A 144,179-nucleotide genomic window follows, 5' to 3' on the forward strand; every position below is an offset into this window, starting at 1 on the left:
CTGTCCCTTAAGTGCCTGATCAACCAAGAAGATAGCCTGCTACTGCTGCTCCCAATACCCGATTAACTTGAGTGGTGGAGGTCTGTGCTTTGGATCTAATGGTCCAAATCCTGCTGATGATGTATGTGACAGTCACTACCGTTCAATATGATGGGTCTTCATTTTTATTTCATTTTGCTTTTTTAAAAAACGTAGCAATTTACACTAAAACAAAACTAGGTCACACACTTCCCCTCCTTCCCCCCTCCTCAGCGATGTGTAGTAAATGAGGCAGGGATTGCAGGTAGAGAAAGGATAGGTATCATGGTTAATGTAGTTGAATTAGAACGCTGGAGTACTAGATTCTATCCCAGCCTCTTCCACAAAGTTCCTATGTGATGCTGGGCAAGTCACTTAAACCAGACTTTTCAGAGCTGACTACCAACTGTGTGCACCTCATTTTCTGGCTGCCCAATTTGAGACATCAGGAGCTTGATTTGCAGAAGTGCTGAGCACTTACTGTTGTTACGGGGATCAATAATAGCTATGCACAGAATGTTTAAAGTACTATAAAAATACTAAGTACTCTGAAAAAACTCAGACCCTAGACATCTCAAATTAGGCACCCAAATTTAGTGCTTCAGTTCCCTGTAAAACAACAATATCATCATCATCATATCTCCAAATGGCTTTGTAAAGAATAATTCATTAAAGTTTTTGAATCACTTAAATATTACAGTGATGAGTGTTATAGAAAAGTTTGTGGGGAAATTAATAATTCTGTACTCAGTGTAGAATTTGGATGCTGTGCAGTCAATAACGTGTAGGCTACAATTGAATTACGAGAATTAAAAAGCCAGAATAACTGCTCATTGACTGAACAACATTCCTCCTGTGCACTGAGTGGGGAGAGGTCCAGTAGAAAAATTAGTATGTGATCATGTAATTAAAGACTGTGTCATAATGCATATGCACAAGGGGGACAAGCTTAATTCTGGCACTTCCTGACTTTTGAGTGCTTGACCCTGCAACACTAATGTCCTTTAATATAGTTTTCTTCTGTGTAATAATAGTATTTTAGGTGTTTTCTCCTCTGTATAGCTATATTTTTTATCATAGCCTCTGCCTGAATAATCCAGCAGTCAGTCATGTTTACTCTTCTCTCCAGGTTGTTAATTTGATAAGATGTTCTTTCACATTTTCCTTCTAAAGTTGTCACTGGATAAAATAGTCAGTGAGAATACTGCTCTCTGTTTGCATGAGAGTTCTATAGAAGGGAGTAATCTAGCTTCAAATGCAATGGTACCCAAATTGTGGGGTGCACCCATTTATGGACGTGCAGAGGAACATTCGGAGGGGGGAGTAGAGGGGAGGAGCAGCAGGGACCAGGTCAGCCCCCACCAGGGGCAGGGCGGGAGCGCCATGCTTCCAGCCCTGTTCCGACCCTTACATTTGTGTGGCCTTCATTTTGAAGGCTAGTAGGACTTTTCAAGGATCAGCTGTAGCCTAGTACCATAATCCAAATTATTTTTTATTCAAATTCATTTTTTAAAAGCAACTGTGCTGAAATTCTAGGTGCTTTTGATAAACTTTGGGAGTTGTTGGGCCATCCAGGGAAAAAATGTAGGGGGAGTGATACAAATGCCCACCTGTTGTTCATAACTGCCTTAAATTAGAATTGAAATTGTTCTCTTTCTACTGCATTCCTGCTTCCAGTGAGGCTGATGCACATCCATATTTTAGATATCAGAAGGGGTATGAAATTTACTAAAATAGAGCTCTTAATTTTCTTGTTGTTGAAGTTGTTCATTTACCAAATAGAGTTGACTTTGTATCAATGTTGTTTAAAATGCTCAAGTTTAAGGTCAACTCTGCCAGGAGCAACATTGCCTCTTTCAGATCAGAAGGCAGTGCTTCCCTAGAATAGATCTTGAAAGATGCTTTTGTGGTCTTCCATGCAGACTTTTAAAGTTGACATAGAATTGGGCAAAGCTATTCTAATTGACAAGTAATTTTGTCCTACTGAATGAGAGATGCTGGGCTCAACAAAAATAATTTCTGTTACATGTTGATTTGCTAATAATTTTTGTAGGATTACAGAGATATTATTGACACACCGATGGATTTTGCTACAGTTAGAGAAACTCTGGAAGCTGGCAATTATGAGTCTCCAATGGAATTATGTAAAGATGTGAGACTTATTTTCAGCAACTCTAAAGCTTACACACCAAGCAAAAGATCAAGGGTAAGGATATACAATTTACTCACCCAAATTCTTGATATGTATTTATTTAAGGGAAGTTCACATACCTCTGAAACACACAAGATAGTAAATGATTTTTGTCAGAGATTAAATGTTAAAACAAAACTGGGATATTTCTTAACTCCAAAAAGTTTAAATGCTTATTTCATCATAAATATTATTCCTATTATGAGACAAACAGAAGAATGTTCAGCAAGCTACATTGTAAATAAGAAGTGTGTGTTTTGGTCATTAAAAGGCTTGAAAGTTCTGTGCTGCTACTACCTTGGATTTTCAATTATCACCTTTGGGATGCGGTGTAAATGAACAGCTATTTGAGACAAGGTTGAAAAAGTGATAAATTGTGTGGAAGGAGGGATGTGTGGAAAATGGGGTATGATTGGACACACTGTGACAAAAAATATTTCACTGATATTTGTGAGAGGATAATAATTGTTTCTCCATAACTGAAACTGCCTCCAGAAATCCCCACACTTGGAATTACAGAAATCTCAGAACTTTAGTTAGCCTAGAAGAGGACAGTGACATTCTGAACTGTTCAGTGGTGGTCGTTGACACTGCTAAGTGGCATTTCCCTGTTTTTTCCATCTGTCAGCTGATTTTGGAGCTGCTGGTCACTGAGATGATAGCTCTATATCAGTGGTTCTCAACCAGGGAGTACATCAGCTCATCTAGATATTTGCGTAGTTTTACAACAGGCTATATAAAAGGCACTAGCAGAATCAGTACAAACTAAAATTTCATACAATGACCTGTTTATACTGCTCTATGTACAATACACTGAAATGTAAGTAGAATATTTATATTCCAATTAATGTATAATTATATGGTAAAAATGAGAAAGTAAGCATTTTTTCAGTAATAGTCTGCTGTGACATTCATATTTTTATGTCTGATTTTGTAAGCAAGTAGTTTTTAAGTGAGGTGAAACTTGAGGGTACATAAGACAAATCAGATTCCTGAAAGGGGCTCAGTAGTCTAGAAAGTCTGCTCTACATTTTCTCTTGAAAAAAATATGCCCTTCACTTTAAGTACTTAATCTTCTGGTTTGAGAAATCCTATGGAAGTAAAGGCAGCACATAAATGTATTGGTGATGCAAACTACAGCATGCTACTAATGGCCTTTCTTCTGCTCATCAAGGGCTAAGTACTAACAACTAATTCTGAGACTTAAGAGGAGTGCAGTCAAGTATGCTGTACTTGAGGGTTTATTCACGTGTGTTTGGTGCATTCTCCTCCAAGTCTTCTCATTTACTGTTGTCCTAATACAGGAGACAAATTTCTTAGCAGACAACCTCAGTCCTCCCTACTTATGTCATCCACTGGAACTGGAGTGCTGTTACCTCCATACTTCTCATCAGTTTATTTAGAAATTCAAATTGTAAAAGGCTTTTATCTTCAGTAATTTTAAGGTTGTCAGATAAGGTTATTCCAGGTGCTTGTGGAGTTCGGTTTTTTCTCCATACACAAGCTATATACGTCACAATGGAAGTGGCTTCCAATCTGGTTCCAGCCATTCATTGGTGTTTCAGTCCCATTCAGTACCTCTCATTTTGGATTACTTGTACTTTTCTCAGAAAAGTATACCTGATAGCTGCTTATGTCTATATCTCCTAGCAGGTCAGACATCAATCTTTATCCATTTGTAAAACAGGGTTTTAAGAGATTCCTTCACTTGTATCTTCTAGTGAGGTGTTTGGCAACTGTCACACCTAACTGTAAAATCTAGGTGCTGGACTGACTGACTGGTGCTTTTAGTGAGCTGTTCTGTCTGCCTTCATTTGTCATTTTCCAGGCACTTTATTCCTCCTCCCCCCCACCCCCACCCCCAAAAAATACTCTAGCCAGTCCATTTGTTTGTTTGTTTTCCCAGATCTATGGCAACGGTACTCTATTAATTGGATATGAAACAAACTCTCATCTGCTAGGTGGCTAGGACCAGGTCTCTCCATGAATCATCCAAATTCTCTGTAGGCTTAAGGGTAAAGACTAAGGAAATATCTAAGGTACCCAGGTAGTCCATTTAATTAGAGTTGTGGCAGTGCTTGCAGTCTACTTTCTCTCTCCTCTTTGGGTGGATTGCTACTGCTGAGTAATGTTCTGTTATGGGGATATATGGACACAACTTAATGTGGGGAAAAACTAAATTACTTAGCACTGGATTACTATGGTTCTCAAAATGTATTCCCATCACAGATGCATGTTGATGCTTGTTCCCTTTTCCATCAGAGCCTGTAGTCTGGAAAGTCAGAAACTCAGGGAGAAGGGCCATGCACCTCTTTCTAACCTCTTCCTTTGTGCCAATCTGTATATTTTCACAGGGTCATGGCCCACTTTTGGGTAAACTGCTTTGATGGTTCAAGCTAGACCCACGAGAGTACAGATCTGTGGAGTCTACTGTAAATTTCATTTCATTCTTACTTAGACATTAAAACATCTCTTCTCTATATTAATGTGTGTAGTTTTCTAAACAGACATTGTTATAGATATTCAGTAAAAACAAATGCTACTGGAAAACTGTAAAACTTAAAAGATTTTTTGTATTATTTGCTTATTCCATACATTGGTTTCTCTTTTTAATAGATTTACAGCATGAGTTTGCGCCTTTCTGCTTTCTTTGAGGAACATATAAGTTCTGTTTTATCAGATTATAAATCTGCTCTGCGCTTTCATAAAAGAAACACAATGAAGAAACGAAGGAGGAAAAGAAGAAGAAGCAGTTCTGTTTCCAGTAGTGCTGCATCAAGGTACATTAATTTCCATAAGATAATACGAAATGCTATATAAGTTTGAGATATCTAAATAATAGAACTTGGTGTGGTGTTTTTTAATACTTCCTTTACTATTCCCTATATTGCAGAATGATATATTTGATATGCAAGTCCCTATGATGTGGAAGATTTTTAAACTTTAATTAAAGCTATCCTGGTGTAAGTGATTAAAATTCAAATAACTGCTAAACATACAGTAAAACACATTGTTAGGACAGTGATGGCATCATGCTTTGTCATATAACTAGCATTTACAGTGATTCTTCACTAAAGATTCACTTTTCAGGGGCTCAACTAAATGAAATTCCACTGTAAATGTCATATTTTAACGTATTTTATATAGAAACAACTGTTTTTCCCCCCCCCACAATCTTAGACACTACCTAGCATATTGCTTTATTTATCCCTGTAGAATATTAAATGTGGTCATCCAGATTACAAATCTTGCTTCTGTTTACAGCCCTGAAAGGAAGAGAAGGTTAATAAAACCTCAGTTGAAGGCAGAAACCTCTGCCGCCTCATCATCATCAGTTCCTGTACGTTCAACAGCGCTGAGACACATTGCTGCTCAGATGAATGGAAAAGCAGCTGAATCTTCCTCTTTGGTGCGGACTAGAAGTAATAGAGGGATAACAGATACAGCTGTTACAGAGCAACCATCCACTTCTTCAGGAGGAAAACCTTTAATTTCAAAACCTAATACTACTACCACCGTGTCAGGGAAAACAAGTAGGTTTTCATAATTTTTGCAGCTTTTTAAATTTAAAAGTTTACTGTTTCTTAGACATTAGTATATTTGTAGCTGTTTCTTAGCACTGCAATGAGGATTAGGAATAGGTACTGTGTATTCAAGTTAACAATCTCAGGAAAGCTCAAAGAGGGAGACTGAAAGGCTCAAGATCTTGGTAACAGAACATGGAGACATTCCCCTCTAGGTAATTGGTTCAAATATGGCACAGCTCAGTAGTGACTGAAAGCCATTACCTTCCTGCTGAGCCAGATAAGATTTACAAAAATAATATAAACCATTATAATGAATGATTCAGTATTGCTTATACAATGTTTGTCTCTTTTTAGTACTGGAGAATTCCACCAAACATTCCAAGAACCAGAATATTCTATCAATTCCTAGCCAATCCAGTTACAGCCACAACACTAGGAATAACTCTTCAAGAGAAAATGTGGAGAAAGATAAACAAATCAAGCGTAAAATGAAATCATCCACTATTAATCAGCAAGGTAATGTTTGTAATAACTACCATTAATTCACATAATCAGAAGATTAACTACATGACTGAATTACTCCATTAAAATACCCCTTTGATTTCATAGTTAATATAAGTGTTTTTAGAATCTGGGTATATTAACATAGTATTTATACTGTAATTACATCATCATATAGTCAACTTTCTGTTTATATTAATTGTAATTGCAAATATTGGGTTGCATAACTGTGATGTGATTTCAGTATATTATAAAGTATTACTGAATGTTTTAAGATAAGCAATGTTATAAATATGTTCAATGTTAAAAAAAACTTAAAATCTGAAGAAATTTATGTTACTTTTATCAGAGAAAAATAGGGCATGTCCATACTGAGGCACTAAAGAAAGTTAATCCAAATTAATTTTTAAAGTGGATTAGTTAAACTGCATTAGGCCCTACGTGAACACTCTTATTCAGAATTAAAATTTGTTTTGTAAATTAAGCTAAACGAAATTTAATTCTGAATAAGAATGTCCATACAGGGGTTAATGCAGTTTAACTAATCCACTTCAAATTCATGCGTTTATTTAAGTCAAATTAATTTTTCTGGGTGTACCTGTGTAGACAAGTCTTAAGAGTGTAAAGCACAGATCCCTCCTGAAGAACAGCACTCAAGTCTTATGGTTGATTTAATTTAGTTTGTAGTTTATATTCTCAAATTAAATAGCATTTTGTCCAATATATTTAATCAGAATCTGAAACTACTGACTCAGAGTGCCATAATCTGGAGATAATGGGAAATATTGTAATACCAGGAGGTGTAATCTAAAAAAAAAACCAAAAAAACAATAACAGAAAATGTGGAAATGGCAGAAGTGCTAAATGACTTTTTTTGTTTCAGTTTTCATCAAAAAGGTTAGTAGCATTCGGCTGTCTAACATAGTGAATGCCAGTGAAAATGAGGTAGGGTCAGAGGCTAAAATAGGGAAAGAACAAGTTAAAAATTACTTACACATCTTACCAAGTCACCAGAACCTGATGAAATACATCCTAGAATACTAAAGGAGCTGACTGAGGAGATATTTGAGCCATTAGCAGTTATCTTTGAAAAGTCATGGAAGATGGGATAGATTCCAGAGGATTGGAAAACGGCAAATATAGTGCCCATCTATAAAAGAGAAAATAAGGACAACCTGGGGAATTACAGACCTATCAATTTAACTTCAGTATCCAGAAAGATAATGGAGCAAATAATTAAGCAATCAATTTGCGAATACCTAGACAATAATAAGGTGTTAAGTAACAGTCAGCATTGATTTTTCAAGAACAGATCATGTCATACCAACCTAATAGCTTTCTTTGACAGAGTAACAAACCTTGTGGATGGGGGGAAGCGGTAGCTGTGGTATATATTGACTTTAGTAAGGCTTTTGATACTCTCTCTCATGCCCTACTCATAAACTAGCAAAATACAACCTATAAGGTAGGTGCAACCTGGTTGTAAAACTGGTCCCAGAGAGTAGTTATCCAGTCAAGCTGGGAGAGCATATCAAGTGGGGTCTCACAAGGTCCAGTTCTATTGAATATCTTCATCAGTGATTTAGATAATGCATAAACAGTACACTTATAAAGTTTGCAGGCAATACCAAGCTAAGCGGGATTGCAAGTGCTTTGGAGGATAGGATTATAATTCAAAGTGATCTTGACCAGGGGTGGCCAATGTGAGCCTGAGAAGGAGCCAGAATTTATCAATGTACATTGCCAAAGAGCCACAGTAATACATCAGCAGCCCCCCCCATCAGTTTCTCCTTGCTCCCAGCGCCTGCCATCCACCATCAGTCCTGCTGATCAGCGCCTCCCTCTCTCTCCCCCACCTCCCAATCAGCTGTTTCATGGCATGCAGGAGGCTCAGGGGAGGAGGGGAGCAAGGGCATATCTGTCACGGATGCCATGACTTCCGCAATCTCCGTGACTTCTGCAGCAGCTGGTGTGGCTGGCCCCGGGGACAGCCACAGTGGGCACTGATGGAGCGGCTCCACAGCTAGTCGCTCAGGCAGCCCCACAGCCAGCCACACTGGCCGCTGCTCAGTGCCCCCCACCCCACCAGAGCAGCAACCTCCCCCAGCCCCACACAGCGCTCCCTGTCACAGTGCCCTTTCTCCCCCTCTCTTCCCCCCCAGCTAAGATTTAGTCAGGAGTATAGAGTACAAGTCATGGACAGGTCATGAGCAGTGAATTTTTGTTTATTACCCATGACTTTCATTAAAAATACCCATGACTAAATTGTAGCCCTACCTGTGAGGGAAGATTGGAAACATTGTGTCAAGTATCAGAGGGGTAGCCGTGTTAGTCTGAATCTGTAAAAAGCAACGGAGGGTCCTGTGGCACCTTTAAGACTAACAGAAGTATTGGGAGCATAAGCTTTCGTGGGTAAGAACCTCACTTCTTCAGATGCAAGTAATGGAAATTTCCAGAGGCAGGTATAAATCAATATGGAGATAACAAAGTTAGTTCAATCAGGGAGGGTGAGGTGCTCTGCTAGCAGTTGAGGTGTGAACACCAAGGGAGGAGAAACTGCTTCTGTAGTTGGATAGCCATTCACAGTCTTTGTTTAATCTTGATCTGATGGTGTCAAATTTGCAAATGAACTGGAGCTCAGCAGTGTCTCTTTGGAGTCTGGTCCTGAAGTTTTTTTGCTGTAAGATGGCTACCTTTACAATAGAAAAATTTCCTTTTTAGGGTTTTATAGGTCAAAACCAACAACTTAAAATTACACCCAAAAGTCAGTGCAGAACTCTGGCAACTGTGTAAACATACTGTTTAACAAGGGGTGGACACATTCTGCAACAGTATACCTTTGTGAATGCAAGAATGCTCAAGGTGCTGGTTTAATCTCCATTTAACAAAGACGTGGACAGATGTAGTTGCTCCGCATCAGAAGAGAAGCGATGTTAATGAGTAACTGGTTTAAATTGAAAGATGTTATTGAACTGGAAAAGTTTTCAGTTACACAGCAGAAGCAAGAGAAAATCCCAGGATTGGTGGCGTGGAAATCAAATACGAATATCACACCTCTTAAATGTTCCTCATTGCCAAGATATCACTTCTTTTAGTCCCAAAGATTCCTGCATTCCACACAAATTTGGCATCCAGACTTTTATTTTTGAAAACCATTTACATCAGAAATAAAGAATCATGGAGCCATAGTGACAGAAAGCTTACTTATACTAAAGCAATGAGTCCAGCAGCATTTTAAATTTCCTGCATGAACAATTTTTTTACTTCAGTTTTTGGGTCTCTGTCACACGTGTCCCACATTTGGGCCTTCACAGATGAAGGCAGTTACGGTATGTCATCCACTCAAACAGTATTTTATAAATAGTGAATGGAATAGTTTTATCAGGGGCCATTGGGAAATAAAGAATGTAGATTTCTCTTACATATTATTACTCTGTTATTTCTTTACAGCAGATTGCAAAAATAATGCTTTGGCATCAGGAAGCATTCAGGTAAATGGACATGGAGGGCAACCTTCAAAACCTCCAGTTAAAAGAGGGCCTGCACGGAAACCGAAGATAGAGGCTATTAGCAGTACATGTGAAGTGGTGCACAAGAAAAGAGGTAGAAAACCAAAAAAGTTACAAATTGCTGAACAGATGAATGCAGAGCAGAATTCAGTCCAGACCACCAGGGACATGGTAATAGAAGAACCCTCAGTTTCTAGTGCATGCAATTCTCTTTCTGAAAATAATGTGAAGGAAGCTGTATTACAAAAAAAAGGCCGTGGAGGCAGAAAGCCAAAAAGAAAGACAGAGACATGTCAACCAGACTCAGACCTTATAGTCCCTGCAAATGTTAAGATGCAGACAAGAAGCAGGAGGAAAAAAACGGATGAGCCTGTAGAAGAAGGGTCTGAGGAACTGAAAGATTCTGAACCTCACATGAGAACTAGAAACCAGGGTAGGAGGACAGCCTTTTACAATGAAGATGACTCTGAAGAAGAGCAAAGGCAGCTATTATTTGAAGACACCTCTTTAACTTTTGGAACATCTAGCAGAGGCAGAGTCCGAAAGTTGACTGAAAAAGCAAAGGCTAATTTGATTGGTTGGTAACTGTTACCAAACATATTCCTTAGAATGCTATGAAGCAGGTACAGTTAAGGAGTGAGCAGAACAAAGACTTCTGCTTCCCTGCTGCTATTATGGATTAGAAGAATATGTTGTGATTTGAAAAAAATAGCAAAAAAGAAAACTGAGAGAACACTTCTTTGAAACAAATATATATTTTAAACTTTTGCTATTTATTGCCCTCCAGACAGGTTATGCATTTCAACAGTCATTTTGGTCATAGTTAAGAATAATTGAAGACCTGTAAATAAGCAATTACTGACATTTTAGAAGTGAGAACTACTGTACTCCTGAGCAGTGCAGAGTATTTCTGTGATTAAACAAAGTGCTAGAACTTTTAATGCCACAAACTGAGAACAGAAGTCTATTTTTGACCAAGCAAGGTACATTTTTATTGATTGCAGAAGGCATGTCTCCCAGGAAGGCAGATATTGGCAAAGAGTGGCAGTAAATTAAGAATTACATTTCCATTAAGGACAAATGCAAAATTACCAAATTTTGCTAATCTGAAAATGTTTAATTTGAGTAATGATGGAACATTCAACTGCAAAAGAAGCCTAGCACAGGCTGTTGGTTTATCCAAGTTCTGCCAAACAGAGAGAAAATGTAATCACAATATATAAATATATATATATAAATATATATATATATATAAAATATATCCACATTGGAAAAAGTTTGACTAATATGTCTAATTTTTCAGACCTTGATTCTTGTATCAATCACTAAATCTCTGTTTATTGTGCCAAAGACTGAGAAACAGTGCAGTGGAAAGCCTTCTTTTCTTTATCTTTTTTTTTTTTTTTTTAGTGTCAGTGCTGCAAACACTTTTCAAAGACAAGACTATGTATCGTTCTATATAGCAAGTTGTTATAAATTGTGCTGACGTATCCTCTTTTGGTACTTACAATAGAAAACAGTAATGCACTGATGGGGTTCTTTGACAAAGATGTTTTAGACAAAATTTATAATTGGTTAAAGGATTCAAGGAAATTACAGGAAAAAATATGGGCTTATGATGTTTACTTTCTGATCTGAATTGATTGTTTTCTACAACTTTTGATGTGTTGAGTAATCTAAAAATGACTTACAAAGAAGTGTGTATGTGTAGATTGTTATATACACAAACACATACATATACAATATTACCCAGGTATAGATTCTCTTTTTCAGGATTTTTTAGATAGCACTAGAATTTAAAAAAAAAAAAAAGGAAAGAAAAGAAAGAAAAAGAAAAGAAAAAATAAAATTTTAAATGTCATACTTTATAGTTTAATTTTAAGGGGAAGATTGGTTATTTTCAATTATTAAAGGTTAAAAAAGGCCAAATCACTTTTTATGCAATCATGTTTTATACAGTGGTCTCATTGCACATTGTGTTTTTTCTGCACTTTTTACGGTATACTTATCACTCTGACATAAGTCAATATACACCCTAAAGAAAAATTACATTTAATGATTGTGCCTTGTATTCTATTATTTCTTGCATCCTTAGTAAAATTAAGTTGTCTATTGTAAATGATAACTATATGACTTAGGGGAATGTATTACTATATATACTGCTGTGGAAAAGAAAAGCAGTTATTTATTTGTTTATGGTACATTTAGTTATTTTATACCTTAAAAACAAACTTTAATACCATTTTCTATTGCTTAAAAGGTATTGTCCAGTTTAAAAAAAGTATAGAAATAGTAGTATTTTCTGAGATCTGGTATGGTACAAAAATGTAACCAAAAATTTCAGATACATTATTTTGGGGTAGCACGAGACAGTGTGTCATGACCCTGATTTAGAAGAATAAAAATTGAAAATTAAATATTAAAAAGTAGAGCCTAGTGCTGAAAACCCTTACTCATACAAGAAGTCTTCATTTACAAGACAAGTCTGATGGACTTAAGTGCAACTGCTGAAGAAAGAATTTTCAGGATTTAGAACCTTTAAACTTGCACAGATTTTCTTGTTCATTCTGGGCCAAATCCTATACTCATTATTCTGTTACAACAAAGTCTATTTAAGAAATGTCTGAGCAAGGAAATCAGGAGTTGGCTCAAGAAGAGTAGGTATTAGCTATAATTTACCTATTGTGGATAAAAACCAGTAACCCATGTACTTGGCATTTTTAGTATTGATTTATGTACCTGTCTTCATTACACATCTTTATATGAAATTAAGTAAACTATTTTCCAGAGCCTGACTGGATTACTTTGACTCTGAGTTTGGGGGGCATGGATTTGATTAATTTGATTTTGATTTGTTTATTTATTTTTTCTAACAAATGTTTCTTTACTATTAAAATACAGTTGCTAAACATATGGTAAGGTGGAAAATTATGGTTGTACAGTTAAAAAATAGTGTATTACACAGTTCAAAACTAATTCAGTTTAGTGTGAGACTTAACAGTTAATTTTAAGGATCTCACTGCTGATAAGGCAATCAGTTTCAAATATGTAATTTCCTGATGTTATCTGCATTGTAATATAAGAAATTAGAGTATATCTAAAATTCAACTTCTGTATTTACACTATTTGTAATGTTTTATATGGCATGATTATGTATATATTTATACACAGAAAATACTGTATGTAATGTCGGAGAATGGAATAGCACACATTCCCGTTACATTGTATGAAAACTGTACATCTTAAAATCACAAGAATAGAAGGCCTTATCTGCAAAACATAGATACATTTTTCCCTTTCTATAGAGATCTGTGACATTAAGCTACAGGGTTTTTTTTAATTCACATTTAGAAATATTGACATTGTTTTCTTCTTAAATAGATTGTGAATGATTTGGATCAGTTTTTTATAGAAACAACACTTCAAAAATTATGAGAAGTAATACCAGATTTATTAAAATATATATTTTTATAATTTAGCTTCTTTGGGTTGTAAAAGTTTATTTATGAGAATTAATACCATACCATCATGCTGTAGGTGATTTTTTGTTTGGAAGAATGTATTTGAGATATTTGCAACTTATTGTACCAACAAAGAAAAAGAGCTTTTGATAACTAAGTCTGAAGGTTTTAAATGTGAGCAATAAGCTGTGGTTCAGCAACCTGAAAGAATTTCAAAACTATAATTACATGCATGTAATGGATAATGCTATCTCAAGTATCTAACAGATCATTCAAAAATGGAATATTGAAATAACGTGTTTGTTTCACATATAGATTATAAATATTATATACATGTGTTTTATTGATATACAGTCACACTAATCTTACAAATCTGGCAGCAATGAACACAACTTCATTCAAATCCATTGATATTTGACTTTTGATATGGGGATATTCAATTGTTTTCTCTGGTGGTGGTGGTTAAAGTCAATATTTACCAACAATTACTACTGAGTAGTATCTAATACTACAGTGTTTTCTATCTTTAGATTAGGAAATAGCTGCTGTTTCTCAGATACCATTATATTCTAAATGTTTACTTTAACAACAGTCACTGTACCTTTGCCTGCATACTGAACAAGTATTTATCCTGTTTGTTTCCATTGTTATTTTGTTATCCAATAATTGAATTTGATAAACTTCATTACAATATTGTTCAGCATTATGTCACTATTCAGCTAAGGTTCTTGTCATTGTGCTATAACCAGTGATCACAACTTTACAGAAAATGTCGCTTGTGATTAGACTTCTGTGCTATATTTGCACACATTTATTTAGTGTGTTCAGATTGTTGTTAGACTTGTAAGATAAGTTGGTTGAATTTAATATTGCAATTTTATATTTGTAAAATATTGATAAAAGGACCCTCATGCAGCATGTCAGACGTATTAACATCTGTAAAAATAAACTATCGCGTTTACGTTGTGTAGCAGATAGCTTATGGGCTGTATTGCTGTACCCAGTATTTCTCAAGTATCAACCCTGGCTGCCTGTTCCAGAGCCTTTTGCCATATATTAAAATATTATGCAGACAAAATCAGTACATCTATTTGACAACTGGAAGTTTGATACAATTCTTACACCACACTATTAAATCTCTCTTGCTCACATTTACTTTTAGACCCTGATTCAGCAACCACTTTAGCACATGCTTAAAGTTAAGCACGTGTTAAATTGTTTGCCGGTCCTATAGAAGTTACACATACTTAACTGGATGAGGCCTCATATACAGTAGACTCTTTTTAACCCATCTTTAGTGATCCTGTGAACTCACTTTGAGCATGAATCTAGCTAAAGTCCTTTGATATATTGCTGTATATTATCCTAAGTCCCTATCTTGTTGTTTCACACTTTAACTGTGTTCCACACTAGCTGGTCAAACTGTTTTTTTTTCAGCTAAACACTGCTTCTCTCTTCAAAAGGAGTTTAAATGCAGTTCTGTTACACTGGTGAAAGCTGAAAGGAGAGAGGGCCTTAACCTCACCTGGAGACAACAAAAGCTCGTTTTCTCTGTTACCTTTTACTACCTAATGAAGGCAAAAATGTTAACTGTAAAACTATTTGATAATATATTTTGTCTATGTTCCCCAAAGTTGTTGCAACTGATTAGTTTCCAGGGGCACCTAGGTATTGAACTGATAAAAGGGCTGTTACTTTTCTGCTGTACATTGTATAGAAATGTGTTTGTTTATATGCAGAAATAGTGTATTAAATTTCATATAAATTGGCCAAGTCTGAAAATTTATTTCTGATAGCAGATCTGACACTCTTGTTGTTTTAACTTTATGTAATTTCATAGTTTTTAGACAGGAACATGGCTCTTACTTTCTGGTATATTTGGGGGGAAATTCAGGTAGCTTTTAAATGGAAGTTAACCTCTACATGTCTCACCTGTTTGTACTAACTATATGGGAACCATTTTTGCTATTTATTTTACAGTATATTTGAGCGGAAAAACTCCAGAAAGGTTAGCTTTTTATCATTTGTTTTATTTAAAAAGAATACCACAGAAGAGGGTTAAACTTTTTGTTCTGAAGACTACAACAGCATCAAGGCACTCCAGAGAATCTATGCGGCAATAAGATAAAGATAATTTTTTGGAATTAGCTATGACAGGCTATTTGGGGAAAATTATCAGGGGGGGAGAGAGGGGGAACAGTAGGTCTTTGGAACTCTTTAAATGCAGATAAATACATCAGGAAATTTGCTTAACGTGATATAAAGAATACATTGTCAGAGTGGAGGTAATATTTTACTATGACTTTCTACACTTAAAAAAAAGAAAAGAATAAGCTCCTACAAACTGGGAGTAGAAAGGAATATTATCCTATCAGCACCTATTATGTACACATGCACACAAGGCACACCTACTATTTTGTACTTAAAGTGCATGTTGATTTACAGATATATTGAGAAAAAATGCAGAGTTACATTTTTGGACCATATTAAAACTGCAAAACCATGACAGGCAACTTGTTAAAAGATCTTGAGTGAATTATTTATACCCTGTCATTTATAACGTTTAGACATGTGTAGAATGTAGCTCAATTTTAAGGAAGTGACCTAGAAGGGTTAATTTTGAAACTGACACATTTTCAGATTAAAAATTCTAATGTTTATTTTGTACAGAATTATGTAAAACACAAATCTGGTGTACGTAATGAATAACAGTTTGAAAACAATAATTATTTAGCTTTATCAAGGTCTTTTTCTTCCAGAAATCTGGATTATCATGTTATAACCTGCAGTATCACACCAGGATAAACAGTGCCCTTTCTTTTTGTACATATTGATTGGAACTTTCTTTACTGTTATGTGGACACTTTCTATGTTAGTTTTGATGCATAATACTTTGAATCCTTTTATACAAACTAGAATGTATGTGTAAGAATTACTGTCACTGCAATGTAGTAACTACAAACTTATTTTTAAATAAATAGAAAACTTGTTTTTCTAAGTGGTTCTGCAGTGGTTCTGTTATTTCTGTGTAACAGTCTGTTCATTTGTATAATGGGAGAAGTACATCACAGAACAGTCTAAAATCAACTTTGTTCTTGTTTTTTTCTGAGCATGCAATTAAAAGGAGTGGAAGCACATCAGCTGGTGCTGCAGCATTTCAGCTGTGATGTGTGGAGATGAATTTTTGACATCCTTAATATATTGTTGAGAGTTGCATTAATCAATGCGGAGCTGATATAAGAGCCTAACTTCTGCAACTGTTTGGCATAGTGCTGCTAACTGTTGTCTGACTGCTACACATACTGTAGTTTAAAGATTCTGGGAAGTAGTGTGTGTCAGGATCAGCCTCTTCCTCCGTGACGCAATCACATTCCTGTCAGAACTGTGCTTATAAGGGACAGAAACATAATATGTAAAATGGGCTATACCTACACATCAAGAAATATAGGGCATATATTTTCAAACTGTGGACTCTTAAGTCTTTTGTACATCACCCCTTTCAAGGATGCCAAATCACAAGTACTCTACATGTAGGGATATACACAGGCCTTCCATATCTGCAGCCCAACTTTTTAACTGTCAGGTTGGCTCAGAAAACAAACAGTTTTTAAATGCAGCTCCCTGTGGATTACCTTTCTCCTGCCCTGTTCTGTGCTTTTCTGTTTCTCTGTCCTTCATAGGAAGCTGCATCCCTTTTCCTCTATATTATTACCTGAAATCTCAAACAAACCAAAGAACACCTGATAAACACCCATGCACAAAATAAATTGGATCATCGTGTTGGGATATGCTGCTGAGGATGAAATTTCCTTAATTGAATCACATGATGATTTTGGAATACTGAGACACATGCTAAGATCTGCCAGTGACCTGAGCTCTGCAGAGACATTTGTGAAAGGTCCACAGCAAGAGACGTTTACAAACTCTTTTCAATAAAATGTGCTTGTATTTCAGAACATTACAATTTAAAAAATAAAGGCATCTGTGCTCCATTCAGTGTGTTTACACAAGTCCTAACAACTTTAGTGGACATTACATATTTATCAAGAGGAAAATACCCCCTAAGTTGGTGTTAGCACTAAAAGATTTTTAAAAAACTTAAATATGTTTTTTGGGGGAGAGAAAGCAAATATAAGCTATAACACTTTCCAACAAAATAGGAGATTAAAAAGAGCCTATGTAACTTTTTCTGAGTTCTATCATAAGGCGTTCTTAAGAAGAGTAAAGAAAAACAAAAGCCATTGATGCAGGTTCTGATTTTCAGAAGTATTATGTATCTGTACCTTCCACAGAGGTCAATATTTTTTCTTTTAGTAGCTGGCTGTTGAAGATGCTCACTGTGCAAGTGTTGCATATGTGGACTTGCTAGCCAGTTTATTCTCCTCAAATCAAAATGCCTATTTAAAAGTAAGGATAATGTCTCTAGGATTATTTCCGTACTATTTTTGTTTTCAAGTAAAATATTTCAGATTTTAAGAGCCTTTTGTGCTCTACATTCTATGTGTGCTGTTTGGAAAAATTCTCTTGAACTATTCAGTTGGTAGTGACAGCTGAAATTTACAAAAGAGAATATTAACAACTGTTTGCTGTTTCCATGGAAACAGTCATTGATTGGCAAAAGGGATTTGCTTTTTAAAATAATATTTGAGTCTAGGGCATGAATGTAAATAAAGCAAGTTTCAGCTGGAAAAAACTTTTGTTCAGAAAACTAAAACAAAAATGTCCTTAAAATATAGGTAACTGGTATACAACATGGTCTAATTTGTGCTGTATTTTGAAAATGAATATATAAAATAGCTGAAATATTAAGCTACTACTTTTGTAAAATACTAGGCTTTTTTGCTGTATTTTAGAAATGTATGGATCATTTGGTGGTTAGAACAGGAAACTGGGAGCTAGGAATCCAGGATTTTATCCCTGGCTCTCACTGACTTGCTTTGTGATGTGCGAATTAGTTAATTTCTCCACATCTCTGTTTACCCATCTCGAAAATAGATTTAATGTTATCTTCCTCCCAGGAGTGTTCTGGGACTAATGTTTTGAGATTGCTGGGAAGCAAGAATGCAGAGAGCTTTAAACTGTTCCTCATTATATAACCTCAGCCAGAAAAATACCTTACAGTTTTCTTTTCCTTCCTACCTCAGAAGCATGGGGACTTTGGCCTGGTCTACACTAGGGGCGGGGGGATCGATCTAAGATACGCAACTTCAGCTACGAAAATAGCGTAGTTTAAGTCAACGTATCTTAGATCAACTTACCTCCCGTCCTCATGGCGCGGGATCGAAAGCCGCGGCTCCCCCGTCAACTCCACTTCCACCTCTCGCCTGGTGGAGTTCCGGAGTCGACAGGGGCGCTGTTTGGGGATCGATTTATTGCATCTAGATGAGACACAATAAATCGATCGCTGATAGATCGATCACTACCCGTCGATCTGGCGGGTAGTGTGGACGTACCCTAAGTCCAAACTCTCCCTTCTCTGACTGAGCCTCACCCTTTCTTTTTGGCTTGAAGGACACCATAGAGAGAGATAAGAGACAAGAAAAAGGAAAGAAATGAGCAAGATCACATAAGGAAGAAGCAAGCCTGAGGAATCTGCTTCAGGCCAGGGGAAGAGGGTAAACAGCCCCTAACTCTGTGCCAGAGTATACCCCTTTGTTGGGGTCTCAGCTGGGGCCAACCATTCAATTTAACATAAATGCCAATCTCAGGGATTCTGGGATGGCCCAGTCTTTGTTCCACCTGCAAAAAGGGAGAAGGCTCCCCTGGTGGTGGCATCCATAGCCCTTGCATGTTGCTCACCTGTCTGATCAGTATGGATGCCCTACCTCAGCTTGCAGCTCTAGTCCACAGCATATCCCAGCTGTGGCAGCTTCTCAGTGTACACAAGTTCCAAGAGCTGCTGCATCTGGGATCTCCCAGCCAGCCACAGTTCTGGTTAACTCCCATTTGGGAAGGTATTTCTACTGCCACCTCTTCCTTTCTTAGTCCAGCAGACTGCTCCTCCACACCCACACACTTCCTCTGGAGGGTCCTCCATGGCTGCACTACTCCCTGGCATCTTGACCTACCCCCTCCCTTGGCCTCCGATGGTTTCTGACCACTTCTGCCTCCCATGCAAATAATGCAATTGTGGCCTCTCAATGGCCTAATGCCTGGAGTGGCCCAGTTTTTGCCCCACATTCATAGAAGTAGAGGGCTCTGCTAGCCAATCTTTGCTGTAGCCAGTCCAACTTTTCAGCAGCCATCCACCCTTTCCAGACTCCAAGGGTGCCTAGACCTGAGGCTTCCCCACCAGCCCCAGCCTGGATAAACCCTGTTCTTGCAGGTACTTTCTGGTACCTCCCGTCCCAAGATTCCATTTCTTAATCAGGCTCAGAGGTGGAAGTCTCTCAAGATATTTGCTGGCTGTAATGAAAGGATTTTTTTTTATCATGGTTACTGATGCAAATTTAACAAGCTGGGAACCCATGGAGGAAGAAAACAAATAAAAAGACTTATTAAACTCATCTTGTCATTCAAAAAATCATTTTAAGGAAGTACGCAGCAGACAAGACAGCGACAACTCATCAGCACCTTCCTACCTCACCAGACAAGGGGAAATGAGAAATCTAAGGGAATAGATGGTATACATTACCTCGTCTCCTCCCACCTGACAGCACAGCGCCCTAATGAACAACAGTCTCTCAATGTACTAGGAAGAAAGGACAAGAAAATAATGGTCAGCCATGGCCAAGTAAAAAGGCAGAACCCCGCATGCTTCACTGTATGTAAAATATTTCAATTTATTTTAATAAAAAAAAAAAAAACCCTTCCTATCTTTTCCCAGCCCCTGTAAGCAGGTGATAAGCGAAATGGGGAGGAAGGGTAAACAGGACAATATGTTGCTCTGGCCACAAATAGGGGACCTAAAATATATTCTTTAAAAATACAAGGATTTTTTAAAAATTTTAAGCAGTACTATTTAACAGCTACTCTATTAAAATATTTAATAAAAATATTTTATTAATTTACTGTCATGTTAAGATATGCATGGACATGCAAATAAACAACCTTTTATAGGCACCAGCTGTACCGTAGTCCCCTTGCCCTCTCCTTTTTGTTTTCTTTCTTTGTTATATTATGACTTTATATAGATTGTTGGGAGGAGGACCATCTTTTTATGTGTAAAATCACTATCTAGCAACTAGGATCCAGCTAGGGTTGCCAACCCTCCAGGATTGTCCTGGAGTCTTCAGGAATTAAAGATTAATATGTCCAACCAAAATTGGCAATCCTAGATCCATTTCAGAAATCTGTTCAGGGGTCTAAAAATAGACAATGAGTCATTTCTATGATAGGAAGTGGAGTGCTGGAAATGCTACATAACAATAGAAATTGCTCACCAGTGGTCCCTCTAGTTCAGTATACTATTCCTCATGACAGCCAGAAACAGATGTTTTATGGGAAAATGCAAAGAACCTATTTATGGAATTCTGTATGTGCCTATCATTCAGAGACCTTACTGGCCCTTTAGATGTGGCCTGCATGCCTCAGTTAGCTGTATAATGTCCCTGGACAATCTCCTGCTCTATATTTGTAATGGGTATTTGCATTGGTGCCCTAGCTGAAAATGAAAACGGTGGTCATGAAAGTCAATACAGTAGCAGACAAAGCTTGCAATGTTAAGCTTAGTGGAGAGAATGGACAAAGTTACTTTAAATCATATCTATATAATGTAGCTAAAGAAACAATAATGGCAGTTGCAGGAGCCACTGATATAAACCACAGCCACATGTAAAATCACCTTGCAGCAGGGTGTTGCCATGATGATCCCAAAGCTGTACAGGTAGGAGTATACTGTACCTACTGACATGTACAAATTAATAAATTCATGTCCATATTTCAGTTCTAGAAAGGAGATGAATGTGTGCTCAAATCAAGGAGGATGTCAAGTTTCGAAACATTGATAGTACTTTAAGTATTGGTTGTCCTTATTTGGTACTGTGAGTATTACCAGTTAATTTGCACCTTTTGAGACACACAGATAATTCAAAATGTCTAGTTGTGAATGATGAGAATTGTACAACCAGTCTGGAATATGACTGGGACACTGCAGAGCTATTAGCAGAATAGAGAGGGTGATTCAGCTTTCTACAAGACAGCATTCTAGACATTTCTTCTGAGTCGGTGCAAACCAAGGTAAGTAAATCATCAGGAGGGCCAAATTTTCTCATACAGCATGTCTAGAAGTCAACCTTCAGGCACACACGCACACAATACAATTTTTAAAAATATCTGAATTTAGACTCTGATTTCCTAATTAAGTTTTAATGTTGAAAAAAATCTTACCCAGCAAATCGGTCATGATGAACTGCTATCAAATGAATGCACCTGCAAAGAAGCTCACTTCCACCTAAGTTTTATTTTAGTTAATGAAAGGTATAGAACAAGATTATTGAAATATGGACATTTATCTTAAATTCTGATTGTCAGCATCTTCACTACTTTGATTAGAAAAAATTCTGTTAAGATTCAGTCCATCTGCATTACTCTAATGCCTTCTCTGTGCAATGTACTTGAATTTGGATGGATTCAGAATACAGTACACAAATTTGATTCCATTTAATAGTTGTGCACTTTGAAGATGTAAAGTGCTATATAAGTGCTTAGTATTAAACTTGAAAATAAAGTTGTGTTGCACCAGTTTAAATTTTAAAGAAAAATAAAGGTAACAAAATTGAATATCCTTAGGTTTGCAGAAATCGTAAAGTAAAGTAGTTTATAAATTTTTTTCATTTGTAAATTTATCAAATTACAATTTCCTTATTGTATAAAAAACACTCCATATGAACACGTTTCAGCATATATAGATTCTGGTCCAAATCCCACAGTCCTCATTTAGTCAAAATGTCCATCAGATTCAATGAGAGCTGTTCCTGACTGAGGACTACAGCAGGCTTCGGCTCCCACTTTCTCACCTAGTAACATTCTCCTCTGTCGCCTTACATGGTTATGCCACTGTAAGAGAATCTTGACAGAACCTGCCATCTGGAGCAGCTGTACCTCTGTACGACAATATTTCATTTAATTTCAAATACCTGTTGAAAATCCTCTTTCCTTCCTTCTCTGTGCCATTTCATTTCTTCCTTTTTTTAATGGAAGTTGATTGTTGAATTAAGTCAATTTGACATAGAGTTTGTGTGACGGATACCATACACAATAAAGAGCATGTAGCAGACTTTTAAATTTCCATATAAGAACACTTAGAAAAGCTGTCCAAGTTCTTCTTCAAGTAGTGTCCCTATGGGTGCTCCATATCAGGATATGTTCATGCCCATGCACTCTTGATTGTAGATTTTTGTCAGTGGTGTCCATGGGTCCACACCTACATCTTGGACATCCTGGTGGTCTGATACAAGGGTATATAAGGAGGAGCAGGCCTACTGCCACTTCAATTCCTTCTCAACCACCTATGGCTTGAAATGGAGTGGTGTGGTGTCCATTAGCTAGCCATGTGGCTTGCTACACCTTGCTTTATTTTATATTTTTCCTTACAGTTGTTAGTTCTTCGAGTGATTGCTTGTGTATTCCACAGTAGGAGTGCGTGCTCGCCACGTGCATGCCACGTGCATTGGTGTCGGAAGTTTTTCCCCTAGCAGTATCCGTAGGGGAACGTCCCTAGTGACCCCTGGAGTGGCGCCTCCATGGCGCGGTATAAGAGGCGCTACACGCTCCCTCCCGCCCCCCTTCAGTTCCTTCTTCGTGCCAGTGAAGGTGCTTCGGGACTGCTTTGCTCCAGCTTTGCTGTAGCTTGTCCGCAGAACTCTTGTTCGTTCAGTGTATGTGACCTGTAGTTAGTACTCAATTAGTTTTAGTTTAGTTTAGTTTAGCTAGCGTCCCCAGGCAGGGACATGCCCTGCGCCCTGGGTTTTAAGTCGTGCGACACTTGTAGGCGCCCAATGCCAATGAGTGATCCACACGCGGATTGTTTACGCTGTTTGGGTGAAAGTCATCTCAGTGATCGCTGTAAGATTTGCAAGTTGTTTAAGCCTTGGACCAAGAGGGAGAGAGACATTAGGCTCCAGGCTATCCTCATGGAGTTGGTGTTGACCCCGACTCCAGCACGCCGTTCTGAGTTGGCACTGGGCACCGTGATGTTGGTGTATGACGACCCTTGGGTGCCATCTACTAGTCGGCACCACTCTCCGTCCACAAGGCACGCCAAGAAGACTAAGAAGAGACCTTCTTCGCAACAGCATGCGTACAATCTGGGGCAGAGACTAGACCCGTGTTGAGCAGTCCTCAATCCCCATCGGCCTCTAGGCCTCTGACTCAAGTCAAGCAGAGTAGCCCAGCCCAGTCGGAGAAGGCTTCCCCAGATGTCTGGATGCCCTCCATGCCAGAGGCCCTGCAGGCAGCCCGGGACATCATGTCCATGCTGGTACCAAGAGCCCTGCCAATGTTGGCCCCCACGTTCCAGAGGCAAGCTGCCGCTGGGATCTCTGCAGTCGCCCCCGACTTGGTCTCAGTCGAGGGAATATTCCAGCCGCCATTGGCCGCTCAGCGACCATTCCATGCATAGTCCACGTGGTCGCCGTTGACTCCCAACAGATTGTCTGGCTGGGTTCCGTCTGACTGAGACTCCAGGCACCGCTCTACCTGGAGGAGCGAACACCAATGGGACCAAGGCAGATGCTACCGAAGGTCTTCGTCTCAGAGGGGCTATCATAGCCGGTCACGACACGAATGTCAACACCGTTTCCGTTTGTTGTCCTGCTCCAGGACCCCGCCACTGCGTCGCTCCCACAGCCCCAGGCACTGATCACCGACGAGTCGCCATCGCAGATCTGCCCATCGGAGCCAATCGCTGAGCAGCTGTTACCAACGGTACTAGTCCTCCATGTCGAGGTCACGGTCTCGGGGTTGGCACCACTCCCAGCACCACTGTTCCTCTTGATCCAGGGACAGTGGCAAGTTGTACGTCAGCCCAGCCTGCCTTCGTAGCCGTCCATCGATGGTCAGGCCAGCCAGGCTGAACAGCCTGCTCCTCTGGTGCCATAGCAGGTGCAGTGGCACTGGGCCCCATGGCTGGCGCAATGGTACCAGTGAGCACCGTGGCCCCCGACACAGCCCTCAGTGGGGGTTCGCTTGGTGGCCGGAGCCTCAGAAGGGCCGTCGGCCTCCCTCTCCCGACCTTAGAGGAAGGAGTCGGTGGGACGTACATCCTCGGCACCATGCCCAGAGACCGACCAGGTGGTGGACCCTCCGGTGCCGGTGGACACGCAAAGTACGGCGCCGGCCTCCTCTCCCTCCCCTGATAAGGCGATTACAGCCCCTCCTCCCTCCATCCCGCAGGAGGACTCTAAGGCCCACCAAGAACTATTAAAAAGGGTGTCATCAAGCCTCAACCTCCAGACAGAGGAGGTGGAGGAGCCCTCGGACTTCCTGTTTAACATACTGTCTGCCTCGGTACCGGGCAGGGTGGCCTTGCCTCTCCACGAAGGGATGGCAAAAATTTCAAATGCCCTGTGGCAAACCCTGGCCTCATTGGCCCCTATCTCTAAGAGAGCGCAATGCAAGTATTTTGTGCCCACCATGAATACATATACACCCACCCTGCTCCTAACTCCCTGGTGGTCAAGTCGGTCAACCCCAGGGAGTGACAGGGCCAACCAATCCCTACTCCAAAAAATAAAGATTCAAGGAGGCTGGACTCATTTGGAAGGAAAATTTATTCGTCCTCAAGCTTCCAGTTATGGGTGGCGAACCATCAGGCTCTCCTGGGCCGGTATGAGTTCAACCTGTGGGGCTCTTTGCCCAAGCTTGAGGACTCCCTCCAGAAGTGTGACAAGAAGGAGTTCAAAGCACTGGTGGAGGAGGGTACAGCGGCTGCCAGGGCAACCCTGCAGGCAGCGGTGGATGCGGCGGACACGGCTGCGCGGTCCATGGCCTCCGCGGTGTCCATGAGAAGGGCATCGTGGCTCCTGCTCTCTGGGCTGTCCAATGAGACAGACCTCCTTGCAGGACCTCCTATTTGACGGCAAAGCTCCGTTTGCGGAACAAATGGATATAAAACTCCATGGCCTGAAAGACTCCTGCACAACGCTTCAGACTCTGGGCCTCTATGTTCCGACTCCAGCTAAACCTAAGTTTAAGCTGTAGCAGACTCCTGCCCAGGCCGCCCACTCTAAATACAAGCCCGCTTATAAAAAGTTGCAGGACTATAAGAAACGCCCGCAAAGGCAGTCTCGGCCTGCCCCACAGCCTGGGTCCTCCAAGGGCAAACAGGCAGGGAAATGGCGGTTTTGACAGGACACCCAGGGGTGCCCTGCCAGTTTTCATCAGGGATCCACCCGCAATAAAGCTTCCCTTCTCCAACCAATTGTGTGCTTTCTCCCCGGAGTGGTCGCGGCTGACTTTGGACCAATGGGTCCTCAACATCATCTCCCGGGGTTACACCCTCCAGTTTACCTCCACCCCGCCCAACCACCCTTCGCCCCCATCCCTCCTATGGGACCTCTCTCCTGAGGCTCTACTCAAGCACGATGGGGGGCCTCTCCTTGACCTAGGAGCGGTGGAAGTGGTACCAGTGGAGTTCAAACACAAGGGGTACTACTCCCGCTATTTCCTTATCCCGAAGGCCAAAGGGGGGCTCAGGCCCATCCTGGACCTGCCAGGCCTGAACCAGTACATGGTGAAGCTCAAGTTCCGCATGGTCTCCCTGGCCTTCATCATCCCCTCCCTGGATCCTGGGCACTGGTACACCGCCCTCGATCTGCAGGACGCGTACTTCCACATCCATATATTCGAGGGGCACACATGCTTCCTCCGTTTCATGGTTGGGCAGGAGCACTACCAATTTACGGTCTTCCTGTTTGGCCTGTCCACTGCCTCCAAGGTATTTACAAAGTGTATGTCAGTGGTAGTGGCCTACCTCAGGCGCCGGGGGGGTCCAGATCTTCCCCTATCTGGACGACTGGCTGGTCAAGGGCAGCTCCTGGTCACAGGTGCGGGATTACGTGGCGCTCCTGTCTATGTGCGCTACTTTGGGCCTGTTGGTAAATGACACCAAGTCCATGTTCGTCCCGGTACGACGCATAGAGTTTATCGGTGCAGTCCTGGATGCCATGTCGGCCAAAGCCTCCCTCCCTCAGGACCAGTTCAAGACCCTGAAAGGGCTCATTGACACGGTCACAAGGTTTCCAGTGACAAAAGCCAAGGCGTGCCTCCAGCTCTTGGGTCACTTGTCAGCATGCACATATGTGGTCCGCCATGCCAGACTCAGGATGAGGCCCCTCCAGCTCTGGTTGGCCTCAGCATTCTCCCAGGCCAGAGACAGAATGGACAAAGTCCTCACTGTGCCCGAACTAGTGATCACCTCAGTACGATGGTGGTCCTCCTCAGGGAACATGCTCCATGGGGTCCCATTCAGAGGCAGGCCTCCATCAATGGAACTGGTGTCCAATGCATTGGACCTGGGAGGGGGAGGCCACATGGGGGACGTTCAGACCCAAGGTCTATGGTCTGCGCAGGACCTGGCCCTCCACATAAATGTCAAGGAGCTCAGGGGAGTGCAGCTGGCATGCATAGCCTTCTGCTCGCCCTGGAGGGCCAGGTGGTCAGGGTTCTCACGCACAACACGGCCTCGATGTTTTACATCAACAGGCAAGGTGGGGCCCGATCCTCTGCCCTTTGCTAGGAAGCCCTCAGACTGTGTGACTTCTGTATAGCTCATGACATTTGCCTAAAGGCCTACCATCTACCGGGCACCCAGAACTTGTGGGCGGATAGCTTGAGCAGGGACTTCTCTTCTCAGCACGAGTGGTCTCATCACCCAGAGGTGGTGTACAGATTTTTCCAAGAGTGGGGAACTCCCTAGGTGGACCTGTTTGCGACTTGGCAGAACCGTTGCTGTCCCTGGTTCTGTTCCAGGGGGCACTGGGACGGGGTGCCATCTCCAATGCCTTCCTTGTGTTCTGGTCGGGCCGGTTTCTCTATGCCTTCCCCCCGTTCTCACTGATAGGCAAAGTCCTGGAAAAGATAAAGACGGGGCCCGGGTCTTACTGATTGCCCCGGCAGCATTGGTATGGGACCCTCATGGGCCTGGCGGTCGCCACGCCATGGCCATTGCCGTCCTGCCCGGACCTGCTCTCCCACCCCAATCTAGTAGCACTCCACCTCACGGCATGGCTGCTCAATGGTTAGGCCAAGAGGAGAGGACGTGCTCGGCGTGGGTTCAGCGCATCCTCTTGGAAAACAGGCAACCCTCCACACACCAAGCCTAGTTGGCAAAGTGTGTGGAGGGTTCTCTCAGTGGGCGGATGAGTGGGGCATTTCCCCCGTGGCTGCCCTGATCCAGCTCGTTTTGGACTACCTCCTTCACCTTAGGACCCAGGGCCTGGCTCCCTCGTCCGTCAAGATGCACTTGGCGGCCATATCAGCCTTCCACCCACTGGTGCAGGGCCACACAGTATTCTCCCATGCTATGACTGGCCTATTCCTTAAGAAATTGGATCATCTTTTCCCATACGTCAGGCACCCAGTCCCACAGTTCAGGTGGGACCTGAACTTGGTGCTCGCCCGCCTCACAGGCCCCCATTTGAGCCATTAGCTACATGCTCCTGGTCGCACCTCTTGTGGAAGGTAGCCTTCCTGGTGGTGATCACATCGGCTAGACGGGTCTCGGAACTCAGGGCCCTGACCTCCGAGCCCCCGTACACCATGTTCCATAAGGATAAGGTCTAACTCCACCCACATCATTCCTCCCAAAGGTGGTCTCCGCCTACCACATGGGTCAGGACATTTTCATGCCCGTCCTCTGCCCCAAGCTCCATGCGTCCAGTGAGGAGTGCCACCTCCACATGCTGGATGTGCGACAGGCTCTGGCTTTCTACCTGGAGCAGACAAAACTGTTCAGAAAGTCCTCGTAGCTGTTCATCGCCTTGGCCGAATGCATGAAGGGTCAGCCAATTTCTACTCAGCGGCTCTTCCACTGGATCACCTTGTGTATCCATACTTGTTATGACCTGGTGGGAATCCCACCACCGTCGATTGTGAGGGCACACTTGACACGGGCACAGGCCTCGTCGGCCACCTTTTTGGCCCATGTCCCCATCCAGGACATTTGTAGAGCTGGTACGTGGTCTTCAGTTCACACTTTCACCTTGCATTATGCGATTGTCTCCCAAACCAGGGAGGACACCAGGTTCAGCAGGGCTGTGCTCCGGCCCGAGAATTTGTGAACTCCTACTTACCCTCCAACCGATATAGCTTGGAATCACCTACTGTGGAATACACATGAGTAATCACTCGAAGAAGAAAAGACAGTTACCTTTTCCGTAACTGTTGTTTTTTGAGATGTGTTGCTCATGTCTATTCCACATCCCGCCCTCCCTCCCCTCTGTTGGATTGTCTGGCAAGAAGGAACTGAGGGTGGGGGAAGCACGCAGTGCCCCTTATACCGCACCAGACAGGCGCCACTCCAGGGATTGCAAGGGCCTCTCCACCTTCTCACAAGTCTTCCTCATCACCAGATGAGGTGGTCATGCTGCCCCCACCATCTTTCCCCAGTGACTTCAAGGACTTTCAAGACCTTATTAAAAGGGAAACAGACATCTTACAAGTCCTGTTGGAAGAGATACAGAAGAGCCCCAACATTCCTTGTTGAATATCCTTCATACACATCCTCAGGGGAAGACTGCCTTGCCCATCAATGACACTTTTCTCACCACAGCTTACATGGTGTGGCAAACTCCAGCTACTAGCCCATCCACATGGGAAACAACCAACAAAAAGTACTACATCCCTCCCAGATGCTCGGAGTATTTTTTCTTCCATCCTACTCCCAACTCTCTGATTGTGGAGGCTGTCAACAAAAAAAATAGGAAACATTGGTCCTGTTCAACACCATCTGATAAGAAGCTAAAATGACTAGACCTTCTGGGCTTCAAAAACTACTCCGCGGCCTCCCTGCAGTTCAGAGTAGTCAATTATCAAGCCGTCATGGCAAAATATGACTTCACAGTCAATTCAAAATTCTCATCTTTTATTGAATGCCTGCCTCTGGAGCAGAGAGAACAACCTCAGACTTCATGACAATGGGTCATACAGTTGCCAAGGCATCTCTCCAGACTCAGCTCAATATTGCCAACACAGCTCATGTTCCATGGCTACCACAGTAGTCATGCACCAAGCTTTCTGACTGCAGTCTTCCGACCTCCCCTCGGAAATACAAAATACTGTCAAGGACGTTTTTTAGTGATGTCATGGACAGGTTCCCTTCATTCCCTGAAAGACTTCTGGGTGTTGCTATCAACTTTTGGCATCAATACACCTGTGATGAAAAGGAAATACAGCAAATTGCAGATGGCTCAACAGTCTCACTCAGTCCCTTATTGGCCCACCAGACCAGCTAAGGCCCCCAGGAAGAAGCCCAGATTTACTAAGAAAGGTCCTCTTCAACAACAACAACTCCTCAGTTTGAAGCACCTGAAAACACCTGTTTTGACCTATTGGTTGGGGGTCACAAACTATCTACCCCAGAGCCTACATCACACCTTACCCCACGTGTCTGTACCAAGGATCTATCCACCTCAGTAGCCTTTTTTCACCAAATGGGCATAATCATCTTCTCCTACCTGAACAACTGGCTTCTGAAGGACCACTCACTTCTCAAAGTGCAGACAGCAACCAGCAAGGCTCTGTCTGTTCCACTGTCAGGGCCACCACCTCATTATGGAAAAGTCTATGCTAACACTCATGCAATGTATAGACTTCAGTGGGATTACTCTGGACTCTTCTTCCACCAGAGCATACTTACCCAAGGACAGATTAACCACAATGTACAATCTTATCTCATCAATTCAACAGAGCCCACAAACCATTGCAAGGGCTTTCCTACGACTTCTGGGCCATATGGCAATCTTTACATTCATGACTCCCTTAGCAAGGCTTCACTCTGTGTCATCAAACATGGTTGAGATCTGTCTACACCCCCAACAGATGCAATCTATCCATGTGGTTGTCGGAAGATCCTGGCCTCTCTAAATTGGTGGAGGGATCCACAAAAAGTGTGCATGGGCATTCCCTTCCTACAGCCTTGTCCTACAAAAATTATCACCAGACATGCCTCCCAGATGGGTTGGGATGCACACTTCTGGAACCTCACAGCTCAGGGCAAATGGACCCCGCAGAGCAATTCGTTACACTTGCTGACAATTCCTACCACACATCAAGGGCCACCCAATCAGAATAATACTGGCCAGCAGAGCAGCAGTGTATTATATCAATTAGCAAGGAGGAACACGATCCCAAATTCATAAAACAGAGGAACTGGTACATATCTTACCACATACGCATCTCAATGGTTTATCGGGACTACAGAACACAGTGGTGGAGTCCCTCAACAGACATTTCAGCATCAACCACGAATGGGAGAAAAATAACGAGGTATTCTCTGAGAGATATGTCTTACCTGCAATGTCCAATGCAAAGTCCAGACAATTCTGCTTGAGGAATGTGGTGTGGCCACAACTCAGTGGTAGAGGCCCTATTCATTACATTATACTATACACTTATTCTCCTATCTCCTTTAGTAACTAAAAACTAAAGGTTTATTAATATAAAAAGAAAAGAAGAGTTATTAATTGGTTAAAGAAATCATATACATTACTATTGATTTCAGAGTTTGCTGGTCAGGATAATGGCAGTGATGTTAAATCTGCTAGCTTGTAATAAGTCTCTCTGGTTCACTTGTTGGATTGTGGGTTATCAGACCATTGTCCAAAGCTCTTCTTTGTTAGAAATCGTGTCCAGAGATGTAGAGCAGGAATGAAGACAAAGCAGTGATGTCACAGCCTCCTTTTATACTTTCAGTCCAAGTATATGGAAAGTTACAGGCAAAAGATGGAGTCTTATATCACACGTCCTTACATGCCTTGCTGAATCATGGGGCAACCATTGCCTCAGTGCTTTCTGAAACGTCTTCAGGAGGGACTCACTGGGTGAGCTGATTGTCTTTAATGGGCCATCAAGCAGGCTGGCTAGCCTTGATGCAAATCTGCCTTGGGGCGTCACTCAAGAACACATGTTTGAGATACAAACCCATAGCCAATATTTGTACCTTCATATACAAAGATGACACATTGATTTAAACAGGATAATAAAACTTAGCAGTTTATAATTTTTCCATTGATACCTTACATGACGTACTTTGCATAGGCGGTGAGTTATATGGGCCTGTGGTGCACATGCTCCACCAATATTCAGGAATGTGAGCCTGGCTCCACCAATGTTTGGGGCTCTGCTGCCAGCCCCATGCCCAGGGTCCCAGCTGCCACCCAAGGCTCTGCTGCCAGCCCCGTGCCTGCCCCCAGCTGTGACCCCAGCCTTGGCTGCCTTGCCCCTGTCTGAGTCCCCCCTCCCAGAGACATGGCCCTGCTCCCGGCCCCAGCTGGGGAGGGGGTAGAGAGGGATAAGGAGATATATTGGCTTACAAGGCAGGGGTGGGGTGCGGGACTTGGACCCATTCTGCACACCACCAAAAATTATACAAACCTGGCGCCCATGGTACTTTGTACAAGATTTATTGCAATTTTGTAACAGTGGTGACTGTGTTAGTGTATCTTCCTTTTTATACAGCATCACAACTACTATTGTATGGAAGAGAGAATCCCAGAGATGCAAAGCCCACATATTCGGAAGACTGGAACTACCACTTTGGGAAAATTCATACAGTTTGTATTATTGTGGCGATTCAATCAGGTCATTAGCAAAAAATTCTAGACCTTTATGGACTTCTGACAATATGCTACCAAATTTAATCATATGAAAGAGAGAAGGGGAGGGGAGCATCCTGTCCTTAATATTTGGGGTCAGGCATAATGGAGCAATCCTACTTCTGTGCCATGTCCTAGAGCAATCCTGCCAGCACAGAATAGTTCAAGAAGGCTTGGAGGGGTGGAAAGCACCATACTGCTTCTTCAAAAATAAAACAAAAACCAACACCCAGTTTGCCATGACCCTACCTATAGTGCGATGAATAGGACTGAGGAAAGGTTTTAGGGGGACGTAGGCTGGTGTAACAGCTGGCGATTGGGTGGCAAGCTGGTTGGCCAAGCTACTGACAGAAAAAGACAGACTTCTCAAGGTATGTCTACACTACAAAATTAGGTCAATTTTATAGAAGTCAATCTTTAGAAAGCGATTTTATACAGTCGATTTTGTATGTCCCCACTAAGCGCATTAAGTCGGTGGAGTGCGTCCTCAATACCATAGCTTTGGGTACATGTCGTCAGTCTCCCCTCCTTCCGTGAAAGCAATGTCAGACAATCATTTTGCGCCTTTTTTCCTGGGTTACCCATGCAGACATACTTGCCATAGCACGTATAGCTCCATGCTTGCCATAGCATGGCAAGCATGGAGCCCGCTCAGCTCACCACTGCTGTTGTGAGCACAGTAAACACCTCGCGCATTATCCTGCAGTATGTGCAAAACCTGGCTAAGAGCTGCCAGCATGAGGACGATTGTGAGGAGGAGATGGACACAGACGTTCCTGAAAGCACGGGATGTGGCCATTGGGACATCGTGGTGGCAGTGGGGCAGGTTGATACAGTAGAACGCCGATCTTGGGCCCGGCAAACAAGCACAGACTGGTGGGACTGCATAGTGTTGCTGGTATGGGATGATTTCCAGTGGCTGCAAAACTTTTGCATGCATAAGGCCACTTTCCTGGAACTTTTTGAGTTGCTTCCCCCCACCACCCTGAAGTGCAGGAATACCAAGATGAGAGCTGTCCTGACAGTTGAGAAGCGAGTGGTGATAGCCCTGTGGAAGCTTGCAATGCCTGACCGCTACCAGTCAGTTGGAAATCAATTTGGAATGGGCAAATCTACTGTGGTGGCTGCTGTGATTCAAGTAGCCAAGGCAATCACTAACCTTCTGCTAGCAAGGGTAGTGACTCTGGGAAATGTGCAGGTCATAGTGGATGGCTTTCCTGCAATGGGGTTCCCTAACTGAAGTGGGGCGATAGAACACATATCACTATCTTGGCACCAGACCACCTTGCCAACCAGTACGTAAACCACAAGGGGTACTTCTCAATGGTGCTGTAAGCACTGGTGGATCACAAGGGATGTTTCACCGACATCAACGTGGGATGGCCGGGAAAGGTGTATGACGCTTGCATCTTTAGGAACTCTGGGCTGTTTCAACAGCTGCAAGAAGGGACTTACTTCCCAGACCAGAAAATTACTGTTGGGGATGTTGAAATGCCAATAGTTATCCTTGGAGACCCAGCCTATCCCTTGCTCTGATGGCTCATGAAGCCATACACAGGCAGCCTGGACAGTAGTAAGGACCAGTTCAACTATAGGCTGAGCAAGTGCAGAATGTGCCTTTGGACATTTAAAAGCTCGCTGGTGCTGTTTGCTGACTAGGTTAGACCTCAGCACAACCAAAATTCCCATTGTTATTGCTGCTTGCTGTGTGCTCCATAATATCTGTGAGAGTAAGGGGGAGACATTTATGGCGGAGTGGGAGGTTGAGGCATATCGCCTGGCAGCCGATTTTGAGGAGCCAGACACCAGGGCAATTAGAAGAGCACAGCTAGGCACTCTGCGCATCAGAGAGGCTTTGAAAACCAGTTTTATGACTGGCCAGGCTACGGCGTGACAGTTGTGTGTGTTTCTCCTTGATGCAAACCTGCCCCCTTTGTTGATTTTAATGCCCTGTAAGCCAACCATCCTCCTCCCCTTCGATCATAGCTGGGAAAGGAAATAAAGTCACTATTGTTTTGAAACCATGCATTCTTTATTAATTTTTTTTAAAAAGTGAGATAACTGACAAGGTAGTCCAGGTGGGGTTGGGGAGGAGGGAAGGACAAGGCGACGTTGCTTATTGTAGTCACACTACAAATCAAAACTGAATGACAGCCTTCTGTTGCTTGGGCCATGCTCTGGAGTGGAGTGGCTGGGTGCCTGGAGCCTCCTCCCTCCCACATTCTTGGGAGTTTGGGTGAGGAGGAGGATATGGAACTTGGGGAGGAGGGCAGGCGGTTATACAGTGGTGGTCTGTGCTCCTGAGCATGTCTGTTTGCTCCCCCATTAGTTTCAGCATCGCTTCCTGCCTCTTCTCATCGCATTCACTGTATGCTTTCCTGGACTCTGCCACTGAATGCCTCCATGCATTCAGCTGTGCCCTATCAGTATGGGAGGACTGCATGAGCTCGGAAAACATGTCATCGTGAGTGCGTTTTTTTCGCCTTCTAATCTGCGATAACCTCTGTGACAGAGATGATAGGGGGAGTGTAGAAACATTTGCACCTGCGGGGGGATAAAAAGGGAGAGTAGAATTTAAGAAGATACATTTCTGAGAACAAAAGGGAGACTCTTTCACAGTGAATCAAGCAATTCACAGCAGATAGCACATGTGCTTTGGGTACAAGGTCATATTTTGCCTTTTATATTGAGCAACTGCTGGTATGGTGACACATCACACACAGCTGGGCAACAGAATTTGATTTCCAGGCAACCATGGTAAGCCAAAGCGTACGCGGGGTTGGCTTCTTCCGCCTTCATAACATGTGGTAATGGTTTCAAACTGCAGCGCCCTCCTTTCCCATAGCAAGCAATGCCAGTTGGGTTTGCCATTTAAAAGGAGGGACTGCAGTTTTCTGGTGGATGTGCAGCACACCCCTCCCCCGACCCCACCACATGGCTATTCTCTGCGATGATTCCTTCACCCCTCCCCCACCGCGTGGCTATTCTCAGGGATGATCCCTTTTAGCCAAGATCAAACAGCCCAGCACACATGGGGTCCTTTTCTGTTCCCTTACAAAAATTTCCCTATTTCAACCAGGTGACCATGAATGATATCACTCTCCTGAGGCTAACACAGAAAGATATAGACCAAATGTTGCTTGAATGCGACCAAAACCCAGGACCATTTGTTGCCATCCTTTGTGCTGCAATGATTCCAGACTACTTGCTACTGGATTGGCGTGGTAAAGTGTCCTACCATGGAGGACGAAATAAGGCAGCCCTCCCCAGAAACCTTCTGCAAAGGCTTTCAGAGTACCTCCAGGAGAGCTTCATGGAGATGTCCCTGGAGGATTCCCGCCCCATCCGCAGACACGTTAACAGATTTTCCAGTAGCTGTACTGGCCATGAATGCATCCCAAGTTTTCAGGGCAAATCGAACATTAAACATAATTGCTTTTAAACCCTGTAGTGTAGTTACAAATGTGCACTCACCAGAACTACCTTCTCCAGCTTCAGGGTCTGGGAACCCGCCGTGGGAGGGTATTGGCTCCAGGGTGATGAATAGGTCCTAGCTGCCAGGGAGAACGGATTCTCCGCTTGCCTGCTGCACGTTCTCCTCCTCCTCCTCCTCCTCAAAATCCTCCTCCCTGTTGCGTGAGACTCCCCCTTTGCAGGTGTCCACAGACAGTGGTGGGGTAGTAGTAGGGTCACCACCAGAATGCCATGCGGCTGATCATAGAAGCAGCATTCTGGGGCTCTGACCCAGAGCGACCATTTGCCTCCTTTGTCTTTTGGTAGGCTTGCCTTAGCTCCTTAACTTTCACGTGGCACTGCTGTGTGTCCCCATTGTAGCCTCTCTCTACCATGCCCTGTGCAATTTTGGCATATATATTAGCATTTCTTTTTTTTGATCGGAGTTCTGCCTGCACAGATTCTTCTCCCCATACAGCAATCAGATCCAGTGTCTCCTGTTTGGTCCATGCTGAAGCTCGTTTGAGATTCTGGGACTGCATGGTCACCTGTGCTGCTGAGCTCGCCACGCTGACCAAACAGGAAATGAAATTCAAAATTTTCTGGGGCTTTTCTTGTGTACCTGGCTAGTGCATTGGAGTTGAAAATGCTATCCAGAGCAGTCACATTGGAGCACTCTGGGATAGCTTCTGGTGGCCAATACCGTCAAATTGCTTCTGCACTACCCCAAATTTTAGCGCTACTCCCCTCAGCGGGGAGGAGTACAGCAGTCAATTTTAAGAGCCCTTTAGGTTGACGGAACGGGGTTAAGAACATAAGAACAGCCGTACTGGGTCAGACCAAAGGTCCATCTAGCCCAGTATCCTGTCTACCAACAGTGGCCAATGCCCCAGAGAGAGTGAACCCAACAGGCAATGATCAAGTGATCTCTCTCCTGCCATCCATCACCACCCTCTGACAAACAGAGGCTAGGGACACCCTTCCTTACCCGTCCTGACTAATATCCATTAACAGACTTAACCTCCATGAATTTATCCAGTTCTCTTTTAAACACTGTTATAGTCCTAGCCTTCACAACCTCCTCAGGCAAGGAGTTCCACAAGTTGACTGTGCACTGTGTAAAGAAGAACTTCCTTTTATTTGTTTTAAACCTGCTGCCCATTAATTTCATTTGGTGGCCCCTAGTTCTTGTATCATGGGAATAAGTAAATAACTTTTCCTTATTTACTTTCTTTACATCATTCATGATTTTATATACCTCTATCATATCCCCCCTTAGTCTCCTCTTTTCCAAGCTGAAAAGTCCTAGCCTCTTGGTTGTGTAGATGCATTGCTTATAAAATCGGCCTAACATGGCTAAATTCGACCTGCCCTCATAGTGTAGACCAGGGCTCAGTGTGTAACACTGACCCCTACATATGCTCAATAGCTATTTCCTACACCTCTACCTGCTTGCTGCCTCAAAACCTGCCCTGGGCAGTTCAGCTCCATGTCACCACTGAGAAAGTGACTGATTTTGTCTGTCCCCACCGTTTCCATGCAACAGGAACATCTGTGGGGAAAGGCAGGAATTTATCCCGTACCTTGGAAGTAACTCTGGCTAGATGGGGGTCACAAATGAAAGGTTCTGGCCCCCAGATTTCTTGGGATGTCTCTGCCATGGACACCCAGCAGCGACGAGGCAGCACTCCCCCTAGCAGCAGTGCTCTCAGTGTGTCTGTGCAGCCTGGGGAGGGAGGAAGCAGCAGGGCAGCTGGTTGTATTATCATAGTACCTGGGACCCTCAGTCATGGACCAGGACCTCATTGTGCTTGGCGCTGGCTGAGCTTCTTCCCACCACATGAGGCTGCTTTATCCTTCCCTGTGGCTGGAGTCCCACGCATTGTCTCTGCCTCCACCCCGACTCATCTCGCGGGATGGTCTGCAAAGCAAGCAGCAGCACTTATCACTGATAAGGTGATCAGCTCCCCCACCATGAAGTGCAGCCCCAGCTTCCCAGGGAACGAGAGGCCTGAGGTGGGCCTTAGTCCCCCCTTTACCAGAGGGCCCTGACCTCTGCTCTTCCTCTCCCCCGACAAGGCTCTGAAGAGCTGCACAAGGAGCCTGTGCCGCTATGGGGAGCCCTGGACCCTCCACCTGCCCTGGGTGGCATGCCCCAGGGCCAGGGACACAGGCCAGGGGCTACTCTCAGGTACCCCAGCCCTCTGTCCAGGGCAGGTGGAGGGTCTGGGGCTCCCCACAATGGCCTGGGCTCCCTGGGTGGCTCTTATCTCGGCCCAGCTTTTTCATTGTCTCCTTAATATTGTTCCAATCAATATTTATATATATTTTAATGTAGCCAAGCATACTTTGCTGTGGGAAAAGTGTGGAATCAACTTTGGGAGAGAAGATGGCCATTGGAGGAGGATCTTAATCTTAAAGAGTGTCTACAACATGAAAAAGTTTAAGCAGCACTACACTGGCAAAATTCAAGCTACAACTCTGCAGTCTCTGTTTTGTTTTGTCTAGCATCAGCCAAACTTTAAGTTCCTTAGAAGTGAGTGCATTTCAGTGGTACTGCATGCATCCATCTGTAAAGCACTTTGGTACCTCTCAGGACAAAAAGTATTATAGAAATGTATATTATTATTAGACACCTAACTGAAGTCACTGTTGTGTCATTAAAACAACAAAGAGTTTGGTGGCACCTTAAAGACTAACAGATTTATTTGGGCATAAGCTTTCGTGAGTAAAAACCTCACTTCTTCGGATGCATAGAGTGAAAGCTACAGATGCAGGCATTATATACTGACACATGGAGAGCAGGGAGTTACTTCACAAGTGGAGAACCAGTGTTGACAAGGCCAATTCAATCAGGGTGGATGTAGTCCACTCCCAATAATAGATGAGGAGGTGTCAATTCCAGGAGAGGAAAAGCTGCTTCTGTAGTGAGCCAGCCACTCCCAATCCCTATTCAAGCCCAGATTAATGGTGTTGAATTTGCAAATGAATTTTAGTTCTGCTGTTTCTCTTTGAAGTCTGTTTCTGAAGTTTTTTTGTTCAATGACAGTGACTTTTAAATCTGTAATAGAATGACCAGGGAGATTGAAGTGTTCACTTACTGGCTTGTGTATGTTACCATTCCTGATGTCCGATTTGTGTCCATTTATTCTTTTGCGGAGGGACTGTCCGGTTTGGCCAATGTACATGGCAGAGGGGCATTGCTGGCACATGATGGCATATATGACATTAGTGGATGTGCAGGTGAATGAGCCCCTGATGGTGTGGCTGATGTGGTTGGGTCCTCTGATGCTGTTGCCAGAGTAGATATGGGGACAGAGTAGGCAACGAGGTTTGCTACAGGGATAGGTTCCTGGGTTGGTGTTTCTGTGGTGTGGTGTGTAGTTGCTGGTGAGTATTTGCTTCAGGTTGGGGGGTTGTCTGTAAGCGAGGACTGGCCTGCCTCCCAAGGTCTGTGAGAGTGAGGGATCATTTTCCAGGATAGGTTGTAGATCGTGGATAATGCGCTGGAGAGGTTTTAGCTGGGGGCTGTATGTGATGGCCAGTGGTGTTCTGTTATTGTCCTTGTTGGGCCTGTCCTGTAGTAGGTGATTTCTGGGTACCCGTCTTGCTCTGTCAATCTGTTGCCTCACTTCCCCAGGTGGGTATTGTAGTTTTACGAATGCTTGATAAAGATCTTGTAGGTGTTTGTCTCTGTCTGAGGGGTTGGAGCAAATTCGGTTGTATCTTAGGGCTTGGCTGTAGACAATGGATCATATGATGTGTCTTGGATGGAAGCTGGAGGCATGTAGGTACGTATAGCGGTCAGTAGGTTTCCGGTATAGGGTGGTGTTTATGTGACCATCACTTATTTGTACTGTAGTGTCCAGGAAGTGGATCTCTTGTGTGGACTGGTCCAGGCTGAGGTTGATGGTGGGGTGGAAATTGTTGAAGTCCAGGTGGAATTCTTCAAGGGCCTCCTTTCCGTGGGTCCATATGATGAAGATGTCATCAATGTAGCGCAAGTAGAGGAGGGGCACTAGGGGACGAGAGCTGAGGAAGCGTTGTTCTAAGTCAGCCATAAAAATGTTGGCATACTGTGGGGCCATGCGGGTACCCATAGCAGTGCCACTGACTTGAAGGTATAAGTTGTCCCCAAATCTGAAGTGGTTGTGGGTGAGGACAAAGTCACAAAGCTCAGCCACCAGGCTTGCTGTGGCCTCATCAGGGATACTGTTCCTGACAGCTTGTAGTCCATCCTCATGTGGAATATTGGTATAAAGTGCTTCTACATCCATGGTGGCCAGGATGGTGTTTTCAGGAAGAACGTCAATGCACTGTAGTTTCCTCAGGAAGTCGGTGGTGTCTCGAAGATAGCTGGGAGTGCTGGTAGCATAGGTTCTGAGGAGAGTGTCCAAATAGCCAGATAATCCTGCTGTCAGAGTACCAATGCCTGAGATGATGGGGCGTCCAGGGTTTCCGGGTTTATGGATCTTGGGTAGCAGATAGAATACCCCTGGTCGGGGTTCTGGGGGTGTGTCCATGTAGATTTGTTCCCGTACTGTAGCTGGGAGTTTCTTGAGCAGATGGTGTAGTTTCTTTTGGTATTCCTCAGTAGGATCAGAGGATAGTGGCCTGTAGAATGTGGTCTTGGAGAGTTGCCTGGCAGCCTCCTGTTCATAATCTGACCTGTTCATTATGACTACAGCACCTCCTTTGTCAGCCCCTTTGATGATAATGTCAGAGTTGTTTCTGAGGCTGTGGATGGCATTGCGTTCTGTACGGCTGAGGTTATGGGACAAGTGATGTTGTTTGTCCACAATTTCAGCCTGTGCACGTCTGCGGAAACACTCTATGTAGAGGTCCAGTCTGTCATTTCGACCATCAGGAGGAGTCCACGCAGAGTTCTTCTTCTTGTAGTGTTGGTAGGAAGGTTCCTGTGGGTCAGTGCACTGTTCAGTGGTGCGTTGAAAATATTCCTTGAGTCGGAGACGATGAAAGTAGGCTTCCAAATCACCGCAGAACTGTATCATGTTCGTGGGGATGGTGGGACAGAAAGAGAGTCCCCGAGATAGGACAGACTCTTCTGCTGGGCTAAGTGTGTGGTTGGAAAGATTGACAATGTTGTTAGATGAGTTGAGGGTACCATTGTTATAGCCCCCAGTGGCAGGTATTAGTTTAGATAGCTTACAGTCCTTTTTCCTCTGTAGAGAAGTGAAATGTGCATTGTAAATGGCTTGTCTCATTTTTGTAAAGTCCAGCCACGTTGAAGTTTGTGTAGAAGGCTGGTATTGTATGAGAGTCTCCAGTTCTGAGAGCTCATTCTTGATCTTCTCCTGTCTGCTGTACAGGATGCTGATCAGGTGGTTCGTCAGTTTCTTTGAGAGTGTGTGGCACAGTCTCTCACCATACTCAGTGTAGTATGTTGATTGCAATGGATTTTTTACCTTCAGTCCTTTTGGTATGATGTCCATCTGTTTGCATTTGGAGAGGAAGATGATGTCTGTCTGTATCTGTGCAAGTTTTTTGTTGAGGTTGATGGATTTCCACTCCATACGGCTAAATCTGTTGTGTCATTGTCTATCTCTACTGTACACAACAAAAAGCAGAGCAAGGGGTCTCCATACCACATTTGGCAGCAAGTAAGAGACTGAAATATCACAATATACAGGTTCTGAGTTCCCCAATAAATCATCCAGTAAAACAGGAAAGATCAGATTTACATTCCTAGTACTTCTAAGGTTAAACAAGGCAATGGGAGGGTGATGGGGAAGGGGGAAAAAAAAAACTTTTAAGCTTTCAGAGGTTTTTTTTAATGCATAATAAAAATGCCAAAAAAGGGTATGAGACCAATTAAAAACAACATTATGTATGTTATCTATAAGAATGGTTTGTCTGCTAAAGGTGACAGAATTATACTTAAAATGTTTAGAGAGAAATTTTGAACTGGTGTCTTAAGCAGGGATTGAACTGCTGTGCTCTACTGGAACTTTTACAGTTTCCCTATCACATACTGCAGAATTTAAATTTACATTTAAAGCCCTGCACAGAGGTTATTACAGGCTAAGAGTGTTACTGAGTCTGCCCATAGGCTCCATTCTGCAATAAGAAGTATAAACTATGATCTCTGAAACATAATGATGACACTTGAAAGCCCTGATCTTGCAGAAGTCTCAGTGTAGCTCTCATTTGTCTCATCCTAAATGCTGACATCCCTAAAGGGACGCAGTCAAAATAAAAACACCAAGGAATCCAGTTGTTTTTGTGGATACAGACTAACACGGCTATCCCCTGATAGTAGAAATAAAATCACTTGTATGTGAAAATTCTATTGTTACAAGCAACATCTAACACTACACTATCTGAAAGGGAGCAGAGAAAAATGTATTTTTCTCAGTTTACTTTGTGCATTTGTCAGCACTGTGTACAGTCAGTTCCACTGTTTCCCTTTGTATATTGTTATTTACATTATAGTAGCGCCTAAAGAAACCAATCAATATCAGGGCCACAATGTGGGAGGCATCCTATAAACACATAGTGATTGGTCTGAAATACTACCACCACAAGCTGACAAGACTTGCAAAGGGTAGATGGGGAAACTGAGGCACAGAGCGATTATGTGCTTTGCCCAAGGTTACCCAGCAGGTCAGAGGGAGACAGGAATAAAACCGCAATCTATTGAATTTCAGCCTAGAGCCTTATCTACTGCTGCCTAAAGAGCAACAGAGGGTCCTGTGGCACCTTTAAGACTAACAGAAGTATTGGGAGCATAAGCTTTCGTGGGTAAGAACCTTGGGTAAGTCTTGCATCTGAAGAAGTGAGGTTCTTACCCACGAAAGCTTATGCTCCCAATACTTCTGTTAGTCTCAGAGGTGCCACAGGACCCTCTGTTGCTTTTCACAGATTCAGACTAACATGGCTACCCCTCTGATACTGCTGCCTAGTCAGTCAGTTCCCCTGTGGGCCCTGATCTTGCAGGTGAGTATGAATGGACTCCCACTGACTTTTGCACTGACCAGATGTGGGGTGTTTGTTTGCCTTTATCTTTCAGACAGCAATTGGGGGAAGGAAAGGGGGAATAATATAGGCTGATGCCTTAATGTACATGTTTAATAATAGCTGTAATTTTTAGAAGAAGGGGATTCTAATTACAAACCAGGATTAAAGTTGGGCTCTGAAGCCATAACATTCCCCCCCCCCCCCCGGCCCGATTTCAAGTGGGATGGGGCCTTTTCAAACATTTCACTGTTATCGCTCTGGTGAAAGGATCTGGGGGAGGAGGCTGACTAGGAAGGCAACTCCCCTGTATGTGTCCCCATCTAGAGGCCCCTGAGGAGGCTGGTGGCGTCTCCTGCAGAGGTTTCGCTTCTCTCTTCCTGCGGTCCCTGACACGCAGCACTGCCCGCAGTCAGGCACCACCTCCCAGCGAGGAGCCTTCCCGCCGCCGAGCGAGGCACCTGGGCAGCCTGCCGCCCCTTTGAGGCGTGTGAGTCTCTCGCGTGCAGCCCCTCACCTGGCTCCGGGCGGGCCGGCAGCGGCGCGGCTCCCACAGGGAGGCGGAGCCCCGGATACCTGGTGCGCCTCAGAGCCGGAGCGGCGCAGGGGAAGCGGCGGGCTCCGGGCACAGGCTGTTTGTGCCCCTACAGCGGCCGTCAGTGGGCGCGGGGGCGTCCCCAGGGCAGAGCCAGTGGCCAGGTCTGTCCCCTGCTGCAGAGAGGGGCTGCCAGGGCCGCGCTGCCGAGGGGCTCCGGCACCTGTTGGCCCGGGAAGATGCCGGGGCGCCCGGAGCCAGCGAGACTGGAGTAGCCGGCTGGGACGCGCGTGCTCCGGGGGGAAGGTGCTTTCTGCTCTTCTGGTGGCAGGGTCCCGGCTAGCTCTGGCCGCGGCTCTCACCAGGCCACGTGCCACGCTCCCCGTGCACCCGGACCGCGAGCGCCGGGTGGGCTGGGTGTGAATGGCGCGCAGGTGGCTGGCACAGGATGCCTGGAGCCCAAGTTGTCCGGCAGGATTAGCTGCGTCTCCCTTTGGGGCCAGCGCGCTCCGGCTATCGGCGCCTCTCACTTAGCTGGTTAGCAGGTCGATCTCTCTCTAGTCTCCAAGGCCGCCAGCTGGCTGAGATTTCGGAGCGGGGTAACAGGGGCACGTGGATATAGCTTAAGCAGCACCCAGCATCTCCGAGCAGGGAATTTACACATGGTCTGCAGCATCCCCATCATGTTCGGGGTTTGAGCTCATTTTTGTTAGCAGGGAGAGACTCTTTCCCTCCCCAGTCTAACTGTGGGGATTTAAAGGAAGATTTTATTCCAGAGTCGTTTTGGCTACAAATCTTTCCCCCAGAATTAAACTATTTACTCTTTTCGAGGTCTTTTTTTTTTTACTCCATACTTTTCAACGTTTGTGCTCTTTGTTTTTCTTTTTGTCCAAGGAAAAGTACTAGTCTGGCTCCACGCCTTAGCACAATGTAGTGTTTGAGTTGCTCGCTGCAGGAGGATACTGGGTTAGCTTTTAAAAACCTCAATAGCTCTTTCAGTCAGGGGGAAAAATCCAATCGAATTTTGTGGATTATGACTGTCTTTTAAATTACCTACATTTGGGGTTCAAACTGTCTGACTGGCATTTTAAATGCTTCTGCTGCAGAATTAAACAAATCTATCTTTTATATGTAAAATGTCTTTGGGAAACTTAAAAAAAAAAAAGAGTCATATTAACCAAGCTACATGCGCTCCCATTCCATTTTTCATCTGTGGATTGTTTGTGTAATTGATTTTCTTCAAGAATCAGTGCATCCATTTCCTTTTCATACAGGTATAACCCTGAGTTGTTGTACATGATCATATTCCCATTATTAACGGTCCTAGGTTTCTGTGGAATAGAGAATGACCTATATTTAATGAATCAGGCAAATTTTGTGGTTACTGGTAAGATGTGTGAACATCTGTTCTGCCTGTTTCACTTGTGACCAATTTTATATCTGAAACGGAGTCTTCTCTACAGGCTAGTGCACCAAGCAGCTCTGCTGCTCTTCTACCTGCTTTCCTTTCAGTATGGGTTCTAATGAGAATCTTTTTTCAGTAAGAGCTGATGATAGCAGGGTAAAGACCTGTTATTTTCTTAAAGTCAAAGAAACCCTCTGCCTCCCTTTTCAATATGTGTAAAGGAGACATGTCTTCCTAATACTGGGAGCAGCCTGAATGGTAAGATTGTTACTTCTGAAGATGTATTTGAGCTTATGCTAGGCCTTCTGGTGTATCTATACTTGTGACTGTTTGTGGTTTAGTGCTAAAATGTAGTTGACTTCAGGCAGGCCTTTCAGGTGTTTGAGAGTATGTAAATAAATAAACATTTTCATGATCTTTGAGTGTAATTGAAGTATAGTCCAAGGTGCAAAATATCTTGTGACTCAACAATATGTAGTGAATGGAATTTAAACACTGTGATGTTAGTAATCACTCATTTTTATTTTTTTCACTTTGCAGATTACAGTGAGAGGGAAAGCATCTTTGAAGAGGTTTCACTGTTGGAATGCCTCAGATTAATACAGCTACAGTTCTGCAGATTTGTGTGCTGCTATCTGCACTTCCTGCACAGTATTTCATATCCCAGTGGTATGGAACAGACTCTGCTCAGCGCCTCCAAGTGACACAAAGGTTGTAACATTTTTTTCTCCCCACCACGTTAATATATTCAAAGCTAGATTTCTCTCTCCCTCCTCCTTTATTGCACTTTTGTTCTGGAAGCTTGGGATGGGGATGCCCTCCTATCCTCCTTACAAGAATACGTTCAGATCGTATCTCATACATTTTTGTGTTTTAATATGAATTTATTAAGCAGTTTGATGTCCTACAGCATTTTAATAATAGCCTTTGTTTTTCTCCATATAAAACCTTGTGTGTATGGTCGGCATGGCTATATTTCAATATGCTTCTGCCCCTGGAGATTCCAATAAGTGTTACTATGTGCTTAATCTCTTTAAAAGGTGAGAATGAAATGCTTGATTAATAACACTATTTTTGACTTTCCCTTGTCTTGTTGAAACTTACTATTCAAATGTATTTCCTTTTGGAGTATGATTTAGTGCATTGGCCTTAGCAATAAAAATCAATGTAGTAGAGCGTGAATAATGACTTAGGGCAGCAATCAGAAAAGAATGTAATACACAATGACTAGTACAATATTACTTATTTTAAAAAGCTGTTGTTTACCAACAGTCACCACAAACATTTTCATCCTAAATATAAAGAGAAGGCTATGCTAATTTCAGGTATTGTTGTGTCCACTGATGTTTTAAAGGTGAGCAGCATGGGGAGAGATCTGTACAAGTGATACATAACCTGTTTGCAATTCAAATATTAAAATGTTACTATTACATTGGTTATGATATGGTTGCAAAACACCACTGAAGCCAAAAGCCTAGTTGGATTGAACAGATTAAACTGTCTATATGAATGAGAATACCCAGACTTAAATTGATCAGAGAGTAGAACACACCCTCATATTTTATAGCATGAGAAAACCACTAACTGTGAGGTTTAGAAGAAACTGTACAGGAAGGTTATTCCATAATTGTCCATTTTATCATTTCTTTGCCTTCCTCTGAAGCATCTGGTGCTGGCAACTCTCGAAGAGAGGACTCTGGACAGGATGAAGCACCGATGGCAATTTCCTACAGTCTGAGTAAAGGCAGGAAGCATCTTGGCATAAAAATGGACATCTTAAAAAATTAGGTTGTTTTTGGAGCAAGTGACCATTGAAAAATTATCTGCTTATTTCTCAATGTGTCTAGAGAACAGAGTCTTTATCAAATAAATGTTCTGTCAGTGACTTCTCTTTTTTCCTATAAAAACAATTTTTGTATGTTAAATTTATGTAAAGCAATTTTATACAGTATACTATCAAATGTTCATACCATGTGACAACCATCTTTATTACGAAAGGATAATTGGCTATTGGAACAGATTTATAAAGTCCTACTTGAGTCTGGATGCATGGACAGACCATCTAAAGCTGTGGATATCAAAGACAAGGTAGGACATTACATATTTATGCTATAGTAAGTTTTACATTGATCCTACCATTAACTCCAGCTTCCCTATCTCTTGGCCTGTTATTACTGGAGAGTGTGCTATAGAGGGAAATAAGAATGACAAGGAAAAAATCTGCCATGGAAAATTTCCTCCTCTTGAGGAGGATGGTCTTGGGGTATAATTTCTCTGTTTAAAAAGACCTTTTTGCGCTTACTTTGTTTGAACATTCAACTTGGGGCTGCCTCCAAACTGAAGATAAATCACAGCATCAATTTAATGTTTATATTAATCTTCTAATTTAAATCTCTTTATCAGTGAAGCCAGTGAGATTACCCATGTTCATGAAGTTAAGCACGTGCATAAATGTTTGCAGGATCAGGTTGGATCCATCTAAAATTCAATGTGCATGGTCATCTTATGCAGGGTATAATATTTCTATGTGGTTTGATGGTAAATCAGGCAAAGCACCTGGGCAATATAAAGGTTAAAAATGAAGGAAACTTGCTGCTTGGATATTGTCTAATCTTTTCTGGATCATCATTTCAAAGTGACGTGGCCTAAAAACTTCATTTTTATGTCTTGGTGAAGATTGGTGCCTTTCATTAGTTTGGGGGCATTGTGGGGATTTAGTTATTAAAACTGGTTTCCATGTTTGTTTGGAACTCTGCAGAGTTCTTAACTCGTGTATTTTTATGAAGGCTTTATAAAGGGTCCACGCAGAGTTCTAAAAACCACTACTTAGACCCCTGAGGCCTAGAAAATTCACAGAATTAGAGCTTTCCCCCAGAAACCTCCAGGGAGGCAAACAGTCTAAGGAGAAATGAGCTCTTTGCACAGCCTGCAAAAGTCCACAAAGACCCCACTTCTCACCAACTTTCTCTGACCTAGTATAGAACTCCAGACACCCTATATCCAGGGTCTCCCACAGTCCCAAAAGGACTGCATTGAGGATTATTTAGCCCCCATAAGATCGCTTTCTCTTCTTAATACCTTTTCTTAAATGATCAGTTCTTAGTTTTTATAATACTAACACTTCTGTACTTCCCAAACCTTCCATATTGGGTGCAATTTCATCTAGCAGATCAGGACACTTACACTTCAGTGTTTGCAATAGAAAGTGTTTGCTAACCTTAAGCCCTTACAGAGTTCATTCAGATGGAGATTTTTATAGGAACCTGCTCCTACTTCCTGTCAAAGCAGGATCTGGGAGGGGCTTAGCAATGACATGTGGAGAGGAGATTCTGCAAGCACCTATATGCACTTGGTATTGACAGAGAGCTGGCTGACATACATGGGAAAAGATCCCAAGTGGTGTCTGTTGTCACCACTTGTTAAAAGCTGCACAAAAGATGCCATTAGCTTACAGAGCACAGCTGTCAACACCACTGACAACAAGGGCAGCAGAGAGATTTGAACCACCTCACTGTACCCCCACCAAAGTGTGTGTTGCAGTAGGTCTCTGACTTCCTAGTCTTTCTTCCTTTCACCCGACAGCAGCAACAGTAAAAGGAGCCAGCTCTTTTTTAAAATACCACCCTCCAACCTGAAATTTAAATGAAAGCCACAACCCTTCTTGGGCTATGACTAAGATCTAGCATAAAAGGGAAGCTGCATTCACTGTAGCCCTAAAGAAGGGCTTTAAGTTAATTCAGTTTTTGATTTGTTCCTTTAAACCATGTTCAAAAACTTGTCCTATTGTGTTTATATAAACTCTTACAACTCAGCAGTATATCTTTGGTTTGAGCTTGGCATTCAACTTAGTGTTGGTCAAGGTGAACTCTTTGTTCAAATATTTAAAAGGGGCAAAGGGCTCTTGTTTTACCACATTTATTTTAAGGACTTAAAGTTTTTGTACTTAGAGGATGGAAACTATTAGACTAGAAAATGGTTTAACTCCATTTGGCATTTTTAGATAGCTTGCATCATAATTTGCGAAAGTACAACATTGGGTATGGCAACTACTCGTAAAACACATTTTGAATGCACATACCAACATGTCTTCAAATGTTTCCATATACAATTAACAATACGCACCACAGTGTGACTCCAAAGGAATTCTGTATCATATCGTCTCATCTATAGAATACCTGTTTGTCTTCTGTGTTTATAATGGGGAGATCTAACATGCAACTGTGGAATTACAACATCCAAAGTGGATTTCCAATGCATAATATTCATACTTTCCTGCCCCTCTTTGAACAAATAACTTTGTCTTTTACAATGTCCAATAAGATTGTCATTCGCTTCAAACTGCGTTGAATTTTGTATCAACCATTTTGTAACATCACCTTATTCAAACAACTTTATCCAGTTTTCTGATTATTATAAATCCAATCCAAATAATCAAACATTAACAAACTTGTTTGATCACACTCATTGTTTTAGGAACTGGTACTATGGAGAAAAGAGAACTCAAGGTGTTGAAGATGAAAAAGAAATCCATGCTTATTTTGCAGGTACTGGGGAAACTTCATTTCTAAAAAAGACTGCAGTCTTCAATCCTTTTGAACTTTATTTTGGACAGTTTTAGAGACTTATCTAGACTTATCTCCTAAATGACAAACAAGCAGAGGCCATCTCTCACACTTTGCTAAAAGTGTTCAGATGTGCTTGATCAGGGAGCACTGGTGTCTAAAACATCTTTGATATTCTCAGAGCTGTTTGATTTATGACTGAACTAAAACAGAAAGAGAAAAGGTACCATTTTATCAGTCTTCAAACTCAAATAGCTCTTATTTTCTTCAAAAATCACCTCTGAACAGAGACTGAATGGAAAAAATTTAAGGCAGAAAGAAGCTTTCTTTGTTTTCAGTTAGAAAGGAGAGTCACAATTAAAAACAAAATAGATAAATTCATATAGCCTCCACTATGGAGTCTGAACCATTTCTCTGTAGTACTGTAAAATATTGCATTAAGAAAGACTGAAGAAAACAAATACTTGTCAACATATTTATTTTGTCTTGATGATTTCCCAAATCCCATTAATTTAATACCAGGATACAACATAAAACATAAATGAATATTTATGAAATATTATTATAACATCCTGAACAAATGCTGTTTGGTTTTAACAGCAAACTAGCTGTTTGTACTAAAGATTGTTAGTCTTCAGACTCCCAGTTTTACTTTATTAAGTAATCTAATTGCCCAATCTGTTTGTTTGTCACTGGATGTCCAACAGAGTAAAGTCTATTAAATGTTTGCTATTGTACTTGATCAAACACTTTTTCCTTGATAAATCTGTTTTCTCATTTTACTAGAATCAACTCACATTCACAGTCCAAAGCCAGAATCTGTTCAGTTTAATGTGGGACAGGTGATAATACACAGAAGATTTGGCTATTCAGGAGTCATTGTTGGCTGGGACGTAAAAGCTAGAGCTCCAGAAGAATGGCTGCAGCACAAATATCCTCCAGAGAAACAGGTCAGAAAGTATTTAACTCTTGCTTTATTAATATTTATACAAAATAATTCAGATAACTTGTTCCTAGCCTCCCTTTTTTATATACTGTGACTTTCTACCTCCGTGAAAGTGTCTCAAAGCCAGACTCCAGAAATGAACACTGGTTAGGACATTTATGCAAGTCAGGGAAGACTAAAGCCATTGTAGATGGTTTTCTGAGAGAGTGGATTCTGGCTGACTAACTTTTAGTAGTTCCTACTATCAGATGTATAGAATGTTTAGCAACTTCCTAGGTAGCTATTGGTCTGGTGCCAGAGTAATGGCTAAATAGCAAAAGAAAGGGAAAGACAAAAGCGGCTGATGCCATCATTGAATGGTAAGAAAATCCATTGTAAAATCCCTACAGATTAGATGGCAAACCCTCTGGGCTCCAACATCAGTATTTTCCAATAGAATTAATCAAATTTTAAAAGCTGCTTGGAGAGCATAACATAACAGACGTATGCTTCTCCGATATCTGACTATTTTGAAACATATTTCTCCCTGATTTTGTTTGAATAGTTAGAGGAAGGAAGCCTGCATAACTTGGCAAACTACCATTAAGTGGACACATAATTGGTTAAACAACCTCAAATAAATAATAACTATTAATGGAACGATGTTAGATTGGAGAGATATCTCAAGTGGGGTTCTACAGGGATCTGTTCTGGGTCTGGTGTTTAACATCTTTATTAATGACCTGGATTTAGGAGCAGAAAGCTTACTGATCAAATTTTCAGATACCCCCCCCCCCAGCTTTGTGTTAAGCGGGGTTTGCAATCACTTTGGAGGATAGTGCTAAAATTCAGAGGGATCTTGATAAATTGGAGAATTGGACTAGACAACAAAATGAAATTCAATAAAAACAAATGAAAGGACTTAGGGAAGAAAAACCAAATGAACAAATACAGAATGGCACTGCTGAGAAGGATTTGGGAGTTGTGGTGGATCACAACCTCAACGTGAGTCAGCAACACGATGCTGTTGTAAAAAAAAAAATAAAATGCAATTTTAGGTTGCATTAACAGAGGCATAGCATGCAAGTCCTGGGAGGTGATAGGACTGCTCTACTCAGCGTTGGTTAGGCCTCAGCTGGAGTAGGTCACCAATGTATAGAAAGGATGTGAGAAACTGGAAAAAATCCAGAGGGAAGCAACAAAGATGATCAAAGGGATGGAATGCAAGCCATATGAGCAAAGGCTGCAGGAACTAGGAATGTTTAATTTGGAAAAGAGGAGATTAAGGGGGAGGCCATGATAGTGGTCTTCAAATACTTGAAAGGCTGCCATAAAAAAAATGGAGAAAAATTGTTCTCTCTTGCCACAGAGGGCAGGACAAGAAGCAATGGGTTCAAACTACAGCATAGCAGATTTAGATTATATCTCAGGAAAAACTTCCTAACTGTAGGAACAATAGGACAATGGAACAGACGCCTACAAAGGTTGTGGAAGCTCTTTCACTGGAGATTTTCAAAGGGAGGCTGGATAGCCATCTGTTTTGGATTATGTAGATACAATCAATGCTGCATCTTGGCAGGGAGTTAGACTAGTTGACCCTTGTGGTCCCTTCTGAACCCTGGGGTTCTTTGATTCTATAACTATTTTTTGCTTTCATTAAGAGTAATTAAATAATCTTGACATTACTCAAGCTACATAAATATGCTTTCCTAGTTAAGTAATATGACCTCGAGGATCAAGCACTTGACTAGGACTCTAGAGGACCTGAGTTCTAGTTCTATCTCTGCTACTACTAACCTGGGCCAATTACTCTTTGCCTCAGTTTCCATATATCAATGTCCTTTGTAAAGCACTTTGAGATCTACTGATGAAAACTGTTATATAAGAGATAGCTGTTACTTGTCAGTTTTAAACCATAGTAATTTGTTGATGCCTTTCTAATTAACTTTTTTTTAAAGTGTGTTTGGGGGGGTATTTTTAAATCAAACAGCATAACTGTGAAAGAGTAACTAAGAATGTATGATGGCTGACTTCAGTAAAAACCAAGGGATTTAAAATTAGGTAAAAGAAAACTACTGAAAATTCACACATCTGAGTACGGATCTGAATATTAGTACTAGAGGTCACAGCATCATAAGGATGTTTGACACTTCACCTAGAACTGGCACAAAGTTTATTTTGTAATGGATCACTTTATTAAAAAAAAAAAAAAAGGACGGGGTGCAGGAAGAAGGAAGAACACCCACAATATTGTATCTTTGGACGTATCCCACTCTTTTGACAGTAGCACTGGTTTTGAGGCTGTGAAACCATTAAATGTTAAATAGAAATAGTTTTGTGCTGTTAATATCCATGTTGTTACATCTAACTTCCTCTGGCAGAGCACAGTGGTGCAGAGACATGCTGGTTCTGTGCTGCTTTTTGTTTGAGGATGGGGGTAAGGGGAAGAGTTGTGCTGGGTGTGGAAAGGGGAGGAGAAGACAAGGACAGAATTACTTGCTAGCTTTTTTAGGAAAGCAGCACAACTCTTGACATGGGATAAGGCTGGCTGTCTTGAATATCGTAGCCAAACAAGTAGCTAAATTTTGCTGGTGATGAAAATCTTACTTATATCAGCCTAGATCTATCTTGGCAATCTGTACCTGAAGAACATGAGGAAATAGGGTTGCTCAGAATTCTTTAAGATGCTGATATTCAGAAAAATTCTGACTATTTTCTAGCTTTCACTTTTAAACTGGTATTTCACAACAAAAAGAGGAATAAATGAGTCTTTTGGGAGATTTGGTATATTTTAAACTTACTTACTGAGACCACAAAAATAAACAAATAATTGAATTATGGAACTCTGATTGAAGAAGTGGAAATATAGCTCAACCACATAATTCACACATTTAATTCAAAATTTGATACACTGAATCTTGTTTCCATGATCTGCACAGATAACAGTCCCTCTGCTCTTCTTTGTCTGCCACCAGAGTGGAACATGCTGCGGCAGTATTGATTGTTTAAACTTCAATAGTTATGGATGTCATGACACACTAATGAATTACAATTCCTTTCTTTAATACACTGCAGTGTATTTAAAGGAACAGTGTCAGCTTAACATGTTGTGATCTATTTCCTTGTGTTACTGATTATTAGAACTGACTGAGAATGTTTCAAATCCAATTTACCTATCACTGCTTACAGCTACTCTGAAACTGTCGTCATTGTCCAAGAATAGATTGTGTTTATTCAGTTTCATTTTAAGTGCTACACTGTTTGGGTTTCAAAACTGTTTTTGTTGGAATTCTTAATATTGTGAAACATTTCTATTCAAACTTTTATACAGCCTGAGTCTTCTGGTATATTCTGAAATGGGGGTCAAATTTAAGTTGATTGTGTTGCTGTAATAGTGCAACACTATGTATTCTGTGGGTTTGATGTTCAGCTGCACTGAGGTCACATTCTGCAAAGTTCAGGTGGCAGGGAGACAAAGATGATTTTATGCCAAAGAGCACTGTAATTGGGGAGCTCTGCCCATAACACTTTGCCCAGACTGCAGGGACTTGGCACCAGGCAGAGAGCATACTTTCAGACCTGTTTTTTTTTTTAATTGTAATTTTGTCCACCTGACACTGACCCTGGCTTTCACCTTACCCTCTTCTGCCTCACAGTATCTGTCATCCTCCTGTCCTCCTCTGGTTCCATATCCTCTTTCTGGTTACCCTTACCCCTCTACAGTTGCTACCATTTCTACCTGTTCCTCTTTCCCCCACAGCACAAATGTAGGTCCCACATCCTCTTTACCTCTGATAACATTTGCCCCAATCCTGACCCTCCCTTCCATCCCACCTTCTCCACCTCTGCCATCAGCTCTGCCCTTCTTGTGCCACTATTCTTAACCTCACACCACCCCCTCCTTTCACTTTTTCTTGCTGTCTCTAGAACACCCACTCCATCTTTAGTTCTTTGTATCTGACTTCCTCCAGTTCTTGGCTCTTGCAGAGACCTGGATCCCTTCACCTGACACTGCCTCTGCAGGTCTCTTATGGAGACCTCTCCTGTCATACTCCCCACCCTAGATCAGACCATGGTGGTGCTGTTGGGCTTCTCCGCTCCCTTTCCTGCTATTTCTAACCCCTCCCCACTTTTGAAAGCACCGCATCTGACTCTTCTCTCCTTCCATGCTGCTGTCATCTATGTTCCCCCAACTCCTCCTCCTCAGCCTTCTTTCTACTTGTGACTCCTGTCTCTTACTCTTCCTCTCCTCACAGTCATCCACATTCATCCTCAGTGATATCAACTTCCATGTTGATGACCATTCGACCCCTAGCCACATGTCTTCTCGCCCTCACCTTTTCATTTGATCTGCAGCCCTGGTTTGACTCTCTTGCTCATCAAAAGGGTCATTCACTTGACTTGGTCTTCACAAAGCACTGCTCTCTCTCTAATCTCTGTTGCTGAGTTCCCGCTCTCCAACCATCACTTGGATCTCTTTCAATATTTCCCAGCAGTCCTTACCCTACGCCCTGTCACTCGGCCTTTCCATGACTTCCAGTCCATCAGTGTTGACTTAGGGCAGGTCTACACTACCCGCCTGAATCGGTGGGTAGAAATCGATCTCTTGGGGATCGAATTATCGCGTCTCGTCGGGACGTGACAGTCGATCCCCGAATCGACGCTTCTACTCCACCAGCGGAGGTAGGAGTAAGCGCCGTCGACGGGGGAGCCGCAGAAGTTGATTTTCCGCCGTCCTCACAGCGGGGTAAGTCGGCTCTGATATGTTGAATTTGCGTATCTTAAATCGACCCCCTCCCGTAGTGAGGACGTAGCCTAATTCTGCTCTCTTCCCTTTCTTCCATTGATTTAGTTGTTGATTTTCTTCATGCTTCATTCTTCTTTATCCTCAACTCTTTTGCCCCTCTCTCTTACTGTGGAGCGCATCTGGCTCAAATCCTGTGACTAGGCTTCCTCCACAACAAATGTATTCTCTCCTCTTTCAGTTCTTCCATGCTAAACAACTCTACTTCTCCAACTTAATTGAATCCCATGTCTGTAATCCCAGCAGTCTATTTGCCATCTTTGACATGCTCCTCATACCCTCCATGGCTCTTTCCACACAGTATCTTGCCAGTTTTCCTCCAAGAGAAAACTAGCAAAATACAATGTGACTTTCCCCCTTCGCCTGACTTGTCTTCTCTTTCCCCTTCCTCTCCTCCATCTCCCCTGTCACAGATGCAGAAATTTCTCAGCTGCTCTCCTCCACTTGCCCCAGTCATTCCCTCTCATTTCCTGATCTCTCTCATACCCAGGGCTGCCCAGAGGATTCAGGAGGCCTGGGGCAAAGCGGAGGAGCGAACATAAAAAAAGGCGCCACCCGCTGCGGCGCTTGTACTCACCGGGCAGCGCTCCAAGTCTGTGGCGGCAGCGGGTCCTTCACTCGCTCCGCGTCTTCGGCAGCACTGAAGGACCTGCCGCCGAAATGCCGTTGAAGACCCAGAGCAACTGAAGGGCCCGCCGCTGAAGTGCCGCTGAAGACCTGGAGCGACTGGGCAGCCCTGCTCATACCCACTCTTATTTCCTTCTTTACTTTTCTCCTTCGCCTCCACTTTCCTCTGTCTCTTTCCCCTCACAATACAAGCATGCACAAGTCTCTCCCATTCTGAAAACACACACCTTGGCCTACTACTGCCAATTCCCCTTATAGCTTTCATCTCTAAGCTCACTGAATGCACTTTCTGGAGTTTCTATCATCCAAGTCTATCCTAGACCCTCTCCAATCTGGCTTCTGCCTCTTGCACTCCACTGAAATCACTCACAACAAAGTCTTTTATGACCTCTTCTGAGCTTTGGCTAGGAATGAGTACTCCTTCCTCATTCTCCTTGGCCTGCCAGCTGCTTTCAACATGGTCAACTGTATTGTTTGTCTTGAAACCTTGTCCTACCCTGGTTTCTGTAACTGTCCTCCTGGTTCTCCATTTGTTTCTCTAATAATTTTTTCAGTGTCCTCATCCTCCTTCCAACTTTCGGGAGGGGGGTCCACAGGGCTCTCTTTCTCCAGATTCTTTGGTCCCCTTGTCTTCTCCCTCTACACTTCATTGCTGGGTAATGTCATCTGTAAACAAAAATTTTTAGTGCTGATGACTCACAGATCTACCTCTCTACTCCAGACCGGTCTTTCTGTCCAAATTAAAACGTTGCCAGTCTCGGACATCTCTTTGTGGATGTCTAGCTGTCAACTCAAGCTCAATGTGGCTAAAACAGAGCTGCTAATCTTACCCTCCAATCCTCCCCACTACCTCCCCTTTCTCAATCATTATGGAAAACACCCCCAGTCTGCTTGTCACCCAGTCCCATAAACGGGGCATCATCTGACTCATACCTCTGTTGGTCCACACATGAAGGCTACATCTATCTAAATCTTGCAGGTTCTTTCTGCATATATCTAAGATATGACCTTTCCTATCTATCCAAAGTGCTGCAACATCCTTTTCTCTAGCTTTGAAAAAGGCAATCTTGTCCCACTCATATCCATTTAGAATGCTGCTGCAAAGATCGTTCTCCTAGCCTGCCCCTTTGACCATATCACCTCTCTCTTAATCCCTTCTCTGCCTCTCCTTTTCTGTTGCATCGAACATAGCTACTTATATTCACTTTTAAGGTCCTTCATAACCTATCATTTCTCATTCACTATCAAGATGTCGACTCCTGCCTCCAATCAGCCCATAATGCCATGCTCCATTTCCCACTTGTTAAATTTTCAAATATGCACCTTCATGATTTCTTCTATGCTGCCCTTCACACTTGGGAGGACCTCGCTGTAGACATCCACAAAGCTACCTCATCATCATCCTTAAAAATCTCCTTAAAACTCTCTTTTGTGATGATGTCTATAAAAACTTGACAAGGATTAGGTGTCTATTAGTGCACCAGCAGCCTATCATGTTGACCAATACCATCTCATTGTTTCTTGTACTTCCTGTCTGCACCCATCTATTGTCTCATCTTATACTTACATTGTAAGGTCTTTTGGGAAAGGACAGCCTAGTGCAATGGGGCCCTGCTTCATGACTGGTACTTCTAGATACTAAGATAATACAAATAACCCACCTTTCTGCCTCCCTGACCATGGGCAGGCTGGGAGCTGGATGCTCTAAATGTATGCCCAGGACTGGAACCACAATCACTGGAGGAAAATAGTGTGTTCTTGACTTGCCCCTTCCTTTTACACACTGTGAAGGAGGGAGCTGGTGGTACAAAGTTGGCTATACCAGCTTTATGCCATCATATGCTTCTGTTGTATAGCTTCTCCCATTTTTTACTAACGGGTTAATGACCCCACCTGTGGAATTCAGAAGCTCTTCAGTGTTGTTGCTAGAGACTCCAGGACTAAGCTCTGCCCTTCAGCTCCGGCCACCAGATTTTCTCTCTATAGTGTTGCAAAAAGTTGGTGGTTCAGTTTCTCCCAACCATTTTGCCTGGCCTTTTATTTTTGTTTTTGTGCAGTTGCAACTTGTAATCTTTCTCCCCCTACTTCCCACCCAAGACCAGGCAAATAGCAGCATAGTGGTTTCAACCACCTGGATCTGCCAATGCGGTGCCTCCGTGCCAGACTCTGCCCTTACTCAGGCCTGATATGAGCTGTCCTGCAACACCTGTCTTAATTCTAAGTGAGGTTCCCTATGTGAGGCAACATTTACAGATGCTACAGAGGGTGAATTATGCTCTGCCTGTTCCCAGTTAGATGACCCTCGCACTGCTAGGGTATGGGGCTCAGAGTCGGATTGGTATGTTGGGTCCCCACACTGCCTTGAGGAGCCACAACTCCAACACAGAAAAGCCCAGTCCAGAGTTACTAAGCTTTCAGGGAGAGAGTCTAAGGATGAGGAGAAAGCTATTGGGCCTGTTCAGGGAGTAAGTCCCACAACAGATCTGGGGCTGGAAGGGAAAACTCCCTGAAAGGATTGAAGTAGTCTTTCACCTGCCCCACCCACACATGGGGCCTCAGCTCCCTGGGGAAAGAAGTAGAGCTTCTATACATTTTCCTTTCCTGTTCCTCCCATTAAGAGTCAGTAGATTCTCATGACACTTGTGTAAATTCTGAAAATTCTAGATCCTCCAGGTTCCAGAGAATCAAAAGTGAGTGTGTCCTTTGCAAGGCAGTAATTAATATTTTTAATGAACAAGTGGGGTGAAAATCAGGTGTCTAACCCTTCTTTTGCCTTCTCCTCCTGAGGGAGTGTTTGCTGGTGTTTTTCTCCTACATCGAGTCTCTGAGTGCTCTGTATCATGCTCCATGCCCGTCCTCCACTCTGCAGAGAAACCTAGTCCTGTGCAGCCCTGCCTCCAGTTGCAGTTAATGCAAATTGTACCAGTGGCTTTCAGCCCAAGGACCCTCACTGTGCCAGGGAAAGGGGCTGAGATTTGAGGCAGCAGTGGAATGGGAGTTGTATTTTCTGATCATCAGCCATAAACCCCTGCTCTGCCAGGAAAAGGGGTCTCTCTTTCCACCCCTGCCCACCTCCACAAGGTGGCTCTACATTAAAGCTGTAGGACAGTGGTTCCCAAACTGCGATTCGCAAAATGTTATAGGGAGTTCTCGGGAAAAAATTCCCTAATAGCGGTCAGAGCTGTCCCTAGGGACCCCGGGCAGCACGGGGCCAGCAGCCCGGAGCCCCTGGACTTCCAAGAGCTAAGCAGATCAAAGCAAGCATATCTATCGCACTGAAGAGATTTAAACTTCAAGACTCCTTATAAGAAAGGGAAAGGGAGGTAGATATTTTTTGTTGTTTTTAAAATTAAATAGGCAGCTAGTATTGTTTATAAAATTATTATGAAGAACAAGTTTAAGCTTTGTTGTAACGTGCGTTGTTTGCCTGGACTGCTCAAGACCTGAATGCTTGTGTAGGAGGAATTCTTTGAGTTGGCTTCTTAAATACCTTCATGCTGTTTCACATGAAACATAGGCGCCTTGATACAAGCTACGAAAGTGAGAGCTGGGAAGAGTGTTGCCATTTTCATAATGTAATAAAAATACTGTAATGATAAATAATACATAGTGTATAATAAGCATGTCATAAAAACAAATTTTATATTTCCACGATCACTGCTTTTATAATTTATATTCAGGTAAAGGAGAAAATCTCTAGAAATATTCATTTTTAGGAGGGGGTTCACGAGACATGACATTTTAGTGAAAGGGGTTTACAGGTTGTTAAAGTTTGGGAACCACTGCTGTAGGGGCACTGCAGGCAGTCTGTGACCAGAACACAGGCACATGAGGATTCTACACCCCACAAAGCTGCACATCCATGGGATTACAGAGGAGTACATGAGAAATCCCTTCCCATGTTCAAAATAATTCAGATTTACTGAGTAAAGTCCTGAGTGGTACTAGGTTGCTCCTGCAATACTTAGTTGGGTGCTAGCCAACCTGGGGGAGCAGGTTGACAGCCTTTCAGACTTCCAGGAACATCCAGCAAGTTACTTCCACAATCCGGTATGTTTACCAGTACTCCTCTTCTGTTGTGTGGGCCCTATGCCAGAATGAATAGCATATTACCTTCGCCCTGTAAACAGCCAGGGGAAGAAGTACCACTCGTGCATTATATACAAAAAACATCAAAACAACAAAACCAAACACCAAGAGCAACACAAACCACCAAAGCAACCTACAAGACTTTCTCAGAACAGAATGGCAGGGGCTTGCAAACTCATCAATATTAATAAAATATCTTCCCTTTTAAGCATTATTAGAGATGTTATTTTCTATTGATGCCTCTTTTGAGAGTATCATAAGATCAAAACAAGGACATCTAATTAAACCAAATATTAAACTAAAATATTAATATAAATACAAAGAAATTTCATAAATGTTGGGAGCCTGCTGTTGATGCAGCAGTACTGCCACCAGTGAAAGACATAGTCACAACTTCAGAAGGGTACTTCTTTCCAAAAGACCCCATAGACCATAAGAGTGATGACAGACTGCACAGTAATTTTGAAGCCTTGCTTATACCAAACATTTTTCATATATTTAGTAAGAAAAGCCAATTTCATGGCAAACAAGTGATTTATCTAGGGGTCTGATCCTTGACTGGAGTGAGATGTTTCAGGTTAAGAACATAAGACTGGCCATAGTGGGTCAGACCAAACGTCCATCTAGCCCAGTATCCTGTCTTCTTCAGTGGCCAAAACCAGGTGCTTTAGAGGGAATGAACCTAACAGGTCATCATCAAGTGATCCATCCCCTGTTGCCCATTCCTTCTAGCAACAAAGGATAGGGACACCATCCCTGCCCATCCTGGCAATGGATTCTAACTTGATGGTTATACGGAAGCCATGTTTCACCCATGAATAGCCATCACCCATCCTAAACTGATATTTTGTGCATTCAGACTTACAGGTGAGGCGCTATTGGAGGAAACATTAAATAAATTAGTAGCTGAGACTGTAGAGAGGCCACAACCCTCACTATCAAAGCCAGCACAGCAATCTCTTGGTTGCTATTAACATCAAGGGTGTCCAAGAAGGGACCATTACCCTGTCAGAAGGAAAAATCTGGAGCAGAAGCTCCCAAAGAAAGGTAGACAGATTTTCCTCCAAACCAACAAAATCCTCAGCACGATAAAGAGAAAAAGAGTATTTGTGTGCAAGAGCTCACAATTCTTGTACAAAAGACTCTTCCTTCAGACCCACCCTCTACACCCCGAGTCTTAAGTGGCTGGTAACAATCACAGCAAGAAACAGGTTGCATGTTACGCACCTACACCCAGGCATAAACATGCCAATCAGTCAGTACCCTGTCCAGAGAAATAGACCCATTCATAACTGGACTGCTGCTGGAAATGATTCAGAGCTACCAGTTCTTTGTTCCCAATGCAGAGAATTACTCACTCAGCAGTCAAAACAGACATGGATTTGGCCGTCATTTTGCCATAATGGTAAAGATTTGAGAAGACCCAAAACTTCATTGTATCAATCATTTCCTGAGGAGTCATCAGTAGTCAATTATTTCTAATGACTAGGATTGTTGGTGCCATGCATCAACTTAATTCTGAGTGGGTTTCTCAAAATGAACCTGCAGAAATTTCCTTCTGAGGACAAAGATCCAGGCACTTTGCACAGTGCAAAATTAGGTGTCATTCTCAGATCACACCCGAATGTCCCTTTGTGGGTTGGTAAGTACAAACATGCTGAAAAACTAATTTTCACTTGATATTTTCATACTTGGAAGACAAATTTCCAAAATCTCCTTTCGTTGGTTTTGACATCTCTATCAGGATGTGTGGTTTTTAAAAAACAAAAAAAAAACAAAAAAGCACCCCACAAACCTGGCTATATAGGATTGAACCAGTGCTCCATCAAATCCAGTATCTTGTCTGACAGTGGCCAGTATCAACTGTATCAGTAGAAACCCCTCAATTACAGGACTCACAGAGGAAGTCTCCTTTTACCTGCCATTAGAGGTTGGTTTATGACTGAGGCAAGAGTTTATGTCCTGTCCAAAACCAGGGAGTAACCAGGGGTCAAAGTTTCTCTGTGGCAATGGACAGAAAATAATCTGCTACCTTTAAGATGGTTCATATAAAGGATATAGAAAGGAGGAAAAGGAAGAGTTGAAATACTCTTCCTAGTCCTCCACTAGCCCAGATGGCATTTTGGACTTGCTAGATATCTAAAAATCCCACACTGTGTCTGCAGAAAACACCATATCGCTTGAAGCAGGGACTTAGACCAGAAACACCTACAGTTAACAGCCTGGGCACCAAAATAGAAGTGTTCATCATGGATTCTCCATTAACCTCTGCTATAGTTAGGTAGCCATTTAGAACTCAACCAGGATATTTCATTAATTGATCTGGTCAAATTTATGTTTCTGGTGCAAGGGGAAACATAGATTCACAGGTTCCAAGGCCAGAAGGGACTACAGTGATCATCTCGTATCTGATCTCCGGTATAACACAGACCACAGAACTTCCCCAAAATAATTCCTAGAGCATATCTCTGAGAAAGCTCTTTTGGGGCAAGGACTGTCTCTGTTTGTACAGTGCCCAGCACAATGGGACCAGGACCTCTATATGCTATTGTAATACAAATATAATAATCACAAAGTGCTGGTGGTCTCAGCTAGACAAAAGTTTCTCCAGGACATTTAGTTGGAACCTTGCAACCAAGCACTGTAGAGACATGGCTATGTGCTACTGGGCTGGTTCCCGCATAACTTCTTAGTTTATAAAACTATATATGGGGGGAGGGATAGGGATTTTCATTCCTGCCTGTTGTTCTATTATTATTAACCTTTCCCTCCTCCCCCAACTTCTGTGATTCACTGTTCTCTACGTCTCGTTAGTAATAAATGAGGAGAAAAGCTGTGCAACAGAATGAGAAATTTCTTACCAGATAATTTTTCTGTTAGCAGCTTCTCTCCAAATTTAACCCACCCTAACAGTCTGGGTCACATGACTTATGAGGCGAGGTTGAGGGAACTGGGATTGTTTAGTCTGCAGAAGAGAAGAGTGAAGGGGTTCCAAAGAGGATGGATCTAGACTGTTCTCAGTGGTACCAGATGACAGAACAAGGAGTAATAGTCTCAAGTTGCAGTGGGGGAGGTTTAGGTTGGATATTAGGAAAAACTTTTTCACTAGGAGGGTGGTGAAGCACTGGAATGGGTTACCTAGGGAGGTGGTGGAATCTCCTTCCATAGAGGTTTTTAAGGTAAGGCTTGACGAAGCCCTGGCTGGGTTAATTTAGTTGGGGATTGGTCCTGCTTTGAGCCGGGGGCTGGACTGGATGACCTCCTAATGTCCCTTCCAACCCTGATATTCTGTAATTCTATGAAATGACCAGAATATAAATTGAAAATTTTCTCTAAAGTGAGACTTGTCTTAAGGTTAATTTAATACATTATCTCAAGTTGTCTTAATGCTAATAATGGGTTGCTACAACTGTAGAAGAACTCTTTTGGTGGCCCAAGTTGAAGGGCAGCGATTAGTCCTGAAGCTTCGAGCAACAGCACTGAACTGTCTCCAAATTGCATAGGTGAGGGGCAGTAGCCCATTAGTAATACATTTGGAGAAAAGCTGGTAACAGAAAATTGTCAGGTAAGAAATTTCTCTTTCCCTAGCAGTTCTAAGTCCCCTTTTCTGCACTTTAGGCAGCACAGTCTGAGGATCTTGTCCTTTGTGATCTTAACTTTTCAGAAGTGCTTCAGATATGCCAAGGAGGTTTTTATGATATGGTTTTAATAAGAAATGTATAACTATATTAAATGTAAAACAGAAGTTAATGGTGATGAAACTTGCCACAAAATAAAAGCAGTTTGCCTGTGTAAAAGGTCAAGTATTTCCAGAATGTTAACTTGTTACAAGACTCTCTTTATTTTTTCTTCAATTTTTATTTAAAATGTTAGGGGGATAGGACTTTGTCTGTGTCTAAGGGAATTATTCCTGAAGTATAACATGTTCATGTGAATACTTTCTTGTGGCTTATTTTTATTTGTTCTTTTACAGGGTCTAAGAGATACTCCTCACTACCGAATTCTTATTAACCAAGCCAACAGCTTCAGCAAGTCTACAGCTTATATTCCTGAGGAGGACATAACAATTATTATGGGATTAGAGGTAGTATCTTTCTTTGTAAGCATGAAGTCCTTTGTAATTTTAACTTATTACCCTTTTGTAATCAAAAAGGTCTTTGACCTACTCAATATAGAATAAATAGGTCAACATTCTGCAATGGTAGAGAAAGGTCATAGGAAAAGCAGATATGCAAATGTTACATAAATTGTACAGGTGAAAATGGAATGATATTGCTATACTTTTTATATACATATCTTCAATGGGTATAGAATGCTAATAATCTTATTTAGGTGCTGCCTACTTTCACCTTCCTAGGGTCCAGTTGTTTGACCTTGGGATTTTCTAAAATATCAATTTGGTGTCTGTTGTGAACAGGCTGTTGCAAAAGATGGGCTTTGTTTCTGGATTCCACTGACAGTCCAATTTGGACAAATCACTTAGTCTCCTTATCTCTAACTACCTGACGGAAGTGAGGCTTATTTATAAAAGTGCTCTGACCTCTTGAAAAACTAAAATATATACAGTGTACTTGTACATGCTTTTCTAAGTTTTAACTTCACTGAGTTTGTGCCACAGAAACAATAACTAAGAGCTATTCAAGAGTTTTTTAAAAAACTAATCTTAATAGCTACAGTACAGTTAAACCACCAAGCCTTTTTCAGTAATGTTGTTGTTACCAATCAATTTGTAAAATTCTTTCTGCAGATACACAATCCTGATCTGACAACTTACTTCAGTAGATATGATGGATCTAAATACATTATGCAACCGTGGTTGAGAAAAATCTACCCTCATGACTGAAGTATTTAACATTATATGTAAATTGTGCATGTGATCTCCAATGGCACAGTACATTTCTTTTTTAAACTGGGACAAATGGAAACCAGGGTAAAACTGATTTGTAAATTATTTCATTAAAGAAATAAAATTGAACTTCTGTATGAAACATATGTTAATGGCTTATTTTCATGCGTATGTTAATGGCTTATTTCAGTTCCATTAGAACTGAATGCATTATATATTGAGTGATACATTATGTTGAGGTTACTCAAGTAAAACATTCTCTCTCTGTCTATATATATAATCAGAATATTGTGAATTGAGGACAATGAATAATTTAGTTCTCACTAGCTTGGGATGAAAGCTTTAAATATAGCTGCATTGCAACTAGCAGCACCAAACATTCTGCACATCAAATATTTTAGCTTTTTGTGCAAGCTAAATAGTCTAGCATGCACTGTTTCTTCAAAAGTAATATATTCACTCTAGTTGAAGGGCATTGATCTAGATGGAGGCCAACTGGGACTAAATGTTAACAAGTTCTTGTAGATATTTGCAGTAAGTAAATCTGTAATGTGAATATCTACCGGTATTTTTTTGAAGGAGTGTACACTGAGCTACTTATCTTTGCTTTGTTTAGTATGTTTAGACCAACTCTTAGGACACACATTAATATCTAAGAAACCTGATATTTAATCTGTCTTTTTCCAGGTGTAAGAGATAAAGTAAATGTGCTGGAGGCCTTTTTACTTTAGCATACTAAAAAGCTATACACATGAGCTTCCTACTGGTGTCCTGCCCAACTCTACCCACTATAAATAAGGGTGGGAGAAAAGGGAGGAATACTAGTGATGGCGTGAAGTCTGTATAAAGCCTTTGAGCCCTCCTTCAACTTCCCTGGTCAGTTGATTACAGACCTCAAAGTTGCAATACTCCAACAAAAAAACTTCAAAAACAGACTCTAACGAGAAACTGCAGAATTGGAATTAATTTGCAAACTGGACACCATTAAATTAGGCTTGAATAAAGACTGCGAGTGGATGAGTCATTTCACAAAGTAAAACCTATTTCCCCATGCTAATTTTTTCCCCAAACTGTTACTCACACCTTCTTGTCAACTGTTGGAAATGGGCCATCCTGATTATTGATACAAAAGTTTTTTTTCTCCTGCTGATAATAGCTCACCTTAACTGATTACTCTCATTATAGTTAGTATGACAACACCTATTTTTTTCCATGTCGTGTGTGTGTGTGTGTGTGTGTATATATATATATCTATATATATCTATATATATATATCTATATATCTTCCTACTGTATTTTCCACTGCATGCATCCGATGAAGTGCGTTTTAGCCCATGAAAGTTTATGCTCAAATAAACTTGTTAGTCTCTAAGGTGCCACAAGTACTCCTTGTTCTTTTTGCTGATAGAGACTAACATGGCTTCCACTCTAAAATGATTTCAGCGTAGCTTGGGGTGTCCACCTTCAATTTGTTTGAAAAACCATGATAAAACTATTTGTCTCTTTCCAGGTAGTTCTGAGAACAATCTGGTCTTATTTTTTGGAAAGGGAGGGGGGCGGACAACTAATATTATAATTAGTTTTTCCTGATCATTTATAGAGGAAGATACAGGTCTGAAAAAACTGAATAAATTTGTACTTTAAAGTACATAAATTTATTCTAAGATTTGTCAGAGACAAATAAGAAAAATGCTTTAACATGCTTCTAGATAAGCTTGTTTTTTCTCTTTTCTCTTCCCTTTATCTCAAAAATAGCAAATATTTTTGAAGAAGCATAAATAGTGGCACTTTGGATTCTCTGCTGCACAGTCAGTGTGTCTGAGGAGTTGGATGGGTGACTGTCTATTTGTCCTTCCCATTCTTTCATTTCCTCTTCTCTGATAAGCAGCGGTTTTCCCAGTGACTGGCCGAACAGTCGACAGACCTCTTGAGCTTTTCGACGTGTGTTCCCAACAGCAGCAAGACACACTTGACGCCTGGGAGGTAAAAAGCAAGGGAGCTTAGCTGATCCAACCATAGCACAGAAACTCCTGCCAAATCATTATTTTTTGTGACTACATAGATGCAAGGCACATCTATTTCCCCACTCATATGCTTGATAGTTAAACATAGGGAGCATGTGGCAGAGGAAGCTTGTAAGGGAAAATCCAGTGTGCTAACAAACTCATAGCTAGATATTTAGAATACATATTACTCACAACCACACCTCTGTGGCAATTTCAACATTTTTTTTTAAGCAGTGGATGACTGAACTTGTTTCTTGGATGTAGCCAAGCCCATCTGAAGAGTGTGAACTTCAGATGAGATGGAGAAGGGTTTTTTGGTGGTATCAATGGGAAAAGCAGGCTTTTGAATGCTCTTTTAGTTCATCTCATTGTGAATTGAAAAACTAGGGGAAGAGGAACAGATAAATGTAGTTAATCTCCCCAGGCGCCTTCCTTCATCAACCACTGAGTGCTTGGCTCATGTCCTTCATGGCAAATTAACTCTCCCTTTATGGCTGGGGTGCTGTAGGAGGATGTTTTGATGTTAGAAAGTTTTTCTTTCTCCTCAAAGTAATTGAAATGGAGTTTCTTTAGAAAGGTATATTTCAAAGTTTGTTGTCAGCAGCTAAGAGAAGGAAGGACAGCTGCAGCACTTGGGGAAGTGGATGGAGCCTGTTAAATGCTTGTACCTTCCCATACAAATCCCAAACTAAAATTAATTTGTTTTGATTTAACTCCATTGAAAAAACAGATATGCTGACTGAGCATGTTAAAAGCAGATTGTTTTTCCTATTGAAATCATGGAAAAGCTTGTTACCTCCTGCCTTTAGACAAAGACACTGCAGCCTCCATGAAAGATTAAGCTTTACCATTTGCGAGCTAAATGGAATTGGATTTATAAAAAATATGTAACCTTTTTTAAGTTTCTTAAATTTTCCTTTAAGTATAAGGCAGGAGTGGCAACAGGGAGACTATTATTGTTTCCCATTTTAAACAGTGTGGATTATGTATTACGTAAATGCTTCCTGAGGCTGTGCATTTCTGTGGAGAGGAGAGGGAGAACTTACCGAAGGGTGTCTACAGCCTCTGCTGTATGGTAGAAGTGAGGTGGACTGATGATAACAGAACTACCCAGTTTCTCAACGAGTAAGTTGCAAACGTTCTGCATTTTTCCAAAATCACTAAATGTAATGCAGACCTGTTAGTAAACATAAGTGGATTAGAAAAGTGACTTTCTTTTCAGTGACTTAATTACAAAGGTATATTGCAAACCTGATATGTAAGAACAACTGAGGGCATTAGCCCTATACCTCCACTACTACTTGTCTAGAAGATGCCTGCAGCCCTCCAGCAAATTGATCATTGTTTTGCAGCAGAATTACAATAATAGATTCAGAATATGTTCTTTGTGAGGAACTCTAGAATTTTTGGTATGTTAGCAATTTGGAGAAAGAAAACGTGCCCTTAAGATATCACGAGCCATGTGTCCCTAATTCTTACATTTTTAAAGCAGCTTATGCAAGGACAAATGCCAATTACTACTTCAAGAGTGATTATTCAGAAAACTAGGTAAATGGGGTGAAGAGGATATGCAGGAAGGAAAATTGCAGTGTAATTCTAGGCACTCTTACATGCACTTACAAGAAGACTAAACTTAGTGTTTAGTGACTAATCTTTTAGTAATGTTAAATTTCAAGAACATAAGAATGGCCATATTGGGTCAGACCAAGGGTCCATCCAGCCCAACATCCTGTCTGCTGATAATGGCCAACGCCAGGTACCCCAGAGGGAGTGAACCTAACAGGCAATTATCAAGTGACCTCTCTCCTGCCATCCAACTCCACCCTCTGACAAACAGAGGCTAGGGATACTATTCCTTACCCATCCTGGCTAATAGGCATTAATGGACTTAACCTCCATGAATTTATCTAGTTCTCTTTTAAACCCGGTTATAGTCCTAGCCTTCACAACCCCCTCAGGCAAGGAGTTCCACAGGTTGACTGTGCGCTGTGTGAAAAACTTCCTTTTATTTGTTTTAAACCTGTTGTCCATTAATTTCATTTGGTGGCCCCTAGTTTTTAATATGATGGGAATAAGTAAATAACTTTTCCTTCTTCACTTTCTCTACACCACTCATGATTTCATATACCTCTATCATATCCCCCCTTAGTCTCCTCTTTTCCGAGCTGAAAAGTCCTAGCCTCTTTAATCTCTCCTCATATGGGACCCGTTCCAAATCCCTAATCATTTTAGTTGCCCTTCTCTGAACCTTTTCTAATGACAGTATATCTTTTTTGAGATGAGGAGTCCACATCACATTTTTAAGGTTAAAATCCAAGAGAGATAACTTTTATTTAAGTCTGTGTTCCCCTGCTCCTCCCCTCCAAAAAATAGTTAAGGCTGAGAGTATATCTTAGTAATGTAAGGGTAAAAATAAAAATTACAGGAATGTTGTAATTATCCCAAAACCAAGCATTACAATTCTGGGAATTTGAGTTACATTTAAAAAGTCAAAACATGTTAAGGAGTGCACAGTTAAGACACCAAAACAACCTTAACTCTGCCCTGTACTGATGTCATGCAAAAACTATATAATTATGATTCAGGCATTTTAGTGTTTAGGATTCATGGTTAGATTTAACTGATTTTTAAAGACATGATATTTTTTTCATATTTCTTCCCCACTATGTCATCACTACAGGATAAAATATTTTGTCCTCAGGTAACTGATGTATACTCTTAACTCTGTTGTAACATAGCTTTTTGTCTGAGAATTTCGTTAGTCTTTTTAAAAACTATTAGTTTCATACAATCACTAAATAAGAAACACAAAGAGAATGCTACCATGCAATATGATATGATATGCACTATCAACCTTAAATAATTTCTTTATTCACTTAAGGGCAGATTTATTGGTACATCAAAACCATGCAGTTAAACAGGGGTTACAGCTACTTTACATTTGCATGACTCCGGGAAGCATCCAAAAGGCATACTGGTGAATGTGACTCTCAATTTGCAAATGATTCATTTGTTTAGAGGGCTGTTAGAGAGAGAACTCTACTTATGTAAATAGGGTGGGCCCAGGACCAGTGTGAGTTCTAATGTCTGTGTGCTTTGAGGGCTCCCCCTGTGCTCCTGCTATAGCATTAACTCAATGTACAGTGGAGCCAAGGAGCTATCACTGGTGCCCAAGCTAGTATGCTGTCATGACTCATTAAACACAGTAACAGCTGGGCCAAGTGACCTGCCAGTAAGAACTTACTGCATCTGTCCAGTCTTCCTCTTACCACTGAATCATTACAATTCATAGAATTGTTGCATCAAATGGAAAAAAAAATTAATCGATAATTTCCTTTCTGCTAGAAGCATCTCCCACAATTCTGCTACGCACAGGGCTGCTCTTCTCCTCTCCGCAGCTTTCAGTGGTGATTCAAAGCTGCAGTGCCTCTCATGCTGGCCATGCCCCCTTTCCCCACTTGCTGCCAGGTGAGTCATTACAAAGCTGTGTGAAAAACTTAAAGAAAAATATCTATAAGCATAACATCAATGACAAATGCATTAAGTGTACAGCAGGCCAACTCCCTTCATGGTAAATATGCAAATAAAAGGCTGATCCTTAGCAGACAGCCACCAAGGTGGGTAGAATTGTGGGAGGTGCTGCTAGTAGAAAGGAAATTATTGTAAGAAATTTTTGATTCTGCAGCCCAGTGTCGCCCGCAATTTTGTTACACGTGAGAAGTAGTGAGCAGTGTACAGGAGTGGGGAGAGACAAGAAAAGGTAAATAGAAAAATAGTTAAATAGATCTCCTCCCCCTTGAGGATTGACCAAAAGGCATTACTGGACCACTGCGTGGAGCACCTTTCTGCCAAAGAAGGCTTTTGCATAGGACTGAAAGTCCACTCTGTCATGTTTGACAATGCTATTAACCAACGACCATGTGGCTGCGCTGCATATATCTGTGATAGAGGCACATGCTCATTCGGCTCACAAGGTTGCCATGGATCTCGTGGAGTGTGCCTGGATAGCTTCTGAAAGAGAAGTGCCTGACACTTTTTGTAAGCTTCAACAATGCACAGTCTGATCCATCTAACCAGAGACAGCCTGGAGATTCTGAGCCTTTGATATTTCGGGTGAAAGAAGGCAAACAGGGCCTGACCTTGTGGATTCTGTGCACTTGATGTAGATTTTCAGTGCTTTTCTGACATCTAAATTGTGTCCCAGCTTCTTGGGTGGGTGCTGTGGCTTTGAGCAGAAGGAACGAAGGATAGTCTCCTGCAAGCTACGGAAAGCAGACTTCACACTGGGGAGAAACAACTGCAGTTCTTGGTACCCTCTTGTCTTCATGGAACACTCAGTAGGGTCCTTGCATAAATAGGACTGCCAGATCTGAAACTTGCCCAGGAGACATGATGGCAGCCAGAAAACAGATTTTGATGGAGAGACAAAATGCTGATATACAAGTCAGGGGCTTGAAAGGGTGAGTGGCTAGGGCCTTCAACACCAGTGGTGGGACCCATTTAGGGAAGACTGGTTTGACTGCTCTGACAAATCTGACTACTTGGGGATTACATGCCAAAGAACCTGAGGATCCTCTGAATAGAATGCTACCAGTGGCAGATACCTGGCATGCTATGGTGCTAGACTGAAGACCTTTATCCATACCTTATTTGAAAGAGTCCAGGATAGCTGGAATTCCAGATCTCTTGGATTAGCATTGCTCTCCTGGCATCAAATGCTGAACTTGGTCCAGATGGAGGAATAAGCTTTTATCATGGAGACTCTCCTGGACTCATGCAAACTCATCACTTTGGAAGATAGGCCTAGTGCTATTAACGTTTCCCTTTCAATAACTAGGCTCTCAGCTGAAGATGGTCTGGGTGGAGGCAAGGATGTCCAGTCTGGGTGGCAGCTGTAATGATGGTTGTAGTTTCAGCTCTAGTAGATCAGAGAACCAGGGCTTCTTTGGCCAATACAGAATTATCACTATCTCCTTTACTTGCTTCTGCTTTATCTTTTGAATTATTTTTCTTATGAGAGGGAAGGGCAGGAATGCATATCACAAGCTTTCTGGCCACTTGTGTGACAGGGCTTTGTTCCCAGGAACTTAGGATCTGATTCCCTGGTAAAGTATTTCAGCTGCTGGTCTTTTTGTAACTTGCAAACAGATCAACCAAGAGGAAACCAAGCATCTTTAAGATCAGAGTGAAGACTTCCTGGTTCAGGTACTATTCTGCTGACTGTGCAATGGCTGAGCCAATCTGCTTTCTGATTCAACTTCCCTTTTATATGTATCACCTGGGGAGGGAGATTCTTTTCTGCCCATTTTGTTATCTCCTATAGTATATTTGTAGTCTCTGATAGTAGAAAAGCCATTCTACACCCACTTGTGCAGGATAGAGATGAGATGAGAAAGTTACCTTATGCAGTAACATAGGTTCTTCGAGATGTTACCCTGTGGGTGCTCCACTTTAGGTGTTTGTGCGCCCCTGCACTCATAATTGGAGATTTATGGTAGCAGTTCCCGTTTGGGTTGCACATGTGCGACCTCCATCTCGCACCACTTCAGGTGGTTATCCGGCACTATATGACCCTCTGTTCCTTCTCTACTGCAGACCATTAGTGTGAAACTCCGAAGTAAAAGGGAGGAGGAAGGGTAGTGGAGCACCCACAGGGGGACACACATCTCGCCTGTTTAACAAAATGTTATGTATGTTTGTGGAGCATGTCATTTCAGATCCCGAGAGCCATGAAGTAACCAGGCTTTGAGTTGGAGTTTTTGAGGATCCAGATGGAGGACGCGTCCTGTGTCCTCAGACAGAAGCCGAGACAGAAGCGGGAGTGTGCGTGTTGGACACGCCGCCATCTGTAGAAGGTAAGGATACCATGTTTGTCGAGACCATATGGGGGCTATTAGGATCACTCTGATTCTGTCCTGTCTGATTTTGTGAAGCACTCAGACTAGGAGAGGGGTGGGAGGGAAGGCGTATAGGAGGGGAGCATTCCATCTGGTGAGGAAGGCATCACTGAGAGAGTATGGACTGAGTCCTGCTGGGGAGCAAAACTACAGCCATTTGGTGTTTTGTATGGTTGCAAAAAGATCTGTTGTTGGGAACTCTTAAGTCTGAAAAATGTTTAGGAGCACATGTATCCAGCTCCTACTCATGGTCTTGAGAAAAGTTCCTGCTCACGGTATCTGCTCTGGTATTCTGTCATTCAGGTAGGTACGATGCTGCAATATGGACATTGTGCTTGATGCACCATTGCCAGAGTCACATGGCTTCCATGAATAGGGAGTGTGATCATGCTCCCCCCCTTGTCTGTTTATGTAAAACATACAAGCCATATTGTCTGTAAGGATCTGTACGGTCTTGTCTTTGATGATCGGTAAGAAGTGGGAGTACGTGTTTCGGACAGCTCGTAATTCTAAAAGATGAGATTCCACTGTGGACCACCAGCCCTGGATAGAGTGTGGGTTTAGATGTGCCCCTCTTCCCCCCCCCCCCCCCAGGGGAGGCACCTTTGGGGAGGGGGAAAGCATTGGTGGAATCTGTTCGAAGGGCACGACCCCCCCCTTCAGACGTTGTATGTGTGTGTCCATAGAAGGGAGTCTTATTTTGTCCAGCATTGTGAGACGCCCATTTATATTGTGCCTGTGTGGGACATAGTTTGTCCGGAGCCAGGCTTGTAAACACTGCAAGTGTAACCTTGCGTTTCTGACGACGAAGGTCACGACAGTCACGTGACCTAGAAGTTGTAGGCAGGTTCTGGCAGACACTTGTGGACTGTTTCGCGTCATGGAGATCAGGTTGGGTAAAGTCAGAAATCATTTTCTTGGTAGGGAGACCATTACTTCAGGAGAATTGAGGTATGCCCCAATAAACTCCGGTTGTTGTGCTGGTGTCAGAGTGGATTTTTTTATGTTTAACTGAAAGTCTAGCCTCATAAATAGAGTTATCACCTGTTTGGTGAACTCTAACACTGTCTGCCATGTTGGTGCTTTCGGCAGACAGTCGTCCAAGTATGGAAATTTCAGGATTCCTTTTCTGCAGAGGTAGGCAGCTACAATGGCTAGGACCTTTGAAAATACCCGCGGGACAGTGGATAGGCTGAAGGGTAGAACTTTGTCTTGGAAATGATTTTGTCCTATTGCAAAGCAGAGAAACCTCTGATGTGATGGATGGATGGTTATATGAAAATACACATCCTAGAGGTTGAGGGCTGAGAACCAGTCTCTCCTTTCTAGTGCTGGAATTATGGTGCCTAGTGTGACCATTTTGAATCACTGTGTTTTCAAATTTATGATTCACTGTAGGTTGAGGATGGGACTCCACCCTCCTGTTTTTTCTGTGTGAGAAAGTAGTGTGAATAAAATCCCCTTCCTCTGTATTCCATTGGTACAGGTTCTACTGCTCCTAGATGTATGAGGTGGGTTATCTCTTCTCACAGTAGATGTTCATGAGAGGGGTCCCTGAAGAGGGACAGGGAGGTAGGGTGGGTAGGGGTTTTTGGAGGTAAAGCAGATGGAGTAAACAGTCTCAATAATTTCCAATATCTATCTGTCTGTTGTAATATTTTTCCAGATTGGTAGAATGGAAGCAGGCGATTTCCAAAGGTTTTGCAAGTTGTAGATGGCTCCAGTGTTGAAAGATACGGGGTTCTCAGGCCCTCAACCAAGGCTTCAAATCTGTTGTGTGGAGGTCAATGGCTAGGGCATAGTATTTGAGGGAGTAGATTGTTCTCTCCTCAATGTTTTCTGCTTCTGCCCCGATGCTCATAATATCTGTGGCATTGTGCATAGCGAGGGGGGTCGGGATCTTTGACAATTTCCCTGTTTTCTTTTGGACCTAGGTATGTAAATGCCAAGAGATCTCAGTGTTGCCCTCGAGTCCTTGAGAGTGTGTAGTGACTCGTTTGTTTTGGCCGCAAAGAGCTTAGATTCTTTGGTCTTCAACTGTCGACTGTATCGGCTTTGGGAATCCAGAGAGATGAAGCCAGGAAGCCCTTCTCATAACCACCGTGGTGGCTATGGACCTCGCTGCTGTATCAGCAGAATCCAGAGCATCCTGGAATGCTGTTCTGATTATGAGTTGACCTGCTGATAGAACTGATTTGAATTGCTCTTTTTTATCTTCCAGAATAAATTCAATAAATTCAGAGAATTTTGTATAATTATTGTAGTCATACTTTGCTAGTAATGCTTCATAGTTAGCTATTCTCAAGTATAAGGTCACTGAGGAGTATGCTTTGCGGCCGAAAAGGTCGAGCTGCTTCCAATCTTTGTCATAGGGCATGTTTCTGGGTATTCTTGTCTGCCCCATTCATTGACCACGTCAATCACTAATGAGTTCGGCATTGGATGCGAGAAGAGAAATTCAGTTCCCTTTGTGGGCACGTAGTAATTTTTATCAGACCACTTGCATGTGGGTGGGATCGTTGCTGGGGTTTGCCAGAATAACTACTGGTTCCATAATTGTGTCATTCATAAGAAAGTGATTTTGGAGGATGTCGATGTGTGCAATATGTCTATTAATTTATCTTGTGCCTCCTGGACTTCTTTAAGAGAGTTGTGAGCTCACTGGACATTTCCCTTATAGAGGTCTTGGAACTGTTTGAAATCATCTCCTGTGTTGGAAGGCGGGGGCATGATAGTGTCATCAGGTGAAGATGAAGAGAAGTGAGCTTCAGGTGGACTGTCCTTGTCAAAGAATTCCTCCTCCTCTTCCGCCCCCTGTTCTCTAGTTTCAGGTGGTCCCTGTGCTGTCGATAGAGGTGAATGATGTGTGCTTGCTCTGGGTGGGCTGGCAAGTCTGTGTTGTTCTTGTGATGAGTATGCTGTCCACAGGCTCCAAAATGGCTACTGTGGAGGAAAAGGCACAGGTGGCATCCAGGGATGCCCATACCTGGGGTGGTGCTTAGGGTCCACCAGGTAGCCCTTGTACAGATGAGCAGGTGTGATGGTCACACAGCATCAGATAAACACCTGAAGCAGCACAAGACAGGGACCATGCATATGCGATCCAACCAGGCACTGGTACCATCAATCTCCAATTACGAGCACAGGGGCACACAAACACCTGAAATGGAGCACCCACAGGGACATCACTCGAAGAAGAAGATTTTTGGAACCTGTCAAGTGATGGGTAGATCTTTGCCACTGAGGTGTCTATGTCCACTCCCAGGTGGGTTATCTTTGTTGATGGGAGAAACTTTTCTTGACATTTATCACAAAGCCATGGGCTTGCAAGAGGTCCAGAGTTTCCATTATGGCCTTTTGCGCTGCAGGCTAGGTTGAAGCTCTCCTTAGAATGTCATCCAGAAAGGGGTATAGGTAAGAGTCCCCTGCAACTTAAGCCTGGTTATGATCACTACCAACATCTTTGTAAAGACCTTGGGGGGGGGGGTTATAAAAGACAAAATGGGATGATCTGGTACTGATAATGCTCTGTGCCATAAGCAAATCTCAGAAGCCTGCAGTAGACCAGGTGGATGGGGATATGCAGATGTGTGTCTGGCAGGCTCACTGAGGTAAAGAGATCCCTTGATACAGGTATGAGACTGTAGAAACTAGGGTCTCCATTTGGCATTTTGTTTTCTTCATCCATTTGTTGAGTCTTGAGATAAAGAATGGTTCTGACTCTCCCTGTGGGCTTCTGAATGATGAAGAAGATGGAGTAGAAAGAAACCTCAGGAGTTTTCTTTTGGGGGAATTGCTTATTGCTCCGATATCTAGGAGACTTCATTCCAGCTCAATTCATGCTTGCGGGATTGGTGGAGGAGTGTGTATGTGTGTTTATGGACTGGATGGTGGGGTGGGGCCTGTAGCTCAAGGGATTATCTGTGATTTATTATCTATTACCCCCTTGTCTGTGGTGGATTATAAACCATTCTTCCAAAAATTGGGAAATTCTGCCTCCTAGATTCAGTTCCTGGACAGAGGCATATCCGCTCGTTGTCAGGATGGGCTTTTGAGGGCTGTGTGAACACCCCTGGGCTTTCCTCTTGAGCTCTGGCTCAATGGATTTTCTTTGGCATATCTGCTATCCTTCCTCAGGTACTTCTGCAATGAAGAGAGACAAAAGCAATGCTTCTGCTTGAAGGAGTTTTTGTACTCCCTCCTGAAAGCATTCAGGAGAGAAAGGAGGGACTGCACAGATTTAGCAGCATTTTCTGTCACAATTGTATCTCCCTTTTTTTTCAGAAGAGGAGACATCCTGTGAACTTGGAGCATAGACTTACTTAGAGTGAGTTTCTACCATCTTGCAACAGAGCCATCCATACATGATGCCTGCCCACTGAACTGGCGGATGTTATGACTAGCTGAAAATCTCATTGTGTCCATGAAGCATCAGCGACAAATGCTGTTGGTCAGGAAAACTTCCTTGAGAATGGATCTTAAGTTAGAGTGACCCCTATCCTTCAGGGCCCTACGGTCTTCCAGTTAGGTTAGTGAAGCTATCACAAAGCATGTTGCTGTGAGAGATGCTCTGAGAATGGCAAGGATTCCTCAAAATCCCTTCTGAGGGTATAAGAACATAAGAATGGGCTATGCATCAGACCACTGGTTAATCTAGCCCAGTTTTCTGTCTTCCAACAGTGGCCAGTGTCAGATGCTTCAAAGGGAATGAACAGAACAGGGCAATTATTGAGTGATCCATCCTCTGTCATCCAGTCACAGCTTCTGGCAAGCAGGGATTTAGGGACACCCATTGCATGGGGTTGCATCCCTGAGCACCTTGGCTAATAGCCATTAATAGATCTATCCTCCATTAATTTATCTAATTCTTTTTTGAATCCAGTTATACTTTTGGCATTCACAACATCCCTTGGCAATGAGTTCCACAGGTTGACTATGCATTGTGTGAAAAAGTACATCCCTATGTTTGTTTTAAACCTGCTGCCTATTAATTTAATTGGGAGACCCCTGGTTCTTGTGTTATGTGAAGAGGTATAATGCTTCCTTATTTACTTTCTCCACACCATTCATGATTTTATAGACCTCTATCATATCTCCCCCCACTTTTCTAAGCTGCACAGTCCCAGTCGTCTTAATCTTTCTTCACATGTAATCTGTTACATAGCCCTAATAATTTTTGTTGCCTGGCTCTATACTTTTTCCAATTCGCAAATATCTTTTTTGAGATAGAGCAACTAGAACTGCACACAATATTCAAATTGTGGGCATACCATGGGTTTATATTGTGGCATTATGATATTTTCTGTCTTATCGTTATCCCCTTCTTAATGGTTCCTAACATAGTTAGCTTGTTTAACTGTTGGTGCACATTGAGCACGTTTTCAGAAAACTATCTACAATAACTCAAAAGTCTTTGAGTGGTAACAGCTAATTTAGACACTGTCATTTTATATATATAGTTGGGATTATGTTTTCCAATGTGCATTACTTTGCATTTATCAACACTGAATTTCATTTGCCATTTTGTTGCCCACCCACCCAATTTTGTGAGATCGCTCTGTAACTCTTTGCAGTCAGCTTTGGACTTACTATCTTGAGTAACTTTGTATCGTCTTCAAACTTTGCCACTGCGCTGTTTATTCCTTTTTCCAGATCATTTATGAATATGCTAAACAGCACTAGCTCTAGTACAGATCCTGGGGGCCCCCGTTATTTACCTCTCTCCACCGTGAAAACTATTTATTCCTACCTTTTGTTTCCTGTCTTTTATCCAGTTACTGATCTATGAAAACACCTTCCCTCTTTTCCCATGACTGACTGCTTATTTTGCTTAAGAGCCTTTGGTGATGAAACTTATGAAAGACTTTCTGAAATTCCAAATACACTATATCCACTGGATCAACTTTGTCCACACGTTTGTTAACACTCCCTTCCCCCCCAAGAATTCTAATAAATTGGTGAGGCATGATTTCCCTTTACAAAAAGCCATGTTGACTCTTCCCCAAAATATTGTGTTCATCTGTGTGTCTGATAATTCTGTTCTTTACTATAGTTTCAACCAATTTGCCTGATATTGAAGGTAGGCTTACTGGCCTGCAATTGCCAGGATTGTCTCTGGAGCCTTTTTAAAAACTTGGAGTTACATTAGTTATCCTCCTATCATTTGGTACAGAAGATGATTTAAGCAATAGAACATGAGAATGGCCATAATGGGTCAGACCAAAGGTCCATCTAGCCAAGTATCCTGTCTTCAGACAGTGGCCAATGCCAGGTATCCCAGAGGGAATGAACAGAACAGGTGATCCATCCCCTGTCGCCCATTCCCAGCTTCTGGCAAACAGAGCTAGGGACACCATCCCTGTCCATCCTGGCTAATAGCCATTGATGGACCTATCCTCCATGAACTTATCAAGTTCTTTTTTAAACAGTTATAGTCTTGGTCTTTGATTTATATAGAAGCAATATGATATTTTCTGTCTTATTATCTATCCCTTTCTTAATGATTCCCAACATTCTGTTCACTTTTTTGACTGCCACTGCACACTGAGTGGATGTTTTCAGAGAACTACCTTCTTTCTTGAGTGGTAACAGCTAATTTAGACCCCATCATTTTATATGTTTAGTTGGAATTACATTTTCCAATGTGCATTACTTTGCATTTATCAATATTGAATAGGTTACATACCACATTAGAAGTTTTATAATTTCATATTTGAGTTCCATCTGGTCCTGGTGACTTATTACTGTTTAATTTATCAATTTGTTCCAAAACCTCCTCTATCAACACCTCAATCTGGGACAGTTCCTTAGATCTGTCACCTAAAAAGACTGGCTCAGGTGCGGGAATATCCTCACATCCTCTGCAGTGAAGATAGATGCAAAGAATTCATTTAGCTTCTCCGTATCAATCCTGTTTGGCTTCAGGACTTCTTTAGCACTTTGATCATCCAGAGGCCTCACTGATTGTATGAGCTAGTCTACACTGGCAAAGCTAAAGCGCTGCCGTGGCAGCACTTTAACGTGGCTTGTGTGGTCGCAGCAGAGTGCTGGGAGAGAGCTCTCCCAGTGCTCTAAAAAACCCACCTCTATGAGGGGTGTGGCTTCCAGTGCTGGTGCACTGTCTACACTGGCGCTTTACAGCACTGAAACTTGCTGCACTCAAGGGGATGTTTTTTCACACCTCTGAGCGAGAATATTCCTCCAGAGTGACATCTCCTTATGAGTTCCCTGACCTGGATTGGGAAGGTAGTAGTTATTTATGAGCCTGGCATCTCTCCCCAGGGAAACAAGGGCCCACTTCAGGACTTGTGTGGGGACCGGTATCTGAGTAGGGTTCATATCTTTGCAATCCTGTTTTACTCCAGGACTTACCTCCTGGGTAAGCTGGATGAAATCCTCTTCATCCTTAGAGCCTCTGTCTGTTCTGCCCTGTGTCTCCTGGTTGGGTTTCTCTGTGGTGGAGTCACTACTCTTTAGGTGTGTAGGGGACCCAATATTGCCCGTCCCATTCAGAGCTCTGTGTTCTAGCAGAGTTAAGTCCTCTGATTGGGAGCAGCCTGGGCATCTTTCATCTTTGGCTGAGCACCTGAGAAAGCTGCCGCCTTGCATACAGAGCACCTTCTTGATTGTGCCCACTACTTATGTGGCGGGTCTGCCATGCCTGCGAAGGGGTAATAGAGGCTGAGGGTGGCTATGTCCACCAGGCTGCTCAAATCCTGGACCAGAAGAAGGCTTGAAGCAAATCAAAATGCTCAAGCTGCCCAAAAAACAGCCTAAGCAGTAACTTTAAAGGATGTGAGTTAAGCAACCTGCTGCTGCGGAGGCAGGATAATTGGGGAGGAGGAGGGTTGGCCAGCACAAGCTGTGCTGCAGCTCTGAACCCGCCCAGGAAACAACAGCGAGGAGAGCAGTCCCATCCCTAGCAGAACTGCGGGAGATGGTGGGTTGCAGAAAATGGTAGAGAAAAACTGGCGATTGGTTGAGTTCTCTTTATCAATATGAGACTATTTAAGAATTAGTTCAGCTGTTGACCTAAGCCTTGCTGTAGTCTATATAAAAACAATTTGATACCTCATTAATAGCCTACCTTAATTTTTCAAATATAGCCCATTCACAAGACTTCAATTACTTCCAACTACATGGGAAGTTTAAAGCATCTGCCGTATTCAGTTAAGATAGTTCAGGACCAACGCAAAATACTGACATATTTCTTAAAGGACCCAGTTTAATTTAAACTCCTAAAAACAAATAAGTGTAATTCTCAACATTCTTTCTGTACGCGGTGCTATAAATTTGAGGTGGATATGCTATGTTCTTCATTCAAACCAAAGAAGCTCTCTCCCTCCTTTAAGTGCAAAATGGAACTGTACTTTAACTATGGAGTTGCAAGTAACTATCAGTGATGCGAACTTCCAGGCCCCCTCCACAAAACACGTTATCAAGCTATTGGATAGTGGTCTAATTAGCATGCTGCATTGCAAAGGTTCATAGACTGGAAAAAAAATGGTGCTTTTCCTTAGCTAGATTGACTCCCAGTACAGCACTTCCTGCTTGGTAAGGGCCTACTCATGCAAAGCCCTATTCACATGCATAGTCCCCTTGGTGTCAGTGGGATTACCCACATAAGAGAAAGTTATTCACCTTGTGCAGTAATGATGGTTCTTCAAGATGTGTGTCTCTCTATGTGCTCCACTGTAGGTGTGTCTGCACCCTGTGCCTCTGATCAGAGATCTTTAGTAGCAGTGTCCATTTGGTCCACACATGCGCTCTCCTCCCTCCTTTGTGCTCTGCTGTGAGGCCAATTAACAATGTGTGGGTGAACCATCGTCAGGTCCTTCTCTACTGCAGAGCCCCTATTGAGAATTCTGAAGTAGATGGAGGGTGGATTGGTTGTGGGGAACCATTGTTACTTCACAAGGAGAGTAATTACTTGAGTAGTGTCCCTATTGGTGCTCCACTGTAGGTGACTCCCAAGCAGTATCTCCAATGGAGGGTTGGGACTTTGGAGTCAAATCCATTATGCATTACAATACTGTAGAACTGAAGATGGCAACAGAAGCAGAGTCTCTAGTAATCGGATAATATTCTGCGAAAGTATGAGCAGACACCCAGGTGTCTGCCCTGCAGATTTCCAGAATAGTTATGTCTTTAATTCAGGCGACTGAGGTGGAAACCGACCTCATGGAATGTATAGATTCCAGGTGGAGGTACCAAATTACAAGCATGATAGCAGTAGCTAATACAGCTCGAGACCCATTTAGAGAGCTTCAGAGCTGATATCGCTGTGCCTTTTGATCTTTCTGCAATTGATAGGAAGAGTTTGGCAGATTTCCTAAAGGCCTTCATCCTATCCAAATAGAAGGCCAAGGCTCTCCTAACATCCAGCATATGTAGTATAGCTTCCCTGTTATCATGGGGTGAATGGGCTCCTCTCTACAGCAAAGAATGAAGAAAATCTTGCTCTGTCACCCCAGAACCTAGCTTACTTCTTGCAAAATTCTGTGGGGTGCCTTTTTAATTTTACTACTTCATACTGGCTCTTTTAGGAAAGTCTCAGTGCTGTACTGTATGTAACTGTTCCTTCCTAGTTTTGAGGAGAAAGACTAAACCTACAAACTCACTATGTCTGGGTGCATGGTTATTCCTCTTGCTACGATTAATACATACCTCTGCTTCCATTTGATAAGCATTTTCTACTCTACTAAAATCCTTTGTCACAGTCACATTTTCTTCCTGAAACAAAGTACAAGAGTATAATTTTTAACCAAAGCAACTAAGAATTTGTGTTCACATGCTACATGGTAGTTTAACTTTCCCTATTGGTGTGTTACTGGTAGCTCAGAAACACACGTGTGAAATTTGCTACACCACTCTCTTCAGTTAGAATACAGATGGCAGTTAAGGATTGCAAGTTTCTTTTGAAAAGTGATAAGTCTAGTGTTCTGGACAACAATTCTTCCTTTAATAAGAGTCTAATCCTTTAATAAGTGGCAGTTAGTCAAAGCTATGTATCACTGCATAACGCTCCATCTGACTTACAAAACAATGAGTTTAAAGTTTAAAGAGAACTAGTGTGTGAAAAGTGCTTCCCAAATCCGTATTCTAGATTTCAAAAGCAGCAGCTTGTAGTGAATAGGTGACTTAAATAATGATTGAGCAATGTTTTTTTTTCCTTTTTGGAGTAACCCCTTTAACTGTCTTTGCCATAACAGCAGCTGTATTATTCAAAGTGATGATCACACAAGGCACTAGGAATGCTTGCATGAGAAACACTATATAAATAAAATACAAAGAGATTCTAGTTACACTTGAACATTGCAGTGGTTTGCCGCTTGTGTCCTATCAAACCCTCTCCTTCACTCTACAGAGCCTCTAAATTGTTCAGCTTCACCACTTAAAAGGGAAAAAACTCAAGGTGCTTCAGAGAAAATGATTGTTAGAAAAGGGAAGGATGTTCTATCTTTTTTTAAAATGCATAATTTACAAAGATTTCCAGAGCGATTGCTTCAAAACCCACACACCCATTTTTCCTTTTGAGATCACAAATTTCCTTTCAGCATCTCTTCTTCCTCTTTCCCCGCCCCCACTTCATTCTGAATTGACACAATACAATCACTCCTTTATAAAATAACTGAATTGCAATAAAAAGTTTAATTTATAACAAATCAAGAATTGTAAAAGATTTAAATCTTTCTAAAACTCTAAAGTGTGGCTGGCTCAGGGATTTGGTAATCGAGATAAGCAGATTTTCCATTTAAACTGTACTGAATTCCTCCTTGAGTGGAAAAGAGCAGCATTCCCCTCCACTGTTTATCTCCTTCCCTTACTCATTCACAAAAGAAGCTTCTGTCAATGTATTCCTTGAGTCAGGAACACATAAGGTAGCATGCACCCATCTATGGCACTGTGTAATGACAAGCATTTCAAGTTACCAATTTGAGTCATCTCCATAAATTATTACCATCGTTCAATGGCTTAAAAGTAGACTTGGCAGAATTCAATTTTTTTTTATAATTGAGAATATCAAAATATTTATTTTTAAGCATTTTTATCAGTTTAAATTTTCAGTTACACAAAATTATGGGTGGGATTATCAATTATTTAATGACAGATGTTGAGATTCAACAAATTAAAGTTTTAGAACTGTTAAAACACAAATTGTGAAAATATACAAACTATCGTTAAATTAAACTCTAAGTTCTCAAGCAGCATTTTTCTTACCCTGCCTATTTGTAAGTTTTTATTATTATCAATTGAAATATTTTTTCATTGGTTTGTGTGTATATGGTGGAATTGATGTTTCATGATATTTTTCGATAACAAGCTAATGCTTCCTCGCCTTTCTATAAAATATGAGTTTGGAAATCTCAGTACAATTCCCAATAGACAAATCTCAAGTGCAGTTAATTTTTTGGCAGTCTCTTCAGTTAAGGCCAAGGGATGATTTGGCCACAGTGACCAAATCGCACTTCTCAGACAGAAGCATTCTTGCCAGAACAGGGCTGAGGTATATTAGCAGGGTGGCTGCCTGTGGGGAGGATAGAGAACTTGAGTCAATCCAACTCTAAAAATGTACTTAGCTTATAAATTAGCTTCAAGATTTTTTTTTTTTTTTTAAACAAATCCTACAATATTTTTTAATATCAGTAGGGAAATGTTGTCCATTTATTTGGAACCTTCATAGGAAACCCTTTTTCACTATTCTCCCAACCTCCCTCAAACATTACATAGAAATAACCATGATGACATGACTAATAACGAACAGCTGGCTTGGTAATCTGAATTATGGAGAAGAAAAATGTCCCCCAAGCCCATTCAAAATGTTTTAAGCCTATCCTCTCTCTACACAGATTGAAGTACAATTGCCTTATTTGATACTTTATATGTGTTGCATATGTACTTAAGGACACTGCCATCTTGTGGTTTTGGGTGCTATTACAACATAAATGGTGGTAAGACATTTTGTGTGCAGTATCTGTTTTGGTAATATTCCACAGGAAGTTAATTTTTATCCCATCACACTCCAGATTTGAAATTAACAGTTTTCAGCAATCATCAATTCCAGATGAAGATTAGTGGAAGAAATGTCTGCTCAATTATATTATTATTAACTTTTACAATAATATTCCAGTGGAGATTTTTTGCTCCTGTTTATGATGTTCTTTCTTGACAGAAAGGAAGGTGAGGGAAGGATGGATGTTAGTGGAATTCCTAATTAAAATTATGACTGACTAGATGAAAATGAAAAGTTTTTTGGTTTATTTTTAACTGTTTATGTCTGCTGTAAGTTTTTTTTTCTTCTTGAGGAGCTATCAGTTTAATCACACTAGCCACAGAAAAAATTAGTTTTAGCAATACTTTAAGATGAGCTTTACATTTGGTGTCAAGGTCTAAGAACTTGTGTAGCAGTCTGTTCCATTTTCTAAGTTTCAGTGGGCAAGAAATGGTTCACGGTAGGATAATTTAAACATTAAAAAGGTTGTAGAGCAGTTTTTAAACTAGGAGATGGGGGAAAGCCGACTGCTGCAGAGGAGCATGTGGCTCGGACAGAGATTTCTCTTAGGGGAGAGTCTAATGATAGAGAATCTCCAAGTTATAGTCAGGAGCAGAGGATGGAAGAGGATAAAGTAGGGGCCAGATCAGATGATAAACATTCACATAAAAAAGAATCTGATACATCAGAAAAGGGCAGACAAATAAACAGTGACAAGTTTTTAAAGTGCTTGTACACAAATGCTAGAAGTCTAAAAAATAAGATGGGTGAACTAGAGTGCCTTGTGATAACGGAGGATATTGATATAATAGGCATCACAGAAACCTGGTGGACTGAGAGCAATCAATGGGACACAATCATTCCGGGGTACAAAATATATCAGAAGGACAGAACAGGTCGTGCGGGGGGGGGGGAGGGGAAGAGTGGCACTATATGTGAAAGAAAATGTACAATCAAATGAAGTAAAAATCTTAAGCAAATCCGCATGTTCCATAGAATCTCTATGGATAGAAATTTCATGCTCTAATAAGAATATAACATTAGGGATCTATTATCGACCACCTGACCAGGATGGTGATAGTGATGATGAAATGCTAAGGGAAATTAGAGAGGCTATCAAAATTAAGAACTCAATAATAGTGGGGGATTTCAATTATCCCCATATTGACTGGGAACATTTCACTTCAGGACGAAATGCAGAGATAAAATTTCTCGATACTTTAAATGACTGCTTCATGGAGCAGCTGGTACGGGAACCCACAATGGGAGAGGCAACTCTAGATTTAGTTCTGAGTAGAGCGCAGGAGCTGGTCCAAGAGGTAACTATAGCAGGACCGCTTGGAAATAGTGACCATAATACAATAGCGTTCAACATCCCTGTGGTGGGAAGACCATCTCAACAGCCCAACACTGTGGCATTTAATTTCAAAAGGGGGAACTATGCAAAAATGAGGGGGTTAGTTAAACAGAAGTTAAAAGGTACAGTGACTAAAGTGAAATCCCTGCAAGCTGCATGGGCGCTTTTTAAAGACACCATAATAGAGGCCCAACTTCAATGTATACCCCAAATGAAGAAACACAGTAAAAGAACTAAAAAAGAGCCACCGTGGCTTAACAACCATGTAAAAGAAGCAGTGAGAGATAAAAAGACTTCCTTTAAAAAGTGGAAGTCAAATCCTAGTGAGTCAAATAGAAAGGAGCATAAACGCTGCCAAATTAAGTGCAAGAATGTAATAAGAAAAGCCAAAGTGGAGTTTGAAGAACGGCTAGCCAAAAACTCCAAAGGTGGTACTAAAATGTTTTTTAAGTACATCAGAAGCAGGAAGCCTGCTAAACAATAAGTGGGGCCCCTTGATGATCGAGATACAAAAGGAACGCTTAAAGACGATAAAGTCATTGCGGAGAGACTAAATGGATTCTTTGCTTCAGCCTTCACGGCTGAGGATGTTAGCAAGATTCCCAAACCTGAGCTGGCTTTTGTAGGTGACAAATCTGAGGAACTGTCACGGATTGAAGTGTCACGAGAGGAGGTTTTGAAATTAATTGATAAACTTAACATTAACACGTCACCGGGCCCAGATGGCATTCACCCAAGAGTTCTGAAAGAACTCAAATGTGAAGTTGCGGAACTGTTAACTAATCTTTGTAACCTGTCCTTTAAATCGGCTTCTGTACCCAATGACTGGAAGTTAGCTAATGTAACGCCAATATTTTAAAAGGGCTCTAGAGGTGATCCCGGCAATTACAGACTGGTAAGTCTAACGTTGGTACCGGGCAAATTAGTTGAAACAATAGTTAAGAATAAAATTGTCCGACACATAGAAAAACAAACTGTTGAGCAATAGTCAACATGGTTTCTGTAAAGGGAAATCGTGTCTTACTAATCTATTAGAATTCTTTGAAGGGGTCAACAAACATGTGGACAAGGGGGATCCAGTGGACATAGTATACTTAGATTTCCAGAAAGCCTTTGACAAGGTCCCTCACCAAAGGCTCTTATGTAAATTAAGCTGCCATGGGATAAAAGGGAAGGTCCTTTCATGGATTGAGAACTGGCTAAAAGACAGGGAACAAAGGGTAGGAATAAATGGTAAATTCTCAGAATGGAGAGGGGTAACTAGTGGTGTTCCCCAAGGGTCAGTCCTCGGACCGATCCTATTCAACTTATTCATAAATGATCTGGAGAAAGGGGTAAACAGTGAGGTGGCAAAGTTTGCAGATGATACTAAACTGCTAAAGATAGTTAAGTCCAAAGCAGACTGAAGAACTTCAAAAAGATCTGGGCAACAAAATGGCAAATGAAATTTAATGTGGATAAATGTAAAGTAATGCACATTGGAAAAAATAACCCCAACTACACATACAATATGATGGGGGCTAATTTAGCTACAACAAGTCAGGAAAAAGATCTTGGAGTCATCGTGGATAGTTCTCTGAAAATGTCCACGCAGTGTGCAGAGGCAGTCAAAAAAGCAAACAGGATGTTAGGAATCATTAAAAAGGGGATAGAGAATAAGACTGAGAATATATTATTGCCCTTATATAAATCGATGGTACGCCCTCATCTCGAATACTGCATACAGATGTGGTCTCCTCATCTCAAAAAAGATATACTGGCACTAGAAAAGGTTCAGAAAAGGGCAACTAAAATGATTAAGGGTTTGGAACGGGTCCCATATGAGGAGAGATTAAAGAGGCTAGGACTCTTCAGCTTGGAAAAGAGGAGACTAAGGGGGGATATGATAGAGGTATATAAAATTATGAGTGATGTGGAGAAAGTGGATAAGGAAAAGTTATTTACTTATTCCCATAATACAAGAACTAGGGGTCATCAAATGAAATTAATAGGCAGCAGGTTTAAAACAAATAAAAGGAAGTTCTTCTTCACACAGCGCACAGTCAACTTGTGGAACTCCTTACCTGAAAAGGTTGTGAAGGCTAAGACTACAGCAGAGTTTAAAAGAGAACTGGATAAATTCATGGTGGTTAAGTCCTTTAATGGCTATTAGCCAGGACGGGTAAGGAATGGTGTCCCTAGCCTCTGTCTGTCAGAGGATGGAGATGGATGGCAGGAGAGAGATCACTTGATCATTGCCTGTTAGGTTCACTCCCTCTGGGGCACCTGGCATTGGCCACTGTCGGTAGACAGGATACTGGGCTAGATGGACCTTTGGTCTGACCCGGTATGGCCTTTCTTATGTTCTTAATTTTCCAGTTCAGAATTCATAATTAACAGATCACATGCAAGACATGTTATCTCATCCACTCCATCAGTTCATAAACCTATTCCCAAAAGAACCACACATGTAATTTACTTATCCACTGTATTTTTGTAGCGTTACTGAAATAAACCACCACTGTTCCAGAAAAAGGTCATCTATTTGTTTTGCAATAGCATGTAGGAATCTCAGTCATGAAAGAGAATCCCATTGTATTAGACCAGGGGTCGGCAATATTCAGCACCCGGCCCATCAGGATAATCCTCTGGTGGGCTGTGAGACATTTTGTTTATGTTGACCGTCCGCAGGCATGGCCCCCCGCAGCTCTCAGTGGCCGCAGTTCACCATTCCTGGCCAATGGAAGCAGCAGGCAGCAGCCCACAGGGACGTGCTGGCCACTGCTTCCCACAGCTCCCATTGGCTGGGAACAATGAACTGCAGCCACTGGGAGCTGCGGGGGGCCGTGCCTGTGGACGGTCAATGTAAATAAAATGTCTCACGGCCCGTCAGCGGATTACCCTGATGCTGCATGCCAAAGATTGCCAACCCCTGTGCTAGACACTGTATAAACAAAATGGAAAGATTGTTCCTGTCCCAAAGAGCTACCAGTCCAAGACTAAATGTCTTACATGGTGGTGCTATGTCTTTCTCTGCTTTTCCATTTTCCCCTACTCTTAAAACATGAAAATCCTACAAAATCTGCTACCACTATAAGCCTGCATTGTTTGTAAATTTTCTTCTGCTAGGAGGAGCCACTTTGCAGCCACTGCTAGTTGCACCATAGATGCTGAAATGAATGACCACTCCTTCCTTCCTGAACATGAAAAAACAACCTGAAACAAAATGTGAACGCTCAAGCCAAGGTGAAGAGCAACCAATTATGAAAAAGGAAATGTCCGAAGGTAGTCAAGTTTTGCTCTACCTCACTTTGGTTCTTACTGAAAAGGAAACAACCCATTTTACTTAGCATGAAAGGTAAGACAGGAGGTCACAGTTGGGAGAAAAAACTTAGTTTGAAAATGTATGTTCTTAATATACAGTAGCAATTGGCTATACCATTATTTGCATTTGTAAATTACCAATTAACATCTCAGGTGCAACTGCCTTTTAAAAACCTTTGGAGAAATGTACACAATGTACCTTTGCACTATGATAAACAGCATATAGTAGGACAAATGGAAATAGCACAGGAAAAGTTTGCTCTACTTTTTAATTCTATGTTTATTTTTTCTCCTCCTTGGCGTAAGTTTTTTATGCTTTGTTTTGTTTTTGTGATGAGGTCCCATCTATTTACTCATGGGAAATAGTGTATTCTGACACCTCTCAGGAGCCCCAACTAATTAAAAGATGACCCTGGACAGATAATCTGGAATTGAAAGCCATAAATACCTAGGTAAAGTTAACTGGTATTCAAAGTATACTCAAATTACAAATGGTATTTGTGCTCCAATCCCACCTTCTCTCTCATCCACCTTGTGATGGCATCTTGCATGAGGCTTATAAAATTGGCAGCATGCAAGTCAAATGCAAAGAAGTCTGTCTTACTTTAATAGCATGAAACCTGTCTTAAGCAAACTCATGAGATCAACAAAAGTTTACTTGCTAAACAGGTGTATTTTAATAGAGGTGGAGCAGAGTTAGACTCAACAGATTTGAGAATACTTTGGGATTTCTTAGGGCAAATGGTTGCCTAGTAAAGGTGGTGTCTTGTCCCAGCCTTCAGTGTCTACTTATTTAACTATATATGTGAATACATATTATTGGAACAAACCTTTAACTGCTTTTCACATTAATGTCTAAACCAGAATTCAAGTAGCATGAAGTTTGTGGGGTTTGTTTTGTTTTTTAAACAGCTTCTGACCCTGAATCCTCATGCTACCACTATCACAAAAGTCACTGCTTATTTTTAGCAAGGTGGCCACTATTAACTGCCAGCTGCAACGTGTGTGTAAAAAAAAAAAAAAAAGGGGGGGGGGGGGGGGGAGGGGAGTGGGTGGCAGAGGGCCTTAGTGGCTAAGTAAAAGACTATTTCCCCAAACATTTTACTTCTCTATAAGCCCTCAAAGCAGACTCTGTGTTTTGTAAAGTGCTGCATACACTTACAATACTCTATAAATAAATGCTACGGTGTGGTTTATTTCTGATAAAAATCCTATGTAAATATATATGGAAATTAGGTACAGCCCTCAGGCTTCCTGGCAACCTGCGAATGCAGTTCTTGCTGCTGCAAAGGTTGTGGTGTACTGATCTAGCCCAACTCCCTGGTACAACAAAAAATGATTAAGGGGAATGGTGATATGGATTAACAAAAGGTGTAAATATTTATAGCTTGGTTTAGTAATTCCCATGAGGGCTTAGATATCTTTACAAAGATTGGAAGGGTATAAACACCAGGAAAGGATATTAATTTTAGTGTGGTCCATAATGGTATTGATTAGAAGTAATGAGATAAAAATCAGCGTAAGACAAATTGCTAGTAGTGAGAGTTGTTAGATGGTAGAATAATCTACAATGCAAATGGAGGAAGTCCCAGTGTTGGATTGATTTGAATCAGAGTAAAACAAAGCAATACAACTTATACCACAGGGAACAGCTCCAGGAAGAAAAAACAAACAAAAAACAATTGGACTTTAGGTTGCTCTTCTGTAAGTTGCCTTGACCCCGATACCTTACTGGTATTGAGGTACCCAGAACTGAATGTGGTATTAGGTGGACTTTTCAGTAAGTATAAGGGAGAATTAACACCTCCCTTTTCTATGATCTGATGTCTCTACACCTGTAGTCCAAAACTGTATTGGCATTTTTTACCACTGAATCACACTGAATGTTCAGATCTCAGTGGCAGTCTACTCTCACTCTTACGTCTCACCAGCATTGCTTTCTGAGAAATAAATTTAAAGAAATTGTGTCAGACTGGTTTTCCCCAGATACATAGCTTGGCTTGGTCCAGGTCAGACTTCATTTTGTAAAAAAATGTTCAGGCCTCATTGGTGTTGGCAACACCTCCTAATTTGAGTAGTATCTTACTTTAATTTGCATGCTGTTTACCCATCTTCCATGTCATTCATGGAGGTGTTGTAGCACTTTGTGTCATCCTATTCTGAATTACCCTACTGGCAAGGCTGGAAGTCAGTTATTCACACCTTGGTCACTACAAGCTAGGCTTCCATGAGTCATTTTTTTGTGGTCTTCCCACACTTTTTAAAAGAAGTATTCATTTACCTAGCAATGAAATATGAGATGGTTGGACAATTTATTAGGGTGGTTATTTCTGGTGTAGGCATAAAACCAGGAGTCAAGGGCTTCCCAATAATAAAGAATGTGTGAACGAAAAAACCAAACTGCACCACACATTCATCCACTGGATTTCATTCAGCAGATTTCATAATGGTGTAATTCCCTGAAATGCTATAAACCCTTGGATAAAGTTGTTTGCTTTCAGATTATTCTTTTGGAGCTAAAGCTGCAGACACCTCCCAAATAGTGTATAAAACACTGATTTTGAAACTGGGTTTGTGCAACTGTGACTTCAAAGCTTCCTCCTGGCCCAGCCCTGTACTTACTAAAAAATGCCATCCATATTTGAAAAGCTCACCAGTGTGGCTGTAACCTCCTGAAGCAGCTTACTTGGATTAATAGTTAACCCACAAAAGTTTGGCAGTAAAGAGCACTTTCCATAGAAAAACTCTCTCAGTAAGGAACCATTGACAGCTGTTGTAACTCACTGAATATTTTGGGGTAAGACTATTCATTCTGTATGAGCAGCGTATAGGAAGGGTCGATGCTGGGAGATTCCCCAGATGGATTTTAATACAAGTAGCAAGAAAAACAGACCTATGGACAAACTGGAGTCTAACAGGATAGACTCGGTCCTGTCTGTATGAATCATGTGCCAGCTGCATATATCTTAATAGGATTAGAAGTATCTTGCTGGAGTGAATAAGTGTGAAGTTTTTTTTCCCCCCAAATGTGAGCACTATATTCACACACACAAGCCACAGGCAGCTGAATGCTGGAAACCTACAATCTTCTACTTATCCATATAAAAAGTACTGAATAGTACAGGCAGCGGCACAAGCTTCCTCTGTCACTATCTGCCTCAACCCGGATTTGAAGAGCCAGCTTCTAGGGGCAGGAAGACAATTCAGCTTCATTCACTTTCAGTCTTTGGTTTCTCAGATGAGAATAGCAACGAGTTGTGATTATGACATGGATCTCTCGCCACTAGAAAACTGACTGATAACCAACTTGATATACATAAGTTGGGCTAGATTCCTTCCAGCAATCTAGGGATAATGTGAGTTCTTCTTTGGGGAATTTATATAACTGATTTAGTGGCAGCCTCTCATTTTTTTGCTTCCGGATATATTTTTGCCAACATAAATATCAATGAGAAAAGTATCAGATTAATGTGTCCTAGCCTGTGATGGAAGATCCCTGGTCTGTCTGCACTAGAGAGGTACAACTCCCACAACCAGTTCACTTTCCCTGTAAAGAAAGCACAATCATCATTCCCCTGTAAAATTTTAACCACGGTGCTGCCTCTTCTCTGAAAGAATTTGGAGGTATAACTCCCTGTTTTAACCCATTTGTTTTCTGAGTGGGTCAGAACCATAGGCAGGGATGAGGGAAGAAGAGAGAAGGGTGTGCCATGCTCTGTTACTGCAAGGGAACAAATGAGTGCTGCAGACTGGACAGAGGGGCCAGCAAGCAAAGTGTTAGTGCCACTCTTAACATATTAGCAACAGAGAGTATAGCTAGCACACTCTGCAGCAGAATATCTATTAGTGCACAATGACAATGAGGTGAACATAAAGGAAGGCTGAATAATCCCCCTACTTAGCAAGGAAAGCAGCAACTACTTCACAGGAGAGAAAGAAAAGCACAGATATTGAGACAGGATTGGCTTAGATAAAGATCCTTAAGGCAGCCTTGCAAAATATTACCCACACCATGAAAATGACAGGTTTCAGAGTAGCAGCCGTGTTAATCTGTATCCGCAAAAAGAACAGGAGTACTTGTGGCACCTTAGAGACTAACCAATTTATTAGAGCATAAGCTTTCGTGGACTACAACCCACTTCTTCAGATGCATACAGAGTGGAATAAATATTGAGGAGATATATATACACACATACAGAGAGCATAAACAGGTGGGAATTGTCTTACCAACTCTGAGAGGCCAATTAAGTAAGAGGAAAAAAACTTTTGAAGTGATAATCAAGATAGCCCAGTACAGACAGGTTGATAAGAAGTGTGAGAATACTTACAAGGGGAGATAGATTCAATGTTTGTAATGGCTCAGCCATTCCCAGTCCTTATTCAATCCTTTGTTGATTGTGTCTAGTTTGCATATCAATTCCAGCTCAGCAGTCTCTCGTTGGAGTCTGTTTTTGAAGTTTTTCTGTTGTAATATAGCCACCCGCAGGTCTGTCATTGAATGACCAGACAGGTTAAAGTGTTCTCCCACTGGTTTTTGAGTATTATGATTCCTGATGTCAGATTTGTGTCCATTAATTCTTTTGCGTAGAGACTGTCCGGTTTGGCCAATGTACATGGCAGAGGGGCATTGCTGGCACATGATGGCATATATCACGTTGGTAGATGTGCAGGTGAACGAGCCCCTGATGGTATGGCTGATGTGATTACCCACCTGCTGAAGTGAAAAAACAGATTGACAGAGCCAGACGAGTACCCAGAAGTCACCTCCTACAAGACAGGCCCAACAAAGAAAATAACAGAACACCACTAGCTGTCACCTTCAGCCCCCCAACTAAAACCTCTCCAGCGCATCATCAGAGATCTACAGCCTATCCTGAAAGATAATCCTTTACTCTCACAGATCTTGGGAGACAGACCTGTCCTCGCTTACAGACAACCCCCCAACCTAAAGCAAATACTCACCAGCAACCACACATCACTGAACAAAAACACTGACCCAGGAACCTATCCTTGTAACAAAGCCCGATGCCAACTCTGTCCACATATCTATTCAAGTGACATCATCATAGGACCTAATCACATCTGTTTTTTCACTGCCATGTACATTGGCCAAACCGGACAGTCTCTACGCAAAAGAATTAATGGACACAAATCTGACATCAGGAATCATAATACTCAAAAACCAGTGGGAGAACACTTTAACCTGTCTGGTCATTCAATGACAGACCTGCGGGTGGCTATATTACAACAGAAAAACTTCAAAAACAGACTCCAACGAGAGACTGCTGAGCTGGAATTGATATGCAAACTAGACACAATCAACAAAGGATTGAATAAGGACTGGGAATGGCTGAGCCATTACAAACATTGAATCTATCTCCCCTTGTAAGTATTCTCACACTTCTTATCAACCTGTCTGTACTGGGCTATCTTGATTATCACTTCAAAAGTTTTTTTCCTCTTACTTAATTGGCCTCTCAGAGTTGGTAAGACAACTCCCACCTGTTTATGCTCTCTGTATGTGTGTATATATATCTCCTCAATATTTATTCCACTCTGTATGCATCTGAAGAAGTGGGTTGTAGTCCACGAAAGCTTATGCTCTAATAAATTGGTTAGTCTCTAAGGTGCCACAAGTACTCCTGTTCTTTTTACCATGAAAATGAGTGTGGGCAAGTAAAACTTAGACATGGATGTGCAAATTTTCATGATAAGTTTGTGAGCTGAATTTAAAGGCAAGTTTCCTTCTAAATCTTCCACAAAGCAGTGCCCACTGTGCAAGGAAGCTCCTTCACAGGAGATTTCTAAGTCCTAGCCAGAAAAAGGAGGTATAAATTAAAGAGCCGTCAGATTTTAAAACTAACAAAATTATCCTTCACATCTATTACCCCCTATATACACGCTTCCAGTTTGTGGTAAGTTTGTGTTACTTATTGATTTTGAAATAAAATGCCAAAAATAAAAAGCTTTGAAGAAATGGATGTAAAGATTAAAAAATAAAATGTTTTAAATGTAGCAAAGTGCTGGCTTAGTTTTTTTTGAGAATTTAAGACATGTCTTACCCAATGCCCCCCACATCAACAATGCAAGTGAAATGTTGATGGAACCCACAGTGCTGCACCTCAGGAGGCTCTTAGGATATTTTGTTACATCTAACTGTAATGAACAACGAGACAATAAAATCAGTGATCCCTTGTTGGATAGAATACAGAAAAATCTCTGGTTTATAGCTCAATTTTGGCATTTAATGCACGTATAGGTCTCCTCCAGTTCAGTAACACATACTCCAATCACTGCACCGTTTGCAATCCCTCACCAACTCTGCTTCTTGTCATTGCTGTTGTTTTCGTAAAGAGTTTATTAAAGGAACATGAAGTCAATGGAAAGAATACAACCACTGATATCAGCTGGGTGCTCGGGGCAAGTGAGCAGGTGCTGGGGTGGGGAGGGTGTTGGGGTTTAGGTTGGGTTGCCAGGCATCCAGTTTTCGGCTGGAATGCCCGGTCAAAAAGGGACCCTGGCGGCTCCGTTCAGCACTGCTGACTGGGCCACTAAAAGTCCAGTCAGTGGCACAGCAGGGCTAAGGCTGGCTCTCTGCCTGCCCTGGTTCCACACGGCTCCTGGAAGCGGCCAGCGTGTCCGGCTCCTAGGCGCAGGGGTGGCTACTGGGGCTCCATGCACTGTCCCCACCCCGAGCGCCCATTGGGGGCAGTATCTGCGGACAGCACACACAGCTGTCCACAGCTTTACCCCTCCACCTCAGAGCTGGACATGCCAGTTGCTTCCAGGAGTCACCTGAGGTAAGCCCCAGACAGAGCCCACACCCCAAACCCCCTCCTGTTCCCCACCCCCTGCCCCAGCCCTGAACCCCCTCCTGCATCCTGTATCCCACATACCTCATCCTGAGCCCCACCCCAGAGCCCATACCCTGAGTCTGCACCCCCTCCCACACCCCAACCCCCTGCCCTGAACCTGCTCCTGCACTCCGAACCCCTCAGCCTCAACCCAGAGCCCCCTCTTGCACCCTGAACCCCTCATCCCCCACCCCAGAGCCCACACCCCCAGCCACAGCCCTCTCTCTCCAGCAGCCCAACCTCATATCCTAGCCGGGTGAAGGTGACTGAGGCTGGGGGAGAACGAATGACAGAGGAACGGGGGATGGAGCGAGCGGGAAGCGAGGCCTCGGAGAAGGGGTGGAACAAGGGTATTGGGTTTTGTGGATTACGAAGTTGGCAACCGGAGGTGCTGGGCATGGGCGCTCAGTGGGGTTTAGGACTTGGGGTGGAGAAGGATTAGAGCCAGTGGCGGGTTTAAGGCTGGGCACTCCCGAGGGGGGGTGACGGTGGGGTTTAGGGCTGGGCACTCCGAGGGGCTGAGCGTTAAGGCGGGGAGCGCGGCGGGGAGGGTGTTGGAGTTTACAGCTGGGGGCTCCCGTAGGGGGCGGGGTGTCTCCGGCCCGCTCTCACCTGCACCCCGCGCTGCCGGGCGCTCTGCGCGATGTACTCCAGCCGCCGGCTCACGCTGCTCCGCGCCTCCCCAGCCTCCCCCTTCCTGCTCCCCAGCCGGATGGAGACCCGCGCCCGGTCCGGGGCCGCACACAGCTCCGCGCTGCCGCTCACGTGAACCTCCCGCCCTGGCGGCACTGGGGTTCCGCGGCCGCCGAGGAGCCCCGGCACCGGCTCGTTCTCCCGCCCGCGACCCCCGAGCGGCGGGGCTAAAAGCTCCGCGAACACCCGGGCGGGAGGCAGCGGCAGCGCGGACAGCGACATTCTGCAGGCCCGTTACAGCACCATAGCAACCAACGCCACGGTGGCCGAAAAGCCTTCTCCCGCCCATGGCATCATGGGAATGATAAAAGAGGGTCACGTGACGCACCCAGGGTCAGCCCGCGATTGCCATATGTCTGTTACTGGGGCGGAACTAACTGCTCACGGCCCCAGAGCGAGGCGGAAGCTTCTCCGGAGGTCCCTGGGCACACTCCGCCATGATAATTAGGGAGGCACCGCTAGGCCTCAGAAGTTCCTCCGCGGGGTGCAGCTCCGCCACCACCGGCTCCGTGGCACACGCCTTAGGCCTGACCCTCCCTTCTCGGAGCCGCAGCCTCGCCCAGGCCTGTGGTCCCGCCGCAGGCCTCTCCCACCGGATGACAGGCCCGCGCGTTCGCAGCAGTCCACGCACCCCGGCCACCAGCCGAAAAGCCGATCAGCCGGCGGCGTGGCCTGGGGGAAGCTGCCTAGCCGGGAGCTAAGGGCGCCCGAGTCTTAGTCCTTGGCTCCACTGGTGCTGTACAGCGCTGCAACTTGCTGCTCTTAGGGGCGTGAAAACGCCCCCCCCCCCAACAGCGCAGCGAGTACAGCGCCGTAAAGTGCCAGTGTAATCAGAGCCTGCAGTGCTGCACGCTATTCCCCTCGGGCCTTGGCTACACTCATGGATTCACAGCGCTGCTGTGGCAGCACTGTGAAGCGCGAGTGTAATCGCACCGCCAGCGCTGCGAGAGCTTTCTCGCAGCCCTGGAAGTACTCCACCTCTCTGAGGGGAATAGCTTGCAGCGCTGCGAGCGAGCGTGCAGCGCTGCAGGCGCTAATTACACTGGTGCTTTATGGCGCTGCACTCAGGCCTGGTCTATACTACCCGCCTGAATCGGCGGGTAGAAATCGACCTCTCGGGGATCGATTTATCGCGTCCCGTCGGGACGCGACAATCGATCCCCGAATCGGCGCTCTAACTCCACCAGCGGAGGTGGTAGTAAGCGCCGCCGACAAAAAGCGGCAGAAGTCGATTTTGCCGCCGTCCTCACAACGGGGTAAGTCGGCTGTAATACGTCGAATTCAGCTACGCTATTCACGTAGCTGAATTTGCGTATCTTAAATCGACTCCCCGCTGTAGTGTAGATGTACCCTCAGAGAGGGGGTGTTTTTTCACACCCCTGAGCGCAGCAAGTGCAGTACTGTGAATTGCCAGTGTAGCCAAGGCCTCGGAGAGGTGGAGTACTTACAGCGCTGGGGGCACAACTACACTTGCGCTTCACAGCGCTGCTGTGGCAGCGCTGGGAAGACCTGAGTGTAACCAAGGACTTAGTCTTGGCTCTGCACTGGCTCGTGGGTGGGGCCTCCTAGCTGCCTCTGCCTCAACTCCCCCACAGACTACCCGGAGTCTGCGCCAGGAGCTGGGCCGTGCCCTACCCCAGGGATCAAACAGGGATGGGGCTAGTTGGGATTCATTCCGTGCCTCCCAGCCCCAACTTCCCTGCCCTTGGAATCCAGTGTGAATAGATTTTTTTTTCCCTCTTAAGTTCTGAAACAGAAAACTCTTTGGGAGGTTGGGTCTCAGCTTCTAGCTCGCACCTATGAATGGCCCTTGAAGTGTCAAATCAATTGCAGAGCCTGTCCTTGGGGCTTTTCCCTGAGAAGTGGAGAGGTTGCAGGCCTCAGGAAGGAGAGTGCCTATTCCAGCCCAGTTTTACAGATTCAGAAGGTTTGGATAGTTTGCATAAGCTCTCAGTAGATGTTTGCTTTTTTTTGGATGCTTGTGTGAACTGTATCCTAACCATGACCTTATCAAAGTTTGTTCAGTACTGGAAGATATGGTGTTAGCCTTTGGAAACAGACTGCAAGTCTGAGTGTTCTGGTGCTGGCGGGAAAACAAATTACACAATCTTCTTTAGGCACTCTCTCCTGTCATAGGAGTGATGGGATCTGAAACAAGGAAACTTTCATGCCAACTTGCCTCAATTCTATTATGTTACTTTGGTGCTATCAGATCTCCGGGGATTTGTCTTGACTAGGAAAAGTGGTCAAGTTTAGGTAGGTTTTAACTAACCTATGCTAGCTAAACCCAACCTCAACTCTACCTCTTTCTTTATGTAGGTGCAGGGTTTAGTTTAATTTAGCTGATCAAACTGTAACCTAGACTCTTGCATAGAATCCAATTCTAGGGTCCTTCAGTGGGTCTGGAGCAGGACTGCATCCTTTTCTTACAGACTCACCCATCCTTGGCATCTCCTATAGGATTCTCTATGTACTTCTCTGCTAGCAATTATTTCATCCCCGCTACAAGAACAAGCAATGATGTAGTTGGAGGAGACTCTCAAAGTGTAATGCCAAAGAATCCTTCCTCTCTCCCAGGGGGTTTAGCCCTTCCCATAGATGGAGGTAGCTCCTGCCCCATATAGCTGCTCCTGGAAGGGAGTTGCACTGTTTCATAGATTCTAAGGCCATAAGGGATCATTGTGATCATCTAGTCTGACTTCCCATATAGCACAGGCTATGGAACTTCTCCAAAATAATTCCTAGAGCAGGGGTGGCCAACCTGAGCCTGAGAAAGAGCCGGAATTTACCAATGTACATTGCCAAAGAGCCACGGTAATATGTCAGCAGCCCCTCATTAGCTCCCCCAGTTCCCAGGGCCTCCTGCTCACCGGCAGCCCTGCTGATCAGCTCCTCCCCCTCCCCATACCTCCTGTTCAGCTGTTTCGTGGCCTGTAGGAGGCTTTGGGGAGGGAGAGGGTGGGAAGGGTTGGAGTGGGGGCAGGGGTTGAACAGTGAGCACCCCCCAGTACATTGGAAAGTTGGCACCTGTTGCTCCAGCCCTGGAGTCAGTGCCTCTACAAGGAGCTGCATATTAACTTCTGAAGAGCCGCACGTGGCTCCAGAGCCACAGGTTGGCCCCCTTGTCCTAGAGCATATCTTTTAGAAAAACATCCAGTCTTGATTTAAAAATTATCAGTGATGGACAATCTACCACAACCCTTGGTAAATTGCTCCAATGATTAATGACTCACCATTAAAAATTTACACCTTATTTCCAGTATGATTTTTTTCTAGCTTCAACTTCCAGACATGAGATCACGTTATACCTTTCTCTGCTAGTAAGAGTCCATTATTAAATATTGGTTCCCCATGTAGGTATTGGTAGACTGTAATTAAGTCACCCCTTAGCCTTCTCTTTGTTAAGTTAAACACATAGAGCTCCTTGAATCTATTACTGTAAGGCTGGTTTTCTATTCCTTTACTCATTCTCCTGGCTTTTCTCTGAAACCCTCTTCAATTTATGAACATTATTTTTGAATTGTGGACACTGGAACTAGAATAATAGAATTGTGGATCTGGAAGGGACTTCAGGAAGTCATCTAGTCTAGTCCTCTGCACTCATGGCAGGACTAAGTATTATCTAGACCAGTGGTGGGCAACCTGTGGGCCTCACGCAGCCTGTCGGTGTAATCTGCTGGCGGGCTGCGAGACAGTTTGTTTACATTGACCGTCCACAGGCACGGCTGTCTGCAGCTCCCAGTGGCTGCGGTTCGCTGTTTCCAGCCAATGGGAACTGTGGGAAGCGGTGTGGGCCGCAAGTTACCCACCAAAGATAGGTGTTTGTCTAACCTGTTCTTAAAAATCTCCAATGATAGAGATTGTGGAATCTCCCTGGGCAATTTATTCTAGTGCTTAACCACCAGGACAGTTAGGACGTTTTTCCTAATGTCCAACCTAAACCACCCTTGGTGCAATTTACCTCCCTCCTTCTTGTAACAATCTTTTATGTACTTGAAAACTGTTATAATGTCCCCTCGCAGTCTTCTCTTTTCCAGACTAAACAAACCAAATTTTTTCAATCTTCCCTCAGAGATCACGTTTTCTAGACCTCTAATCATTTTTGTTGCTGTTCTGTGGACTTTCTCCAATTTGTCCACATCTTTTCTGAAATGTGGCGCACAGAATTGGACACAATACTCCAGTTGAGGTCTAATCAGTGTGGAGTGGAGCGGAAGAATTACTTCTCGTGTCTTGCTTACAACTCTCCTGCTAATACAAAAAAAGCAAACATCATGCTGGGATGTAACAGTGTTACACTGTGAGCTCATATTTAGCTTGTGATCCACAATAACCCCCCAGATCCCTTTCTGCAGTACTCCTTCCTAGGCATTCATTCCCATTTTATATATGTGCAACTGATTGTGCATTCCTAAGTGGAGTACTTTGCATTTGTCCATATTGAATTTCATCCTATTTACTTCAGATCATTACTCCAGTTCGTGCAAATCATTTTGAATTTTAATCCTATCCTCTGAAGCACTTTTCAACCCCTCCCAGCCTGGTGTCATCCGCAAACTTTATAAGTGTATTCTCTGTGCCGTTATCTAAATCATTGATGAAGAAATTAAACAGAACTAGACTCAGAACTAATTCCTGTTGGGCCCCACAAAATATGCCCTTCCAGCTTGACTGTGAACCAGTGATAACTATGCTCTGGGAAGGGTTTTCCAACCAGTTATGCACCCTCCTTATACTAGCTTATATTTCCCTAGTTTGTTTATGAGAAGGCCATGCGAGACAGTATCAAAAGCCTTACTAAAGTCAAGATATACAACATCTATCACGTCACCCCATCCACAAAGCTTGTTACCCTGTCAAAGAAAGCTATTAGGTTGGTTTGACATGATCTGTTCTTGACAAATCAGTGCTGACTGTTACTTATCACCTTATTATCTTCTAGGTGTTCACAAATTGATTGCTTAATTATTTGCTCCATTTGCTCTGTTTTCTTTCCGGGTACTGAAGTTAAGCTGACTGGTCTGTAGTTCCCTAGGTTTTCCTTATTTCCCTTTTTATAGATTGGCACTATATTTGCTGTTTTCCAGTCCTCTGGAATCTCTCCAATCTTCCATGACTTTTCAAAGATGATTGCTAATGGCTCAGATATCTCCTCAGTCAGGTCCCTTGAGTATTCTAGGATGTAGTTCATCAGGCCCTGGTGACTTGAGTACATATACCTTGTCTAAGTACTTTTTAACTTGTTCTTTCTCTGTTTTAGCCTCTGATTCTACCTCTTTTTCTCACTAGCATTCACTATGTTAGATGTCCAGTTGCTACTAACCTTTTTGGTGAAAACTGAAACAAAAAGGGGTCATTTAGCACGTGTGCCATTTCCACATTTTCTGTTGTTTTCCCTCTCCTCCTTGAGTAACGGGCCTACCCTGTCCTTCCATTCACCTCTTGTTTCTAATGTAGTTGTAGAATGTTTTCTTGTTACCCTTTATGTCTCTAGTTAGTTTAATCTCGTTTTGTGCCTTGGCCTTTCTAATTTTGTCCCTATATAGTTTATTTGTTTATCTTCAACCTGTGTAATATAACCTAGTTTCCACTTTTTATAGGACACTTTTTTGAATTTCAGATCACACAGGAGTTCAGCAGTGGTCACGCCAGTGCCAAATAAGGAAGTAAAATAACCTCTCTGCTCCCCCTGCTTATGCATCTCAGGATCACATTAGCTCTTTTGGCCACTGCGTCACATTGGGTGCTCAGGTTCATCAGATTATCTACCATGACCCCCAAATCTTTTTCACTGTCACTGCTTCCCAAGATGGAGTCCCCCATCTTGTAAGTATGGCCTATATTCTTTGTTCCCAGATGTATATATTTATATTTAGTCATATTACAACATGTTGTTTGCTTGCTCCCAATTTACCAAGCATTCCAGATCGCTCTGAATCAGTGACCTGTCCTATTCATTATTGACAATTCCCCCAATTTTCAAGTCAACTGCAACCTTTGTCAGCAACGATTTTATATTTTCTTCCAGGTTATTGTTAAAGATGTTAAATAGTGTAGGACCAAGAACTGATTCCTGAGATATCCCACTGGAAACACACATGGTTGATGATGATTCCCTTTTACAATTACATTTTGAGTCCTATCAGCCCATTTTTAATTAATTTAATGTGTGTCTTGTTAATTTTATATTACGCTATTTAATCAAAATGTGTGGCACCAAGTCAAACATCTTAGAGAAGTCTAAGTATATGATGTCAATGCTATTACCTCTATCAATTAAACTTCAAATCTCATAAAAAAAATATTAAGTTAGTTTGACAGGATCTATTTTCTATAAACCCATGTTGATTTGCTTTAATTATATTAGCCTCCTTTAGTTCATTACTAATTGAGTCCTGTATCAGCTGCTCCATTATCTTGCTCAGGATCAGTGTCAGGCTGACAGGCCTATAATCACCCAGGTCATCCTGTTTGTTCTTTTTTAAAATTGGCCCAACATTAGCTTTCAGTCTCCTGAAACCCAGTGTTCCATGACTTATTGAAAATCAACATTAATGGTCCAGTGAGTTCCTCAGCCAGCTCATCCAAACTTCCTGGATGCAAATTACCTGGACCTACTGATTTAAAAATGGCTAAATTTAGTAGTTTCTGTTTCACATTCTCCAGAGACAAGTGGAAAGGAAAGAGTGCTATCACCACCATATGATAAAACAGATGTTTGCAGTCTCATCCCCAAATACAGAACATAAATATTTATTGAGCAACTCTGCCTTTCCTGCATTATTATTGATTCTACCATTTCCATCTAGCAATGGACTAATACCATTGTCAGGATTCTTTTTATTCCTAATATATTTAAAAAAACTCCTTATTGTTCTTAACTCTTCTGGCCATAGATTTCTTCTTGTGTCCCTTGGTATCCCCTATCAGTTTTCTACAACTCCTAACTACTGATTTATATTAATTACTATTAACTTCCCCTTTTGTTCCATTTGTTCTTTCCATTTTAATTTTTTTAAATTTCCCTTCTAAACCAGTTTGTGTGTGTGGTTTTTGTTTGTTTGTTTGTTTGTTTTTACCAGTACAGCATTCTTCTTCAGTTGTGACTTTTGTGCATTTAGTAAGGTCTTTCTTTAACAATTCCCAATTATTCACATTTTTCTTATTAAATTTTTCCTCCAAGCTCATTTCAGCTTTGTGAAATCGGCTCTATTAAAGCACCAAGTGTTTGTGTCTGTGTACATTGCAAGCTAGTCTAGGGTGGAGGGTGAGGATCATTGGCTTTAGGATCCAAGCTGTTTGCTCTATAACTTTTCCTGTCCTATAATCACCCTGAAAAGCTATTCTTTCATCAAGACTAGTCCAGGTAACTCATAGATTATTAATATGTAAGATCAGATATCTTTATTTCCAACATTAGAAAACTGTTTGTATAACTAGAATTAATTAGTTAATGATTGTATACAGTGTATTTGTAGCCGTGTTGGTCCCAGGATATTAGAGACACAAGGTAGTTGAGGTAAATAATTGTATGTTGTAATGTACTGTGAAGAAGTGCAAAAAATTGTTTGTCAGATTAATGACATTTTAAGAACTTTAATTTTTCAAATCATGTTAAAATCATAGGTTTAAAATGAAACTGGTGCTTAAGATTTGATAATAAGGAGACAAGTGCTTTTGAAATATCTTAGATAAATATCCAAAATCACACAAATAGATTATCTCTCACACAATAATTTTCTTTTGTCTGTCACCAAAAGACACCAGTAAATGTGTGGAACAGAGGATACTAATTAATCTTACAGTCTTTTCTTTGCACAGGTATCCCAAATAGTAGCTTGTGAGTAGTATGGTCACAGAAAGCATTTGTCAAATAATGAACAGATTTATAACTAGAGTAAAGCATATCTCTATGCCATGCCAAGAGGCCTAGACCCTTGTGATTTCAGATGTAACTCAACCAATCATCATCCATAATCTACAGCTAATTTGCACACAATAATTTCCTTGATTTTATGAGGGAGACTACACAGATGGTAGATTACTTGGCTAACTGCTGCACTTATGTGACAGCACAGGTTTTCAGGTACTATTTCTAAATATATTCTTAGACACTACTGCCTCAAAGCAGAGAACTAATCAAAAGTGAAAGAAAAGTTGAAAATACAGAATACAGTGGTAATTAGAAATGTATGTTCATCATTAAACTCTCTTATGCTGTGACATCAAATCCAAAATGATTTCTAAAGCACTCAGTGAAAGCAGAACATTATTTTTTCCAGTTAGCTGATATCTTTATAGAGGATTTATTTAAACCAATATATGTGTAACTGGGCACATCTTAAATTTTGAATGCTGCTCATCAAGGAATTGTCAGTGATGCTTTTCAATAAGTGTTGGATAATCCAGTGAAGCCAAATAACATACTGTTCAAGTTGGCTTTTATGTGTTAAGCACTATTCCTGTTTGCCTAACTGTTGAGACGATTGAAGTTGATTTCTTTCTAAATTAATTGTATTATGCCAGACAAATTATATTGGTCAAAATCTGCTATGAACATTGGACTTTGGACTTCTTATATCTATAACCAGACCCAAAATTAAATTCTTAATTATGTTTAGCTTTCTAGGAACATAGTATAACCTGCTAGGAATACTTCAAGAACGTATCAGAGTGAAAGAATAATTCTTTATGTCCTGGAAAACCCTTTCTAAGGCAAATTACCAAGTCACATTATGTGCAGAACTGGTTTGTGGAAACCTTTTTTTAATAAGGAAAACAAATTTCTCTGAATCACAAGATGTTCCCTGTTTAGTTAATTTGTGTTAGCAAAGTAGTGAGCGTGTGATACAATAGGGCTGATGTGCTATCTAAACTGACTGATATTACTTAGCAATGTTTGTTTAATAATGCTTTCCAAAGGCACCATTCTAAATATACATGGGTCATGACATTTTCTTATTGAGAAGCTGTCACTCAAGAACCTGGATATATGCCAGATCTGTGTATAATAAGCTTTTTTGATTGATCTTTTAGTTTTGTAGTACTCTTTAAAGAGAGAACTGTTGACCTGAACCTGCCAGTGTGGCACTAGATATTGCCAGCTTTATTTTCAATTGTGCCTGCCTATAATTAACTTTTTAAAAAATGGAAAAGCTAGTGACAGAATATGAGACAAGGGGATCTTGGAGAAGTGTGCTAAAACCTGGCTCTTTTTCCTAGGGAAATAAATGTTTTTATTTTAAAGAAGACATTTCTATCTCTATGAAAGAAACATGCTTGGATAGGTGGATGAGATATACAGAGTTTGACTTTATTTTTTTTGTTTTTAAACAATGAAGTATGCATCATTTAACAGAAAATGTAAGATTTTCAAGGTTCCTTGAGTGGAAAAGAAGAAGCCTTTGTCAAAGCTTTTCCAAGTGTCCTCTGTGAAAGGAAAAGGAAAGGTATTGTGGCCATGATGCCTGAAGTCTTGTTTGTTTTTTCTGTCATTCCTTCAGCAACAGTTTTCAATAATTCCAAAGTCTGTAACAGCGTCCTGTCAATAGAAGTCTTATAAAGACTATCTATATGTTGACCAGTTATATGCCACAGTGGTTGCATGCAGAATTGGTCACCTATTTAGAACAACATCTATCACTTCATACAAACCTTGCCAACTGAACATTCACTATAAGTCCAGTTTTGCCCACTTCATTCCAAATCACAACAGAGTCATATTGGACTCAGAATTGGTAGATGAGATCTGGGGCCAAAGGTAGAGTTACAAAACTTTTAAAGTGAATTTGACAAGGAACTCATGAATTAGTTAAAAAGCGGTAATCACCAAAGTTGAAAAAGTCTCATTTCCACCATTTTGTTGGGAAACAAATACCACACCAGAAAGAAGAGAGAGAGAGAATCTAATTTAGTGGATTCCCATAGCTGAGGTCTTGTTTCCAGGGCCAAAATTTAAGAAAGTAAATTGTAAAATTGGGTCCAGCAAGTATAGTATAGAGTGCCAGATGACTGCTGGAGACCTAAACTTTTGGGTTGGTCTGTTTGTTTTTTTCAAAAAGTGTCTAGCATTTTTCCTTGCAGAGATAGACCTCAAAATATAAATCAATTAGTAGGGAGGCTTTCCAATCAGAAGGTTCATGAGGAAGGTTGATGAGCCCACTGAGTCTCTTGGGGGATGTGGGGAACCAACAATCCTCTTAAGGCTCAAGGGAGGGAGGCTGATGAGACTCATAAGGCAAACGAGGGGTTCTTCCCTCCTACAGAACTCAGAAGAGGAAGGAATGCCTCCTGATCTTCTCCTCAGCTAAGTCCTGTCCCTTCCCTACAGAAATCCTGGGGTCCATAGGTAACTTTTAAAACTATATAGCTTGCTCAGTTGAAGGTCAAGTTGAGCCAGTCTATCTCCCCATTAGGGTCAGGAGATGGGGATTACTTCACACACACAGATGATGAAATGTCCTATGGATTAGAAGTTGCAACATTGCTGGGAAATGGAGAGCAACTTCTCAAGAGCTCCTTTCCTGAACAGCTAAATCTCCCTAACTTAGAAAATAAGGTTGGGGTTTTTTTGCTTTGTTTTGTTTTTTGTTTTCCTCCAGGCCAACTTCCCCTGGATATTTTGGTCTGCAGAGCTGGAATCCTCTGGCTTGAGGGGATATGGCAGTTTTAGAAAGCTGCAAATATTTTCACCTGCACTAGACCCAAGCATGTCATGTTCTGTCCCCTAATTTTAAATTTGGCCAACAGAGAGACTGATTGGTAATAAGAAATAGAGCTTTCCATTTCTCTGTTTCTGGTTCAAACTCAGTATACAACTTTAGCAACAACTCAGGTCATTATCTGGTGTCTGTCAGTCTTGATTAAATGAGCTGATTGATTCATTCTGGTCCACAATACAAAAGACTGCCACAGTTTATCATTATTGGTAGCATCTGCAAAAGAGACCAAGGATTCAAGGCCTGATCCAATTCCCACTGAAGTCAAAGCAAAGACTTCATTGACTTCAAAGGGAGCTGAATCAGACCCTAAATCAGGGGTCGGCAACCTTTCAGAAGTGGTGTGCCGAATCTTCATTTATTCCCTCTAATTTAAGGCTTTGCATGCCAGTAATACATTTTAATGTTTTTAGACGGTCTCTGTCTATAAGTCTATAATATATAACTAAACTATTGTTGTATGTAAAGTAAATAAGGTTTTTAAAATGTTTAAGAAGCTTCATTTAAAATTAAATTAAAATGCAGAGCCCCCTCAGACTCGTGGCCATTGAAAATCAGCTCACGTGCTGCCTTTGGCACGCGTGCCATAGGTTGCCTACCCTTGCTCTAAATCATGAACTGAAGATCATGGTACATAATGACATCGATGATGTAGGAAGGTATAATACCCCTGGGAGAATTCTGTGTCACTGCACGTGTGCAGAACTCATGGCCCCCGCAGATTTCTTTGCTTACCTGTGGAAAAATGACTTCTGATGGGGAAGCAAAGGGAAGCCGCAAGAGCACTCATGCACCCACTCCCTGGCAGTGCAGACAGGTCGGTTTGGGCACCCAGAGAAGCCGGTAGAGACGTAAATCACGGGGGGATGGAGGGGGCTGGGTAGCCGTGTGTTTGTGTGAGAGAGAGAGAGTGACACACACACACTCCCTCTCGCTGGCTATTGTAGCACGCTCAGTGTGGAGGGGCAGGGCTTTGGGGTATTTCTGAAGAGGTAGGCGAGGGGCAGGCTCTGTTCCCCATTCAGGCAGAGCAGAATGTAGCAGCCTGTCTGCTTAGTGAATTGTTTCCATTGTTCTTAGTGAATTCCCACAGGAATATAAAACAGTTGTAAAAATGTTAAGGGTCCTTTATGTTGCCAGAGTGATGTAAAGGAGCCTTATTGTTAGGCTAGTGTGGCCTTATAAATGCTTATGGTGCTTTAGTGATTATAACTGGTCTAAAATTTTGGACTGAAAAAATTTCCTGTCAAAATGTGCTCCATGAACTGTTTGCTACTCACTTTTTGAAGATGGTATAAATTGTGAGTTTGAGTCCCTAGCCCTCACTTGCTCTTCAGTTGCCTATGATATAACACTGCGCATATACCTGCATATATTTGTTGACTAATAACTAGAAGTAAAGGGTCAGTACTAGCTGCATTACTATTAGACAGATGGGGTTTGGTGATTTCCTCCAACGCTCCCCACTCCCATTCTCCATCCATTGTATTGTAGTTTAAATAAATTACCAAAATAATTGAAACTAAGCTGGATTATATTACATTATATTATATTAAATTAAAAAATGCAGAATTTTGCAGAATTTTAAAATACTGTATGAAGAATTTTTAATTTTTTGGTACAGAATTCCCCCAGGAGTGGTATAAGAGAGAGGTTAAATCAGTGGTCCCCAATCTTTTTCGTCTGGCAGGCTCCAGACGACAAGCCATGGAGGACCGTGGCGGCGGACAAGCATCCACCGAAATGCTGCCAACAAGCAGCAACGTCAATAGTCGTCACTGCCAAAATGCCACCAACAAACAGCGTCATCCAGAGGCATCGCCACCAAAATGCCACCGAAAATCGGCGGCATTTCGGTGGCAATGCCTTTGGATGACGCTGCTTCTCGACGACATTTCAGCGGATGCTCGTCCGCTGGCCAGTACGCGGGCACACTTAGACGCCCCGGTTGGGGCTGCGTTGAGGACCCCTGGCTTAAATTAAGATTATTATGGAAAGATTTAAATCTTTGCCCTCTATAGTATCTTATACTGAAATACTTCAAGTTCATGGTCTCACTGCAGAAAAGCTAAATGATGTCTTTTGTAGTTGTCTTCACCACATCATCAGTGGGGAGATACCTACCCCTGAATTACACTTTGCAGATATTAAATATGAGATATTGTCAGAAATCAAGGTTTCAAAAGAGGAGTTAAAATAAACATATCTTTAAAATGCAGTAGGTCTCGGACTTGATAGTATTCATTAAAATATGACTAATCTTCTGTAAGCATCTTTCTTTTAAAAATTACATCTGTATAAGATCTTAAGTGCCACATTTCAATTTGATGCTATTAAAATGTCTGAGCTTTATGGATTATTAAGTAAATAAAATGTATTTCTCAACCCTGTAATTTTGTATTTTCTCAATAGCTGATAATGATTGTCAATGAGTACATATGTAAATTTCTATTCTAGAAGGCACTATTTAAAAACTCAACATTAACTGCCCATACATTTTCATATACTAAGAGCAACAATGGCATTGTTGCTCTTTTCAGAGCATGGAGTATGCATTGATAAGTTCTTTGATGGCTGTTGAGTCCGTTGCACGATGACAGTCCCGTCCACAGGTAGGGCACACCCACACACTAGCAATGCTCTGAAACTGAGCAGCAGATTCTTTCCTCCTCTGATGCCGGTCATCACAAAGCTCGATCCAGTCTGCTTTGCAACATCTCGCTCCATCTACAAGCTGATTCGGCCAGTCAGAGCAACATTCTGCACTCCTTTCCCAATCATCCACAGAGATTCCAAAGGATACTAAATTTTTGCAAGCATCCCAAAATCCATGCAGTGGTCTGCTTCTATTTCTAGACCCTTCACAAGCTTCAGAATACAGCACACACAGCAGGATCCTGTAATCCGGCATTCACTTGACATTTCCACGCCACCTGAGTCTTTTCTTACTAATCAATGTTCCCATGAATGACATACCAGCATGGTTTAACATTCCCACATTTGTCACCCTGTCTTGCCATCTTATTTGAAGAATTTTACTTAAGCATCTGGTATGAAAACTGTTTCGTCTTTTGGTATGTTTGACGTAAGTCATCCATGTTTCTGAGCCATATAGAAGAATGGATAAAACACATGTCTCATACAGATTTTCACTTTTGTTGACAATTTATTGTTCCAGTCTGTCTTGCAAAAGACCAAAAAGGTCTGAGGCCTTTTTTTGCAGCCCTATTGTGAGAGCAGCAGCCATGAACCAAGAAGCAGAAAGTCACATCCTCACATTCCATCTAAATTACATTAAGATAATGTAATATTTGGCTGCTAAGAAGGAGATCCTGTCCTAATAGTACCCACCATCACCAGATAAAGAAACATCTAATCTCTTTCTATTGTCCTCCTTGCCCACTTCACTCTGTTTAACCTGGTTGACTAACCACTTCTTCATATGTTCATTCCATCCTCATCTCCAGACTTCTTCTCTCTTTGACTGGCCCCTCTATTTGGAACCCCCACCTGACTAAGTCTGCAATGCCACCAGCCCCTCCTTCTTCAAGTCCTTCCTTAAAACAATGCATTTCCCCCCAAAGGCCTAGAAACCTTAGTCCTTCGCTCCAAGAAGCGTTAACAAGCTAGAATGTTAATTTTTTAAAAACAATCATACAGAAATCATGGAACAGAAAGATATGTATTAAAACGTCACACTCTGATCATACAGCTTTTTGTTGTACACCGTCCCCCTTCCTGTATTTCTATGTTGTCATTTTAGGGGAAATTTTCAAAGGCACAATTGGAAGTGAAGTGCCCTACTTCTATTGAAAATCGATTGTAAGCACTTTGTAAGGGACATTGCTCCAAATCCTTGGCTGCAGCCAAGGAGTACTCTGCACAGTTCTGGAATGGCAGTGATACTGCAAGATGAGTTGTGCTCCTCGGATTCTGGGGTTGTACTGTACTGGGACAATCTCCTGGCATAAATTAGTATAGTTGCCAACAGACACAAGTGACCATTACAGCAGCCACAGATCACTGGGATGCTCTGGCGATGTCCCTTCTTTCCCTGGTTGTCTTCTGTGCTTCTTGATTATGTCCTGTGCAGCTGCTGTGCGGGGATCCTATGCCTCCCAAGGACCAATCTGAACTGGGGTTAGGGTGACAAGATGTCCCGATTTTATAGGGACAGTCTTGATATTCAGGGCTTTTTCTCATATAGGTGCCTATTATCCCCCATCTCCTATCCCAATTTTTTTACACTTGCTATCTGGTCACCCTAACAGGTGATTCTGCTGTGGCCACCTGAGTTTGCTTTAGGGAAGGTGAGTGCTGTTACAAAGGCCTAGGGAAACTGTGGAAACCTTTAAAAGGGCTCTAAATGGAGTGGAGCAATGTGACTTGAATCAATAAGGAAGAACACAGTGATCAGTTAGCTGAGATTTTAAGGAAGGAACTTTCAGTAATATGGTTAATATCTGAGCTAATTCTGAAAAAGGCACTGCAACTGGGATGGCAATATGAGCTAGTGAAAATACGTCACCCACCAAAAAAGCAGTGAAGCATAGTGCAAAAATGGCTAAGGAAAAATTTCCACTGGGAAACTTCCATTTTTAAAAAGCCTTTAAAAAGCACTGAGTTTCCAAGGTAGAAATGCACAGGTGTATCCAGAAAGAGAACAACAGGTAAGATCTGCCTGGACAATGGAATAATACACAGGAAATATAAGAAAAAAGGATAGCAGAAGCATTTCTGTCAAGCAAAGGAATCATGGGGTAGCTCAAGTGAGTATTGCCTGTTTCCTGAAATCTATATCTAAAAAGAGCATTTGTGAACATGCTTGGACTGTGAATCTGAAGATCTGCCATACTGTTAAAAGTAAAATTGATTCAGAGGTAAAGTGATTTATGAAGAAACTTTAAGCTTATGAGCTGTAGCACTAACATGGATCTGTCCAGTGTATTGGTCAATAGCCCAGGGAGTCAGATAAATTGCCAAGGTCAATTTAAAGCCCATGCTAACTACAGTGGAAAGAGTTTTCTTCTACACCAGAAATTTTATTAGAATATGGAAAATAGTATTATCCCAAACACTAGTTTGTCTCTTCTTCTAGCTCAGTGTAGAATTTCTACTGAAAATAGGGTGACCAGATGTCCCAATTTTTATAGGGACAGTCCCAATATTTGGGGCTTTGTCTTATATAGGTACGTATTACCCTCCTTCCCATCTCCTGTCCTGATTTTTCACACTTGTTCTCTGATCATCCTAACTAAAAACCTCCCCCAGGCTCCCTGTTGTTTGGCTTTTTGATACAAATATAAAGATATAACACACTGTCTCACAATGATGCCTGTATTTATTTTTTATTTTCTTTTATTTTCTTTTTATTTATGTACCATGAACACCTATTCCCTAAAAACTGAAATTAGAGCACCAAATGATTTTATGTAGATCACCATACTGTAGATCACTTACTGACCTCAGATGCTAACAACATTCAGTGACTATTTGACCTCATCTGAGTTTGAACCAATCCTCTCAATCATCCTGTTTCCCAACACAGTTACGCGTAGAACTGAAACCACATTTTATAAAAATAAATAAATCTTTATTGTCTTTTATTATTATTATAACTGTCCTACACTCCTCCTAGATCCTGCCCTGCACTTGTGGTAACCTGGAAGCTTGAGATGTAGGATAAGAAGTTATATAGACTGGCCTCTTAATTCCCAGAAACTGTACCGTTTTTGTTTTCAGTCGATCATGCTTAACAGTAATAACATTTTGAGTAGCGAGGATTTGCTAATTTTTAAACTTTGTAATTTTTTACATCCTTGGGCCTTATTCTAATCTCCTTTGATGTCAGAAGTCTTGTTCTACATCTGAAAGGTGAATTGAACCCCTTCTTTTTAATTATTTTCTCCTTTTGAAAAAATAGACCTACTAGAAGTGGCTCAAGTATATAGGAAATAGAGAATTTCAAGACAAATCAAATGTTTCTGTTTATATCAATTTGGGGGCGTTTGGGGAAAGTTTCAAAGCCAGATCCTGTGCTCTGTTCCACTTGCAAGTAGGCTTAACCAAGTGATCAGGGAATTCCCCAGCACTGGAGAATCACCTAGTGGCAGAGAGCCAGTATGACCTGTTCCAGGATAGGTGGAGTGGGGTGTAAAAGTGGTATAAAATCACCTTTCCTCCTTAATTTGGCTGCACTTTCTTGTGATATTCATGTAGATATTCTGAGATATTTTAACTTCTCTAGAAACTGGCAGTAAAAGGGTAAACTTCTGCTCTCAGATCCTCATGGTAGATTACAACTCCATTATTTGGTTCTCTTGAAAATATGGCATTAGGTGAAATACCGCAGTTGTCTTAGTGCTAGGAAAAGCAAAGCAAAATACCTGATATGCAGCCTTCATTTGGTTGCACTATCATTTAGATTAGAATGATCACTGAAGTATGTTTAAAAAGAAGTTATTGTAGCACATATTGGAAAATCAATACCAATGTTATCTTGCAGCATTGTGCTTTGGGATTAAGATGGTTGGGAATGCTCAAAGTCAACACATTAGAAGAAAATTGAGTTTATATTGCATAATACTTGATTGCCTGAAAACAGTGACAACAAAGAAGAAAGAACACTGCAGAATCTTCAATGAATTGGAAAGATTGTTTAGTTTTGCTGCATTGAGGAGCTGAGCTGTATTTTAATTTCTGCTTTAATTTTTATATGAACCAACATAGATGAAAGAGAAAGAGAGATGGATTCTATTCCTATTTGTTCTTCAACAGGATATTTTATTAAATTCCAATCTATTACATCTGAGCAAATCTATTGTATGTAGTGATTTTGCACATGTATCTCGGGGGGAATAATTTGGCCAGTGGAACCTTTATTACAGCTGATGATGCATGAGAGGGAAAGAACCCTCTATAGCTAGCTCTTGAGTTTAGGTTGAGTTTGTAGGGTTTGCTGTTAGAAAAAAAGCATCCTTTCACTTGTAAATTAAGCAAATTCTATATGGAATCATTGAAAGGAGACAAACATGGAATCCCATGATGTCATTTTTAGGGTAACTTTCAGATCAGAGCTGCACTTTAAAATAATGTATTGTAAAGCATCTGCAAAAGGTAAATATTGCACATGCAACCGTAACTTTGGCATTTCCTCATTTGGATTAATTTAGCATTCTCTCAGCGTAGTTTTATTGTATGGATAATCTACTATTCATATTTGTTCACATATACATCACTGGATGTATAAGCTACTATGGATAATCTACTATTCATATTTGTTCATCACATATACATCACTTTTTGTTATAAAACGATCACAGGTTGCACTTGCTAAAAGGGTGGCAGAGCTGTTACGATAGTGTGCACTTCCTGTGAGCCCCAAGAGGAGTTTTGGCTGGTGCTCCCACTGCAGCTCAGTGCCTTCTCATCATGTCCAATGCAGGTTTGGACCAGATTTTCATTTACAATAAAGCCTCTTTACACTGTCAGAGCAGTAAATGAGAATCAATGCAAATTAGTATAAATGCAAATTGGGTCAAATATTTGGAAAGTATTGAGCAAATGAAGAAATAGTTTAGAAAGGGACAAGTGAATGTAGTTTATTGTCAAGTAGTCCTTACAGCATGATCCTCTGAGATGCTGAGTGTCCTCAATTCTCATCAACTTCAATGGGAGTTCAGAGCACACAACATTTTGATAGGAGTGCTTAGTGCAGGATAGGGCCCTAAAATGATGAGTTGTGAGGAAGTCAAATACGTGTGTTGTAAAAACTTATAGAATAGAACAATTTTATATACAAATATATTACAGTCTTACATATGTGATCTCTTGTGCAGTGACAAAGAATGGCATAAGATGGCAGTAAGAGATTGCAAAATACTTAGTTCTTCAGAGTGACACATTCCATTGAATCAACCGTTGAATTGTAATAAAACTTGATTATATAACCAGTGACAAAATGGGGTTGCTGGGCTGCATGTGTGTACTATTTGCCTGCTTCTTCTACCCCTCTCTTCCCCCAGAGGAGGAAAACCTCTGGTTTATTTGTCATTTATAATTTCTTGTCTTGCCATAGGAAATCATGAACTCAGGATAGTCACTCTATAGGTATTTCACCCCACATTACCATCTGTGTCAGATTGTTTGAAATATACATTTTTACCTTTTCTCACTTTTGCATTCAAAGTATAACAACTCTGTAAATTTAGGATCCGACTGTGTCTGGCTTGGTGTATGTGCACAAATGAGAATGGTTAGGGTGCTTAGAAAACTTCTCAGCCACTCATCGATCTTCACATCTCTGTTAATGGGCCAGATGCAGTAAGGCTTGGAAATAGTATTACTCCTGTCTACCAGTGCTGCTTCTAGTCTCTTTAGACACATGGCCCTTTCTCCTCTGCCCCACTCAATAGAGCTAGCTGAGTGTGGGGAATGACAGATTGCACTTGTTGAAAGGGTGGCAGAGTTGTTATGGTGCTGTGCACTGGCTGTAAGTGCCAGGAGGCATTTTCGCTGGAGCTCCCACTGCTGTCCAGCACCTTCTCATCACCTCCAGTGCAGAGTTATGACTTTAAAGCACAATTGTGTCCCTAATGGCGGACAGAATAATTTTTTTGAATTTGATTGCAATTATTAATTTTATTTTAATTATTTGAAAAGTAGCTTGGGAAAAAGACAGGGACATATTTCTGGAGACTATTTAATATAGATTTATGTCACCATGAAGTACTTTTGTCAATTATTAGATTACTAGAAAATGTTGATTATATTTTAAGTACAATATGTAATTTCTAAGGACCCTGTGATACTGTCAGATGCATCCTTTGGGTCTTCAATAATTGGCTTTATGTCTAGATTTAAAGATATTTCTGTAGCTTCTGCATTATGTATTGGTTTTGCCCATCAATCTGAAGTGCTTTACAAATATGGTATTGTTATCCAAAAGAGGCATTGTTTGATCAAAAGTGTGAAATCACTAGAAAACAACACAGTGAGATATTGCTCATTCTAATCTATCTAAGGCTTTTCTATAGTGCCAACCACTACATTCTAAAATCTCTCTCTTCAGGAAAAGATCGATTCAGAAGGAATATTTTCTTGCATAAGTTAATGCTGATTTTTTTCTTGAATAACCGATTCTCTTCAGCATCTGCATCTGTGTAGTCACTAGAGAGTTGTTTGGCTATGTGTGATTTTTATCTGTCATCTAAACCAGAGATCAGAATGCAAAATCTAGCTTTCATAAACATCATGTAGATTTGTCATATTCCCCGGAGGACTTTGGGTCTGTAAACCCCGGGATGGATTACAATGAGACAAAAATATTTTCATCTCTGACAGATATAATCTTGCTCTAGTGTTGCTCATATTATGTAGAGCAAATCACTGCCTATTTTTCTCAGACCAAAGCTTTAACATTTCAAGAGATGAAAAGCGTGAATGAACTGAGATTTAATTCAGCATTGTCTTTTAAAACTTCCTGCTTTTAGGATTGTCAAAATGGCTACAGTTTTTTTTTTTCTGCATTCCTTTCACACTGTGTATAATCACACACAGCATAAATTGTTTCTACATAATGTCAAATGGTGTTGCAGCATTACATGGCTTGTGGCATGTGTGTCAGTGAAGCACAATGCATGTCACACACCATGCCTTTTGTCTGTGATATGCCATGCCATAAGCTAATGGTGTTTTGGAGCAAGACTGGCAGTGACCCATAGCCATAGTGTAAGTGTTGTTCATGCTTTTCATTTCACTGATATGAAACAAAATTCTGCAACTCATATTGCATAAGAGTGCACTGCATAAATGTCAGCTTGTTGTATTGTTGTCTTATAAAATTCAACATATAGAAGCTTCTTTATAACCTAAAGAGGCAATGGACTGCTCTAGGAACAACATCTGTGCAAGCCTCTGATAACTCTAGGTACATAGTATAGTGTTGCCTATAATATTTCACTTCCATAATGAGCCTCCTTATTAAAAAAAAACAAAAACAAAGTACAAATGACTAAACAAGGGCAGAGTCCACTTTTGTTTGTCTTATACACCCTTACTATGTTCAATAGTTAGATAATACATTGATTAGCATTCCATATATACTGTTGGTCCATAAATATGACATTTTGGTAGATATTATCTGAGGATAATTGTTCAGATAATCTTTTGGAACCCTCGTGTCTTGCACAAGCAGAAACGTGTTTCAGAGTGTGGGTATGTCTACACTACATAGGCTATACTAGCATAGCTGTGTTGACTAGCCCGATAGTGTAGACAAAATCGACACCCTTAGAAATTTTTGTTTGTCAGTGTAGAACAACACCTTGAATGATGTTAGCTACACCGATGGAAGCACTCTTTTGTCAGCATAGCAGTGTCTATACTGTGGGTTATGTTGACATAGCTGCATTGCTTGGGTGTTTTTTTTCACATCTGTGATTAACATTGTTACGCCAATATAACTTTCAAGTGTAGACCAAGCTTGTGTGTTTGTGTGTACACATATCTCACTTGAGATAGATATGTACAAAGATATACATACCCAAACTAAATACAAATACTCCTTGGTCTCTTCCAACCATCCTACTCAGGAATAGTGTCACAATGTGGAGAGGTTTTCTGCACAAGGTCAGTATTCTCCTACATGTTAAATTCCTTCATGTTCATAGTGGGATGATGTCCTTTACTCCTGCTCTTTGAAGCTCTGCAGGTTCAGGGAGGTAACAGTCAGAGATGCCGCCATAGTTTTAGGAGGATGAGGATTGCTGTTGCATTTGAGCATTTTGCACGTACAGGCCAGTTTTGGCTACTGCTTACTAGCATGGTCTGCTGACTCACCACTACTGGTATGATGTGAAAATTATTAAGAATCACCACAATGAGAAGAGACACTTTCTTCCAACACTGAACAAGAACTTTATTAGCATCAGAAAAACAGTGTTATCCCTAAAGCTACTTGATCTTTCTTGCACATGGAGAGTGAATGGATGATCTGGGACTTCAAGTCAGACTGTCACTTTATCTACCTCATATTTATGAAATATACAATATAGTACTATATAGTATGCTGAGTGGTGCTGATAACTGCTTGGTCACAAACTTCTTTGAGATTGGGTGTGAAGGCATCCTTCAGAAAGAGGCTTGGGGCTGTAATATAAGAAACTGCTCCTTTTGTTCTTGGGTCATCCCGTGTTTGGAGAAGCAGGACTTTGTATGCTCCTTTTAAAATAAACAAGATTACAGCAAAGAAAATACAGACTCCATCAATTCTACTTCCAACTGAACATTCCCATGGTGCCAAACTTTGACTAGTTGCTTGGGTCAAAAACGAGGCAACAGTTTTGTGATTTACATCTTCTGTTTGTTAATACAACATAGGTTTATAGATCGTTCTCTGTTATGCATTTTCACCAACTTCCTTATAGATTGCATTTCAGTACATACCACAAGCTATTCTATAAAGCTCTTTGGACCAGGAACTGTCTTTTTATTTTGTGTTTTCACAGTGCCTTGCACAATGGGATCCTCGTCCAGGACTGGCGCTTCTAGATGCTATGATAATACAAAGAATAATTATTTATTATTATTTTATTTATATCAGTTAACATTCTTCCTTATTCATTTTAGGTTAAAAAACAGAGTTGTTTTTTAAAATTGCAGATATTATAATTGGATGCAGCCTGCACAATGATTGCTATGATAGTATGTGAATTAGGTTACAAATTCTCATAAACTAAATTGATTTTTGAGTGGCAAAAATCACTTAGCTAGTGAACTAAACCAATGACAGTCATGTTACAGGAGGTATATATATTCAAACTACAAACTTTTAACTATTATCAAAATGTAAGGATCTGTTTAAACCATACAAAAGCAAGTGGTGTGTAGAGTTAAAACTGAATCCCTTCACCCAACCAAACTTTTGTGCATTGATCTTTGCAACATATATATGGAGCCAGATTCTCCAATGTCTTAAATCTTGAGTAGTCATTTTCTACCCATATATAGTGAATGACAAGTGGATGCAGAATATTTTACACTCATTTTGCCCAAGTGTAAATGATGAAGCAAGGTCAGGCCCACTAACTTACTAGCCTTAGGAAGCACACGAAGACAATAGCCCACAATAGTCAATATTTTAGTATTTTCTTAAAGTTGAGGCGGGAGCCTTCTCATAGATGAACTGACTTGTTCACAGTTCTTTCTTATATAACCTTCCAATTCAGTGCATCCCCTTATTGCTTTGTGCTTGGATGTGAATGATTTGTGTATTCTAACTATTTGTTCTGTCCATTGCCCTTCAATAAAATATAGGTATTTTTTTTATAAAAGTAAACCTCAGTCTCTCAACAGTTTACAATGTTTTATTTGAGATTTCATTTTTCCATCATGATTTAATCAATTATGTTTAATGTAGAGATTATACCTATCCTTGTTTGTATTTAGCTAGCTTCTCTTAGAAAAAAACTCCTTTGGTACATAAACAACATTCTGGAGTTTTATGATAACAGTTGTGTGATAGTTAAGTGTCTGTCAGTGCTGCCATTATAAACTCTTATCTTCTAGTTTTTATAACTCAGCAGTTAAAAATGTGCTGTGAACTCATATATTTAGCATACAAATGGCTTACTAATTTTGTTTAAAACTTAAAAAGAAAAAAACACCTGGCCATTTTGAGGCTGTGCAACAGAGGAAGAACAGATTAATTTTTAGTATGAGTTATGGTGGTTATTGGTACACCTCTACCCCGATATAACGCTGTCCTTGGAAGCCAAAAAATCTTATTGCGTTATAGGTGAAACTGCGTTATATCGAACTTGCTTTGATCCGCCGGAGCGTGCAGCCCCGCCCCCAGGAGCACTGCTTTACCGAGTTATATCCGAATTCGTGTTACATCAGGTCGCGTTATATCAGGGTAGAAGTGTACATGAAATAAGCACTTTTAATAATTTCGTGGCCCTGAGATATTAATATTTGAAAGTCTGCTAATGTACCAATGTGGACTCAACTTCTTTAATATACAATTAATAGAACAATGGGTCCATATTGAAACTGACACAGCCCTGACTCATGTGAGTAGTCCAGTTGAAGTGAGTCACTGGGACTACGCGTATAAGTAAGGATTGGGCCCTATGTGATAATGTGGTTTCAGGTCAAAAGATTCATAAAAGGACAGAATGGAGGAGGGAAAAGAAGAATAGTGAGCAGCACAGGGCCTGATCCAAAGGCTGTTGATGGCAATAAGAAACTTTCAGTGGTTTTTGGATCAGACCAGTAATGCGCAGCGAAATTGGGCCTGGATCACAAGGAACCAACAGCCAATGGCAATACAGCAAATGAGTAAAAAAAAACTAGGGTCAAATCCACAAAGGGACTTAGGTAGTTAGGTCCCTGTTTTAGGCCCCACTGTGATCCACAAAATTCCTGCTTGGCTGCCACCTCATTCTGTAGGTGCCTACATTAGCTCGGTACCTACACTCTTGCTGTGAAAGTTCCCTAGGCACCTAAGTTTCTGCCTCTGGGCATGGGCACTGCTGCCTGCTCTAGGCAATCGGATGCCTAAGCCCCAGTGCAAGCTACAAACTGGTGGATGATAGATAGGTCTTCCTCCACCAAGCTTGTCTGTGTGACTCAATCTGTTGGGCATATCCTAAACCTTTAGTCCAGTGGATTAGGGTTATCACCCTGCTTCTGTTTCCCCCTCTGTCTTAGTCACTGGACTATATTCTAATGTGGGTTTCCTTCAAGCTGGGAATAAATAAATATTAATTGGGCCAAAGAAAAAGGGAGACTCTCACTATAGTCCAGTGGTTAGGGCATTCACCCTCATGGTGAGGAACCCCTGTTCAAATTCCTTCTCATCAGGCGGAATGGAACTAGGGTCTCTAGCATGCTGTGTGAATACCCTAACCACTGGACTAAAGGTTATAAGAGATGTCACTGCTGCTCCCCACTGGCTGTTTTGTGTGGTGTTAGCAGGCACCTAACTCATTCTTTCTTGCAATCCGGTTGTGGATTGCAAGCAGAGAGAGGCACCTCCAGGAAGCCCAGACATAGGCACATAACTCCATGAGAGAGGTGGGGGGTCAGGACACACCCCTCTCCTTGAATTCTGCCATTGGCAAACTTAGGTGGCTCCCTGCCTAGCCTTCCAGCTTTTGTGGATCCCATTCTAAGGTGCCTATCTCTCCCCAGGCATTATATGGGGAACCTAGGCACCTGGCTCAGCTTCGTGGATCCCATTGTTGTTTCTGTGATTTTTCTAAGCATCTAAAAACTAGACATTGCAACACTGAGCAATGCCTAAGTCCCTTTGTGGATCTGGGCCCTAGCGACTGAGTTTCAGAGTTGAGTGATGATATCAGGAGTCTGTGAAAGCTGCTGCTCCTGTTTCTCCCATTCTCCACCACCCCCCATTTGTGGGAGAAGGGGAACCCAGAGGATTCATATCCCAGGTGGGGTCTGTTGGCCTGAAGGTGGGCCTTTCCTGCACCAAGTGACAAACTTTCCCTCCCCATCCTTTTCTCCAGAAAATGTAACCTAGAAACAGCCACCCTAGTGTTAGCTACCTATTATTGCCCTAAAATAAATTATGTTTGGTCTGGAAAACTTTTTGGGGCAGGGTGCTGGATTTTCTGATTCCCATTTTTAGGTACTAGTTAGTAAATCTGTGTGCAGCCAGAGGAGAACGTAACCCAAAGCTGAAACACACATTTATTTGCCTCCTGAATTGCTTTAATCTTTCTTATTCCCCTCTGTGCCATTTCTAACAGTAGATTAGCAGGTATTCAAATGTGTATTGTAGTCACCAAAGGATCTGATCTCATATTTTAAACAGTAGTATGTGTGCCAATATATCTAAATTCCTTTTTGAATGGTGTCTGTAGAGAAAAGAGCATCACAATGTTTCTATATGTTGTACATCATATCATTGGGCACAATAAGGACAAACAAAGACTATTTTTATATTTTCTTGTATTTATTGTTACATACAAGAAAAAAATCCTGGTTCCTGCTTGGTTGAATATAGTTGCTTGGGTCAATGTGGGTTAAATTTTCAAAAGGTGCTTAGGCTTAGGTAGTTAGTTGTAGTTGTAGCCGTGTCAGTTGCAGGATATTAGAGAGACAAAGTGGGTGAGGTTATATCTTTTACTGGACCATATTCTGTTGGTGAGAGAGACAAGCTTTTGAGCTCTGTGTAAACTTGAAAGCTTGTCTCTCTCACCAACAGAAGTTGGTCCAATAAAAGATAATACCTCACCCAGCTTGTCTCTCTAATACTGGGGTATGAAATGGTGTTATATGATTAGATTACAAATGCAAATAAATGTTTTTAATGGACCTCATTTTTGTTAGAATGTTAGGTTTTGTTTTATCACAAACCAAATTTGTTAAGAAATCAGTGGTCATGGTGGAGAGATTTGCAGGGAGTTCTTATTAAACGGATGTAACAATATATAAATAACTGTTTGGATGAATAGCAATATTTTAAATATTGACCTTGGCTTCCCCTCATTCTATGTTTTCATACTGAGATAACAGAGTGATTGTTTGCATAGGATGGCTGGTGGGAGAGGATGATTTCAAATAAAGTAGATTCATCCATTAAAAATTGTGAATCATAGAAATGTAGGACTGGAAGGGATCTTAAGAGGTCATCTTTAGCCTCCTGTGCTGAGGCAGGACCCAAGTACACCTAGACCAGGGGTTCTCAAACCTCATTGCACTGCGACCCACTTCTGACAACAAAAATTACTACATGACCCCAGGACGGGGGACTAAAGCCTGAGCCTGCCTGAGCCCCACTGTTCCAGGCGGGGGTGATAAAGCCAAAACCCAAGGGCTTCAGCCCCATGTGGGGGGCCTGTAACCTGAGCCCCACCACCCAGGGCTGAAGCCTTTGATCTTTGGCTTCAGTCCAGGGTGATGGGGCTCAGGCGTCGGCCCTGGATGGTGGGGCTTGGGCTTGGGCCTCAGCAAGTCTAATGCTAGCCCTGGCAACCCCATTAAAATGGGGGCCTGACCCACTTTGGGGTCCCGACCCACAGTTTGAGAACCACTGACCTAGACCATCCATGACAGGTGTTTGTTTTACCTGTTCTTAAAATCTCCAGTGGTGGGGATTCCACAACCCCTTTTGGAAGCCCAGGGCTGGCTCCAGGCACCAGCCCACCAAGCTTGTGCTTGGGGCGGCACTTGGAGGGGGGCGGCGTGGCACTCCGGCCCCCGGGGAGAGCGGGGCCACGGCCGGGCTCGCCGCCCTCCCCCCCGGCCGCCGCCGTCTCACCGCCTTGCCCCCTGCTCTCTGGCCGCCGGGGGGAGAGCGGAGCCCCGTCCGGGGCTCGCCGCCCTCCCCCGGAGCCCCGGCCCCCCCCCCCGCGGGGGGGGGGGGGGGGGGGCGGCCGGTGGCTTTTTTGCCTGGGGCGGCAAAAAAGCCAAAGCAGGCCCTGTGGAAGCCTATTCCAATGCTTAGCTATCTTTACAGTTAGAAAGTTTTAATATCTAATCTAAATCTCTCATACTGCATTAAGCCAATTACTTCTTGTCCTACATTCAGTGAACATGGAGAACAATTGATCACTCTCCTCTTTGTAACAGCCCTTAACATAGACTGTTATCAGGTGTGTACCCCTCCCCCCGTCTTCTTTTTTCAAGACTAAACATGCCAGTTTTTTTAACCTTTCCTTATAAGTAAGGCTACATTTTAGTCACAGATATTTTTAGTAAAAGTCACAGACAGGTCACGGGCAGTAAACAAAAATTCCCGGAAGCAGCGAAATCCCCCTTGCTCAGCTGCTAGGTGGAGGCATGGCCACCTCCACTTGCAGAACTGCCCCTGCAGCTCCCATTGGCCATGGTTCCCGGCCAATGGGAGCTGTGAAGCCAGCCCTCTGGGCGTAGGCAGCCCACAGAGCTGCCTGGCTATGCCTCTGCCTAGTAGCTGAGTGAGGGGGATGTCGCTGCTTTTGAGAAGCCCCCCAGGTAAGCACCACCCAGAGCCTGCCTCACCCTATCCCATGCCTCAACCCCCTGCCTCCTCCCACACCCAAATTTTGCTGATGCTGGGGGGAGGAGAGAGGTCACCGAATCCGTGACCTCCATGACAAACCTGCAGTCTGACTTATAAGTCAAGTTTTCTAAATCTTTTTTATAATTTTTGTTGCTCTCCTCCTCTCTCCAGTTTGTCCACATATTTCTTAAAGTGTGGCACCCAAAACTTGATGCAATACTCCAACTGAGGCCTCATCATAGCAGAGTAGAGTGGGACAATTATCTCCCATGTCTTACATTCATGTTAATATACCCCAGAATGATATTAGCCTTTTTCGCAACTGCATCACATTGTTGGCTCAGATTCAATTTGTGATCTATTATAACCTCCAGAACAACTGCTTAGCTAGTTATTCCACATTTTGTATTTGTGCATTTTATTTTTCCTTCCTAAGTGTAGTACTTTGCACTTGTCTTTATTGAATTTCATCTTGTTGATTTCAGACCAACTTTCTAATTTGTCAAAGTCACTTTGAATTCTAATCCTATACTCCAAAGTGCTTCTAGCAACCCCTCCCAGCTTGGTGTCATGTGCAAATTTTATAAACACACTCAACACTCCATTATCCAAGTAGTTAATTACAATATTGAGTAGTACTTGACCCAGACTGACCCCTGCGGGATGCCACTAGATACACCCTCGCAGTTTGATATCGAACTGTTGATGACTACTCTTTAAGTGTGGTCTTTCAAGCAGTTATGCACCCAGCTTGTAGTAATTTAATATAGACCACATTTCCCAATTTTCTTATGAGAATGTGGGACTATGTCAAAAGCCTTACTGAAATCAAGATATATCATGCCAACAACTATCTACTAGGTCAATAAGACTGTCAAGAAAGAAATTAAGTTGCGTGGGCATGATTTGTTCTTGACAAATCCTTGTTGGCTATTATTTTGGTCTTGATGCTTACAAATTGATTAATAATTTGTTCCTGTATCTTTCCAGGTATCGTTCAGCTGACTTGCCTATAATTCCCTGGGTCTTTTAGTTTCCCTTTTAAAAATATATATACTATGTTTCCCCCTTTCCTGTCTCTGGGACCTCACCTGTCCTCCATGCATTTGGAATATAATCTCTAATGGTTCCAAGATTGCTTCAGCTAGTTCCTTAAGTACCCTAGGATGAGTTTCATTAGGCCCTGCTAACTTGAATATATCTAACTTATCTCAGTATTCATTCTGTTCTTTTCATGTTTTGGCTTGCATTCCTTTTCCCTTGTTAATATTAACTGTGTTAACTGTCTAATCACAATGAACCTTTTAGTGACAACTGAAGTAAAACAGGCATTAAATACTTCACCCTTCTTGATTTCATCTGTTGCTATCTCTCCTTTCCCGCCAAGTGGTGGGCCTACGCTTTCCTTTGTCTTTCTCTTGCTCCTAATGTATCATAGAAACTCTTCATGTTATATTTTATGTCCCTTTCTAGATGAAACTCATTTTGTTCCTTAGCTTTTCTGATTTTGTCCCTACATGCTTTTGCTATTCTTTTGTACTCATCTTTAGCAATTTGTCCATGTTTCCATGTAATGTAGCATTTCTTTTTTGATTTTTAGGTCATTTAAGAGCTCCTAATGGAGCCATACCGGCCACTTACTATTCTTTCTGTCTTTCCTTCGCATTGGGATAATCTGTAGATATGTATTAAATATTGTATCTGAAAAACTGCCAGCTTTCCAGAACACCCTTTTCCTTTAGTTTTTCCTACAGTGGGATCTTGCTTGCCATTCTCTGAATTTAACATCTGCTTTTTTGAAGCTCATTGTCCTTATTCTGCTGCTCTCACACCTTCCTTTCGATAAAACCATGAAATATGTCATTTCATGATCACTTTTATCCAAATTACCTTTAACTTCCAGATTTGCAACTAATTCATTCCTGTTAGTTAGAATCAATGCTCTCCTGGCTGTTCCCCTTCCTCCAGCTTCTGAAACAAGAAATTGTCTTCAATACATTCCAAGAGTTTATTGGAGATTTTGTGTTTTGCTGTATTACTTTTCCAACAGATGTCTGGGTAAAATCCCTGATTACAACCAGGTCTTGTATTTTGACCTTGATTGATGGAAGACGTGCGTGGGAAGCGGAGCACCGTCTACTGCTGGAGGTGGCCAGCAGCCAGTCTGCTCCCTGCAGAGCAGCCAGTTCTCCTTCCTCCTCTGGTGCTGCTATAGTCTCTTCTAGTCAGCTAGCTTCTGCTATCCCAGCCATCTCCATGTGCATCCTGTCGAAGTGTTCATGTTGCTGGATGCTATGGCCGTGAGCCACCTCCTCTTGCAGCTCTTTCCTGCTTCCTGAGGGACTATATTAACAGACACCTCTCACCAGGTAGTTCCCCCTGCAGGCTGCATTCTCAGCAAGTCAAGAGCAGGACCTGGGTAGAAGCCTCCGGGGTCAGGATGCCTGCCTGGCCAGGGCACCCAAAGGTGCAGGCAGAGGAAGAGATAGCATTGGTGTTGACAACGTGCCATTTCCCTCCCATTGTGGGTTCATCCTTGTAGAGTATCTGCAAGTTAAGTTCCCCCTGCCTTCCTCAGCTGGCTTATTCCCTTAGTCTCCCAGCTGCCTGTGTCTCACCAACCACATGAATGTTGCAATTGATATAATATAAACTGATTTTTAAAATATATAGGTAATGTCTATTAGTGATATGGCTAACTCAGTGGTTAGTGGGAATCTCAATCATTGCTTGATTCTATGCTTGGATATGTTACCCATATGCTACCCTGGTCTAGCATTAGGCCCTGTGCCATATGTCCATAAACTACTGGTCTAGTAGTAGGACTACTCACATGCTTAAAGTTAAAAGTGCTTAAATGTTTTGCTGAATTTGTGCCAGTATGTGGACCATTTATACATACACAACTCTTACCAAAGTTTATGTGAGTTGTGTGCAAAAGTTGAAAGTAGAATATGGCCCACAATACTGTATATTACTAAAATAGTGGATTGAACTGCAAAAGGGGTTATTCTTCATCCTTCTGTAAAGTAAACAAAAGTTGATATTGAAATAAAACCCAACTTATTGTAGTTGTAGAATTAAAATTAAAAACTAAATTATTTTCACACAAATTTTTTGCTGTTTTAGTAAGAATTTCAAACACTTTAAGTGCTTTGAGGAAAAATTAACAAGGCGAATGTTTCTTCTTCATCTGTTCTCTTGTATTAATAAAATGCCTAATTTCCTTAGTAATTAAATGGTCTTTATATATATTTTTGACTAGTATTCAGCATTCTACACCATTGGATATCTTTCATAATCCTTACTGAATTCCCTCACTAATTCTTTCAGGAATTTTAGATTAGCTGGAATTAGAATTTGTATCAATCTAGCTCTGAATAAACTATAAAGCTGTTCCAAGTCACATATAAACATTTCTGCATACAACTGTGAATGAATTAACAACAAGAATGACAATTAAAAGGATAAAAATCTGTTACATGTTTGATTTCCAAGACAGATTTGCAAGAAGAAATAGTCTTCTGTCTATCTCTTTTATTAACCAATATTGAGCATGGCACTAAGGAGATGCTAGTGATTCTCCTCAATGGTAAGGTTGTTCACCGATATGCATTTTCCGAAGCTGAGAAACAAGGAGAGAATACAATATATATAAAAAGAACTTGTTACAGGAATTTAACTTGAAAAGTTATAATGGAAACCTTTTTTCCTCTTGCGTTTAAATTGGAATATAAAATCACTTCTTGATGAAACAGTTACATTCACTCCCAGAACAGTTTTACATGCTCTCCCTTTTGTATAAATAGATATATGTACATGTTTTAGCTTGCATAAAGGTTAATGTCTTTACACTAGAATTATTATAGTTGTATCACCTTGACTGAAGTCTGTCTCTATTTTCAAGGCTTTATAATGCAGCTGTAAAAATGTGCTCTGAGCATATATCTTGCACAAGATCTTAGCACAGCAGGAAATATTATTGGATAGTTTCTTAGTAATGAGGTTAAACAAAATATAAATGAGTTCAGTTGGTATTTAGAGCTCCTGTAACTCAAAATCGGCTTTTTTTTTTTAAATGAAGCTTTGTAACCCATAAACCACTGCGGATTAAATGATTTCTCAAAAAGTAAAGAAATAAAAAAGTCCAAAATTATCTGTTGTATATGTACATAGATTTAATCCATCCACAGATTTTGAGAGGCTCTTTCTTATTACTGACATAACTGTGCTAATTAAGGCCCCAATCCTGGAAACTGGTATATACAGGTGGAAGGTTCTATCTGTGTGGAAGAAGGATTGGGTCAGTGGGTTCAGTTCTGCAGCTTTTACTCATGTTGACATCAAAGCAAATACTCTTGTAAGTGCTACTCACAGTGAGCAAGGATTGCAGGATCTGGCCTGTGGATACTAAAGTCATGTGGACCCTGTAGAGATTGGTTTACAGGGCCTGGAAGCAAACCACTCATCGAAAGTTTGGGTTTGCTTGGACGTTTGAGTTCAAAGATATTCAGTGTCCAAGAAGAATTAATCCAGACAAACCCTCCCTCAACAAGTCTTAGTGCCATACTTTTTATTGTAGATGTCTTCAGCGGCAGCAGGTGTCCCTGTTGCTTGCTGGAAAGGAGAAAAGTTTGCTGCTTCATAGCTGTTTGAACAACCCTATTCCATATTCACTGTACTTGTGAGTGCAGGTTAAACTTGACCTTCATGTACTTTTGTAGTCCTAGTCAAACATTTTATAAAATTTCAATAATTGCATACTAGACTACAGACCAAAGTCAACCCTAGCATTAATGGCTGCATCTCTTATTGAAGTCAGTAGGAATTGCCTCCTCTTATGCCAGAGTTGTATTTGGTCCCTTGGGAAGTTCTAGTCTATTGTACATAACATTTATTTTTTAAAATATCCTATTTATTTAGTTGATCTGCTTTGTATTCTGCATACGCTGTTACCAGATTTGCCCGTTACTTTGGGATATGCTCATTTATTAGGGTTACTCTTCTGGCGGGGGGTGAGGGTGTTCTGTAATTTTATCAACGTACTGCTTGTGTCACTTGTGTTTTCATATGGAGCTCTACTTCTCCCTTCTGCAAGTCCCCTCCCAATGGAGCGATCCTACAGGACCTAGGTTCCCCAGGACTGGGTTCTTCCAGCCCTAGAAGCAGATGAACACACCCACACACACATTAACAGAGCACGTCTGAGTGGACCGGGTCAATCAGCACTTCCAGGCTGCCACCCTTATATGCCCCTGAGTTCAATAGGCTGGGCCAAGCAGCACTTCCAAGCTGCAACCTTTATATGCCACAGGTACCGCACGGAATAGAGTAAGCCTGAGCAGGCTGGGTCAAGCAGCACTTTCAAGCTGCCACCCTTCTATGCACCTGGACTCAGTAGTCTGGGTCGAGCAGCACTTCCAAGTTGCCACCCTCGTATGTCACAGGTTCAGCACATCCCTATCCCCACTTTCACGTCACAATTGTTCTGTTAGTAACCCACTTGATGAGCAAACTCCACAGTATTTTTGGGCGCTACAGGGATCTTTAGCTTAGGTAAGAGAAGCGTTGCTGTAGAGTAAATGGGGAAGCTAAAAACACAAAAGAGTAAAGTTCAGAGAGAGGGAAGCAACCAGCTTAATCAGAAAAGTTATTTATTGAATAATAGTGATAGCCACACAAGGAGAGCCTAAACCAACATAACAGTTACATTATTAAAGGTTACAAAAGTCATATATAGAAAACTATACCTGCCTAAGGTAGAAAGAAAACAGAGAGAGAGAGAGCTGGGATCTCACCACTTCATGAAGCTTGAACTGGTCAGGGTTCCCAGGTGATGGCGGTAGCTCAAGGTTCTTAGTGCTGGAGACAGGCAGAGCCCCCAGCACGATCAGTCAGGAGAAGATGAAATCACAGTGGAACTGATGCAGAGTTGGAGCCATGCATCAGAACACACTTGAGCGTGGGTAGGGGTTTCTTGTAGGGAAACAACAATGATTCAAGGGAGAACACTAGATTTGTTTATGGGTAAACTGATGACTCAAGGATTTTCTTTAGGCTAGACAATAGGGGCTGATAACTCCTAGCTATGGGTGGTGTTCCTTCCAGGGAGCTCACAATGCAATTAGGCTGCTTCAGTATTTTGGATATCAATCAAAGATTCATTACTAGAATTGGTCTGATAACTGCTGAGCTGGGTGTGTGCAGGCATAGGTTCATTAACATCTGGAGCAGAGATTCCCCATTATGCAGTGCTTCCCTGCTTTTTTCATCCCAAAGTTCAGTGCGGTTCTTGCCTTGGAATCTCTGTTCTCCATTCTGTATGCTAATAGAGATGCGTCCCTGTCCCATCTTTGATGCAGATGAGGCTAGGGGAGTTGCCTTAATCCTATCACCCTTGTTAGGAGACGTCTAGGTGTGTCTCCCACCGCCCTTTACTGCTCTCTGCAAGTCTTTTTTCTGATTGGTTTTGGTTCAAAGAGAGGCTGAGTGTGTGTGTGTGTCCTTCATGAGTCAGACAGGCTGGATACTGTGCCCTGGTTCCCCAAGAACACAGAGCTGACTGGTGTCAACACTTAGGTCCAGTACAGCTGTCTGATAATGATTCCCACATACCAGTGCAAGATGTCTGCTTCCAGAGTTTTTAGCTACATCACACCTTGTATTTGCTGATTCAAGATTCTAATTGACTAAATATTTATGGACTCGATCCACTTTTTTGTTAATTCTTGAGCTGCATATGCAATTTGATTCTGCAATATGTGAGTGCACAATAGAGCATGTGTAAGGGCTTATCTATACATTGAGTCATTCTGGCAGCTGTTAAGTTACTAGGAAAAGGGTAAGGCTGAATATGGAGCACATGTAGGAAGTGCCTCATTTACATGTTGAGAATGATACTTATGCTCATTTCTGTTCAGACACACCCATTCTTTATCTGCATCATGCTCCTTTCTTAGCCTGTGTTTTTGACAATAAGGGAGCTGGTGCACAGTGGGCTTCTGATTTTTCTTTGCTCAGTATGGTGTACTAGGCTTAGTGCTCAGCCTTACTTATCTCTGGTCAACTGAAGGTGGAGAAAAACATTGCAGACCCTGGAGCATGCTAACCAAATGCATGCAGGATCAAGGTCTACACTGCTTATCTCCTGAAGCACCACAGTGGAAGTTGCATGAATGAGCAGACTTGACTTGGCTGGCCATATCACCTCCAGTTCTTAGGTCTGTGGGCTGAGTCCTTGGTTTTGGACTAGTGGGGCCAATGGCCATAATTCCTTCCCCTTCCTGCCCTCTCTAGCCAATCAGCAGCATCAGTCCTTCCTCACTCCTCCAATGAGAATGGATGAGCCCTGGGCAGGGAGTTCATGGCAGCCAGAGCCAGCAGAGAGCAGGAGGGAGAAGCAAGGCAGTAGTCTAGGCTTTTCTCGGCAGGAGCAGCTCTGCCTCTGGCTAATATATGTTGCATGGATGTAGAGTACTAATGGACTGGGGTGGAGGGAGATCTGAAGGATGAGTAGATAAAGGTTAGACTAATAGATAGCATGGGGAATCATAGAATCAGAGACTATCAGGGTTGGAAAGGATCTCAGGAGGTCATCTAGTCCAACCCCCTGCTCAAAGCAGGACCAATCCCCAACTAAATCACCCCAGCCAGGGCTTTGTCAAGCTTGACCTTAAAAACCTCTAAGGAAGACTATTCCACCACCTCCCTAGGTAACCCATTCCAGTGCTTCACCACCCTCCTAGTGAAACTTGCAGTGAGATTGGGGTGAACTGACAGGTTTGAGAGGTTTGTGTAGTGATGTATTCACTTTGCATAGTTTTTGCAATTATGTGCATTATTTATGCAAACTTCTCTCAGGCTTTTTGCTGTGCAGTGTAAGAAAGTCTGTTAAAAGGACAATAATGATGTTGTGAATTGGAATATACTGACAGATAATTTAAGTGTCCATAACACAGCTAGTGTAAGTTATTGAATAAATAATAAAAGTTTTTAATTTAATCGACCATTTGTATAAAATGCAGCTATTGTAGATTAGTGAGTAAATAATCCACAATTTGACAATCTGCATCTTCTATATTTTTGGCATGGTTAGGAAAATTACTATTTAAAAATCCAAAGGACATTAGACCACACTAAATACATTTAAAGAAATTCAGGATATAGCAAAAACATAAACAATCTAACAATCCAGATTATGGGCTGCTATAGTCTCTCAGACATATAGATTAAATAGCACATATCATATGTAACTGGATGCCTCAATATCTGTCTGTAATCTCCCAGGAGGCTCACCTCCAGATTTCTTACCAGGCTTTTCCAACAACTTCCAAAGAATCCATCCCAAGATTTACATTGGCCCGTATGCACGCTGGAAGAGGACTTCGAGTTCTACCTTGCTCTAGTACAATTTATGGACACAGTTAAAACATGATTAGATTTCATGCACGCTGGAAGAACGAAACAGGTTTAAATTGTATTCAGAGACAACTATTGTAACTAGTTCCCCCTCAAGTGATTCATTTTTACAGTAGGTGGGATCTAAAAAGAGGACCTATGTACTCTGTGTACATAAAGCCATGTACAATGATGTGCCTAATTTGTGTGTAATTACCATAATTAGGCATGTAAAATGGGATTACATATGCAGAAGGCAGTTATACACCGAAGTAGCCGAGACATTTTTGTGTGTAGTCACTGTATTTGGGTTCACAATCATAGTAACTGAAATTATATGAACAATTGCATTCAGATGTTTTAGGCCATGGACCTGGAGCCTCTCTTGAAATTTTGGTCCCAAATGTAAATACAACATGTAGATTAATTTTTGAAGTAGAATGAATCACCATAATAAATTTTTTATTAATGTATCTCTTCTGTTAGAAGGTACCAGAACTTTAGGAAATGGGGCATACTGTAGCCACAGGGAAAACGTATATGTACTCGCATATGTGTAGGGGCATAACAAGTAATCTAGCAGGCAAACTGCTCCATGGAAAACTGCAAGTTTAATTGATTTCTAAGGTTTTTTTTCCTGCTGTTTTTTTAACAATACTGAAATTGTCACCACACAGGGAACTTTGTAAATGAAAAATGTGTAAGAGAAATTAAGATAAATCCCCCAGTGATTTCTTTAGAGCTCAGGGCACAGATGATGACTCTCAAGAGACTATGCCAGCAGTAGGTATAATGCATAAGAAAATAAACATGGAAATTACATCATCATATTCTTTAGTTCCATGTAAATTATGGAGCATTTAGTTCCAGTTTTCTATTTTTTAAAGTGAATGCTATGCTCACAGAAGGTGCCAGATTGATGGACCACAGTGGTGAATGAAGTCTTCCATTTATCTACAGAACATGGATCAATATAAGCTTCCACACACTCCCCACCAACCCCTCAACTCCAATCTGGAGAGTTTACCAGTAGAAGTGAGATGGTAATTTAGGGCCAGATTTACAAAGGGGATTTAGGCTGAACATTGAAGAACCTAACTGTTAGGCACCCTGCTGCCTAGTGGAATTCACAACCATGAGTTAGACGCTCTATACAATGCATGGGCACAACTAGGGGCTCTGAATCAGTGACCTCTCCTCTTCATGATTTACCATTCTCCCAATTTTTGTGTCATCTGCAAACTTTATCAGTGATTAATTTATGTTTTCTTCCAGGTCATTGATAAAAATGCTAAATAGTGTAGGTCCGAGAACTGATCCTTGTGGGAGCTCACTGGGAATATATCTGTTTAATGACGATTTCCTTTATCTACCAGTCTGTTCACTTTCCCAATAATTCGGTGGGGTTTGCAGAAGCACAATTTTCCTTTACAGAAGCTGTCTGGTTGTCCCTATCATATGCTAATGTAGGTGTTTTATTACTGTAGGTGACACAGTGCATAAGACACTGGTATGTCTTTCATGCTTCCCTGTGCTCTGCTCCACTGATGCAGCTTGTTGCCAAGCAGAGGGAGTTGTGTTTTACTACAGAAACACCTTTTTGCAAATAGCTTCTCCTATTTTGTATAGCTGTAAAAATCCTTGCTTCACTTTTGGTTTGAATGATCAAATCTGTGGATGCATTGACTTTTCATTAAAAAAATTTTTTTTCTAAAAAAAAAAGACACTGGTATGGGAGTCAGGAGACTTGGGATCTATTCCTAGCTCTGCCACTGCCCACTGTCTGGCACCCCTCCTATTTGTGTCTCTGTTTCCTCATCTGTAAAAGTGGGACAAGGATACTTACTCTCCTTTGTAAAGTGCTTTGTAATCTACAGATAAAAAGCAACATAAGCCCACATTTTATTATTATTCTTTCAACTGATTTATCTGGTACTGATGGAAGGCTTGCTTCTATGTAATTCCCAGGATCAGCAAATAATCTTTTAAAGCTTTGACTACCCCATAGGCTCCTGATGTTAGAACTCAGATGAATATCATCTGATCCTGGAGACTTATGGCAATTTACCGCTTCTTTCAATACTTCCTCTTTTGACATCTCAGTCTCTGATAGCACCTCATCTTTATTACTTGCAAAGCATAGTTCTAGATATTTCACCATTGCTTTTGTGGAGAAGGCTGATACAGGGATGTTCTTTTGCTTCTTTGCAGTGTCCTTATCCTGCTCGATTACTCCCTTTCTTCCCTTGTAGTTTAGCAGAGCCACCTACTCTGTCAAGTTTCCATCTTCTAATGAACTTAAATAACTTCATTGTTACCTAGGGTGACCAGAGAGCAAGTGTGAAAAATTGCGACAGCTGGTGGGGGGTAATAGGAGCCTATATAAGAAAAAGACCCAAAAATTGGGACTGTCCCTATAAAATCAGGACATCTGGTCACCCTATTGTTACCTAACAAACAAGAATGCGCTACCCCAAATTAAAAATCCCATCCCCATGTCAGAGAAAGCTTGGGTAAACAGCTGAGCCTTTGACTATGCCCCAAAGGTTAACAAACTTGGCAAAGAAATGTAGAAGTGAATTCCAGGGTTTCATAGATTCCAAGGCCATAAGGGACCACCATGATCATCTAGTCTGACTTCCTGTATAGCACAGACCACAAAGTTCCACCAAAATAATTCCTAGAGTATCCAATCTTGACTGAAAAATTGTCAGTGATTGAGAATCCACCCCAACCTTTGGTAAATTGTTTCAGTGCTTAATTACCCTCACTGTCAAGCATTTATGCCTTATTTACAGTCTGAATTTGTCTAGCTTCAACTTCCAGGCATTGGTTGGGGGCCCTCTGCATAGAACACCTAGACTATAGGAGTCAGATGCTGTAAATTGGCATAGTTTCATTGGAGCTACACCACTTACACCAGCTGAGGATCTGACCCTAGGTTTACAATCTAGGTCCAAATCTTATGATCCAGTCTCATGCAAATAGTTCATAATTATATGATAAGTCCCACTGCCTTCAGTGGTGCTACTTGTATGAGTAAGAATTGAATTATTGGGCTGTTCTCCTTGAATGTTCTAATCGATTTCAACTATTGAAGTGAGGTAAGGCACACAGTGAGCCTGACCACAGTATAAAGTGACAGGTCAAAACCAACACCTGGAATGGAATATGAAATATACTAAAATGAGATCCATAAAAATATATTCTACTTTATTTGAAGACTAGATATTGAAGAAAAAGTCAATGTGTGCCTGTTTAGAGCCAGAACTTCTCAATAAATACTCATAACTAAGGACCGAAAGCTTCAACATCATATTTTTCAAGGGACTACATATGATTGTCATGGTCATTAATAAGGCTAGGCACAACATATCTTAAAAAAAAAAATTATCTAGTTAGAAGTAATTAGGAGAAAGCAGTGCTGACATATTTTGGAAGAAGGTTTTATACTGAATTGCAGACAGGCATAGTTTATGAACTTCACCATGAAAATGATACCCAATTTCACTACTTGGCAATTTGAAAAAGGGAAAAATAGTGATAGGAAAAAGATGACTCGGTGTTTCTTTTTTGTAAGTGAGCACTGGGGCTGTTCTGCTAATTTCACTTTACAGTGATGGTATTTTATGTGTGTTTCAAAGGACAGGTTAGACTTTCACTCTTTAGAAGTCATTGTTGGTACAAATGGAAGTTTGAATCCTTACACCAGCTGCTGGTGAGCAAAATGAATATTCCTTATTTTGGAAGCTAAATGCAACATTAAAAAGAAGGCTGACAGCTTTTTTCATACAAATTAAAAACCTTAAAGTATTGAAAAATGTAAAGTCTAGTAAGCAGAAAAAATCAGGGTATGTGAAATTATAAACATGTTCTTGTGCGTTTACTTTATGTTAAGAGACTAATGCTAAACCCAACCTCCTTACCCAACACAGGGCTGTCCCTAAATGGCACAATCTAGACCTGTTTAATTATTGCTTGTAAACATAATTTGTGAAACAGGAGTTGTTTTACAGGAATTTTAAAAATTGTGTTCTACATCTGTGACAGGGCACTGATGTTGCTACAGCATGAGAAACTGCAGGCTCAGCTGTGAGCAATTAAACACATTCTGTTGGGGGGATTATGAACACCTGGTGGTAATCATGGGGTTAACAATATAACTAGGAGGATATAAGTAGAAGAAACAGGAAGTAAGGAGAGCTTAGAGGGAGAGCCTGGGATGAGGAATGATGGTTGTGGCAACTTTCTAATAGCACAAAATGGAACGTCCCTGCCCCGCCCATTTCCTGAGGCCCTGTCCCTGTGTAGGAGGCGATGAGGGGTTCAGGCTCTGGCTGGGCGGGGCTTACCTCAGGTGGCTCCTGGAAGTGGCTGGCATGTCTGGCTTCTAGGCAGAGGGGCCAGAGGGCTCTACGTGCTGCCGATGCCTGCAGGCACCATCCCGCAGGTCCCATTGGCTGTGGTTCCGGGCCAATGGGAGCTGCAGAGCCAGTGCTCGGGGCAGTGCGCAGAGCCCCCGTGGCCACACCTGCACCTACGAGCTGGACATGCCAACCACTTCTGGGAGCTGCGCAGAGTCAGAGCAGGCAGGGAGCCTGCCTTAGCCGCGCTGTGCCACCTACCGGACTTTTAACAGCCTGGTCAGTGGTGCTGACTGGAGCCGCCAGGATCCCTTTTTACCAGGCATTCCGGTCGAAAACTGGATGACTGGGAACACTAGGTTGTGGGGAAGCCTCTCCCTGCTGTAAGCCTGCATTGCATTATGGTAATTTATAAAGAAAGAATAACTACACATCTTGGTGAAAGGGTAATAATGTGGCTAACCTCCCCATGAAAATCTATAAAAATATAAAATATTTACAGGAGAAGTAAAAGCAAGCTCATTGTAGGTGCTTGTCTTCTAAAATGTTGTTGGTTCACCTCTGAGATGATACGTAATTCATTTCAATGCACTATATATTTTAATTCCTTTAAACCATTCTAACATGAAAGGTATCAGTTTTTTGTGTAATGTCTCTTTGTATAAACTATTTCTATTGCCAATGCTACTCCCATCCATTTTTATTGGTCTCTATTTAATATAATATTCTAAAATATTTAAAATACAAATGTGGGAATTTAAATTCACAAATATGCAATCAATCTTGCATACACCTCATCACTTTTGACCACATTTTCAAAATGTACATAGAAAAACCTACAATAATAACATCTAGCACTTCTGTGGCAACTTCCATCTGAAAATGTTAAGGTCTTTTACTCATTATTGTATGTAAGCCTTAAATTACATATGTGTAATAGGTAGGTAGCTATGCTTTATTATTTAAATGAGAAAAAAGAAATCAGATTCCTAATATCCTCTTATGTGCAGACAAGTACACACCAGGCTGATGGCTTATTGCAAGCTTAATAAGGAAACATTTTTGTGGGAGTTTGTTGCTCATGTGTCTTAATACATATCAAACTGGAGCTCCCCCTTTACAAAGAGTGTTTCCTTTAGAATGGCCATGAGACTGCTCTTCCTCCTCCTGATGTTGTAAGCTGGCAGACCCTAAGGCAATTCTGTTTTTACAATAGGGATGTTTCTTTTAGTTTTAGTTAAAAATAAAACCAGTAAACAAATACATAGTGCTCAGATCCAAGAATGTTGACGTAAGGCATAGAGAATATATATAGATATAAGTACTAAAATACCTGCAACCTGCTGACAACAAAGTTACTAACGTCTGTCACTGTACTCATAGGTAAATAAAACTAGCACTTACTCAGTAAGTAAAGGTTAAAGGCCCTACTCCTGCACCATTGAAGTCAATGGGAGTTTAGCTATTTAATTTAGTACAAGCAGAATCAGAGCCTAAGTGCACAGATTATGTAGCAATGTAACTGATTATTTATTGGTTCTAGTAATTTTCAGCACATGGTATTTGAATATTGCCTAGCTTGTATGTTTTGGGGGTATATCAAGCCTAGGAAACTCAATAGAAAAGCTTGTTTAATATCTATTGTGTTTTCCATTATAATTTAATGAACATATTAAAATATTTGAAGCTCTTTTGTTACACAGAATGTTCATTAGACATGTGGAAATTGGGCTGAGTGTGCAGTTCTGCAGTTTAGCTTCGTTTGTTAGTACTTTGCCAGGCAAACTCTAATGGTAAATAAGTGAGAATCTTCTTTTGAAATAGGGAATCAGGTGGTGTCATGCTCCTGAAACATCAGTGCCTGTTTAAATTCCACTCAGTTGTATGAGACTTCTTAAAAGAAGATCTGCTCTTTAAGCAGGAGATTTGGCTGCACAGTGTCATCCAACAATTGAATAGAACACCAGAATAAAGACAGATAAGCTCTGACCTTTCTCTATACAGCTATTATAAACTTCACTCCAAAACATATTTTAAATCCCCAGCACCTGTTTTCTGTAACTTTTATTTTATTTATTTATAAATCAACATTGACTTGTCTCAGCTGTTCAGATTTCTTTAACTTACTTTCTGTGTGAGTTGGCAGGTATATTGTAAAATTATTACTATCATGAGCTATAGATAATTTTTTCCCCAGAAAGTTATAAATGGCTTGAAACAGAGGCTTAAAATGAAAGTGTCTTCTTGGCCATAATAAGTCACTGTAGGAACTTTGTAATCTATATAATAGCTGTAGGTTTCTAGTGAAGATCTGATTTTCCTCTATATGTGTGTGATTTGTAAGTGTGAATTACAGAAGGTGATGAATGATCCTGACTGGAGTGGTTCTGAGAACAATTGTTTGATGTATTTGGAAGGATCTGTGCTTGTTTAGGATGCATAGAGTCAGGACTTTTATATTTTCATATGGTTCCCTGCTTCTTACAGTAAAGATTTAACTTACAATTCTATTCAGTGTAAATCAGCATTACAAATTGGCTGCCTATTGGTATCCTTGATGTTCCCTTGTTCTGACCTTGATAACATTAACTTTTCAAAATTCTTGATTGTCGCTTGATCAATGAAATACTATTGCACAATCCATCTTTACTAAGAGTAGAACACAAAAGCCCTAACCTCATCTGCAGAGGGGTAGTATTTAGTTCAAATTTAACTTGACCTTTGATACAATTAAGAATGGAATCTTTAAATCAGACCGTAAATTACTTCCTTCCTGTTTCATCTGCACTTTCTGAAAGATGGCATATGCATCATTTCCCATGATGGTCAATCTTATTCTTGTTTTAGCTCATGGACAGAATCACCATGGCTTACAGTGAACATACCAATGAAATATTTTCTTCAAAGCAATCTGGCTTTAGAGGTCTAATCCTGCAAGATGCTGAACACCTTCAAGACCCCCTGAAGCCAATGGGAGATAAAGTCACTCGGCACCACTGTGGTAGAGAGGGATATGGATCTTTTAATGTAAACTGTATTAATTTAGACAAAGGATTTCAGTTAGCCACTTGCAGCAAGTTTGTAAAAGATGGGAGCCCTGGATTTACCAAGAGTAATGGGAACAGGTGATCAGGTGATCAGCTCCCCTGCCACAGAGCACAGCTCCTGCTAGTGGTGCCAGCCTCTTCTTGGTGGGGGGCTGAGGTGGCCTTTAGCCTGCCCTCGCCATGGGTAGCCCCCTGCTCCTCCTCTTTCCCTGAGGCCCCACCCCCTAGCCGGGCCAGAAACCAGAGCTGCCCAGTGAGCCCAGACCACTGTGGAGAGCCCCAGACCCTCCACTTGCCCTGGGTGGTTCTTCTCTTGGGCCCCCTGTCCAGGGCAGATAGAGGGTCCAGTGCTCCCCACAGCAACACAGGATCTCTGGGTGGCTCTTACCATGGCCTGGCTCCGACTTCTGGCCTGGCTAGGGGGTAGGGCTTCAAGGGGGAAGAGGAGGAGCAGGGGAGGGGGCCACAATTCCAGTGCCGGTGGCCCCTCCTTCTACATAGGTTCCGGTGCTCCTGTTGGTGATCCCTCGGAGTTTGTGGAGGATTGTCTTCCATAAAATGATAGCCAGTTATTGGTGGTAAATGTGCAGGTGGCTATTGAGACCATTCTGGGATCCACAGATTTTGTCACATTTGGTGCAGATATTTCCCAGTGGAAGGGGCAGATATGGATTGTTGAGTTGGGCTGCAGCACATTCTCTCCTCCCTTCCAGTTTCTCTGCTTCCTGTTGTCTTTATTGGATCTCAAAATATGGAGATCCTTGCCAAAAGGTCCTTTTCCATTTTGGTTGGTCAAGGGCTTGGGTTTCCCATGAGTTTGTCAATATTGCACTTTGAAGCATTTTTTTTGCCTGCCCCTTGTCCGTTGGCCTTGGCTCAATTGTGAGAACATGACCTGATTTGGGAGTCAATTGTCTGGCATTCAAAAAACATGACCAGCCAACAGAGTTGGTGGTGGATGATCATAACTTCAACGTTGGAGCTTTTGGCTTGGGACAGAACATTGATGTTGGTCCGTTGGTCATCCCACTTGATTTGGAAAATCTTGCGGAGGCACCATTGATAATATAGTTCAAGAATCTTGAGGTGTCTATTGTACGTAACCCAAGTTTCAGTGCCATACAAGAGAACAGGGTACAACAGCCTGGTACATGAGAAGCTTGGTTTGATTCTTGAGGTTACAATCTTCAAAGACACATTTTCTCAAGCATTCGAAAACTGTACTGGCACATTGGAGGCCAGTGTTGAATTTCCTAGTCGATGTTAGCCTTCTGAAACAGATGGCTGCTGAGGTAAAGGAAGTGCTCAACATTCTCCAGGGTCTCTTTATCGATCTGAATTATGGGAGCAGGATCCTGGTGATTTGGAGCCTGTTGGTGGAGTACTTTAGTTTTCTTCGTGTTGAGTGTGAGTCTGAGTTGGTTGTAGGCCTCAGAAAAAATATCAACTATTTTTTGAAGATCTTCTTCTGAGTGGGCGCACAGTCATCTGCATATTGGAGTTCAGTGACTGATTTAGTGATAGTCTTTGTCTTGGATCAGAGGCAATTGAGGTTGACTTACTGTATATTTATCATATTTATATTGCACAATAAGTCTGCAGGTGACTTTAGGATATATAAAACATGACAGGTTCTGCCCTCAGGAGTTCATGGTATATAATTTTATATTCTAAAAATAATTAAGCTACAAAATAAATTTATAGAAAAGAAACAAAGAGTTAAAGCTGAAAGCACTGGAAAAAAGTCAAGAGCTAGGGTTCTTTTCCATTTTGTTAAATCATCTATCAGCAGTTTATTTTGATAGAATCAAATAGAATAAAATATAGCATTATTGCTAAAGTTTAGAAATGAATGATTATGTCATATGGTGAAGTAAATTGCAGTATATAAGCCTAGTGAAAAGGTATTTTCTAAATGCCATGACTTTGGAGAATGTCACTTAAAAATCTTATTCAATGAAACAAACAACAATGTTGAACTGTTCAATAGTGACACAAAGTACAGGTTTTTAATTAACAAGTGAGGGTCATGCTTTGACTTCGCCCTAGCCTTGGGTGGTGAATGCAAACAGATCTACAGACCTTTTCAGTGCAGCACAGTCCGTTCTCTATGACAGCACACCCACGCACACACTGGTACTGAGTTTCCTGTAACTTTGATTTTTATTGTGATTGCATTTACATGGACATTCAAGTCAACCATGTGAGTCTAAATGTCTAACCATTCAATAGCTGAGGGAAGGGCATTGTGAAAGGCCATGAGGGAATCAAGCAGCCTGTGATATATGCAGTCTGCAAGTATAATATGTATATATTCTAACTGACCACAATGGCAAAAAGGAGAGTCACAAAGTCCCCACTTGTAGTCATTTGCAGCACATCTGATCATTCTACATCTGAAGCAATGGAAGGCAGATGGCATGGAAGGTCAAAAACCAAAGGGCTGGACTGTTGGATCTGTTATGAGATAGGCATTGGTTATGTATGAAGCTTGTTGTTGCTACATAGTACACCTCTACCCTGCTATAACACGGTCGTAGGGAGCCAAAAATCCCTACCGCGTTATAGCTGAAACCCCGTTACACCGGGGTAGGGGTGGCAGGGCTCCAGCAGTGATTTAAAGGGCCCTGGGCTCCCCACAGCAGCCAGAGCTCTGAGACCTTTAAATCCCTGCCCGAGCCCAGCTGCCAGAGCTCTGGAGGTGATTTAAAGGACTCAGGGCTCCCCGCAGCTGCTGGAGCCCTGGGCCCTTTCAATCACCGCCAGAGAAGCTGGTCCAGACCGGCTTACTTTCACCTCTGGTTAGATCACCCCATATGCAGGAAAAACCTATGTAGATACAGCAAACTGAGTTTCAGCTGACAGTTTATTACTGGATTGTCAATCAGGAGGAAAGTTGCCCCCCACACACATAACAGGCAGGGCAATTGTCCCTGCCATACCCTCTGTTATGCTTTTTAGCATGGTCAGATAATCGAGAGCATCTTCCTCGTGAGTATACGGCAACTCTGTACTCAATGCCGCCGGAGGGGGGGCAGGGGGGGCAAGTGGGGCAATTTGCCCCAAGCCCCGGCCCTGCAGGGGCCCCCACGAGAGTTTTTCGGGGCCCCGGGAGTGGGGTCCTTCACTCGTTCCGGGGGTTCCGGAAAACTCTCATGGGGCCCTGACCCCTGGAGCTTCTTCCGCCCCGGGCCCCGCTGCTGAAGTGCCGGGTCTTCGGCGGCAATTCGGCGGCAGGGACCCCCTGCCTCAGCCCCACCCCAGAGCCTGCACCCCTAACTGGAGTCCTCACCCACCCACACCAACCCTCTGCCCCAGTCCTGAGCCTCCTCCCACATGCCAAACCCCTTGGCCCCACTCCCGCCACATGAATTTTGTTATGTGCACCAATACGGAGATGACACATCACCTCACCTCCATATTGGTGCACATAACAAAATTCATTCCGCACATGCATGGGAAAAATTAGAGGGAACATTGCCTGACATCCACTTATTTTGAATTTACTTTCAGATGTTTATGATGCAATTTGTGCCTCAGAAGATGGTGTCAATTCTGATTGCTGATTTTCTGGTATAGTCAGGGCCAGATTAGTACACAGGCAAAAGAGGCAGGTATGTTGGTCCCAGAGCTGCGGGTAAGAGACAAGCCTGAATGGCACTGCAATGCAATGTGCCAGGTTGCCATACCACTGACTCAAATTTGGCCTGGTCACTCCTCCATCATAACACCTGCTGGACATCTGCTGATGTGAGAATGGAGTAATGCTGCCTTAGGATAGCCTTATTAAGGTCCCTGTGATCCACACCAATCCTAATCTTGCCATTTTTCTTCTCAGTTTCTTCTCAGACCAAGCTGTTTACCCATGGAGTGGGGCGTGTTCACTTTGGCTAAGACCCTTTTCTACCTACCTGAGTGCATCTCTGAGTCTCTCTGTCACTGCAAAGGGTATATGTCTGCATGTATGACAGGGAGAACTGAGGGGTCCATATATATTGGAGTCTTCCCACAGAACTCTCTAAGTGCCCTGAAAACTTCTGGTATTGTGCAATCAATTCTTCTTTAGTGCCGGGTACCTTTGTGTGCAGCATACCTATTTTGTATATTGGATTTAGCTGTATGCAGGTGTCTCTGACTATGAGTGGTTTTATAGATGACTTAGTGATGGAGAACTGATGACTGACCTTAGCCTTGGTCTTTGCTGCTGTTAGGGTGCCTTCTCCTTTGGAGTCTATTCTGGAAACTCCATTTATTATAAACCCAGCATCAGATTGCTTTAGCTGGATGGGACCTGGTATCTTTTTCAAACAGTGAACTGGTAAAACATTAGCTTCAGCTCCAATATCAAGCCTGAACT

At 41.9% G+C, this 144,179-nt stretch overlaps 3 protein-coding genes across 10 annotated transcripts in view; 2 read left to right on the plus strand and 1 right to left on the minus strand.

Moving 5' to 3' along the window:
- Window positions 1-11,558, plus strand: part of PHIP (pleckstrin homology domain interacting protein) — a 339,129-nt gene extending 327,571 nt beyond the window's left edge. Inside the window, exons 36-40 of one of the 2 annotated variants that reach the window (XM_034766155.1) lie at window positions 2,072-2,224; window positions 4,826-4,989; window positions 5,474-5,742; window positions 6,091-6,252; window positions 9,688-11,558. In XM_034766155.1, coding sequence (XP_034622046.1) covers window positions 2,072-2,224; window positions 4,826-4,989; window positions 5,474-5,742; window positions 6,091-6,252; window positions 9,688-10,331 — 1,392 coding nt within the window. In that variant the 3' untranslated portion in view covers window positions 10,332-11,558. The remainder of the gene's footprint in view (window positions 1-2,071; window positions 2,225-4,825; window positions 4,990-5,473; window positions 5,743-6,090; window positions 6,253-9,687) is intronic. The other variant, XM_034766156.1, reaches the window with a different exon arrangement.
- A 31,150-nt stretch (window positions 11,559-42,708) lies between these two features.
- On the plus strand, window positions 42,709-64,325 carry LOC117875160 (F-box only protein 21-like). Of its 6 annotated transcripts, none has more exons than XM_034766161.1 (7): window positions 42,709-42,880; window positions 44,871-45,041; window positions 46,329-46,418; window positions 48,804-48,874; window positions 49,679-49,842; window positions 63,311-63,436; window positions 64,085-64,325. In XM_034766161.1, the coding sequence occupies exons 2-7, from the start codon at window positions 44,917-44,919 to the stop codon at window positions 64,178-64,180; spliced, it is 672 nt and encodes a 223-aa protein (XP_034622052.1). In that variant the 5' UTR covers window positions 42,709-42,880; window positions 44,871-44,916; the 3' UTR covers window positions 64,181-64,325. The 6 variants fall into 6 exon arrangements, with proteins under 6 accessions (XP_034622052.1, XP_034622057.1, XP_034622053.1 ...); XM_034766166.1 differs by having other exon boundaries at window positions 63,311-63,421; XM_034766162.1 differs by lacking the exon at window positions 42,709-42,880 and adding an exon at window positions 42,950-43,089.
- Window positions 64,326-65,481: 1,156 nt separating this feature from the next.
- IRAK1BP1 (interleukin 1 receptor associated kinase 1 binding protein 1) lies at window positions 65,482-96,576 on the minus strand. 2 transcript variants are annotated; one of them, XM_034766167.1, is made up of 4 exons: window positions 96,205-96,576; window positions 81,753-81,818; window positions 67,236-67,366; window positions 65,484-66,159 (listed from the first exon to the last, which is right to left on the minus strand). In XM_034766167.1, the coding sequence occupies exons 1-4, from the start codon at window positions 96,505-96,507 to the stop codon at window positions 65,889-65,891; spliced, it is 771 nt and encodes a 256-aa protein (XP_034622058.1). In that variant the 5' UTR covers window positions 96,508-96,576; the 3' UTR covers window positions 65,484-65,888. The 2 variants fall into 2 exon arrangements, with proteins under 2 accessions (XP_034622059.1, XP_034622058.1); XM_034766168.1 differs by lacking the exon at window positions 81,753-81,818 and having other exon boundaries at window positions 65,482-66,159.
- Window positions 96,577-144,179: the final 47,603 nt, after the last annotated feature.

This window comes from Trachemys scripta, chromosome 3, assembly GCF_013100865.1.
Source record: "Trachemys scripta elegans isolate TJP31775 chromosome 3, CAS_Tse_1.0, whole genome shotgun sequence".
Lineage (NCBI taxonomy): Eukaryota > Metazoa > Chordata > Testudines > Emydidae > Trachemys > Trachemys scripta.

Excerpts from the sequence above, each read along its gene's own strand:
- LOC117875160 (XM_034766161.1), top strand. The coding sequence starts at position 44,917 with ATGCCTCAGATTAATACAGCTACAGTTCTGCAGATTTGTGTGCTGCTA. Across the intron at positions 48,875-49,678 it reads AATCCATGCTTATTTTGCAG|AATCAACTCACATTCACAGT; the intron begins GTACTGGGGAAA and ends TCATTTTACTAG. Across the intron at positions 49,843-63,310 it reads AATATCCTCCAGAGAAACAG|GGTCTAAGAGATACTCCTCA; the intron begins GTCAGAAAGTAT and ends GTTCTTTTACAG.
- IRAK1BP1 (XM_034766167.1), bottom strand. The coding sequence starts at position 96,507 with ATGTCGCTGTCCGCGCTGCCGCTGCCTCCCGCCCGGGTGTTCGCGGAG. Across the intron at positions 67,367-81,752 it reads CTTATCAAATGGAAGCAGAG|GTCTGCATTACATTTAGTGA; the intron begins GTATGTATTAAT and ends GTTTACTAACAG. Across the intron at positions 66,160-67,235 it reads GAGGCTGTAGACACCCTTCG|GCGTCAAGTGTGTCTTGCTG; the intron begins GTAAGTTCTCCC and ends TTTACCTCCCAG.